The sequence below is a fragment of the Coturnix japonica genome, chromosome 1 (genome assembly GCF_001577835.2).
Source record: "Coturnix japonica isolate 7356 chromosome 1, Coturnix japonica 2.1, whole genome shotgun sequence".
Taxonomy (NCBI): domain Eukaryota; kingdom Metazoa; phylum Chordata; class Aves; order Galliformes; family Phasianidae; genus Coturnix; species Coturnix japonica.
Genome location: NC_029516.1, coordinates 29130484 through 29274662, shown reverse-complemented (window position 1 = coordinate 29274662; position 144179 = coordinate 29130484). Strand labels below are relative to the sequence as shown.

At 35.8% G+C, this 144179-nt stretch overlaps 1 protein-coding gene and 1 long non-coding RNA gene across 5 annotated transcripts; one reads left to right on the top strand and one right to left on the bottom strand.

Moving 5' to 3' along the window:
• Window positions 1-52873: 52873 nt before the first annotated feature.
• Window positions 52874-130624, bottom strand: SLC16A7 (solute carrier family 16 member 7). 4 transcript variants are annotated; one of them, XM_015855221.2, is made up of 5 exons: window positions 130539-130624; window positions 80527-80769; window positions 58253-58396; window positions 56152-56964; window positions 52874-53778 (listed from the first exon to the last, which is right to left on the bottom strand). In XM_015855221.2, exons 2-5 carry the CDS (start codon window positions 80738-80740, stop codon window positions 53507-53509), a joined length of 1443 nt encoding a protein of 480 aa, XP_015710707.1. In that variant the 5' UTR covers window positions 80741-80769; window positions 130539-130624; the 3' UTR covers window positions 52874-53506. The 4 variants fall into 4 exon arrangements, with proteins under 4 accessions (XP_015710707.1, XP_032299169.1, XP_015710711.1 ...); XM_032443278.1 differs by lacking the exon at window positions 130539-130624 and adding an exon at window positions 125414-125436; XM_015855225.2 differs by lacking the exon at window positions 130539-130624 and adding an exon at window positions 114116-114151.
• A 6893-nt stretch (window positions 130625-137517) lies between these two features.
• Window positions 137518-142667, top strand: LOC116653377. The gene is made up of 3 exons (XR_004307062.1): window positions 137518-137685; window positions 141293-141381; window positions 142348-142667. It is a non-coding gene; the product is annotated as an uncharacterized LOC116653377 (long non-coding RNA).
• The last annotated feature ends 1512 nt before the right edge of the window (window positions 142668-144179 follow it).

Below are 144179 nucleotides of genomic sequence, written 5' to 3'. Positions count from 1 at the left end.
CATCGAAACTAGCTAAGCTCTTTAAAATAATGTTAGTCAGTGCTCTTCAAACATATCATCTTGCTGGAGAGAAGGAACAGTGACTCTTGTGCTGTTTACAGTCTCTGAACAAATCATTTTAAAAAGAATAATTTGTAGATGAAATTGAAAGTATATTACATTGGAAACCTTTTATTTAAAAAAAAACCTACTTAAAAAAAAAAATCTGTCATGTTTTATTTGCATTGGTGCTAATTACAAGTTCTCAGAGTGAAAAATTACTACCAGAATTATTAAGCATAGCCAGAACATTTCCAACAAATCAGAAATAATCAACCTCATAATGGACATAACCTCTTTTATGTAGGCTTCTGAGATATGTTGCATATCATAACTAGTACTGAAGAAACCGCTCATAATCCACCAAGATACAGATTTGATCAAGCTATTGAACATAATATTTACAAAACCTTGGGAATACCAGAAATATCTCAACTTTTTGTGACATGGTATATGTTTGTTGTCTTGTATGAAGGTCAAAATACTTTGTGGAGCATAAGGTTGCTGAATTATATCTATGAAGACTGTTGACAAACACAGACAGAATCAATAGTAGGCAGAGATATGGTAGACTAAGAAATGTTTTTTCTTTCAAGAAAACAAGTTTTATTGCAAGTATTTAACAATTTTGAAATTCTCTTAGGCAAGGGCAGAAAGAAATGAGTGGATTTTAGCAAATGAATGCTTTCTATTTTTTTACAGTTGATTACCTTTGATAGCACACTCTGCATTGCATTCCCTTATTATCATTTCCTTGGAAAACAGAAGGTTATATCTTTTCTTTAAATTCTTAATTTCTTATTTTTATCAAATAAAATTAATACTCATTTATAACAATTAAGTGCATACATATTTTTATGGACTTGGTCCTAAATTTCAACATATAAGTTAATCTCCAGTCCCTTTAGTTTTGTGTTTGAAAGAGCCTACTGAGGGGTGATGCCCAGATCACTGATGTTGTTACACAAACCTGATCAAAAACCAAACCTGTATTAATAATACTATGAATGACTAATGAACTACATGATCCTTGAGGTCCCTTCCAACCCGGGTCATTCTGTGATTCTGTGATTCTGTCATCCTATACATATTTGTCCTCCCCTATGTGTATAGAGGATTCTGTATCCTGCTGTCTTTGAAAGTGCCCTCATTTGGTTATAGAAGCTTTAGAGCAATCAGATAATGTAATATTTTTGCTGAATCCACTGGCAGAGGAAAAGGGGAACTTCAAATATAGCTTGCAGTATGTCTATACTTATATATACACATATGTAGTAGTAACAATGTACTCTTAACTATGCAGAACTGGTGTCATACGTTCTTCTTTCCAAGACTTCTAGTAGGGAAAATAGTGAGAATTTTAAGAAGTCAAAGCCTTTTGAATTCTAGCAGCCTGATGTAGAGCATCAGATAAATGAGAAAAACATTCTGTGACAAGAATGTTTTGTCTTCCATTAAATTTGTATTTTAAATAAAATCTAAAAACAAGTCAAAACACAAAAACACCTGTAAAACTCATTAACAAAAGAAATGGAAAACAGGCTCAGAAGAGAAAACAGTGCAGAAGGAAATTATGAAGCCAGAGCTTATCTGTCAATGCTATTTATGCCATTTTGAGAAATGGTATTATTTTTTCATGAGACTGAAATAAAATCTTAGCATGGTCATAGAGACAATGTCTTTATATGGATGAGTAAGAAGCAAGAATAGAATTCAGAGAATTATGTAAATTTCCTTGGGATATTTTAAGGATGGATGGCCATTTCAGAATGAAAACAAATCTCCACTTAGACAAAAGCACATCTGCTCTGAAACATTCTCTCTTGAGAATACAACTCTTGTTAGGAATTTTAAAAGGTCTAAGTTAAATTTATCTTGAATTCTAACGACCCATAAATATCTTTACAACCACATTTTGACATAACTTTAGAATGTGCATTTTTGCTTGTCTTACCTCCAGTTCCAACCAGAAGTTAAACAGAAGCATGAATGCGTGAAGGTGCTTTGGGAAATATCCTCTCACATTTATCACCAGACGTAATTATAAGACCACATATTCTAATTCAGCTGAGCAGCCCACCTTCTGAAGTACTGCTATTGTAAGTACTCGATGTTTGTATGCATACGGAGCATGGTAAGGACCTTAAAAATAATATATTATAGTGACTGGAACTTTGCCAGAGTAATCACTATCTCAGTGCTAAATAGGCAGCTAAGCATTTGGTGACCTAGTGAAATAAGTTCGTTGTCATTCGGTTAATGTTATCACAAGTAATGGGGGACTTTCTGGCCTCTTTTCTTCCTTTCCCTGTTTTTGGGGAAAAGAAATAGAAACAATGGTAAAAGAATATAAGATAATATGATATAAAAGAGAGTTATGGGTAATAAATGGAGAGAAAGTATTTCCAACCATGCATCTCATGTTGCTGCCCAGAAAAGGAAGACAGTTCTCTGTCATCAGCTGGAATACAAAATCAGGTGGGGAGTACTGGAGACTTCTGAGAATTTAGTATGTATTTTCTCAACGTATCTTCTCAGAGAGCTGGAATCCACATGAGAGTAGCTGAAAGTGCCAGGAGATAAAAAATCTGAAAGTGCAGTTCCCCAGTACTGTGTTCCACTACAAACAGCTTGCTGTATGATGTCATGATAAATATGATATGAATATCAATAAAAACAGGACAGAATCACAAAGATTGGGCTTATAACACAGCATAAATGTGCTGTTGTGTTCATCACTGTGCCTGAATAAAATACCAGCTCCAAACTCAAAGTGGCATTGTGCCTTGTCAAAGTCCTTCATAGAATCATAGAATGGATTGGGTTGGAAGGGACCCCAGAGAATCCACCCCCTCAACCCCCCCCTACACACACAGCTCTCCCTGCTCCACAGTCTAGGCAACTAACCTCCAGATCTGGCACTAGACAAGTCTTCCCAGGGCCCCATCCTGGTCTTTAACGCCTCCAGAGATAAGGATCAGAGAGAACTAGTGAGTGTTGCCCAAGAGGTAAGGCTGAGAGAGGGCCTACAGCACACTCACAGCCTTGTGAAGCAGGAGAAGTGCACAGATCAAGGAAGACACTTGCAATATTAAAAAAAGCTATTTTCACTGCAAGGTTCATCAGACAAACCCTATACTGTACAAGCATGCATGCACCAATGAACATTAATAATTAAAAAAGGTTTTTTTAAATAGTATTTTTGTTTTGTTTTGTTTTTACCAGTAGGTGGAGAATAACTTCTGCAGGATAAGATGAACAACATTTCTTCTCAGTGGAACAGTGTAGAGATAACTCCTATTTCAGTTTATTGGCCTTCTTGTGTACTCATTTTAGCCAAACAAGGAGAGGAATATTGGGTGAAGCAATCTCTCCTTTATAAGAAAATTGTTGGGGAATTTTGCTGCTATATATGAAGCAATATTTATTTTTGGTATCCTGATTTTAAAACTGCTGATTATCAGGCTGATTATCTGTCCTGACCTTAGCCCTGACTGCTTGACAAAGTCAGTAATAACTATGCTTTGCAAAGTGTGCTAAGAGCCAAATAAGTCAGTATAAAAACACTTTTACTTAACAAACATGTATATAAAGGAAACCCTAAAAATTAAAACACTGTAAAATTCTGTTGCAATATTTTGTCTGTATAACTGAAGTGGTTCAGATTCTTGATAGCTATTCTGGAGCTTCTAAAAACTCAGTGTTGTACCATTCAGTTTTTAGTCCTTCTCACTCTCAACCCATTTCTTCTACACTTCCTAAGCTTACCTACAAGAATGTTATGGGAGAGAGTCAAAAGCATTGTGACATACAGAATAAGATGCTCCATCACCCTTCCAGGGATGGAGGCGCTGCTGACTGGATAGAAGTTTCCCAAGTCCTCTTTCTTGCCCCTCCTAAAGACTGTAGTGATATGAGCTTTCCTCTAGTCTCCAGAGACCTCTTCCATTCTCCATGAAATTTCAAAGATGATAGAGAGAGGCTTGGCAATAAATTCTGCCAGTTTTGTCAGCACTCATCAGTGCATCTCGAGTCCCATGGATTTGTGTGCATCACATTTGCCTTAGATGATGTCTGACCAGATCCCCCTTGACAGAGGGGATGTCTTCCTTTACCCAGACTCTCTTTCTTATCTCCAAGGTCCAGGATTCCTGAAGAAAAGAAAATTCTTCTTAGTAGCAAAGGCTGAAGCAAAGAAGGCGTTCAGAAACTTCATCTTCTCAGAGTCCTTTGTTAACAAGACACTCACCTCATCCAGCAACAGACCCCCATTTTCCGTGGTCTTTCTTTTGCTATTGACAAAGAAACCTTTCTTGCTATCCTTGACTTTCTTCACCAGAATTAAGAATTAATTAGCCTTCCTTTAGGCATCCCTGCATGCCCTGACAACGTTCTTATATTCCTCATTAACTTTGTCCTCCTGATCAGGCAGCCTGTTATGCATACCCACAGTGATGTCACCTATATTACTTAGCTCCTTAAATCTCGCACATAAGCTCTCCACTCATTGATCATTCATCTCTTGGCAAAGCTCAATACATACTCCCACTCCTAAGCCAAATATCTGGCTCTTTGTTAGCCTGTTCATTTTGACAATATGTCATGTAGAAAAAACAGGTGTGTACCTGTCACCTATCTGGTTTTGATGGAAATTGCAAGTGAGCTTTATGATTTAAAGTGACTTTGCACATACTTACTGATCAACAGCACAATCTTGGGAGCCTTACAAAAAAAAGTGTTTTACTTTACAGGCTGATGCTTAGGGAACTTTTGGAAAGGAGAATTTTGAATCTTTACACAGGGATGAAAAAATAAAAAAGAATCACACTTCTACAGTACTAAATATGCTTGAATATTACAGAAAGGGTAAATGTGATATTTTGCCCTTTAAATGCATAAAGAATGATAAAAAAGGCTAGCACTGGAAACTGAACTTAAATTCCACAAACATATAGTATTCTTCTTTAATGTGTGTTTTGTCAGTTACTTATTGTGCATAAGAGTGAGAGCATGTAAAGTGACTGCTTATTTTGTTGTGTTTTTGTTTGTTTTTCCCACAGATCAGATACTCTTATTGGTCTGCAGCATATTCCTGTAAACCACGCTGGCTCTTAAGTCTCAGTGCACCACTTTAGTTGTCAAGATTATTTAAAATGCTCCGTACCAAGAATTTTTTGTGCTTTGGCAGTACCACCACATATGAAGCACAGTCTACAAGGCAGAAGCTATTTCAGGTTTCTAAATGTCAAGAGCCTCAATCCTACTATGCACCAAGTAACTCAACACCTTCAGAATCAAATCCACAATGACTATTTGTTTGACTAAGAAAATGACAGACCATACAGGTATTTAATATTCTGTTTTACTAAACAATATCTCTGCATGCAGTAACTGGCATTCAGAGGCTTAAGAAAGAAAACACAGTAGCTTCAGTAATGTTTCACAAATGCTGCTCATGGCCAGGGCTGAGCTGCTGCTCTAATTCCATTTCTCCCAACTGAAATCATTCCAGGACTTCACCTTAAACTATCTGACACTTGAGAGACAAAGCAAGAGGAGATCAATTTGCCTGGTACTATGATGTCTAATTAAAACACCGTATGTGCTGAGAGACTTGTCACAGTTTGTTAAACCACTGAAGGAGTTGGTGGCATTAACTCCTTTTTACAGGAAGATCCTGCTTTAGTTGAAGCCTATTAGAGAGTATTTCACAGAAAAAAATCATTTCAATTTTAAATCTGGAAATCCTATTATCCTCTATATAGGTGCCGTGTTCTCTAAATTTATATACAACTATTGGTAAATCTATTTTACTCTTTGACAACAAGGTTACTAATTTATTTCATTTCCTGCTTTCTGATACATTTAAGCTGGGTGTAATTTTACTCCCTTGAAAAGTTCCTACTGTGGTTTTTCAGATTCCTAGCCTTTTTTTATACTAGGAGAAAGACATTGCTTATCCTCTTCTATTTAATAGTACACCTCTGTCTTAAATGAGTCATTTTTGAAACTTGTTCCAAGTGTGGGGAATCCAAGACATTTTAATATATTGAACTGTTAGTTCAGATGGCATATATTTTTTGTAATTTGGCCTAGCCTTACTACGTGGACAAATTGAAAAAAAAATATAATGTAATTCTAGAAACACCATCCACAAAACTCTACATCACAATCTTCCATGAGGAAAAATAACATATTTTATTTGCATTCTGAATACCAGACTGAGATTATTAGTCAATTGTGTTGGTCTGTTTCTCCACTATGTTGATAAATTTTAAAAGGTGAAAAGGACATAAAATAATTTGGCAAATTACTTTTAAATTCACTTAAATATTAGGAGAAATGGGAATAAATTCTGTATGAATATATTTGGACTGGAAATTAACAGGTTTCTACTCAGCTTATTCATTTGATATAACCTACAGCTCAGAGTAGCAGAAGTGTAGAAATACACTTTGGGGGAAGCTGAAAACCTGGACAAGTTTGAGAAGTGGGCCAATGACAACCTCAAGAATTTCAACAAGGCTAAGTGCAAAGTCCTGCATCTGGGTTGGGACAATCTCAAGCACAGATACAGGCTGGGAGGAGAAGGGCTTGAGAGCAGCCCTGAGGAGAAGAACAAGGGGGTGCCGATTGATAGAAGACATGAGTCAGCAATTATTGCTTGCAGTCCAGAAGACCAATGGTATCCTGGGTTGCATCAAGAGAATTGTGACCAGTGGGCTGAGGGAGCTGATTCTGCCTCTCTACTTGTGAGACTCCACCTGGAGTACGGTGTCTAGTTCTAGAGGCCCCAACACAAGAAGGACAAGGAGTTACTGGAGAATGTGCAGAGGAGGGCCAGGAAGATGTTTAGGGGGCTGGAGCACCTCCCCTATGAGGACAGGTTGGGAGAGCTGGAGATATACAACCTGAAGAAGAAAAGGCTCTGAGAACTTGTAGCAGCCCTCCAGTACATCAAGGGGGCCTTGAAGGAAAGCTGGAGAGGGACTTTTTATAAAGGCAGGTAGCAACAACACGAGGGGACAGATATCTTGCGAAGACACTTCATTTTGCTGATCTCTTTCTTCTAATGGTCCTGACCTCCTGGCATTTCAAGATCACTATCATGATCTGCTTCTCATTTTCTTGTGATATGGAAGTTTCTCTTTATCAATGAGAATCAAATTTAGAAGATTGTACTTGTTTTTCTCACATTCTATACCAAAAACATGTCATCTGGTAATGTGAATAATAATTGTGAAGATATTCATGAGGGCAACAGTTAAAAACAGATGGCATGTAATAAGATTTTCCTGGAGATTTCATTTGTTATCAACTTCTCATAATTGTAATAAATTTCCATTTCTTAAATTAAATAGTACATTTTAGAGTTAGAATGATATTTTATGTCCTCTCCTTCTCAAAGAATAATTTATTAACTTTATGTGAATGAAAAGGGAATAACAGCAACCTTGTGTTGCACTTTTCCAACATACACTGTGATACTTAATATGGCAAAGTTACTTATTTTTCCTTAAGAAACAAACTTCTAGATGCTTGATACGGAAATATAATATCAAGTCATACCAGGTGCATATCTGTACCCAAGATTCTGGCTTACCATCAATCAGTTACTGGGTTTCTCAACAGTAGTTCAGTTGTTCCACTCTCAAGCAAGCCAGTTCCACAGAAGCTTGTAATACAGTGTTAAAGATATGTGAGTTTGTTCTTTTTCTACTTCTATATTATTAATTAATACATATTACAGACATATATTACCTCAGAGAATTTATGTTCAGCATCAGTTAGTACTTAATAAGTATATATCTTACAGTTGCCTGCAATGTGACATATACTGCAATAATTTTGATCTTGAGTTTTGATCTAAAAATGCAAAGATCTGATTGCCATCAGCTAATTCTCAATGAATAATTGAAAAATAATCTATTTTCTCTAAGTAATTCTTTTGTTAAGCACCCATTCCAAATCAAATTAAGAAATGAACAGTGTAAAAACTGAATCATTAAAAGTGACACTTTAAAAATATCTAATAGCAACTCATTTCACATTTAATACATAGAACTTCTTATTCTTCTTATAGTGTGCCCCGGTGGCGCAGTGGTAGGAATGCCACCTTGCAACACTGGGGCCCGAGGTTCGAATCCCCCTGTGGCACAACTGGTAGAAGTGCCGCTCTGCTACACAGGAGGCTCAAATCCTGGTGGTTGGACTCGATGATCTCTAAGGTTCCTTCCAACCCGCACGAGACTATGATACTATGATATGATGATTTCCACTACCATGGTTACTTTGTTGAAAAATATGTACAGATAATCAAATGACACCTAGTCATATATCCCTTTCCACCTGGACTGTCACAAGTCCATGAGACCAGACGGGTACCACCTGGGTGTACTGAGGGATCTGGCAGAAGTGACTGCCAACCCACTTTTTCTTATTTATCAGTAGTCCTGATCAGCGAGATAAGTCCCAGATGACTGTAGACTTGCCATTGTGACATTTATCTACTAGAAGGATTGGGCAGAGGACCTGAAGAACTACTGGTCTGTCAGCCTGGCCTCAGAACTGGAGAAGATCATGAAGCAGATCATCCTGAGCACAATCACATGGTGTGCAGGACAATCAGTGGATTAGGCCTGGCCAGCATGGATTCATGAAACTCAGTTCCTTCTTGGTCAACTTGATCTCCGTCTATGACTCTGTGACTCACCTAGTGGATTAGAGAAAGGCTGAAAATACAGTAAATCTAGACTTTAGCAGAGCCTTTGATGCTACCTCTGACAGTACTCTCCTAGAGAAGCTGGTAATTCATGGCTTGGACAGGTGAACTCTTATCTGGGTAAAAAATACCCTGGATGGCGAGGCCCAGAGAGTGGTGAGGGATGAAGTTAAATCCAGGTAGCAACTGGTCACTAGTAGGACTCAGTATTCTGGCCCAACCTGTTTTATACCTGTACTGATGATCTGGATGAGGAGATTGAGCATGCCTTTAATAAGTCTGTACATAATACCAAATTGAGAGGAAGTGTTGATTTGCCTGAGGGTAGGAAAGTTCTACAGACTGATCTGGGCAAGCTGGTTTGACGGGCTAAGGTCAAATATATGAACTTCAATAAGATCAAGTGGTATGTCTTCCATTTTGGTCACAACAACTTCATGCAACACTACAGGCTTCAGAAAGAGTGACTGGAAATGTACATGTAGGAAAGAAGCAGGTGGTGTTATATAGCAGGTGACTGAATGTGAGCCAGCAGTGTTGCCAGGTGGTCAAGAAAATCAATATCATCCTGGCTTGCATTAGAAATACTGTAGTCAGCATGACTAGGGAGATGATCCTCCCCCTGTAGACAGAATTGATGACGGCATGTGTATTGTGTACAGTTTTTGGCCCCAAGAAAGATATTAAGGCCATGGAGCGAGTCCAAAGAAGGGCAACAAATATGTGAAGGGTATGGAACAAAAGTCCTATGAGGAGTGGCTGAGGGAACTGAGATTGTTCAGCCTGCAGAAGGCTCAGAGGAGATTTTACCGTTCTCCACAACTATCCAAAAGGAGGCTGTATTGAGGTTGGAGTCAGCACAGGTTGGATATTAGGAAAAATTTCTTCTCAGAAAGAGTTGTGCTCAGGGAAGTGGAGGAGTCAACCCTGAAGGTTTTCAAAAAAAATAGTTATATGTGTTACTGACCGATCTGGTTTAGTGGGCATTATGATATTGATGGCTTGACAGCTGGACTGGATAATCTTAGATGCTTTTTCTAACCTTACAGATTCTATATTTATCTGAACTGAAATCTCCCTTCTACCTTAACCCAAATTCGAAAAATACTCTAATTAGGAACTCTTGAAAATAATACAGTATAGGCAAAACAGTCATTCAGATACCTAGAAGTAGTTTTCAGCAGCAGATGACATGAATACTGCCAATACAATTAAAAACTGTTTTTACTGAAGAGAGCAAGTGACAATTGCTTTTCTGCTTTATCTATGTAAGTATTGGTTTTCGGTGCTTTTTCTACTTAAGCTGATGTCTCTGTTTATCTCATAATTATTTGTTTTCAAAATGTATCCTGAAGATTCATGTGCTTACTGATAAGGTAGATGAACTGCCTTTCAAACAATCTTTGGATACAGCTTCTATCATAGGTTCCCTTGTCTCCACTGCAGAAGAAAATGATAATGGAAAAAGAAGAGGCTATTTGAGCTTTCTATTAAAAATAGAAAGGTTCTCTCATAAATTGCATTGGAAAATTGATACTGAGCTCTATAGTTATGTCTCTGAAGTTCTCATCTTCAACACAATTAAACTTATTCATCTAATTCCAATACATCACTCATTTTAATGGCATTCCTCAAAACATGTAACAATATTCCCAATAACTTTTTTTTTTTTTCACAGTTACTGTGGCACTGATAGATTTTTGTTTCCTTTTATTTAAGATAACATACTGCAGTAAAAACTTGTTTTGGCAGCAGACAGTGAGTATCTTAGAAGTAAATAAATAAAAGTCAAAGCAAGCAAACATCATGACACTGACAATTTTATAAGGTGCTTTTTTTTCCTTTTTTTTAAAAAAAAAAAAAAAATTTTTATTTTAATAAAGAAAAACGGTATGGACAGGTTTCCATTCTAAGATTTCACTTTACTAGTTTAGATCAACATTTACAGCTATCTTATGGGATGCTGCGGTAGACAACTGTTGCAATGGTCACTGGTAAAATGAAGAGAAAATTAATGGGTTATCCTGCCTAATTTTAAGCTTTCCTTTGTTGGTTAGTTCTTACATATGGAGAAATGTTTCCTTATAGTTCACAGTGGGGTTTCAGCTGTGCCTGGAACACAAATAGGGGGTACTGGGCCAAGAGATGAAGGAGGAAATTATGAAATTTGAACATCATCATTGACAATATTAAATAACAAGGTATTTTGATATTGTTTTTTTCTTTGCAGGCATGAATTTTGTTCAGTTATTATTACATTTTCATTAACCTGTAATTAGTTATGGTTTCATTAACGTACTCTTGCGTAACTTTCCAAATTGACACAAAGTAAAAATAAATGTAATAGAATAAATCCTCCTCTTTCTCATTAAATCAATATATAAGTTAATGACCATGTTGCAAACAACATTTCACACATGCATAAACAATAGTTCATTGTTGGTGATGTCTATTTTCACGACTGTTTGTTAGTATTTGATGAGAGAAAAGTCCTCTGTCAGTAGTTAGCTTTACTCATAAATTTTCATTCAAATTCAAAACAGTGAATGAAAATGTATTTGAAACAAGTTAAAAACTGCTGGCTCAACTGTGTTATACTTTTGGGGTCTAGAATCTTAGGTCTTCTTTAAATTCTTTAATAAAGGTGTATTAATAAATTCACACTTGCATTCTTCCAAGGATTTTAGTTTCTTTTCCAATACTATTCATATACATACTCAAAGGTATAGCTTTTTATTTATTTAGGACATGGCCAGGACAACTGATGCAGAAATAGAAGGCACTGCAGCTCTAGAAATAACAGGAAATAGCCTGGAAATAAGAACCCTGGAAATTACCTTATATTGCAGTTCTCTTTACTTCCCCCTCAAATTAGGGCAATAGCAGTCACATAAGACTAAATAATTCTGACTTGAAGATGGATTTGAAAAACTAACTGTTCATATACACAGCTGATTCTCCAGTTGTATTATCTCCCGAGGATGCTCCTAGAGCTGCAAGCCTCATCATCTGCCAAGTTTGGTTCTGTTTTATTAGCCTGATACATTGCCTGATGACAATCTCCATCTCCATGTGTCTGAGTTCTATCTTTCAGTACACTGCTTCAGGCCTGTAGTTTCTAACTTCCCATCAGGTGCTGGAAAGTAGTCAGCTGTGGAGAGGTACTCCATGATTACTTAGCAAGCTAGAGCTCCTGTTTACATTAACACAGTCTTCACTAGCTATAATGTTGACTCACCCTCTTGATATAATTTTATGAGGTTACATACAAAAGTGAAATGTATAAATAGAAGCCTAATCTGGAATGAAGTCAAGAGATTACACAAGGGATTTGTCCCAAATAAATTTTAGCAATGAACTTAAGTATGTGTGATTTTTTACAATAAATAAATGTCTAGTTCATGCAGTGACTAATTTTCTGTCTGCAGAGGCAGATACTGCAGTCTAGCATTGTATATTACAACACATGTAGTTCACGTAAATTAGGAAAAGGTAAACTATTTAGATTATATAATACATATGTATATGTATATGTATATGTATATGTATATGTATATGTATATGTATATGTATATGTATATGTATATGTATATGTATTGCATCTCAATGTGTTCTGAGGTCACTTATTTATGATGGCTTTATTTTGGTAGGTTATCACTTCCTTGTAAATGCAACAATAACAACAAAAAAGTTTATAAATACTGTATGTTCTGTGTAATATGGTTTCACAGTGACACTCCCTAAGAGATCTTGCTTACTTACAGAGCAATGAGTTTATTTTAAAGCTAGTAATTAAGTTTCAAAAGATATTAGCTGTTGTCTCTGTTTGTTTCCAAAAGCTAAAATTTTGGCTCTGAAGGGAGAGATTGTAGGATGGCTATAATTTTACTCCTATTTAACTACACTTGTTTTCTTGTTCTTTTAGTTGTCTGATAAGGGAGTAGATGTGTACAAAAGTACAAATAAATTCAAGAGAATATCATAGATTTACCTGTAACTGTCTGTTAAACCCAATGTCTAGATGAAGACTCCAGGTGAATTTTACCAAGAGAGTGGTAATTCAATACCTGTCTTGCTTTGAATATTAAAATTAAGTGAAAAAATATCTTCTTAGGCTACCAACACATTTTTAATATGGATACTTTTTATTTCAGACCCTGTTTGTTCAAGAAAACATCATCATATGTTTCTTTACCAGACTTGGTGGCAATCTATATCAAGAATAGCTGGGAGTCTGATTCATTTTCTTCTTGTGCGTTTTTCATTCCGCTTCCTAAAGAGCTGAAAAACCCCAGACAATTTAAAATCATTTTTATATATTAGAATCATAGAATCACCAAGGTTGGAAAAGACATACAATTTCAATCAGTCCAGCCATCCACCTATCAGCAATAATTCTCACTAAAACCATGTCCCTCAACACAATGTCTAAACATTCCTCAATCACCTTCTGTTGGTGACTCCATCATCTCCCTGGGCAGCTCATTCCAGCACCCAACCACTCATTAAGAAAAGTAGTATTTCCTAGTGTCCATCCTGAATCTTCTCTGGCACAACCTGTGCTCATTCCCTCAGTCCTCTCACCACGAGAGAAGAGGCCAACCCCCAGCTGACCACAACCTCCCTTCACATAGTTATAGAGAGAAATAAGGTCTCCCTTAGCTTCTTCCTGTCCAGACTGAACAATCCCAGCTCTCTCAGCCACTCCTAATAAGACTTGTGATCCAGACCCTGCACCAGTTTTGTTTCTCTTCTCTGGACATGCTCCAGGGTCTTGATGTCTTGCTTGCCACGAAGAGCTGGAAACCGAACACAGTGCTCAAGGTGTGGCCTAACCAGTGCTGAGTACAAAAGTACAATTACTTCCCTGCTTTTGCTAGCAACACTATTTCTGATACAAGCCAGGATGCCATTGGCCTTCTTGGCCACCTGAGCACACTGATGGCTCATGTTCAGCCAAGCATACCCCCAGGTCTGTTTCCTCTACACAGTCTTCCAGCCACTCTGCCCCAAGCCTGTAACATTGCCTGGGTTTGCTGTGACCCAAGAGCAGGACCTGGCATTTGATCTTGTTGAAACTCATCCCATTGTCTTCAGCTCAGAAATCCAGCCTGTCCGGATCCCTCTGTAGGGCCTTGCTACCCCCAGGCAGACTGACACTTCCAGCCAACTTGGTGTCATCTGCAAACCAACTGAGGGTGCACTCAATGCACTCATCAAGGTCATCAGTAAAGATATTGAAGGGGACGGTGTGGGAATACAAGGAGTGTATGGAGCAGCAGCTGTAAAGCAAGATAAACAGCATGAGAACCAAGGACACCTCTAGAAGAAAAAACAGCTCATGGCTCTGATTGGATAAGCATCCACATGAACGGTTGAAGAGTGTTGGTGGAATGTTGACATGTGAGGGCAAACGGAAAAGCTAGGAAAAGAAAGCCTGTGAAGGTATACAAGTGAAGCGAGAACTTGTAATAAATGATCTGGATCATTCACATCTGAGTCCATGCACTAGACACATCAGGACAGGCCCCACTACCAACCTCAGGGGAATGCCACTGTGACTAGTTGCCAGCTGGATGTAATTCCATTCACCACCAGTCTCTGGGCCTGGCCCTCCAGCCAGTCCTTTACCCAGCAAAATGTGTACCTGTCCAAGCCGCAGACATTAAGCATTCATGTTTAAAACATCGGTTCATCTGCCTCAGACATTTTAAAGGATTACTGTGGTTCCTTATGTAAACAGTAAGAATGATTATGGCTAATCTGAAAAACTTCTCTGCTGGATGGAGTGATTCTCAGGTTAAATGGGACCAGACAACCCATGCTTGTGATCCTGTGGACTGACCATGTAGAGCAGATCATCTGCACAGCTATACGGTATTGTGGCCTGGGAACACCTTGGGTTTTTCATATATACATCTTGCATTTGTTAAAACATATTTTTAACTGCTTTCCATAAATACTGCTGAAATGAGAGCTGTGGTGTTGACCCAGTTTCGGGAATTCAGCTTTGATCTAATGTTACATTTGGTAGAGTATAAAACCTACCACTCCTGTATTTTGACGTTTTGCACATGCTCATTCAGAAACACAGAAAGAAATTTTGCTGATTTGCCTTGTATTTATGTGCTACATATGTACACAAACGTATTGTGAGGAAATGAACTAATGAATGTTAGTTGTTCAATGCTTTTTGCCTATATACTGTTGAATCCTCAATAAAAAATACTAGGAAGCAAGAACGACAAAAATCAATGTGCTACCTACTGAGTTTTCTCAGTATATATTCTCTCTCTGAAAGTGGAATATTTGGAATATTGAGGCCCCACTAACCACCAAAAAGAAATCTCTGTAAATGCACTCTATTTCTGAAGGACATTTCTGAAACAAACGAGGGTGGATGCACTGCCCATAAATCAGTGAAGTGAACATAAGGAATCAAAATGAGATATTAACTTCTCTTTTAGGGATAAATATGATAGCTCTTAAATCAAATATCTACCACTGTTTGCTGTCAGGGATCAGCTTCCTCTGTTTCTGAAACTTGATTGTTTGTACTGGAATATCAACATTTTAATGACAAACAATAAATGGAATCATAAATGTATTTAGAAGATGAATAATAATATGCAGAGATCTACATACATACATGATGAAAAGAATAATTCTAAAAAGAGATTAGTGGATTTTTATATGAAAATTGCAAAAAAAATACATGAAAATACTGAATGTATTTATTTACCAAGTAGTACAGCTGATGCTGTTTTTGTAAAACATTATAAAATATGCCCAGATGATACAAAAATTTATATTAATCACTTTGTAGTTATGGGGAAATAAAATATTTTATAGCTATAGTATATATAGCTATAGGACATTTTTTAATCTTTTTTTTATTTTAGATTTAACTATTCTATAGTCACTTGGTTTCTTCAACGTTTTTTTTTTTTTTTCCCCAAAATAGTATCTTTCCATTATTCCATTATTCCTTGAAGCTATAAGAATCTCTCCCCCTCACAGAACACATCTATTTACATGCAGGATAGCATGAATTGGCACATTCTAATGTTTTTCACAGTTGCTCAGAATTTCAGGATATAAAAAGACAAGTCCTTACTGCTGGAGATAAAAGATGTCTATCAGCTAAAAGCTTGAAAGACTTGATATTTAAAAAGGGAATATGAGTTATCTAAGTCATATTAAATAATATAAATAAAATTTTGCAATTGCTCTTGCAAGTGAGTTTTCAGAAAATACTGACTAAATGTAGTCATTTCATTTTGAAGTTCTGCCTTATTATTAGGCTTCTACAGATGGCTGCCAGTGATCAGCCAATTTACAAGAATGTAGCTGTGCTGAGAACAATGTTTTTAGCCTGTTCTTTATCTTTTATTTTTTTATGTTTAAGGAAAGGCAAAAATTCATGGCTTGCTTTCTCATGCTAAAGAAGTCTCTTCTACCTAATCAAGGTGAGAAAAAATCTATTCTTTCCAATCATCAGTCATTTATGAAAGCAGTCTTTCAATTATTCTTATTTTTCAGCTTAGAAATTAGTCTCTACTACTACAGAATATATTAATCCTCCTGGCACCTGAATGCTTTTTGACTTCATTTTCTTTGTTGTGAATTAAATGCCAATTTTCTGTTAGAAAAATCTGATATAAGGACCCTTGCATTATCAATTTTTTACTGATAATAAATAATTACCAATATATTCTCTTATATTTATTAGATGTATGTATTTTCAATTTGGGATAACCTGATAGACTTTCTCTTGCCCGTGGTCTATTAGTTTTAAGGTTTATAAGTACTTGTCCCATTACCTTCAAAATTGACATAAAACTTCGAATTTTTTTAATGCTAATTAAGAAAATATAAGTTGTGAAAAAATCTTAAGATTCAACATCTGTAGGCTGACTTGTGTTGTTTCTATTTAACCTAAGCTGTACCTAATTAAAGACTGAAGCTTGTTTTAAGCTATGAGATCATTTTGTTCCATTCTTACAGGGAAAGAAAAAAAAAAAAAAAAAAAAAAAGCAGAAAGAGAACTGATAGAGTTTTTTCTTTTTTCCTGTGTGAAGAAAATCATCAGTACTTTATGTTAGCAAGACAATTCCACTGTCCTTTAGCTGCTCTCCTTCCCCACCAGCCAGAGCTAGTAGAATAAACTCTATTGACTAGTATGAAAGAAAGCAGAAGACAAGGTAGAGGCTAAAAAATAAAAATGGGAAAATCACATAAACCAGTGAATGAATATCTAAGGATTTTCAGTCAGAAAGGTCTGTGGTTTAAAAAAAAATCTAGTTCAAGAAATATTAGGATCTGCAAACCTCAAATCGCTGTTTCAGAAAAGAGAACTTGGAGTATGAGATTTAATTGCATCCATCTCCTTAGTGACTAAAAGTAATTCTAACCTTTGCCTGAAAATGGAGTGGTCACCATGCACTTCTGCACTGACTGACTATTTCAAATGCTGTCTTCCATCTTCAGTAAGTCTTCTATGAAAAGCATTAAAAATTAAAACAGCATATTAGGGGTGTGTTTTTTGAAACTCTTCCAAATCACCAAGAAATTATACATATTATTATTGTCAGCAATTCTTTTTCAATTCAAAACTTAATTGCTTTTAGTTCGCTCATTCTTCTGATTGCATTAGTCTAGTTTTTACAGTATTCTTCAAACACAGGCTGATAGATATTCCTTTATCCTCCTCAAAGGAGTGATTACCTTTGTGTCTGATATTAATTATTTTTCTATTTTTTGTAAAATGTAAAACTAATGTTAATGTACTTGCTTAAATGATGAAAAGCCTCAAATCCTGGAAAGAGTGGCCCCACACACAAATGTGTGTGTGATGGTATTCAGCTTCAAATTGTATCCTCCATTTTCAAATCTCCCAAAGATATTGTGAGTAAAAATCCAATGTTCTACCTAAAGAAAATGTTCCTTAAAAAGGACATAATATGTATTAGGCAGCCAGGTTCTTATCTATACAAGTATTGAATGAGGTCTAATTTGACCAGTGGAAAACAAGAAGGTAGATGGATGGTTCTCATTCTGATGAGGGTTTGTTTATTTCCTGTTGTATCATATAAATGATTGTACTTTTGTCCCTATTCTGAATTTTAGAAACAAACAAATAAAAGCCTATGTTCTTCTTGCCTCCTGACTGACTATCTCTTTGGCATGCCTTCAATGAGGAAAGCAGTACATTCAGACAGTTTGAACTTTCTCAGTAATATGTGTCTTTTCAGCTGCATTGGCTAAATGCTATTGAAATGAAGGGAAGGGAAGGGAAGGGAAGGGAAGGGAAGGGAAAAGGAAGCAGAAAGAAAAAAACAAATCTGTCACGTGATTCTTTCCTTCTCTAAAGGAAATTCTCTCCTTTTTATATTGTCACTGAATTCTATGATTATAAGGGTAAAATCATTCTTTCATTAAGGATTTATTGCTATCATTAAAAATTCTGATAAAATTTGGCAGTAAATTTCAACAGACTGAGAATCAGGGCAGACAAATAAAACTTACCAGTTTAATTGGAAAAAGAGCAGAACTAGTGTTGTTCTTGAACTTATTTTCCCAGTGTCTTGGGAATACAATCCCAAGCCCTAGGAATTGTTCACTGTCATACATACACAAAAATCTTATCCATTATATAAACATTTTGTGTAGTATGAAGAGCTTCAGGTTTTACCTCTTGGTGAATTACTATGTCTAAAGCAAACGATTAACAGACTGAGTTTCATACATATATTAGAAATTTATTTGATCTGTTTCTAACAACTTTAAATAACACATCAGACCTGAGGAAGTTGAATTCATAAAGTCAAAAATTCCAAAGTTTCATTACAGTCCTTGTAGCATTGAAGTACTACTGAAAACGTTTCATGTTATGTTAACACTCTTCTTCAGTTGTTAACCTATCACTGTGGTTAATTCTGTCTTATTCATAAGGTTTGCTCCTATTTTACTTGGTGGCATAATTAATGCTTGCTGAACTTTTATTGAGAACAAACAGTGGATGTGAGCAAAGTAGGGTGATGGGTGGTGCCTTTCAGCAGTAGTGACAACAGTAAGTCACCGCCACTGGTGCAGGATTTTAGGAGTGTGGCATGCATATTCTTGTTCATAGTTGGCATAGATAATGGAAGTGATAATACTGAAATATGGAGCTTTGTAGCTGAGAATTTTCTCTATCAAATAGTGTTATTGTGCTCTTTGTATCTATAGCAGGCATTTCTTTCAATGCAACTTATCCAATTATTTTCCTATTTAACTCACTGATATAGATCCCTCAATGACTGTCTAGAAGTGTTAAGGTTGGAAAGGAACTCTGGAGCTCATCTGCAGCAGCATGGACATCCAGAGCATTTTGCCCAGGATCACTTTCCAGCAACTTTTGAAGATAACAAGAAAGGAGATGCCACATCCTCACTAGACAACTTTTTCCACAGCTCCATCACCTGCACAACAAAAAAGTGCTTGTTTTCTATGCTCAGATGGAACCTCCTTGGTTTTATTTTATGCCCTTTGCATCTTGTCCTGGCAGTGGACAACACTGGAGTCTGACTCCATATTATTTACATTTTCCTTTCAAGTATTTATACACATTGACCATATGTGAAATGACATCCACGTGCAAACCTTCAGTTTTGAAAAGATTTTCCAACAGAGAAAACTGTTTTTTGGTTGGTTTTGGTTTTTAATGTATTACAATCTCATAAATCAAAGATTATCTCCATGCAGAACATGCTAGTGATGAACATGCCATTATCCGAAATTATCAAGTCAGAATTAGACTTCTAGAAGATGATTTTTAGTCATGTACAACTTGCAGAACTTAGTACAGTAATAAGTGCTTTTGCATTTTCCAGTTCTGTTACATAAGGGCTTCCAAGTTTAGAAGCTGGAAAGTTACCTTGATTTATAGCAAATATAGATGCCAAAGGCTTTTCTGTTATCACATTTCTAAATTTCAAAATTATTTCTTCAAGTGGAATTCCTGAGAGAAAGAAACACCATATTTTAAAAAAAAATTAAAATAAAATAAAATAAATAAAATAAAATAAAATAAAATAAAATAAAATAAAATAAAATAAAATAAAATAAAATAAAGTGTGACCACAAATGACAACGGTAAATTTGATCTTATTTGTAGTTAGTGAATGCTATTTTAGAAATAACTCAAAAACTAAACTAAACTAAACTAAACTAAACTAAACTAAACTAAACTAAAATGAAATAAAATAAAATTACGGATTCAACAAAGAGATGTAAATATGTTTACTCTGAGTATTAAAAAAGTAATATTTTGAATAGTCTGTAGCAACCAAGAGATTGTGCAGAGTAGATAACCATGATTAAGAATATGTCTGCAACAAGATTCCAAATCAGATAAATAACATGAAAAGGAAAACACCTTTTATTTGAATGTTATGGATTTTTTAAAAAGTAATCTATCATTTCTCCATGAGAATAGGTGTTGGGTTTTCTCCCTTGTATTTTATATTAAGTTGTCCTCTCATGTTTTATTTTGCTGCTTTATATTCTTGCAACTTTAGGAAAAACAAAACAAAAAAAAAAACAAAGCACTTTTTATGCATTGTGTGTTGTAAATTAATTGTTCCTGTCAGCTAAGCAGTTCATCTTGTGGAATACAGCAAATTATTACATACTTAGCAGTGGATTTTTAATGCATTCATGAAAACTAAAGGGAACTGATGCAAAAACAAACAGACAAACAAAACATTAGGTTCCACTCCCTATTGAAGAGATAAAATATTAAGCAGAGCTCAGATCATCCCAGGAAGAGCCTTTAAGCACTGTCGTGTCAGATACTGGAGAACAGAGTACATTTACCCTTCAGGAAAGACATTTTTAAATTCATTTCAGTCATTGTTCATAATTGAGTTTAACAGCTGAAAATCCTTCACTTGACCTCCTGTCTATCTTTGTTTCTTCTCCTAGCACAATTTCTCAGAAAATAAGTCTGTCCAAACAATCCCGAATGACAACAATACTCATACATACATATAAACATATATAACAACAAAAAACCACAAGCATTAGATATATGTTATACTTGTGCATATACATGGATACATATGTCATGTGCATACATATAGAATTGTTGCTCAATCTATGTGTTCTTTTTTTTTAATGTATTTTGTTGTTAAATATATCTAAAAATATATATTTCTATATTTCTACCAACCCCCTACACACATAGAAAACTAAAAAAAAATAATAAATATATAACCCATCTGTCTTCAGAATGCTGGAACTGATGCAGGTAAATGACTGAAATTCTTTAAATTGCTTCTTTTTCCAAACACAGAGAAAATCTTGAAGCCACATGGTAGAAACAGATCACATATGGAAACTAATTAAAACCCTGTCAAAGTGGGCTTGTCATCTTCAACTGAAGTAACTGAACAAGAAAATAGAACAACACTGTTAGAGAATTTGGCGTAAAGAGTTGCTTTTATTTTGAAAATATCTTTAGATAACCTAGAAGCTGAATTGCTAGTTTTTTGAAAACATTATTTTAAAACAGGTATATTTTATCATTCCTCATTACTCTTCCCATATCTGGAAGTAAGGGAGGGAGTTTGAAGTCTTGCACATAGGGAGGAGTAATAGCATGTATCAGTACAGGTTGCCCATGAGCCAGCAGGGTGCCCTTGTTGCCAAGAAGGCCAGTGGTATCCCAGTATCCATCAAAAACTACTTGGGCAGCAGATCGAGGGAGTTGATCCTCCTCATTTACTCTGCCCTGGAGAGGTCACATCTGAAGTACTGCGCCCAGATCTGGGCTTCTCAGTTCAAAAATATGGGAATCTTCTAGAAAGAGTCTGGTGGAGGGTGGCAATGATTAAGGGCTTGGAGCATCTCCTGTACCAGGAAAGACTGAGAGATGTGGGACTCTTCAGTCTGGAGGAGAGAAGGCTGAGAAGTGATCTCATAAGTGCTTATAAATCAATAAAGTGCAGGAACCAGGTCAATGGGGGTGGTCTCTTTTCAGCGGTGTGTAGGAATAAAACAAGAAGCAACAGGCTGAAACTGGAACACACAAAATTCCATGCTAACAGTACCTCTTGACCTCTTGCACTGACCTTGGTGGCTGCGGGAATATTTCTCTCATATTTTCTCACTTCCTTCTCCCAGCTGCTGCTGCTCAGCAGTTTTTCCCATTTCTTAAACTAACTAGTGTCACTCAATGTCTCAGGTCTGGCCAGCAGTGGGTCTCTTTTGAAGTTGATTTGAGTTGGGTCTCATCTTGTCATGGTGCACCTCCTCAGCTCTGCCCACAGGGAGCAGCTCTGTAGCCATGCTTCTATCAAAACCTTGCCACGTAAACACAAAACAGTCAGAAGAAATAAATAAATGAATACATTATCTAGATCTAGCACTTTTATGTAAGATTTTTGCAAATCTTAAGGGATTTATTTTAAAATGGGAGCTTTCTTTCACATGGATCATGACCAGAGAATTGCAGGTACTTGTTTACCTTCACTTTACCTTTACACTTGTTTATTGTGGATTCTGTACTGACAGTTTCTGCATCCTTATTTCATTCATTGACAGAGTAGGAGGAACTTGGAATTTGGCTTTAGCTTTTGTTGCTCTTTCCTTTTCATTAGAATAGTCGAACACATATGGGTGAAATCCAAACACATAATAAAATCTTTAGAATAAAAATAAGTACATTTTATATATATTACAGCATTATAAATTCCATCTGGGAAGCAAATCAGTGTCTTTGTTTATATTATTCATTGTATAAAAGTGAGGTCAGAAAGGTGGTTTTGAATTTGGAAAGAGACATATTCTCCCATTTATTTCTCATTGAATGTAAGAACAGTGTTGCTTTCTGTTGTCCTTGGTTGCAGGATTTCTTAATTTCCCTTTAATGTTTCAGGTGTCCTTTGTACTTACTCATACTAGAAAATGTATGTAAGAGTACGAAAGATAGAGTCTTCGTTCCTGCCAATGGGTATTTATATAAAAATTCTGGACATCCAGAGAGATCTATGTATTAAATACTAGAATCCATTAATATATCTATCTTGACTACACCAGATAAAATAAACAAACAATAACAAATATATATATATGATTAATTATCTTCTACAACCTGACCTCAGTCAGGAAATCTTCCATGACCACTATGAATCCTGATATGTTGTAAGATTTCTCAGATTCAGCCTCTCTTTAGTAGTCACATTGAAGCAGGACCAGAATAAATAATTTCAGACTCTCTAAGCCAACAAATATCATTAGGCTTGAAGTTACAAGCACAGACAGATGTCCTAAGACTGTAGTACAGATCCATCTGTAATGAGTGAAAATGACGGATCAATCAAATTACAGAGATGGCGTCTGTATTGTATATTTTGATTTGATTATTATGAAAGACATCTCTCAGAAATGACTGGCAAGCTAGAATACATGCAGAAAGTTGTTAAACAAACCATAATTGGAACCAGTGAATTTGAATTTCTATACATTTCTTTTATTTTGTTCTATTTGATTTGTTGCCCTCATTTATGGTATCAGACAAACATATTCATAAAATTTAATTCTCTCTTCTTTAGTTATTCCAGCTAAGTTATTGCTTCATTCACATTTTAAGAAAGCTTTAGAAAGCAGACCTTCAAATCTTCATAACAGTATAGATAATTTATATAACACATTTCACTGACTGAATTTATGATGCTTTATTATTTTGTTGCTTTGAGTCCAGTAATGATGTTCTGCAGTGGATCAATTAAGAAAACACTAAATCATTATAATAATATTAATATTACAATGAAAGTAAGATGCAATAATAATAATAATAATAATAATAATAATAATAATAATAATAATAATAATAATCTATTCTCTGGAAAAGAAATCAAACTTTTTCATCACAAATATTAAAAGTAATGTATTACTGATACCCGTAGGAATTCATGTTAGTAAATGTCAGTTCTCTAATGTTTGTGGAAGATAATAATAATAATAAAGTGAAACATGACTAGATGGATTCACTTATAAATCTAAAGAATATTACTAATAGCTTTTGAATTGTTCATGTTATTTTTAATACTAGAAACAGATGCTGATTCTGGAGACAGCATGAACCTACAGCGGGAAAAGTCATCAAACATGAAAGAAATAATTTAACCTTGTTGCTCTGCCTTTACAGATACATATTGTTATTTTTTCTTCTGTTCTAATTCACTCTTTTTCAGGTAGTTTCCACAAATGTTAAGCAAGCATCAGTGAATGTCAATAGGTGTTATTTTTTATGCATTGAAGAATTCAGAGGCCCATTTTTGCTTCATATGCACGTCCATGCCAGATGCCATTCTGTCAGACTGCCTTGTTGCTTACAACTGTTACACAGCTACAAAATGTAATGCAATATTGACAGGAAGGTTCACCCTCTACTGCCATATCACCAACATTGTAGGCCACACCACAGCTCTCTCTCACTGTGGGCCAACAGACTAAAATAGGAGCAGCCCTCACAGAATATATTGAATTAATGGTAGACCTGATTATGCAGATTTTACAAGTTGATGATTGCTTTGGTTTAAATTTCACAGGCAGCTAAGCATTGCACAACAGTGCACTCAGTCCCCCAAGGAGAGAGAACTGGAAACAAAGTAGAATTCATGGGTTGAGAAAAAGTTATTTACTAAGACAGACAAGGAAGATACAAAGAAAAATGCAATTATAACGAAATGTGTGTGTATGTATATGTATATACACAAATGTATTTAAAATACAATTAGTTACCACCCACCCAACTAACAATACAACTGCTTGTTGGCCAAAGCCCTCCATGTACCTCAACATCTCACCACTCTTCAGCTGACACCCAGTCAATCTCCAAGCAGTAGTCAGACCCCAGCCAACTTCCCACAACTTTATGGACTTCTCTGTGATGTCATGTGGCATGAAATAACACCCTGTATAATTCAGGCCACTGTCCTGTCTCTGCCCCATCCCCTGCTTCTGTGTCATAGAGGTAGTATCTGTTTCCTGCTGAATGGCCTGAATCAGACCATTTTTTTTGTTTGCTCATCAATAACCAAAACATTAGTGTACTAGTTGCACTATCTCAGCTGAAACCAGGACAATTTTATTACTGAAGGATGAAATATATTACATGGGAAACACTCAGTGCATTTTCTGACACTAGTTTTGGAACTCTCAGTTTACACAAAAATTACAGTTTTGGAAATACATGGAACTTGGATACAGAACTGAACAGTTTCAGTATTTTTTACAGTGATTCGTGAGTGTGTATGCTTACTGATTTTACAAACCTGGCTGTTTGACCATTAGCTGAAGAATTTAAATCAATGATTCATAATTTTCCCACAGGGACATTAAATAGACATCCTTATGTCTCATGCAGCTTGACAGAGTGCAATTCATCTCTTACTTCAAATTACCTGCTGCCTTTATTTATAATGTTAACAAGTCACAAGCAGACCAGACAGGAAAGTAGAAATTAAATGCAGCTCTGAGAGCACTAAGATTTTTTTTATTTTGTTTTTTAATTTTGCTTTGTTTTTACTCTTGCTAAGAGTAGACATTTGAAAATATTGTGGTGTTGCTGTAGGAGGAGATGGAGTAAGTAGAGCTGATGATTAGCAAAGGCGACTGCCACCTTTTGGAATAGGAAACAAATAGGGAATAGAGAATAGGGAAAGAAGAAAATACCAGGAAGAGCGGCACACAAAATATGCACACAATGAAGAAGAAGAAATTACACTGGAAGAAAAAAGTTCTGATGTACTCAACTACATATATGACAGCCTAAATTCCTTGAATAATTGTTCCTGCTTTATGTGTTGCTACTTAAGAATGCAGTGGGCTGTCATTACTATCCCTCTACTGAACTGGAAGACTGATACTTTTGGCAGCCCTGACTCCTATGCACAGCACAGTTTCACAGTGTTTGTGTGTCTACACTTAGTTTGTTATACAAGAATTCCAATATACCAAGGTCATTTTGCTAGACAGTGTAACAAACCATTCACCTCAGATCAAAATTTTAAACTTAGCTTAATCTATCATAGAACTTGAAGATACATCAGGTAAGGTTTGCTCAGATCTCATCAACCTGTCATATTATTTGCCTAGTCAATGTTCTCTGACAACAAAAATAGCAGGGAAGATCCTATTCTGAATATTCCCCCCTTAATTTTAATCTCCCTTTATTGTGCATTAAATACATATAGGAACACCTGTGTCTACCCCTCCCTCCTACCACCACAATTCACACACAAACACACACACATTTGAGGGCTTATACCACTTCCAAGAACTTTGGTTTGTAGAAATATTTGGATGACTGTTATGTTCTAGTCATCACATCCCTATGAAGTATCTTTCAGACTTGTTTTTGATGACATCATCTATTATGTCCTATGTGTTTCTGGCCAGAATTTAAACCTGAGAAAATTTCATTCTCGAATGTTCTAAGGGTAAACTAAGTACTGTGCCACAAGCATGGGAAATAAGACCTCCTTCTCAGATCCCATTTAGAATCTTTACAAGTGTGAATTTCTTTTACTCTGTTCTCAAGTCTTTAAACATCAATAAAACCCATTCACTTTTTCTTTTTTAAATTTTGAAATAATATATATATTTAGTTCAGAATGTATATATATAACTTCTTTTTAGTTCTTCTTTACAGCATAGGGAGGAAATATAACTGCATTATTTTAAGAGTATCCACTATATTTTTACAGAAATACTGGGTGCCACTTCTGATCCAGAAGTGTATAGTGATTAGCATAGAATTAAATACTTCAAGATCCAGTATTTAAGATATTGCTTCACTCATTAATGAATAAATAAAAAACACAGATTTTACTGTAATATGTTCTCTGATATATCTATCCTTATATATATATATAAAGAAAGAATTATATATATTTATGTCCTACTAAATCAAAATACTGAAATAGAATTTGTAGTATTTTGAAAAGCTGGTGAATGAAATTTATGTAAGTCTGCCACAATTTAACTAAACTATGCATTCTACGCTCAGATAGAAATGCTTTGAGCTAATCTTGCAGCCTGACATATCTCAGAATCCCTGTATATTATCTGTCAGCATAGCTGTTACTTCTGCATTGTGGTTTGCTGATATTTTTGGGACAATATGGATTTTTCTGGTATGATGAACAGATTGTTCTTCCATTCTTAAGTGCCAAAGTTCTGCAGAACATAATGAGGTCTATTTTTCTTTCTCAGTTGAAGACTTTTAGAAAATACATTTCTGGAATCAGTTAGTAGTTTATAATATACACTTACGGTGCATAATGTATGCAGTAAATGGTAAGTTGTAGTTGTGAAATACTCCCTTTTCAGATTTTACAGATAATTTAAATTGTTGATTCCATCAGAGAAGGGATTGTAAATTGATTCATAATCCTTTATGCACAGTACATATTTTTTCAAATGTCTCTTTAGACTACTTATGAAAAAGAAAATAGAGGGAGATCTATCTTATAATACTGCAAAGGCAATACTTGAATCATAAAATTCAACATTTTTATTTATTTTTTTCTTTTCTGACACATGGATCACTAGAACTAACTGCTTAATTGCAGTCTGGGACTATATTAATATATACAGTTCCCTGCAAATCCATTTGCAGAACTGGTCTTTCTAAATTAATTATTCATATTTCATTTGAAATGGTTTGATACAAAACAAACAAACAAACAAACAACAACAACAACAACAACAACAACAACAACAAAACAGTAGATAAAGGGCCAAGTAAACATTAAAAATTTTCATCATCAGTTGTCTACACTTTCTCCCAACTTAAGCATCAGTATTGACTACTGAATGTCAGAAACAGACACCTCAGAGAAAATACAGAATAGATCAATTTTCCAAGAATTTGCTTCTTCTCTGTGTTATCAAATATTCAACTTACTCTTGTAGGTGTATTAAAGCTGAAGCAAAATATATAACCTCTGAAAACTCAATCTGTTGGTTCAAGTCAAATTTGCTGTTAGATTTTAAAAAATAGAAGTAAATATTCAGAATTTTTAGCAGGACATCTAATACTGATTTCTTCAGCAAGATTTCCTAATCTCTTCAGAGTTTGATAAAAGGTCTTATTGGAAGGGCTTGAGAAATGTCTACTCTAAAATGTAGATAATTTTCAAAATTGTTGATATTTCTAAGGCTTCTTGTGGTTGGTAGCTCAATCTTGATATTTGTGACATCAGTGGGATTAGAATTTCAGCAGTGAGTTATCTTATATATTTATATACCTTTTATATGCTTATGTATTATCTATCTATCTATCTATCTATCTATCTATCTATCTATCTATCTATCTATCATCTATATATCTATATATATATATATACACATTTAAAATATTTCACCTACCTATGCTGAACTGCTGTAAGTTACAAGATTCAACTCGGTAAAAATTTATAAATTAGTATATCTGAACATTTCTCTGAAACTTTACAAAAATCATGACTTTATTAGTAAATCTTTTTAGTCTTATCATTAGTATTTTTAAGAACCTTTTAGGAGTCCATAAATTTTGTGATTTTTCTGATGCTATTGCTCCATTGATTTTCTGCTGTTTATTTTTAAGAGGAGGGGGTAGTATCCTTGAACCTATATGCTTAGTCAATAACATTGCTAGCGCACATGGACAGAACAACATGCACTATTTGAAATCCAACTCTTGACAAGTGATGGCATCTGAACGTGACAATTTTGGAGATGCTTATTTGTTAAGATTTCACAATAATCACTTTTTGGACTTTTTTCAAAACTGTTAAATAATAGTTTGTGGCATCTCAGAAACACTACTTTATTCTATTAAATGAGAAAATTCCTTCCCAAACCATCTGGGTTGGCAGGTGTTCATCATCAGAACTAGGTTGCCATGAGACAAGAGATTGCTTATGCTAATTAGTCATGTAGCAAGCAACTCTGATTTTGCTCATTTGAAGCAACTACACTTGCTACAGTATATTATCAATACCTGTGAAGTTCAAGATTTAAAACTCAAGTCAAAGATGTGAGAAAGTGATAAATTCCATCACTGAATAAACCCTACAGGGTAAGGCCTCTGATTGGGCTATTCATACACATAAAACTCTAAGGCTTGTCCATGCGTCTCTGACCCATAAGTATCTACATTATACGAATGTATTATTGTTTACCAGCTTTAGATATTCCCAAGACTGAATAATTCATTCAGTTTAACAGAAATTTGCAGCGCTTCTCTGATTTGGAGACACATTATTGTTTAACTTTACTTGTGAATTTTCCTAAAGTTTCAAGGTGTAGGTCAGGAGAAGGTAGGAACAAAGTGTAAAATTCAGACTGTTTGAAATCTGCTTAATTTCAAATGTATTCAAACAGGATGCTCTCCATGCCACCTAAACCTGGTAGCATTCTGAGGAAAAGATTACAATCTTTGTTCACAAATTTCTCAATCCATTGGATCCCAAATAGTCTTAATATGATAATCTAGCCAGTTGGTGTCTAACTTCTTGGCTTGCCTGGGCCACACTGAGCAAAGAGGAATTGTCTTGGGCTGCACATACACAGGTCTCACCAAAAGAAATGCCTCTTATTTACTTCCATGGAAACTACAACAGTTACAAATTGCACAATAACATTTGATAGAGCAAATTATCAGCTACAAAACACTGTTTTCCTCAGAGGCATCAACATTAGCTATGCATTTTCTGCAGTGATGAACAAGAACAAGAGAATGTACATTTGTAAAGGCCGGACCATTGTCACCACTGCTGAAATGCAGCATCCACCACCTCACTGTTCTCATAGCACAGTTTGGAGAGTCTTCATGTTGCTGGTATGCAGAAATACTTCTTTTTGCTATTTTTGCAATTTTTGCCCTACAAATTTTACAGATATTATAGAGGACATTTGAGAGAGGATAGGCAGCTTGTCACAGTCTTACTTGCAACTGGTCAGTAATAGTGTAATCTGTAACTGAAAACTGAGAGTTTCATTTCGCAAGGATCAATAAAGTCTACGTCACCCTTGCCTAACAATAATTTCTCTGTTTATCCAGTACTCAAAAGACAGAAATTTCTCAAAATTTCATGTGCCTGTTCTCAAATCTAGCCAAGATGGATTCTTAATGAGCATCCTTTAAGCTACCAAAATGCTAGAAATCACCTCATAAAACTTCTTTGCATGCTTTTTCTCACTGGCTGTTGGTAGCTGCTCCCTGCCAAATCTGCTGAAACACCAAATAACACTTTGAAGATCCTTCTGTTTGTCAGAGCACTGAGAGTCATCTGAGGCCATGCTGTCTCTTAATGTTTTGTGCAAGGTAATGAAATGAAGTCAGACCTGGAGGTTGCGTCTATGTCTTTTGAGGTTACGCATTATGTGTACATAATTAGCTCAAATAGCATAACAAGGTATTTATGTTTTTGCAGTTGGAAGGTTTTTTTGTTTCATCTCTTTTATCTGGATCTTTTATGTACGCAGTAAAATATGTATGGACTAACTCAAAGAAAGGTACTCTAAGCATCTGTAGCATCCCCTGTGACTAGTAGTTTATCATATCCATTCTGAGGCAAGTATTCACCTGGCTTGGTAAGTGTACAGAGGCTCAGAATCTGACAGTGAAAAATATACTGTGACAGAGTATCTTATGATGCACAATGGTCCTTTATACTTCAGTTCATAGTGCTGCTAAGCAACATTAAGCCTTTATCAGAATCCGTATGTGAAAAATGCAGCATGCAAGTTATATTGCTTTCTGTATTACCTCTCCAGCCCCTTACTTTCTAAACATAAATGCCTAGTTTTTATTAAAATACAAAAAAGTCAGGTTCTGAGGATGAAACTTTATTGTTAAAAATTTTTTTTCGAGGCTTAATTCTGCAGTCTGGTTTGTATAAGGGGAACCTTAACTGCCTCCAGCTCAGTCTACACTAAGCAAGTCACAGGAATAGTAGAAGTGAAACTTCAAGAATGAATCTAATGCTGATGAAGGCTTGATGTCCATATGAATTTTGAAGACTGAGGTGAAGCTCTTACTTCAGACCAGACAGTATGGAGTTATGGGCGTAGTTAATTAGCGCACTGAATGAATTCCTGAAGCATAACTGTCAGCTTACCTTTATGTGAAAGCTAGTTTTATCTTGTATACACCAAGACTGACATGGTGTGAAAGCCAGCAAAAAATGTCAGGTGATTCACTTCAAAAGCCTTTTGTCTTGATATGAATTAAAAGCTTGATACTGATTAATGGCTCATTATTTAACAATGCAATCATAAATTATGATTGCAAGTTTTCCACAATATTTCTTAAAGCCTTAAGTGGGCTTTTTTAAGTCAAAATCATGTTGGGTGTTGCTATACTGTGTATTACTTCAATAGAGACTTGCAAGGTCCAAGTGCAAAGTCCTGCACCTGGGTTGTAGCAGCTCCAAGGCTGTGTAGGAAATAACTTGAAAGCAACCCTGAGGAGAAGGCATTTTGGGTGTCAGTTGATGAAAGTCTCAATATGAGCTAGCAATATGCTCTTTCATTCCAGAAGGTTAACTATCTGGGGCTGCATCAAGTTTAACTAGAGAGGTGGTATTGCTCCTCCACTCTGCTCTCATGAAACACATGTGGAGTAATGTGTCCGGTTCTAGGATTCACAACACAAGAACATTGTGCTATTGATGAACAGACTAAAAGTCCATCATCTAGTCTGACTGCTGGGCAGTGACTGTTTCTACAGCTGGCATTTCACCTGAATGTGGATTGCAGTCTGTACTCTTTACGGCTGTCGGAGGAGTAAGTGTGTACCTGCAAGATTCTCCCCAGCATGAAACTCCCAGTGTGTGCTGCCTACTGGAAGGCTGAGGAAGCTAAGGAAACTACCCCACCACTCCCCTCAGAAGTGACAGTACCCGAAGTGATGTGTCTGGTAATCACAAGTTACCTCAGATTCCAAGCTCTGCCTTTCCTTGGTTTGGTTTGAGCTTCCATGCTGTTCCAGACAGCCTAGAGGCACTCATCTGTGGCTGAACATAAAGAGGGCACTGTTCTTACCTTGCAACAGAGCAGAGTAAGTAACAATGACACATTTCCAATAATATTTGAGAATTTCAATGCCAGAGGACATTTCCCTTGAACCTTCCTTGCTATCCTATGACACCCTGATGATTTGTCAATGATGCAGAAGGCCTAAGTCACAAATCTGGCCCGTGCCATGCATATAAATCACATTGCTCTGAGTGCTTTGTCTCAGAGGATGCTGACAGAATTTTAAAATGTTCTTCAAAGAAAAAAAACAGTCTCAAACACATGCAAAGTCCAACTAAATTCTTTTAAATTAATGTCTAATTGGAAAGTGCTCAGTGCTTATGGCTCACAACTTCTGACAGTTTATATATATATATATGCATATATATATATATATATATATAACAAATTAGTGAAATTCTGTTGTTAAGATAATTAGGTAACTGCCTTTCATTATGGCGTTGTTTCAGTCTTTTATCAGCTTGGATTTTTATAAATAAAATGAGAGTGAGAATCACTTACTTTCTAGCAACCTAATATACTGGACCCTTATATCTGGCATACCTCAGCAATTAGCATAATGTCCAAGTGTAGTGGGTTTGCTGGTACTGCATCTGAGTGCTATTTCTGGTAACTCATGAAATTTGCTAAACAAAATAACCCAGACATGGTTTATAAAGGCAGAAGTTTATTGCCAGCAGGACATAAGAAATCTTTCAGCCGTACATTATTTCCAAATAATATTATAGTCTTTCCCTGGATAAACAGGTAAACAACTGAGCAACATTTTGAGCAGAAATTTGTTATGTATGTGTAAAAAACAGAGTATATACTACTAATAAGGACTTCATTATCAGTCTATGTGATGTACATAGAATATACAAATGACTTAATCATTAGGATGACTGCATAAAATACTTTAAACTGCCACTTACTCTCTCTCTCTCTCTCTCTCTCTTTTTTTTCTTTGTTTTTTTTTTTAGGAGAATGAACACATCTGAAAGATAGAGCAACAGGATAGACAGGTGGATTGGTGCTGACAGCAGCTAAAATGAACTTTTGATTCTTTTCATGACACAAATAAATTCTGCTTCAAGGTGGACATAAGATTCCCCCAAACACTTTCTTAGACTGCAAGACTTTTGTTTTTTCATCTTTGAACTCATTGAAATTACAAAGCACTTGAGAAAAAGAAGCAAACAAAAAATCCTCAAGCCCTCTACCCCTCATTCGGGGAGAAAAAAAAAAAAAAAAAAGAAAAAAAAAGAAATCTCAGCTGCTGCTTTCTGTAGATGAAAGAAAGACTGAGAGGAGTTCTCTTCAGGTAAGTAATAAGCAAGCCCTCCATAATAACTACACTTCACAAGACTCAAAGCAAGATAACAAGATAAGGAACCCTCTACAAAGTGATAATGGAAACATTGTTCATGATAATACTAGCAATAACAGCAAGTTGCATTTTACAATAATGTATCTTCTTGTACAGATGATAGCATTTGAACTCCTCAGTGCTTCTCTTTCTTGCTTTGAAAAATGAACAGTAAACAATAATGAGTGCTTTTCCCTGACATCTCAATTCTCTGTTTGAAAGATGCCACTTTTAGGTAAAGAAAGCTTCAAAAGCCTGCCATTATCAAATGAAATAAAAACAGTATGAGTTCAGGTGTTTGTACTTAGAATCCTTGTTGGATTTGTGGCAACATTAGTGTGTACACACACACAAATATATAAAAAATATATAGAACAACAACAACAGTAATTTACCATGGCTGATTCTTGTATTAAAGCAGAGGAAAATACATACCAGATCATTCTGTCATTAATCACTCTTCTAAAAAAGAGCTTCCAGTAGTCCTAGACTGCAGTTGTAGCCATGAACTCATTACAAGCTCAACTCCTCAATGAGGACAAGTTCAAGGGAAACCGCAGAGGTGTGAGGAGTTTGTGCTGATTCCATAGCTGTGACTCAACTGATGCTACTGGCTTGACATAAAATGGAACAGCCTTGGCACTAGGATGAAGGAATGGACCAAAACACTGCAGATGTTTTAGGGACTGAAATAAATAAGTAATTCAAGAGTGAAATCTTACAGAAGTCTATGCAAATGCACTGAGTTGCACAAAGCTGGAAGTTGATGGATATTGCAGTGGACTAATAGAAAATTAGCACTTCTGTCTAGCCCATGTGGAACTGATCCCTGGACTGAGATGTTCAAAGGTGTCAAAATGGAAAATCAGAAGCATCAGATAGCTAAGTAGTAAATGTCAAGAAGTTTGACATTGAAAGTTCAAGAAGTATGCTTCTTTTCAGATATTTAAAACTATGAGATCAATTCAGAAGGTGACTTTTTTCCTCTTTGTTAGCTATAAAAATTACTGCCCTCTTTTCTTTTCTTTTTTTTTATTNCCACTTTCTATGGAAATGAACAGGGAAGAACACAGAAGAAAGATCACAACTATGGGCACTTATAATGGCTAATCTAAATTTATATATAAATTATCTGCACCTAGAGGTAAATCTGGATTCTGTAGGTTTAACTTATTTCCAGGGTATGTTTAGAAAGTCTTAAGTATGGCAGACAAAGGCTGTATCTCTGTGGACCATAGTTAGTCTACATGCATGAAAACGCCATTCTGAAAGGTAGCTACATTACTCCAGTGTATTTAATAATAAAATATATATTGATTATAATAAAAATAGATCCCTCAAACAGAAAATTCTATACCAATATATAGTTCTCATTTTTTCATACTTAGTCACTGTTCTTATAATGACAAATACACATGACCTGATCAAAATCAAAGTGAATTTTGCTGTTAGGTAAAACAATTTATAAATAAAGAAATCTTATAATTATTTTTCCAACAAAATTTTGTTTAAAAAAGATGAATTTTCGTCACAAGCATACAGCTATTTTCAGTGTCCCCGGTATAGAATAAGTCTTCTTCTCTCATTTTAAAAGCCATCAGAAGTGTCATCCCACAGGTAGGAGCAGATTGAAAAAGTTTCTTGATAGAGAGTATATAGAATACATTGCCTTGCATTAAAAATCTTAAATGTTTCCCATTATATGAAGTGCAATTTCCTTCTCCAACTCCTAGGAGGTTTCGAAGCAGATAAATTTCAGAGCCTGGTCAAGCTATTATTTCTCAAGAAAGTAACTGCTTATTTGACTTCTGAGCCACAGCTCACTGCAGTTTTTATCTTTGGTGTAGTCTGTATCTCTGAAAGTTCCACTTCAAAGTATGAAGTCAGTTTAATCACTTATAATCAAGAAATTATGAAAGAAAAAAGAAAGAATAAAAAAAAAAACATTTTCAGAATGAAAACAATATCAGGAAGAGATAAGTACCATGGTTATGTAAGTCACTCATAACACCCAGAAATATATCTGTCCCTGAAGGCTACAAAAAAAAAAAAAAAAAAAAAAAAAAAAAAAAAAAAAAAAAAAAAAAACAGATGTAAAATTTTGCTACTATGACATAATGTCAGTGAGTTTAGTACTTATGGAAATAAAATTGGATTTCAACATATCTGCCAATACACACTACCACACTACAAGCAGTGCTGTAGACATTCACAAGCCATTGGCACTATATGTGAATCGCCACTGGGACGGATGTTGTAGTAGGCGTGCACGAACACTTGGGCTGTGACGTGACAGGACCTCCCCTGCTCTGTGATGGGATATTATTATGCATAGCTTAAGGGGGTGTAGACGAAGTAGAGCCTGTATATAAACAAACACCACAAAAGCAATAAAAGAAGCCATTTTTCACTGTTCATGAAATTAGTGTCTGTGTGTAGTTATTAGCCTTGACCAGGTAATTGGTCACTTACGCAAAGCAGAGCATGAAGAACGTGTAGTCTTAGATTCTACAATAGCTGCATGCTTCTTCGAGAGGCAAGATTGTAAAGTCATTAACGATCGTAAAGCCTTCAGACGTACAGTAAGAGGCTGACAGTCACAAATGTCTTCTCATTGTATTCTGATGTTTCTGTGAGGAATGATTAAGTTGGAAATACTAACGTCTCTGACCTTTTCACTTACAAATTAAAACAGCATGTGAACAAAGGCTACAAAAATAAAATAAATAATAAATAAAGTGTCATTAGCCACTAACGTTACACATATTTGGATTTGAAGAATCTATTTCTGCTTTGAAAATTTGCAGAGATTTATAGTAAAATATTTAAATCCATTGAGTTAGAGTACTCTTGCATCCTACAGTGACGGACAAATTTACTCCGAGGGAAGTCTGACGTTCAAAGCTCTGTGTCACAACAGGAAAATACTTTTGAGCTCTGTGGAAACTCTCCCATTGGATATTTGTGACAGTACTGCCTGATCTGACGAATCTGATAAAAATGTGCAAGATATGAATTGAAAATAAAAACAATTTCTTAGGTTTTTTGTTGGTTTTCTTTTTTTCCTGAGGTTTTGTGGAGATTTTTTTTGCTACCCTTTATATTCTGAATTATGTTCTGTTATTTTATATATATATATATATATATATATATCATTAAAAATATTGATTATGTATGTGTGTATTTCTAGAATGTAAATGTTCTAAAATATTCAAAAATAAAATATATTTGTTTTTATTAAGTAGACAATTACTCATAATTTTCCAAATTTTAGAGCCAAATATTTGCTCTTTACTAAAAAGACTGTTTAAAAGGCTTTTTAAGGGGATTTTTTTTCCCTTTATTTTGCTATTTAGAGCACTGACAAACAATGATAAGTCATCAGATATGGAACCATGTTCATATTTGTTTCTCAAGTAACACAAAAATAAGAAGCACTACTGACACTCTTTCTTATTTTTCTTGTCTGTTTAAACTATGTGGTATCACAGTTTTCTTCCATGGGAGAGACTTGAGAACCATCTGCACCTAATGCTGATCATCATCATAAAGAAGCCACCTTTGTCAGGTTACAAAAGTTGTCACCTCTCCCAAAAATGTAGGAGTTCTGAGTGTTGAGGGTGACAAGTGTTGTGGTCCCATGTGTCTGTAGATTCAGCAAAGAATGTGCTGAGTGTGATGACTGTGCAGTTACTATATGTGATACCATCCCACAATGAGCAAGACCAGCTGGAGAGAAGAGTAGGTGGCCTGCAGGTCATAGTGACTGTCCATTGGAGTACATAAGGCTTGGGTAAATGGGGGCCCCGGATGCTGAAGTCAGTACAGAAGGCCTTGGAGAGGATCCAGACCCATCTGCAGGACGGGCTATGTTGCAATCCTCTTATCAGGGTATGCACAACCAGTGAGTCACTGGACAAGAAACAGCTTGTCAGATGTCACTGACACAGTGTCTGTGACTCAAGAGTTTTGGAATACACCTTTGATTCATCTATGATCACTTAGAATACTTAGAAAGTTAGCTTCATAGTTCAGATTTGAACCTACATGACAACATTTTAAGTGTCGTGTTCTTGCTGTATTTAATTTTATAAAGTGATTTCCATCTATTTGAAGATTTATTAATTAAGGGGAAAACTTGATTTAGACTGTGTGATTCTGGGATGGGATGGGTTAAGATAAACCTGAATAGGAAACTTTTCAAAGATTATGGGAAATTGCAAACTGCTGTGGGCTGTTCAATATGGAAAACATTATGCCACCAGTACACCAGGAATCTTGCTACAAGAAGTCATGATGGAAACATAATATAAAATTATTTTGGAATAAAAGAATCAGAACCAGAGGGTTACTGACCACACTGATATTCACTGCAGTGTATTGTGTACAGCTCACTGAAAGACTGAACAGACATGCTGTTGTCTGAGAAAGCTAAAGGAAGCCTTAAATTTGAAAATACTCAGAGGGCTGCATAAAGGGTTGTTCTAGTATATTAACTTAGGCTCTGATGAACTTCAAATAAGGATTTTTGAGTGGGTACATTTTGTCGTACTTGGGTGTTGTACTTGCCTTTTCAAATTATTTTAAAAGATGTAAAGTCTGGATTTTATACAGGATGACTTGAATCACACTTTAATGGCTTAAATCTAAATTTTTATTATCCCCTTTTCAATTCAAAGCTGCAGAGTCCTGAAGTCTGAGAAGTCCAAGGATGTCTTTCATTTCTTTTGTTAAAGTATGGATTTCATGAAGAGAGCAGCAAGTATGCTTTTTGACATTAAGCAACTTCGATTACGAGGATGTTTCAGGGCCAATTCTTTAATCTTCTGAGAAGATTCTCTTGATGACTCAGATTATAAGGATAGATCTCGTTTACTGATCAGTTCAAGCAGACTCAATTTCTAGTACTATATAATCTTTCCAACAGAAAGGAGTTTAAGGAAATGAAATATAAAATACTTAATTATGAATATAGAGAAACTGCCTGAATTAAATGAGGATTTTTCCCTATGAGCAGGAAAGCTTTAAAAGTTAAAATATGAAACATTTTTTTTAATAATCAATCTTTAAAGATTAAAATGAATCAAATGGAAATTCACCGGAAAGGTACATGGAGAACTCCACAGGGTGTGTATATTCAGTACTGCAGGTTCCTATGGACCTTTACACATATATTCTAAGAAATATGTAAGTGAAAAATGAAAAAGCTGTATAAAGCAGTGGGATTTTAACACTGCCTGAAAACTTTCCCAACTTCTTATATATACCATCTTTCATTAAATGTAAGAGAGATTAAGTAAATGTTTCCAGAAGAGTCTTCACAGAGATGATTTTCTTTCCATTTTCTGGGAAGTGAGGAGTACTAACAAGAAAGAGATCATCATATAAAATGCATATAGAAATGCAGTGGAACAACTTTTACTCATGCAAACATCTTTATTTTTATAGATATAGGTATATAAATATATATCTTATACTTTATATATATTTTAAATATGTATGTATATATATGTTATACATAGTATGTATGTTTTATATATACACATTATATATATATTACATTATATATATAACATTATATATATTATATTATATATATAATGTTATATATGTGTGTGTGTGTGTGTATAATTTATATATATCATTATATATATATAAAATGTATATGTAGAGATACTCCAGGCATTCAGAAATTCAGCTGCATCCACTGTTTGCTTGTTCCCTTCTCCTTATTTCTGAAATAAAGGCTTTAGAGGAAAGCTGACATTTCATGATCTTAAGAAGATGTTGTGATTTTTACTGTTGTGTGCCAACAGTTCAACAGACATCTATGACTGTTTCACAGACATAGGTTGGTAAATCTGAAGCAATAGCAGAAAGTGACAGTAGACCATCTCATTCTCTCTTCCACCCTTGTAACCTTACTAATGAAGAATCAGAGTCTACTTTGAAGGACTGCTTATCAGTCCATCACTGTCTGTGAGGATTCTCCCCACATGGACCTCCTTCAAAGATGCTCACTTTTGTGTAGGAAATTTTTTGCTTTCAGGAGGATGGAAACAGCAAAATTTAATATGATTCAAAGAGCATTTTGTTTGGTGATGTCAATCAGCTGGACATTAAGATAACACATATAGAAATGTTGTGCATGATCTGTTTGCAGAGATGTAAATGATCACCTTGAACACTACATAAGTGAAAGGTTTCTGTGTTGTTCTCTTTTTGTTTGTTTGTTTTTATGTGTTTGCTTTTTTTTACATAAGTCGCTACAAGTCTATTGTGAAATCAGAAATGCTACAACATGAATATGTCACAAGCTGTAATGCAGCAGCAGAACTGTATTGCAGTGAAATTATTTCCAGTTAAGCTTTTGTTATATACATTTTCATTCAGAGGGCATGTAGAAAGACAAAACAATACATTGGGAAATCTTCTAAGGGAAATGGTTAGAAATGTGCTAAGCAGAAAAACAGCCCAGTACCTATATACTTTCATCTACTCTTCATGGCAGATGCTACTTACATTTTGTCGGGAAAGCTGAGCCTTTCCCCTTCTGGCACAGACTGGGAAGCATGCCTTAACTTGTGAAATTGAGGGGAAGATGTAATGGGAAAAGAATATCTTATAACAATCCAGCAGCTCTTGACCTTATCTTCAACAGATATTGACAAAAAGAAGCTGTGTCTCAATGCATTAACTACTGCTCAAGAGAGCGGTCTGCTGTATGAACTTTCCCTTGCTCCATATCCTCTACAGGTCCACAAGGTTGTATAGTGTTATCCTGTTAGTACAATTTATGAGAAACCAGATGGATAGATGCTGGTTTTTGTAGTAGGAGAAATGGTAACTGTGAGCACAATGTTTTCATACAGATTGCATATTGTACTGAAACTGTGGTACTCAGTTTGTGTTTTCGACTTCACAAAGTGTTATATATACATTGTATAATCTATTAGTACTATTAAAAATATTCATGTAATCTCTTATGCTAACAAACTTGACAGAAATAAGGAGCTGAACAAAGAAAGATTTCCTTTTAATTTAATATGTGGGTTTGAGCATTCAGAACTGTGAAGTCATTTCTATCCTGGAGATGTTAGGAAGTGAATAGCTGTTTCAGTAATTTTTTTATCAGGGATGCTAGCAACCTCATGCTGAGAACAGGAGAAGTGTTTCTTCAGCTGCTATAAGGGTGACAAAGGAACAGTATGTGCTTAGAGAACATTAAAATAATAGTAATCACTGATATTACATCTTGAATACATAGGTCTTACCTTTGCAAAGGTCGCTAGACTTCATTTGTGTTCCTAGAAATGTAGATAATAGTCCTGAATGTTACAAGGAAACTTCCCAGAACAGCCCATCAGAAGGTTAAAGATAAATAAATAAATAAATAAATAAATAAATAAATAAATAGATTCTAGTTATCTAGCTTTTTAAAGATAAATAAATAAATAAATAAATAAATAAATATATAATTTATTCTCTGATCATATTTGGAATGGATAACTTTCCAAATATAAAAGTTATTCCATAAAGTCTGTGACAAAAAAATAATGACACTATTTTTAGGAGTTGGATAAAGACTCCTGAATGAGCGAATTCTGATTCTTCTTATATTTGATATTTTTCTTACAGTCCTTCAGTCCAACCAAGATCTTCCCATCATGGGATAGATTAAAATTTTCACAGCTATGTGTAGCTGATGAAAAAAATTATCCAAAAATGTAGCTTTCCATAGGGTGACTGAAAATTTTTTGGCAGAGATGAACGTCTCATAAGGACAAGTTGTGTAAAGTGGAAAAATCTATTCAGAAAGCTTTCTGATTGCTTCCGTGTGACGTTCCTAGGATCTTTCCCAAACTCTACCTTTAAGAGAATTCCTTAAATATAAAAACCTTAAGTTTTTCCACTGGAAGATAGTCATGCACACTGTAGACCATGACTAACCGAGAAAAAAAAAGCAAAAAACACCCCAGCTATTCAGACTGAATATTCAGACTGTTGTCCTTTGTCTAGGTTTGGGGCACAATGAGGAAGAATTTGGAATATGTTCAAAACATATAATACTTGAAATAACTTTTAGTGAGCTGAGCCTCTGAACTGAGCATCTTGAAGAGAGAAAGGTATTGTGTTGCGTAGTTGTTTGGTATGGTAGATTCTTAGCTGTGAGCTGGAGAATGTGCAAACAACTAGAGGAAAGCAATTTTCACCTCAGGCTCTCATGGTAGCTGTCTGATCTACACTTAGAGGAGGGTGATAGAAAGGTCATCATGGAAGCTTCCCAGTGACTTTCTTCTGTAAATAGAAAGAACACTGCTGAGACTGATGACACAGATATGGGAGTAAGTTATGAACTGATAGACAAAATGGACCTCATAAATTGTTCCAAACTTGTTCACCTTGCTGTTGATTCCCTACATCAACTACCAAATTTCAAACAGTCCACAGGCTGAAAACTCATGTGAATTTCAAATTGTTGAAGGCTGTTAAGCATTTTATAAGTTTCAGAACCTGCAACTATATGCTTCTGCTAACAGCCGTCTGCTCACTACACCAAATCTCCAGGTTACTGTGGCTGTTGTTAAAACAGAGTTTAGCAAATAGTTTTTAGTATCTTTTTGCCAGAACTCAGAATTGTTTAGTGACACTGTTAACATGTGAGAAAAAATCTGCTAGGATGATTAACTGCTTTGGAAATTAATTGCTACTTTGGGGTTTTATTTCCCATATATATTTTTGATGCTTCTGTATCTAGACAGTAATTCCACATTTTTGAACTTCAAGATAGGTGATAAATATTAATTGTGTGTGGTTATCAATTTGAATCAACTCAGACTATTCCTTTAATACAACAAATCCAGCATCCATTTAAATTCAAAAAAGCAGGCTTTGGATTTTATTAATATCACAAAATAAAGTGTTTTGTTTGCAATATACATCAGCCAAGTAAAAAGAAGGAGATCACCAATGCCAGCCCATTTTTTTTTTCAGTCTTTCAAAACAGATGAATGTGTATCATTTCAAACCAGCACATTTCCTACAATATTATCCAAACACAATTCTGTCGGTTTTTTGGTTAAAGGATACCAGAACATGTTTCCATTGGTGCTCTTTCCCTCTGCATTTATTTTTATTTTTGCTGTTGGAAGATTTGGAGTGTAGATGCCAGAGTGCCTCCTTGTAAAATGGAACAAAAGATTACCAGTCTGTGTGGCAGAAAAAATTACATGGAAGAGAAGACAGGAAATCACTCACTAATCCCCAACAGCTTTAGAAAAGGAAATTGTGCATTCATTCATGTCCAACAGAAGAAAGAAGTGAACCTGTCTATCTATATAAATAAATAATGTGATCATTTATGAATCCTGTTGTTTAATAAGTAGCGTCCAAATCTACCTTTATTTCCATCTAGGAGGTCCAAAACAGAATTAAGAACATTTGTTTTCTAATTAAGGCAAAGAATTACTTTTCTGAAGGAAACAAAAAATAAATAAATAATTCAATCTCAACCATTTTTCCTCAATTATTCAGTTCAGCGATTGAACTGAATAATTACACTGCCTAACTACTACTCATCTATCATTCAGGCAAAACTGGAATTGCAGTTATTAATCAAAGTACATTATGATGGTTGGCAAAATGAGTCGCTGCTCCTCCAAAATAAACTTTTTGTCAGTGAAAACTGATGCATGTGATGCTTTGGAAAATGTTGCCATTTCTTTTAGTACGCCTATGGCTTTAGATTTTTCAAGTACCATTTCTGAAGATATTTATTTTGAAGAAAATATGACAATTTAGGGATTTTATAACCTGATTTTGCAAGAAAAATCTTTCAATCCCAATTTGGCTTCAATTTCTTTTAAAGGAAACTTTATGTCTGAATAACTCACTTTTAAAATATTTCTTGTGGTGTTGTACTCAGAATTTCAAGCACAATTTAAATTATTTTATTAAATACAGTCTTTTTGTAGGATCCTACAAATGTTGGTGAGAACAATAAAAAATAGATTGTGTTAATGAACTGCTGTCTGAGTTAAATTAAGAAATAAGAAAAATTGTATTGGCAAGCTGCTCATTCCCATTCATAGACATTCAAGAATGGTTGGTATAGATAGCACCAGAGACTTCAGGAATCACAGCAAATCCCCAACGATTTTACAGAGAAAATAAAAATCTCTGGAGATTCTTTACAGCTGTACAATTTCTAGGAGGAATCTATATGCATATAATTAAATCAAGGAAAGAAAATAAGCGTATCAAAAGAAAGAAACTTCATGGATTTTGTGAGAAAACAAAACCTTGTGAGATACTGATAGATAGGATTGCATATGTGTGAAAAGTGTGCTGTGACAGCCAAATAAGTCAGCTGTACCCTATGCATCAGGCCCAGCTCTGCTAGCTGGTCAAGGGAAGAGATTATTCTGCTTTGCACTGTGCTGGAGAAGACTCATCTCAAGCACTGCCTGCAGCCTGGTGTGCCATAATACAAGGAGGACATAAATCAGAGCGTCCAAAAGAGGACTACAACGATGATGAAGGGTCTAGAGGGCAGGACGCAAGAGGAGCAGCTCAGGTCCCTGGGTTTTCTCAGCTCAGAGAAGTGGGTCTGAGGGGAGGCCTCATGGCAGCTACAGCTTCTCACAGGGAGCGGAGGGCACCGCTGAGCTCTTCTCTGTTGTGACAGAGACAGGGCCCGAGGGAACAGCAAGGAGCTGTCAGGGGAGGGGTAGCTGGGGTTTATGGAAAGGGTCTGCACCAGAGGATGGTCAGGCCCTGGAACAGGCTCCCCAGGGCAGGTCATGGCACTGAGCTGAGGGAGTTCGAGACAGTGTTAGGACAGTGCTCTCAGAAATATAGTTTGAATTTTTTGTTGAGCCTGTGTGGAGTTGTTGTGTATGATCATACTTTTGGGTCCCTTCCAATTCAGGATGTCCTATCATTCAATGATTCAGTGATTCTAATGCTTGAAGGTATTCAAGTGAAAATTGAAGATTTCAGTCCATTAGCATTTACTTCTATCCTTAATTGAGCAATATTTTTTTTTTAGCATGGCATTTACATTCAGGGGGGTAACATATGTTTACCATGCAAGAGATAGCAACAATGTAATTGATCGAGGTTAAAAATCATAAGGTTAAATATCAAAAACAAACTGAAAAGAGCAGTGCTGGACCCAGTTCACTGTACAAAGAATGGTTTTACCACTATGTATTTTTAAATTTCATTTTAATCTTTGTTTGGTCTGTGCCTCAAAATAGATTATTTATGAATATTACATATGTTCAGATATGCAAATATTACAGTGAGCTAGAATCTAAACAGAATAGCTGACATAGCTGAATCATCTTTTCCATGTCAAGAAAATTACTGATAACATTACTTGAAAATAAATATTGCAGTTATTAGAAATCAGAAAATAAAGGTCATTTCTTTTCATAAAAGTTGTGTTTTGTATTCAACAGTTCAGTTAAGAAATGGTACACCTTTGTTTCCTAGTAGCTTGTTGCACATGTTTATAAAAGGCGCATAAATAGCATGCAAAGGATGTTAATCAGTTGTCTCTGATTTCAAACACCCAATCAAATTACATAAATAAAAAATAATTTAACTGAGGCTATCAACTGTAGCCTTAAGCCAAGTGACAAGCAAGTAGGATCTGGAAACACTAAGAAAGAAGTGAATGAAGAGTTATCTATATCCACTATTTTTGTTTCTACGGACATATTCCTCTTCTGCACAGAAATTGGTATTAGTAATAAATGAATGATTTTGTATATGCATGGAATACAGAAGAACTTCCCAATCAGAATAATTGAGAAAAGTCCTGGGTGTCCAGATGTTTTTTTGAGTAATTTATGAGAGTTAGTTGTACTTATGGTGTGGTTAGGGATAGCAAGAGGCTGGTAGCACATTCACTGCCAGTAGTATTTTTTCTGCTTAGGAAACCTTTCAGTTCTGTTTCTTAATGCAGATATAAGAGATTTTAAGGTCTTAGCTAAATCTGAATAGTTAATCTACACATGTATCTGTGAATATCTGAGCATTTTTAAATTGAAAATAATTTCTACTAAAGAATGAAAGTTTTAAAAAGCATTTACGTACTTTCAGAAATTTTACACGAAAATTTTATTTCTTTTCCTTTTTTCCTTTCTTCTTTTCTTTTCTCTTTTTTCTTTCTTTTTCTTTNTTTTTTTTTTTTTTTTTTTTTGATTGTTAATCATACATATTTTTCTTCGTAATTTTTCATAAATATATATGGACAAAATGGACATATTAGACACCAGTACAGGAATAGCAGTTAATGAGCAAAAATGTGTTTAAATACAATGTAATGCAGTGCATAAGCATTTTACAGGATTAATATACATTATGAACACTGAATTTTGTCAAGTCAAAAAAGCATTTGGCATCTAGAAAGAAAATGTTATCATCCACCCGGATCTCTTTGGAACATAAATAGCACCTCTAGCTAATTGATTGTCAAAACAAATCAAAACAAAAAAGTTTAGCCAACATATTCAAGTAAAAACCATACAGTATTGCGAAATACAAAAAGGAAGAAAAAAAAAAATAGTAGCCAGCAACAGTGGCAACAGCATGTTGAATTATTGCATAGGAATACCAAGTTCTGTTAGTAGACTGCAGACATTGTGAACTTTCTAAGTAAGCCAGAATTGGAAAATACATCTATATCACAGATCAGGAAGGGTATTTACGTATGTGCTTTATGTACCACTCTGAAAAATGTATTAAAAATAAAAATAAAAAATTAAGGTAATACTTCTTAAGAGTCGGAGACAAATGTAGGCATTTCACAGACTTGCCTACCTGCAGACAGAATAAAAACAGCACGTGAAAAATGTATTAAAAATTGCCGCTGTTTTTATAATTTACTGTTCTGGAGAGTTCCCCACAATAATTTATATGGAATAGTGTTTGCAGAGACCTCAGTTTCCTCATTTTCCATAGTTTTTACAAGAATATCTTGTCTTTCAATATCTCATATGATCTTGTAATACGTACTACAGTGTTGAAAAATCAGTCTATGATTCACAGTCTGTTCAGTGATAAAACAGATAATATTTTCAGTTCAGTTTTCACAACCAACCAACCACTCCATACTCAGTGGAGAAGTTCTAGCCTAACAATGAAAATTCTCAGTGAATTTAGGACAACTTCTGCTTGAGCCATGCTTGAAATACCAGTGTTATGAAATAATGAAATTTTCTGAAAAAATTCTGATATAAATAAAACCATCAGAAACTGAAAAATAATACTTTACTGTTGTAAAAAATCTCTACATTTTTCTATCATTTGCCAAAATCTTTTTTCTGTGTATAAGTGTGTGTCATTTATTAGGCACAATATGCAACTTACTCTAAAACATTATATATATTTTATATATACATAAATATATATAATATATATATATTAGAGTTTTATATATAGGGGAATACATATATATACACATACACACATACAGATATATATTCCCTTATATATATATTTATATATACACTTTCAAAAGACACAAATCACTTTCTAAGAAAATAATAATAAAATGAAGGTTATGAACTGCTAGAAAAAGGCTTGAAAGGAAACAGATATTCACTTCAGGAGTTAAACAGATTTGTTCGGATATTCATCCTCTCTATTTATAATTTACATTCAGAAGGATTATTTTGTTGTTGTTGTTTTTGCTTTCTGTTTTTGCTTATTTACATTGACAAAGTAATACATATTGTGCGTTAATTGAGGGACCGATTCACTACTCATTATTATGTGGACATAACTAAATTTGCCAGTTGCAATAAATCCTGCATTTATTGTGTTATGTCTGACATTCCTGAGATTTGATATGGTGAAAGTAAGGCTGAAGTCTCCACTGAAGACAAATCACTTCTGAAGTCTGATAAAGCTTGTCTGATTGTATACTTATGTTGACTTCAGTGGACTTTATGGACTGTTCTAGAAGGCAAGAATGGTTTTAGACTAAGCAGAAGAGTATAATTAATCAAACAACTCTCTCTCTTTTTTTTCAGTCATTATTTCTTGTCCCCAGTTAAGTGTTTTGTAACCAGATTCCCCAGCTTTGCCCACATAAGAGAAAGAAAGCTAACATTCTGTATTCAATTTTTTGTCTCAAAAAAAAAAAAAAAAAAAAAACACAAAACAAAACAAAAAAACAACAAAAAACAAACAAAAAAATACAAACCTTTTCCCCCTTCCTTCCTTCCTTTCCTTCCTTCCTTCCTTCCTTCCTTCCTTTCCTTCCTTCCTTCCTTCCTTCCTTCCTTCCTTCCTTCCTTCCTTCCTTCCTTCCTTCCTTCCTTCCTCTCTTTCTTCCTCTCTTTCTTCCTCTCTTCTCTCTTTGTCTCTTTCCTTCTCTCTCTTTCTCTTTTGGGATGAAGAACACAAAATATTCTGCAACACTTTTTGTAACACTTTTTGTATGTACTAATGTCCTAATGTTTCCATTTTGTTTCTTCCTCTAATTCAGAAATAGAAAGAAATAGAAAAAGGCAGCATCTCACAGAAAGGGCAGTAGACTTTGGATACTTAAATGACACATTGATTTTCTTCACACCAGTTCAGTGATGCAAAAAATATACCAGTATGGCTTAAGTCTTCAGATCTACTAAAAATACTGATAAAACAAATGCAGTCATCAGTATGTAGTGCCTTAAAATTACTATGAATTACTTCAAATATTTTGGAGACTGTCTAATAATCTGTGCAAGTTTAAACACTGTGCTTTTTGTTAGCTGTATTCTTTCAGGGTCATGCAAGTCTCCAAACTGTAATTGAGAGGTAGACAACAGAGGAAAAAAAATTGCAAAATAATAACATGTAAATGATATTGAAATTATACAGCAATACTTATGCAAATTGGGATTTAAAAGATGCCTATACATGCAAATGCTTTAAATATGTATGCACAAACATCAGGAAAGTGCATATCCCACCCCCACCCCCCCAACCCCCAAATAGACCAGAGAGCCTTGATAAAATTTATGTCATCTCTGATAATAAGTATTTTCTAAAAATCCCTTTATAATCCTCAGTAGGAGTAAAATACAAAACAGTAATCTATAGAGAAACTAACAAAAAAATGCCTTGGTTGAATTTTGTTAAAGGCAAAATTGCCAGTATCCATTGCAGCAAGTTAATCTAGCCAACTGTATTGTGGGTTTCATCAAGAGAACTGTGACCAATGGATAGGGTAAGGTGATTTGACCCCTCTACTCTGCTCTCTTCCCATCTGAGGTACTGTGTCCATTTCTGGGGCCCTCAACACAAGATGGACGTGGAGCTGTAGTAGCAGGTCCAGAGAAGGGCCATGAAAATGATCAGAGGGCTGGAACACCTGTATGAAGGCAGGCTGAGAGAGCTGGGACCATTCAGCCTGGAGAAGAGAAGGTTCTGGGAAGACGTTATAGTGGCCTTCCAATACTTGAAGGGAGCCTACAGGGAAGCTGGGAAGGGACTTCTTTATTAAGTCATGTAGCAACATTATGAGGGGAAACAGCTTTAAACTGGAAGAGGGTAGATTTATACTACTGTTATCAGGAAGAAATTATTTACTGCGAGGGTGCTGAGACACTGGAACAGGTTGCCCAGAGAGGTTGTGGATGACCCTTCCCTGGAGGTGTTCAGGACCAGGCTAGATGACGTTTTGAGCAATCTGGTTGAGTGGAAGTTGTCCCTGCCTATAGAAGGGGGGTTGAAACTAGTTGATCATAAATGGTCCTTCCAACCCAAACCATTCTATGATTCCATGATTCCAAAATAGTGGTCACTGTTGTTTAGTGAAATCCTGATGGCTACATCTGATCTGGCTGTATGTTCTATCTGTAGTTTATTACATAAGTAAGTGAATTATACCTTACTTCCCCTCAACCATATAAAGTAGCAAGTGAAGAAAAAAAAAATTACTTAGGCATTTGAGGAAGACAATGACAGCAAGTATTTAACAAAAGTCATTCTATGCCATATGTAAGTTTTTTGTGTAATGTCAGAATGGAAAACTGGGAGTCAGGAGAATCTTCAAGTTGAATAAGAGGGGTAATGAAGTTACAAAAATAGTAAATAGGGATGCATTTCTAATGGAAAATAAAATCAATATGATTTTTGGTATGGTTAAACCTAGGGAAGAGTAATCCTACTCCTTGAGGGAGTGCATGATGCATTGCTACTTCATAGAATCTTTATGGACGATTGTACAATACTACTACTACTACTAATAAAAATAATAATTGAAATTTGTTTATCAGCACAGCTTGTGACTTTGTGACTCTTTACAGACTTCTCTGGGTTAAGTTTTGAACAGTTATGTACATGCTGTTAAACCTTTTAAGTACAGTGGATGTTGCTATGCAAAAATGCCATAAAAATTAATGTGAATGTGAAGTAACAAAGTCAATGAAATTGTTGCCATTACCTTCAACAGCAAGGAAAGCTGAACTCACTCTTATAAGGAAATTATCATTAGAAAATTGAAGAAAATAATAATAACCTATTTGAAGACAACTTTTTCCAATCCTGTCAAAACAGTTCACAAATCACCCACCTGAAATATAAGTACTGCAGTCTGACTACAACATCTTGTATGTGAACCTGAGGGAGATACAAAACTGTCGACAGCTGAAAGCACAGTTCAGCGGTGAGAAGTGGCAAGGTTGAACATTTGTTCCTCAACAAGTACTGAGAATTATTCAAGAGAAGGCTTTCTCTGGAGTTGAAAAGGTCAAAACAGAAGAACCATTGTGCTATAAAGAATTATAATGTCAAAAAAAAAATCTAAAGAGATAAAAGTGTCTGGATAAGTACTCTGAATTTATTTAAAATTTAACCTTGACGTTAAATAGTTGGAGATTGATTATTTTCTTTCCTACTAATTTAAAGATTTTGGCATTATTTGATTGATTGAATGTAAAAAACATGATAATCTAGCTCAGAAATATTGTAGCAGACAGATAAAGAGGATGAAGTATACATGAGATTAAGGCTAACTCAGGGTATGCTTGCAGCGAAAGAGACTACAGACTTCATGTTGTGTAACAGATGCATGTGGTACATCTTAAAATTTGAGAGTACATTTCATGACTGTAAAGCAAAGGCATCTCCTAATCTTGACCCTACAGTGCTCCATAGTGAAGGCTGTCCAATGTAACTAAAAGCACGGGGACATAAATAAATGATATGTATATGGGTCTCATTCTTAAAGCAGAATGGTAAGGAAATTATTTGCAGTAATGACTTCAGCTCAGTGCAAGAAAGAACAACATTCTGGGTTTTATAGGCAAGTTATATTCACTTCACTACTTTAATGCTCATAGAATTAACTGAAGGCAGTTTATTATTAATATTAAAGTAAGAACTACATATTAAAATACCACTTTAGAACTCTTATTTGGAAGACTTTTTCATTTCTGGCATTTTCTGCATAGATATGGCTCCAATCTTCTTCATTATGCTATGTATTCAAAATTCCATAACACTCAGTAATAGCAAGTGCATTCTGATTATTTTTGTTGTTACAGTAGTAGTTGCCAGTTTTAAGAAGAAAAGAATGAGAAGGATGTGAAGAAATGTTTCACTTGATTCGGTTAGCATCTTACGTTGTTTCAGTTGCCTGATACATCATTTTACCTTATCATGTGATTAAAAGTTGTACATTGGTGAATGGTGGTAAAGCAGCTCTTTCATTCCTACTACTGACATAACTGACCAGAGATGAAAGATTAGGAGTCCTCCAGAGAATATATACAAATGTTGGTTTCCTCTGAGATAGTAATATCGTTCTTGCTACTGCAGGTTTGTCTATAGCTCAAAAAATCTTGTTTTTTCCCCTTATTTCCTATGCTATGTTTTATCGTATTCTGCAGTCCTTCATGAAACAGGAAGCTGTTGCATGATTCCCAAGAGCCTCTTTCTCGAGCCCCTAATGGTCAATATCAATTTTTAATGGGCTCAAATCAAAAGTTGATACTTACTGTCTTTTACTGTGTCCTTAATCATGCTATGTTGTGGGTCTTTTCTTTTTCCCTCTGGTTTATTGGGGTTTTGTTTGTTTGTCTGATTGTTTTGCAGAGATAATAAGCACACAGATTTTTGCCTCGGTCATTTTTGATCTACCTCTATACAGAACTCTTCAAATAATCTCTGTCTGACACCTGCTGTCAAGAGCAAAGTGATCTTCCCTATGACTACTCCTTAGCTGATGATTCAGTTCATCCTTTGCAATCCAGCATTATTACTGATACTCCTAACTGTATGACAGCTTGCCATTTATGAAACTCCACAACTCTGGACATGTGGGGCATTTTCAGACTGGATTCTGGAACTCCCACTGTATTTCCATGCTAGAGCAATGCTTTTATCTCAAAGGGTGTTGTCTGGATTTCATTTTGAAAGAAGGTATATTTATTTCTCTGACCTGCAACTTTACTGGGATTATATCACTTTCCTTTAAACAGTTCACTGCTTAAATCTGAGCATATAACTCTTATTTTCTTCTAAAACTCAGAAATACACATTTTTCTTATTTCTGAAGCACCTAAAGGACTTGGAGAAGTTGTCTGGATTTCCTGTGCCTAATTAGTTAAAAAGAAGATGCAAAGTTCTGTACCATCTTGCTAATGGATTCATGATGTTTCTTCTCCAAAACAGTGCTGAGATAATGAAAAGTTCAGCATTACTATGGAAGTTCATAGCAAATAAGATGATAATCCTGCAAGACAGAGGCAAACAATCTTTTTTTTTTTCCTTTTTTTTTTCCTTTTTTTCTTTTTTAAAAAGAATGAAAATAATCAAATTGAATGCCGCTCTTAAGAAACCGGCATTTGCACTTGGTAGTTTTCATTATTGTATTTCTTTTGTTATTGGCACTTCAAATTGTGTTTAACATATCTGTCTGTCCAGCATACTTAAAGCTGTACAAGATGTATTTGAGGGCTAAAAAAACCCCAAACTTTTTTCCTGAATTGAATGCATGTGTATCCTGCATAAATAGTGAATAAATGTTCTATGAATCAGACCCTTAATTTTCATATCTTCTGTGGCTTATGTATGCAACTCTGCAAAACAAAGAGCACCCTTCCTTAACTATGAATAGAACAGAAAAATTTTTATTTAAAACCTTCGCGAAAGCTCTGCACCACTTCTCACATTTCAAAGCTGCCGATTAAATCATTTTTTTTTTTTTTTTTCTTTTTTTCCTTTTAATCTAAAGGAAGAGAACAACAATTGTGCTATATACTCAACTGATATCGTGCTTATGATCCAACACAAGGCCAAATATCCTGCAAAAAATGGTTTGCTAATACAAAGCTCCCAGACTTGTACTGGCAATGTACTTTGCAGCAGTTTTGGTTAAACCAGTAACATGAAATAGAAGTGGCTTTTCATAAATATATGGGAAGGGGAGATGGAAACTGGTATGAAGTTACCTGCCCTCAAGAACCTGAATTTAGACCTTACATCTTCTTATCAACCAGTTAATGACCTGCCAGTGAACTCAAGCATCCACACTGATGTCACTGCCATGAAGCAACTGAACAAATTGGCTTCCACTCCTGCTAGTTTATCCTAGTTTAAAATACTTTCATTTAGCTTATTTTGAATTAGCGAGGTCTGAATGTACTTGTGTTCAAATGTATCTGTTGAAGTACAACATAGCCACCTATTACAGGAGGAAACAACCTCCGCTGTTTATTACGTTTTATAAATTGTGCCCACCAATTGATTGCCTTCCAACCTTAACTTTTACATTCCTATTGTAACTGTTTATATAGATATATTGAATATTTTGATCTAGTGGGCATACTAATGAGAAAAAAAAAGTTTTCATTGTGCTTCATTCGCATAATTTTGAAACATACATTTGAGCTCATATTGTTTTATGATATTAGTAGTAAATACAGTTTGGGCACATCAATTCAAAAGACATTAACAGTACTCTATTAATGAACACAAAATATCTTCCCATATAACAGTAAGAGATGCTTTTGCATTTGATGTATTTTTGAAACAAAACTTTGTTGTGTGAAGAATTTACAGCTAGTTTTCTGGACTCTTCACTGTCCAGAGTCATAGTTTGGATGGTCTCATTATATGGAGACACTACCTCTGTAACCTCAATTTTGTATCACTGAAATAAATAAACTGTAGATCTAACTTGGAGTCTTGACATGGGGCAAAAATCTGTTCCCATCCAATATTGTAACTGATCATTATTAACACAGAACCTGGCTTGTGTCCTGAAGGCATATTTCTAATGGAAGTCATAAATGTTGTCTTCTGGGCTACACTGTAGATTAAATATTGGTTTCTCTTTCTGAAGGATCTTCAAGAGTTTTGTCAGCTCTGCTGGCAGCATCTTCATTCTCATTATTTGTTAGTGGTTCTGCCTCCTTCAAGTCAGCGTTCTTCTGTGCTTTCTGTTTCTCATCTTCTAACTTCTTCTCTTTTGCTAGAAGCCTGTAGTTAATGGCATTGCCAATGAACAACCAGATGCTGGCTACAATCACAATCACTCCACAGACAAAATACATGTATTGATATTCACCAGTAACATCCACTAACCAACCTGAAGTGGAAAAACAAAAGGAGAGAAAAGCATTTTTTAGAATAGAATACTTAATACAGTCTGAATATTTCTCTAGGATAAATATCTATATATGACCTGATTTTAATGCTGAAGCAAAAAAAGCACTTCCAAAACATTCTAATTGTCTAAAATATATAGTGGACCTCTAACAAAACCTGTGCTGGTTCAACTAGAAATTGTCACTGGAATCACTGGCATTGATAAAATATTGAAGAACAAAATAAGTAAAGCTTAATGAATAATGACAGACAGTTTTCAGTTCTTTCATTTTCTTTCATTGTCTTATTATTTTATTCAGCTCCTTACTTTGCTTCCTATTGTTTTGGAGTGACTGTCTGACACTCATGGAGGCTGTACACAGACAATAGGATGGGAAGAAAATGTGCCTTCTTAGACTGCTGTCACTGTGCATCAACTTCTCGTTTTTCATTTTTATTTTCCTGTGACTGGTGAAAGAAGTAGAAAGGCTTATCTCTTCAGCCATCATCCTCCCTCAACTTCTGATTTTTGAACTCTGAAGCCTCTACCTAAATATTCACAATTCTAATATTAGTTTGGACATGACAAGGAAAATACAGTATTCTTCCATTTTATGAGCCATTCTTTCTGATTTTTTCAATTCCCTAATCAACATTTGTACATATGCAAGCATTCGGCTTTGAACACAGCTACACTATCATTAAAATTCAAAATATAACCTGAACACTTCAATTTAGTACTTACTTATATGCTTCTATTGGGTTGTAGCCATAATGCCCTAATTCACCTGAGACACATTTACAAGCCATCAGACTATTTTAGTCTTTTCTTTATTCCACAACTCTAGCATTAGGTAGTGCTGCAAGTGTATAATTCACTTATTGTAAATAGTACAATTTGCCATTTTTTATTCATATGCAGTCTCATAAAATTGATTAAAAATCAGATTCTGCATTAGCATTACTTCAGCATAATATTTTAAAGAACATGAACAAGTCAAAAATGGAATTTAGATTTTTCAAGTGTTCATCCCCTTGGTTGTCTCTGTTTAACAAGAGCAATCAATTACGTATCATTACAGCGCAAATACTTGTAGTTATAGGACAACACATAGCCTTTTGAAACTTGTGCAAACTTGACACATTAAAAAATAAATACTCATATATGCCATTGTACCATTAATATTGAATTTAAATTTTTTCGATATTGATATCCATTTCAGAGCCTGGCTGAGAAAGCCAGACTCGGTCAGTCACGGATGGCTCCCTCCACTAGGTGGCACAGAAAGAATCTGTGTGAGTTGTACGTTTTGTTCTGCCATTACCAAAATGAACTCAAATGTTAAAAGAAAAGGCAAATATGGAATATCTTGATGTCTGTTAAAAAAATACGTGTACAATTATTATTGTATTGAAGTGTGTTGAATAGTTCAGGATTATTTAAAATTCATAAAAGAATGCCTTTTTTTTTTTTTCTTTTTTAGATAAACTTCAATAAGTTTCTTTTCATCATTTTTGGCACCTGATTCCCAACAGTTACAAATGTAGCCCAAACTATACAACTTATCTGCTTTTTATCTCCCATTACTTACACTGAAAAGAGAAGTTAGTAACATTAAAATTTTCAGTCCAGGAAGGATTATTCAAATACTGATGTTTTAATGTCTCAAACCTATCTACTGGCTTAATCTACTTGTTCAGAAACAGGCTGCACAATTGGCTAAAGGGGAAGTGTGGTGTGGCATTCACAGCTGGGCACAATGCTATGCAACACCATGCTGGAGTCCGGCCTGAGTGGCTAAGCCTGACTCTGTCTGTTCCACCACCTCTCTGCTGGTTTATTCTGTCTAGATATGAAAATTCTCTCCATTTACACAATTAAGGTGTTCATTTTAAATGTAAGAAAGCATTCCTTCAGCTGTGATTAAGTTGGAAAAACTATAAGTCACTCTGTAATATCTTCAAAGACTGAGCAGTGGATCTGATGAATTCAAGAGAGTAAGAATTGTTCTGGTGAAGAGCAAAGTGGAACTGAATATACGTAAATTAAGGCAGCAAACACAGTTCTAAATACTATCAGGAAATCATACATTTGTCACCTGAATTTAAGGGCTAGTCGAGATACACTCATAATCTATCTACTGCAAATGTACTCCACGTACACTTTCATATTTTCATATGGATACAAAACTGAAATGCAAAGATAATAAATGTAATGTAATACTTCTACAGTACATTCCCAGTCACAGAGAAAACACGAGATAACATTAAGTAGAATTATTTTATGAATTCATTAGCAAACTGCAAGTTCATGTCTGGGAAAAAAAAAAAAAAAAAAAAAAAAAAAAAAAAAAGGAATGAAAGAGATTCTTACCTCCTAGAGGAGGGCCTATGAGCACAGGGCAGCATTCCACAATGGTTACCAGTCCAACTGCACTGGAAAATCTGGCAGCACCAACAAGGTCCATCAGAGTCTCAAAAAGTACACTGCTAACCATTCCAAATGCAAACCCAAAAAATACAGCATATATCACCAAACCAGTGTAATTTGTTGCCAGAGGGCACAAGATATGACAGATGCCATTGTAGAAGACAGCAAAGCTAAAAAAGTACTGGATCTTTGGCCGAATAAATTTAGAGTTTGCCACAAGTCCCATTGAAGGTCTAGCAAACATATCTACAAAGGCTAAGATGGATAGCAAAAAAGCAGCAGAATATTCATCAATTCCTTTGTGTTTGGCATAAGGAGCCAGGAATACGATTGGAGCAAAGAAACCAACAAACATAATAACATTTCCTGACAAATAGATCAGAAACCCTCTGTGTTTGAAGAGGGATAGGTCTAGGTATTTATTGATAGTTTGCCAAATAGACTTCTTGTTGTTTTTGTGCAGGGCAGAATCTCCTGTGCCTTTTTCAACATCTTTTTTCACAGGAGGGACTGGTTTTGGTCCAACAGGCCTCATAAGTGACCCAGCCACACAGCAGTTCAAAAGTAGTCCTCCCAGAATGAGAAAGCTTCCTTTCCAACCAAATGCATTAAAGAGGAATTGATTGAGAGGTGCCAATGTGCTCAGAAACACTGGACTTCCAGCCATGGCCAATCCATTAGCAATGGGACGCTTCTTATAGAAATATTTGCCAATCATGGTTAAGGCAGGTTGTAAGTTGAATGCCAAACCCAGACCTAAAATACAAATACAAATAGTACAAAGTATTATTGCATATGATGAACTACAGAACATACAGCATACTGTTGCCAAGTTATTTTTTAAATTACCAATATCTAATCTAGTGATTTTGAATGAAAATGAAAACCAGCTAGCATGAGAAAATGAAATGTCTTTCTGTCTGTCTTAATGTCAGGACTACATCATAGTGGTATTCTGTCATATTCACCTGTAGCATTTTAATTTAAGCCAAAATTCCTTGCTGTGTTTCAGCAGCAATAGAGACAGTGGAGTGACACAGAAAATATGGTATCAGCACCATGATTCTATTTTTTTTTTTAATTTAGAAACCTGTAACAATTCTCTCTTGGCTCATCTCACAAAAGTTACTAAATGTCACCTCAGCTACAATGAAAGTAGGGTGAATTTAAACAAATAAATCTCCTCCCTTTTTATTTCTAGCCCCATTTAAGATCAAGATTGTGTATAAAAGTGGAAATTAAAAGAGATAATTATTTTGGAGCACGTTCAGATCTACATCCCCATGTATGGAAGTCCCCACTACCTGTGGAATAGTTATAGAAAAGAACAAGTATGGGAACAGTCCACACATTCACGCAAGGATATGAGTTGCACCTCTAGGCCTTCTGTCCATATTAAAATATCTCAGTGATAAAGGCTAAGTAGCTATTAATTAATTCATTTTTTAAAAGATACTTTTGGTAAGTAAGTAAATTAATTTGCTGGGTTTACAACTACTTCATTTTCTTAGGAAATATTCAGGCTTTTCATGACATAGGAATAATTTTTCTTAAGGCTTGACTTTGATTTTACACAGAAAGCTTCAGAACTGAAAGCTACCATATTTTCTATGGGAGAGAACCTACAGAAAGCTGGGATTAGGTTCTGCATTTTTACTAGAATTCTGCTACCCTCTGCCACCCTGCTTGATGCATAACATGATTGAAAGCTAAAACAATGAAAGTGAAATGCTACACAAATTACTGCAATAAGTGCTGTCAATTTTTATACCATAATTACAGTGCGGCATGGAAGAGTACATACATACAGCATTTATTGAATAAAATCCTCAGTTATTCCTGAAATATTCTATGAAATAATTTAACATCATACTGGCTAATTTAAAGAATTAACACATTTACATAGCTGAAATGAGCTGATATTTCTACCTTCTTGTTTTGCATGTGCAATGCCTTGCATGGGGTGAGTTCTTCCTCAGTAATGAGTTGTTGGTACAACAGTATTAGAAATAATATAGTATTACATTTTAAAGAACATTCTTACCTCCAACAACCCCAATACATATATAAAGCTCCAGAACGCTATTGCAGAAAGAGGAAGCAATCATGCCAAATGAACACAGGATACCCCCTGCTATCATCACTGGTCGGCTACCATACTTATTCACCAGAATGCTGCTTATGGGACCTGTTGAAAGAAGAAAAAAGCATTAGCAGATAGCAGGTAACTCTGTCATACATGTCTTTTTCCTCAAGATATGTCGGAATGTTTTACTTCTTCTCTTTTCCATCCTGGAAAATGTTTAGCTGTTTCTGTACCAATTTGTCAGAGAAACAGTTTGCAGACACATGAGTGTGAATGTGGATATACTGTCTCCATGACAGTATAAATGTTGATTTGTCATGGAGATGGATCAAAAGATTAAAGACATCGGACAAGCAAGAGGGATTGTTACAGTTCACAAGTAATCAATACTAAGATTGAACAGTGGAAGCTTTGAAAGTGCAAGGGCTGAAGAATTTCGCATATGAGACAGACATCACAACTCTGCTTAACATAGCAAGAAAAATCTCCAGGCAAGCAAACTAAGAACTGATCCTGTTGATACTGTAGCATGTCAGTATGTCTTGGACCCTGACTTAAAGTCACCCATAGACTTAGAAACACTGTCAAATCAGAATGTGTGTCACTGGCCCCTAACACTCATTTTCTCCTACAAGATTCAGAGAGGCAGTTAGCGGGCAGTAGAATGATTACGGGTTGTCTGGGAAAATCTAAAATATGGTTTAGCATAAAGATTTTGAAACTTTAAAAATATTACTACAAGTCCATTTTTCAGTTTCGACTGCAGTTCAGTTTATGGTGTAATTACGTCCACACTAAACAAACAGCTAGTATGCAATTTAGCATGACATGCATTATCTGTTTCTTAAACGACCATGACTAGAATAGATGGCATGCTACATATCAAGATTAAGAGGTTGTCAAAGCTCTTTAGGCAAACCTGCACACCATCTGATTGCACTATATTTGGCCCAAACCATTATGAATTGCCTTGTTTTTGCAATAACTAAACTTACCCAATTCAAAAATAAAAACACCATATTAAAAAGCAATAAATTTTAAATACAAAACAGGCATTTGGCATAAAGTGGAATGCCAAGCATTGCACCTCATTTCATTGCAAAACACTTTTAAGTCTCTCACTATAAATATCTGAAGGAATAAATGCCAGAATTTTCATGATGCAAAAAAATCCCCAATTCCACCAAATTTAAGACTGTATATTTCATATGTATACTGTTATTTTGGACTCCACTGTTTTGAATTACTGTAAACGTATTAAATGACTATCATGAACATACTGTAAATTTTAAATATCTACAACAAAAATCCTTACTGGATGCTGAATGACCAAATTTTAGCTAACTTCCTTAAGGAAACAAACATCTACCATAGTATTGCTCTGTACCTGCTCACCTTTTCTAACAGCTAGTGAATACAAAGGTTAGCTTGAAATTAATTTGAGTGATAAACATGTCAAGTTGACTAACTGAATATTTAGAGTTCTAATTTCAGTGATGCTTGGATCTTACAGTCTGTATTTGAGAAGCAGTTTGTGGCCCAAAAAGCACAGGCAATAAATGGGGCTTCTTGTCCAGGCAGCCCAAGCATTGCCAAATGTGCTCAGTTCTGTATGAGTAATGGAATGGGCAAAAAACCACTTCCTGTTCTTGCCCAGGAAGATGAAGGTGGTGGAATAGAGGAGAAATGGGACTGCTATTTTACTAGGAAGGTAAAGGATACTCAAAGCAAAGGTGTTAGGGCTCATCTTTTTAACATAGAAAACAGGACAGAAGACTGTTATGTTTGCTTCTCACTGATTAAGCATGAAAGTGGATTGAAACCTCCAGACTTAAAAACTCATTAATAGAATGGCCCACTAAATATACAGTAGCCCAGAGATTTAATGAATGATTTAAAATCACATATGAAACATTACACCATTTAGCAGACATTTTACATTGTGAGATAATCAGTTTGTCTTTATTTCTACTTGAGGGGAGACACTGAGAAGAACCATGGTGAGGTGAGGTTTCTCCTTTGGGGACATATGAAGAAGGCACTGAGACATGAGGGATGGATAACTTATGCTCAGACCACTTCTAAATATACCATGCATTCCTCTCTTTTAATGAACTTGTGCAGTCATAACTACAGTGATGTGTAATTTCAATCACAAATTGTTTTATACAGATATGTCTGGAAAATCAGTAATTGGGCTCAAGTCTGAATTTGAAAGAAAGCCCTTTTAAAATACATGAGCAATATATTTTCTTTTGTTAAAGAAAAAACAAACAAACCAACAAAAACCCCACAACTTTAACTCAAAAAGTTTTGGGCCTATATAAAATATTTTTTATATTGTTGAAAAAAATAATATTAAGGTAAATTTTCTGTAAATTAATTTGATCATATGAAAATTGTGTGGTATTTGTTCATTTCCCCAAAAAATATATCAGCAATAAACACTGACTTGCTGTAGTCATACTTAGAATGTTCCTTGGGGCAGAGGTAAGGAACAATGCATTTGGGAGAATATTAGGTCAAAGTATTTACAGATTTATTCACTACAGGCAGCATCTTGTGTTGTACCCTTATGTAAGAACTTTAGAAATTATCTAGATAGCAAAAGACCTGATAGCAATCTGCTTCTTTTCTCATTAAACAAAGACTGTGAAAAGCCAAGATAGGTGTGAGACCATGTGAAAATGATGAGGTAAACACATAGCACACTATCAAGTGTTGGAAAGGAATAGAATGGAAAAATATTGTTGTGCAATATTGATACACTGCTGACCTAATTTAAATAAATCTGTGGATCAAAAGACAACATTGCACAATGTTGACATTTTTCCAACTGTAACTACATGAAAGACAAGCTCTGCAGTACCATTTACTGCAAAGGAATAGGAACTGTAGTATCCATGTTCTTTGATACTGTTCCACCGAACCTTCCTTCCTTCTATAAGGCAGGATAATATGTCAGATTCTTGTTTGCTCAGTTGTCTGGGGAAGATATTTGCTTTTGAAGGTTTTCCTATAGGGAATGGGAAATGTTTAGTCTTCATAGCACAATACATTCAGGGACACAGCTTTGCAAACAGTTTTGCAAACAGTTCAGAAACAAGAAAACTGCATCTCTGTGGATCTTAACTGTGGCATCCAGTCCAGGACTTAAGGACTTACAGCTTTTCAGATCAAATAATACAATGTCATCCTCACCTACAAGGTGTGTTAGCTCAAGGCCAAGTATGCATGTATCAATTTAGGCAGGTAGTGGGCAAAGACACCAGAGGAAAGTCTAAGATACCTGGTGTATCAGAGCTCTGAACTTTCAAATGACCTAAACTTGGACTGTACAAATTAAAAATTCTTTTAAAATTTGTATTTTTGGGATGTTTTACTCAAGCAATGATGTGCATTTACTGCCGAAAATTGATATAGCTCTTTTTTTTTTTTTCTTTCTTTCTTTTTTTTTTTTTTCCATCTGTATATTCTAGTTTTTTAATTTAGTATTTGCGCATTTGGGAACTATGTATCTTTCTATAAGACACTAAGTTAGTTCAAGACACCTCCATTACTTATATAGAAACCCTCCCAATCTGATGAGTAGGTTAAATATGTTCTTGTGACATCTGTGTATATACTTGGTATTTGAGCCTCATAAAACGATGCATATCATATCTTAATGCATATGAGCCCTCATAAATTCCAGCTGTTTGTTTGTCTGAAATCATACTTTTTATAGCCATGCATCAATCTAATTTCACATTTAACAGTTTCTACACATAAGCAATGCTCACATGCCAGCAGCAGGGACCTAAATTCCATGCTTTTCTGTTTGTTTGTTTTTTGGTTGTTTTTGTTTTTTGAGAAGCAATACTAAGCTGTTTAAGCAACATAACACTGCCAAAATCTTGCTGTACATTAATGCATGTTAATGCACAATAGGACTGCAGAATCTTTGAGTCTATTTTCCTGAAGCCTGAAATAACTACCTAGCAGATGTTAAGTCAGGAAGCCCACAAGAATATTTAGCCTGATCTCTCCCTTAGCACCTACAAACCATCAGCCACAAAAGACTATGCACTCCCTGAAATAAATTTAAGGCCATTATCATAATATACTAATAGTCTCATGGCTGTATTTTTGTTTTATATCTACCTAAGGTAATGACCACACTTTGAGAAGGAGTAAGATAGCAACAGTAACTGCATCACTGAAGAATACTCAGGTAGGTTTATACAGCAGGGTACAAATGTTTTAAAGGAAGTCATGGGTAAGAAAGAAGCTTTTCATGTTCATCATACATTGAGGAAAACACTGCAATAACTTTTTCAGCTATGCAATTGGGAACTATTAATGATGCTCTATACAAAGCCTATAATAATGTGGCACTTATTGTGATGGCTAAGCAAAACATTTACTTGTCCAGTTGTATGCTAAAAATGTGAGGACAACGCTAATTTGACTGGCCTTCAGAGAATACCAAGACCTCTTAGTAGAAATAAATTGTTTAGAAATGAAATGCATTATTTCTTATAATAACAACTGTAGCAATAATCTGTTTTCCTCTCACTTCTAAGTTTAGTGTTTAGCACTTAGATCTCTCTTCTTCAGTTAAGCATTGATGTTGTTAAAAGAAGATAATAAAAAAGACTACATAACTGAATAATAAGTAGATTTAAAAAGCAGATGTTTGTAAAAACAACCACTTTTTTACATTTAAAACATGCCGATGTGCTAATATGGTTTAAACAGAACTCAATAAAATGTTGGTTTCTTTTTTTCAGCTGTGTACTGTAGATATTTTTGTGTAAATGAACACAGCTCAAACTATGGACTATAAATTTAAAAGACTGTCTCATAGTCACATTATCAGAGATACACACACAGTCATGCACATACCTATGTATTTATTTGCTTTTTTCCAGTTCTAAAAAAATATACACTTCAAAAAAATGATCTGACTCTGGAGACAATGCAACAACTTCATATCTAGTATCTCTGAAAGCTTAAAGGATGCAAACCAGATGATAACAGTATTTCCATTTCATGATACCTAGAGGTTATAGTACTGGAAGATCTGTTTGAGGGCCACCAAACAGCATAAAAGAAGATTTACTTGGCATAAAATCTATATCCTGTTCAGCTCTCTGGTAGAGTAACATTTATCAGTCCAAATGTATTAGGTACACTCCATTAATTTATAAGAGTCTAGGTCACTAGAATTCTTGCTGCCTTCTCTTTTCTTCATCTTTTCCACTTTTATTTATTTATTTATTTATTTATTTGTTTGTTTGTTTGTTTGTTTGTTTGTTTGTTTTGTTTTTTAATAAAATGAAAAGAATATAGATACTACATTTTCTGAGGGATAAAAAAATGATCTGCTGTTTAAATGCATAATAACTGATTAGAAGAGTTCTGACAGGGACTGTGGCAGAATAAAGGATCATACAGAATGCTTGTAAGCTGCCACAATTGTGCTTTATTTTTATAATGAAGTTGTGTTTGAAACTTTTTTATGTTTACGTTCACTGAAAGAGTGGCAATATTTAAAAGTAAATAAAATTTCTGGATTTCTGGTTTGATCTCTCAGTGCTATAAGTTCATTCACATCTGTAATTTCATTCACACAGAGACAACTTTTTTTTTTTTTTTTTTTTAAATACAGACTGCACTTTTAGGAATCAATTTGCTTTGTTTGGCAGTAACCGGTATTTCATACAGCAAAGCCTTACTTTTCATTTTAAAACTACTCCTTCAACCACAAATGTTTTCTGAAAGTACTTAATATTGCTCTTGGAATGTCACATTAGTTATCCAGAGAAAAAGCAAGTCAAAATTGATTTCAGATAGTACTGAAAATCTATTCATGGAGGTTGAAAATGTCTTAAAAATATTTCGTTTTTCTGGACCTCCCATTAAATACTATAATTACTCTTGGATGAGCATTTAAAGGGAGTTGTATGGGGGAAAAAGAAAGCATCTATTAATTTGAGATGATTACAGTGTCAGGAAATTTTTTATTATTAATTTTTTTATCATGTTTGTGGAATGGCAGCACATGCAATGAATAGCAACCAAAAAGAAATGTTTAAGACCGAGTCAGGGCAGCAGCTCAAGCAGTGCGTGTCAGGAAGCAAGCAGCGAGCAGCTCAACCATCCATGAGTGCAGTGAGTTCTTCCCGTCACTTCCCCATCTCAAACTAAGTTTCCTTCTGATTGGCTTGCAGGCTTTTATACATTAGTTGTGGCACTGATGTGCATGGATCTACGGACCACACAATTTGGAAAACTTATCTCCAAGTCATCAAACTTCTGAATAAATATTAATTTTAAAAAGTTGGAAAATTGTTCAGTTTTAATCAAAGTGTAGCCATGCTGGTTATTATTTCAATGGATGCACTTTTTTGTTTGATATTAATTATCTCTTGTGTGCTCTGTTATAGATTTTTATTTTTTTTCACAAAAGCCTGTCATAAAAGAGTCAATCACAAAGCAGATTTGAAGATGATTTATGGCACTCATTTTGCAAGTAGCAATAAGAATACTTAATCAGAAATGAGTTTAATTCTACAAACTGCCAAACACTCTGCAGTTTTCAGTAAAATTTATGGTCACTGACTACCAAATAAAAAAGCATGCTGTCTCAAAATTAACTGGACACAGTTGCCTATATGCTTCTGTCATGAGAACAGCTGCAAATATGATCAGCATCTTGATATATGAATTCCAAATAGTCTTCCAAGAAATTAAATGTACTTTGTTTTTTGTCATTGTTGTTTGTTTGTTTGTTTTGTTTTGTTTTTTTCTCAGAAAACTGATGTAACCAGCTCGTAACTTAAACAGCCAACGTAATGTAGTGCATCAACATTAACATCAGAAAATTCAATTGCAAACGTGAGGTTCTTGGAAGACATAATAAAAATTTCCTGGAGAAGATAAGATGATGAAATGTTCTAAAGTAGCATTTAAAAATAATCAACTATAATCCTCAGGAGTTCATGTACTTTTGTGAATCTAAAGTTAACACAAGTCTTTTCAGACTTAGAAATGTGTTTGGAAGTTTCTTCTAAATAATATTACATGCACACTGAACTCATACAACAAAAGATTACTTTTTTAAATGAGGAGAAAAAAAAAAAAAAAAAGCTTTTATTCATTTTTCTGGTAAAAAATACATGAGATAAAAACCACGTAGATATTAATAGATATAATTCTCTACAGTAAATATTTAACATGAAGGTATTAATAATAAGCTTCACTAAATTTCTATCCTTCTGGGGATTCAGCAGAAATTTCAGGATGCATTACTCTAAATACAGAAATGCTTCAATGAACATATTTAATGGTTTTCTTGGAGACATCTCATCTATGTAATATTATTCATTCATCTCAGTGGCTTCTCCTTTGTCCTCTGTGGATACTTATAGATTAAGGACTTAGTTTAGTTTGGTAGTAGTTGTGTTTAAGTGCTTGAACAAAAAGCAACATCACTTGTCTGGAGAGATCAAAACAAGTCCTTTTTTGGTCTACTGACAGGAAACAAAGGAAAATTAATACTAATGTGAAATTAATGAATAACTTATAGCTATGCACAATTTCTAGTATTATCTCAAAGATAACTCTACTAAACAAACAAACAAACAAGCAAAAACTAAAAAACTCTATGCCCATACAAAGACAACAATAACAAATTGGGAAGCAGTATTTACATAGTAACACGAACTAAGATATAAAGAATGAAATATAAGCACTTATTTTTCCTCATTTGATTGTGAGACTTCAAATGATATAAATGGATTGTTTTCACCTGGGATAATAAAGAGCATTCATCCCATTTGCAAGTACTTTTTACCTAGAAACTTCTGAGTACACTAGTGAGACAAAACAATTCAAAAATTAATAACTAAATGTCAATATGCAAAAAACTTGTGTTTTGTCTATGCAGATTACAATGATGTGTGTAAATACTTCCCCTACAGCTTGTTGCCACTGTGAACTGAATTGTCAGACAGGCTCTGTATATTCTTCTACTACAAGATCTTCTGCATTGTTGCAGTTCACAAAATGAAAAGACAGCAGTTGTAGTACTCTACTGTTGCAGCTACAACTATATCAATTTGAAAATAAATCCATGTTCTTAATTCCAGAGCTAATCATTGAAAAGGAAAATAAACAGTGTGTGCTAATATTTAAATTCTTGATGGATATTTTCCTAAACCATGATATTTACTTACAAAAATATAGCCATAAATATTTCCCTTGATTTTTTTCTTTCTGTCTCTGAGCAACAATTCTTTTCTGTCTCTGCATATGTATGCACACATGAACAAAATATTCACAAATGTTCATTATTCATCACTTTCTATTTATTATATCCTATTATGATTTATGATTTTTTGTACACCTTAAAAATCACTGACTACTTTTCCTGGAAAAAACTTCATCAGTTAAGATTAATACTGGCATACAGATTTCTCTGTCTTCTTCAAACTGCCTGATGTAGTAGTGTTCATATAACATCCTATTCTTACACTGCACATCATTCTACAATTTGTTTGGGTTTTGTTTTTTCCAGAAAAATATTAAGTCTAACCCAACTTAGAAATGTTTCCTTATAAATTACTGCAGGCAGTAATACATTATTTCAGGAAAATCACAACATGTGTTACCTCTTCCTTATCCTTCTTTATCATACTCCTTTCACAACTCAACTTTTTACTGTATAATTAAACTTCAAATTGAAAATACTCAATCTACCACCTATGGTGCTTCTGTGGATCACTTACTGTGAATTATGAATCATGAGTTAACCATTAAATGTCATCTACATATTCAGGAAGTGTAAATCTGGATGTATTTAAAATTAGGAGTCCTGAGAACTCATTATGTTTTAAGTCGTAAAAATGCTTTATTTACTAAAGCATTTGTTGTCTAACACATATCTCACACTATGCTTATCATATATAAAAATCTAAAATATTTTTATTATAATTGCATTCTTAAAAATATCTGATAAAATGCACGTGGTGACTTTCAGTGGTTACAACTGACAAAGCTTGAGAGTGGGAATTTCAGAAGCTCCTCAACAGCCTCCTTGAAAGGTAAACTAGCTCATGTATGAGGAACCGTATCTGAACAATATTCAGTTCACAAAGTTTTGAGGAAAGGGTGAAGGGGAACTATTTGTTGTTCAGGGATATTCTACAAAATGTAAACTGAGCACTTCCATTAGGGTTTGGCGCCCAAGACATTTAGAGTGTAAATGGGGCAGATGGTGGTATATGAAAAGGAATCATTCCATGTGTAGAATTTGCATATTTCCCAGTATTTTGCAAAAGGGGAGTCTGAGCAACCAGGGCAGTGGGGTTGGGGGGAGACACACAAGGACACAACAGCCATCAACTTAAAATGAGGATCCTTGGTATGTTGTTTTTATTGGTTGGTTGGTTTTCTGCTTTCAAACAAAACAAAGAAACAAACAAACAAAGCTAGGGACAACTTAGTGAATAATTCCAGAATACTGGATGTGTTTCAGAGGTTCAAATTAAAACTTTTTGAAATTTACTTTCAATTTAGGCACTCAAAAATAATTTTTAATAGGAATATTTAGGAAAATATCTACCAGTGAATAAGTGACTTAAGAGTGAGTTTTAATCATTACTCTCCTAGTTCTTTTTTTAATTTCAGTTCTTCTCACCATTTTAAAGCAAAATACATATGCTTGAGAATACTACTCAATGCAATAGAGTTGAAAGTGAAATCATGTACATATGTATACATTTGAGTAGATATCACTTTATCTTTCCATGTTCCCATATCTACCTCACATATTTCTTTTCATTAGATTTGAGTTTGTCATCAGACAGACATTTTGAGATTTCCTTCCACAATAAGAGCTTTGTATGTTGGGTCCTTGAAATTTTTAGACATTTCCTTTATATATTAGTCACATGCCATTTCTTTTTGTGGACTTCAGTACATACACATTCCACAGACCCCAATCAGCTAAAACATGATGACTTTCCTGAGCAATGGGAAAAGTGTGCTTTCCATATAAAAGTATTTCATAAAATATGTAAAAGGTAAAATGAGTAAGAGTCATGAAAAAATGAGTAAGAGTCATGAAAAAATGAGTAAATGTAACCTGGGTCTTAATGAGTGGAAAACTAAGATATTACCAGAGAGCTAGGCAAAGTTATATACTGTATTTGTTTTTTGGCTGGACTACAAAGGAATCATGTATATTATGTTGTTTACATAGTCCCTTCCATTGTGGTATTAGAGATTACATTCCCAGAGACAAGGTCTTCTTGAAAAATTTGGGAGATGAAAGGGAGTCTGTACCAATTTTGTTCGTATGCACAAGGAATATCTGAGCTCTCCTGCAAGCAGAAACATGAAGTAGCTTGATCACTCAGGACCATCTTATTGCACTTTAAGAAAATATTCATGTGCTTTTGGAAACAGGTATATTTTCTTACTTGATGTAAGGTAACAACCTAGCACTGCCAGAAACTTTATTTTCTACCAAGTAACATAAAACAGCTTAGTTCTAATGATTCTAATGCATCATATATTCTAAATAAATCAGTGGCCATTAAAATATAGGCTTCCTAAGATTTGTATTACAGATGCTGTTTAGATATCATGCATTCCTGGAGTCACCTTGCATCTAAGGAGTTATGCTAATATTCTTCAGCCAGAGCATATTAAAATGATCCAGTGAAATACATCTGCCTCTGCAAGGACTGAATTTATGTGCTGCTGAGAAGAATATTACTTAGGTTTCCTAATAAAGGAATTATTATCTTACTGCAGGAGGAACTAAGTCTCTCTAGTCAATTTTAACAGATCTTTCTGAAAAACTATTGGTTGGAATGTTGAATGATCTAGGCAATATGTATATCTGAACACCCTGTCAGGTAAATTTTTTATAACATATGGAGAAGTGATCAAGAAGAATTTCTGTGATACAAATTTGTTCATAACTTAATCTCACTTGCCACTTCAGATATGTTCCTCTGAGCACAGAGTAACATGCAATGTGCTTAAGTTACTGTTTGTATTTGAGAACGTGAATACAGAAAGCTTCCGAATCAGAATAGCAATGGTTTATATATATCCTTGCACATTCTTTCTACAGGCATAAATTCACTGTATAAAAGACAAAAATAAATAAATAAATAAATAAATGAATGAATGAATAAATAAAAATAATTAAAAAATCACTCCTAGGTGTATTATTTTTGTGGTTTGCTATTTGATTGTAAAGGAATGATACAGAAAGTAGAACCAGCATTATATTAAACAGTCTTATGCTTAAACATCTGTTTAATTCCTAAACTGAAATAAAAGTTTCAAATTGCAGAATTTTCAGCTTCAATTGCAAACTTTTCCTATGGTACAAATTATGGTACAAATAAACAAATTAGAAAGACAGCCATTCAGAGGTCCCGTGATCTAACTCTTACTCTTTGGCTTTACAGAATAATAAAAAACATTTTATTCCAGACCACACAGTGCTATTTTAAATTTCCAAATGTTATAAAATCATTTTTTAAATGCTGCAGATGTACAGTCTTTCAACTGGAGCTTAGTGGAAGCTCTGTGCTACAGAATTACATTGGTCATTATTGTAAATACAGTCATGAAACACACACTGGACCTTGCTCTGAGAGAGAAAATTCCATTGCATTGAGAAAGATGCAATCTTTCTGGAAGTCCAGCCCACAGAAAGTACGGATCTGCATACATATATAAACACATGTTTATACCATAGAATCATAGAATCATAGAATTACTCAGGCTGGAAAAGACCTCAAAGATCATCAAGTACTACTGCAGCCTAACCATAGTACCCTAACTCTAACAACCTTCTGCTAAATCATATCTTCGAGTACCACATCCAAACGTCTCTTAAACACATCCAGGGACAGTGTCTCAACCACCTCCCTGGGGAGCCTATTCCAGTGTATAACTACCCTTTCTGTAAAGAAGTGTTTCCTAACGTCCAACCTACACCTACCCTGGTGCAACTTGAGACCATTTCTCCTCATCCTGTCATCTGTCACCAGTGAGAAGAGACTTGCCCCGCACTCACTGGAAGCATCTTTCAGATACTGGAAGAGGGCGATAAGGTCAGCTTCATTTTCCCCAGACTAAACAGCCCCAGCTCCCTCATCTCTCCTCATATGGATGATTTTCCAAGCCCTTCACAAGCCTCGTTGCCCTTCTCTGGACCTGCTCCAGTACCTGCATATCTTTTTTGTACTGAGGTGCCCAAAACTTAACACAGTACACAAGGTGAGGCCTCATCAATGCTGAGTACAGGGGCAGGATGACTTCCCTAGTCCTGCTCACCACACCATTCCAGATACAAGCCAGGATGCCATTGGCCTTCTTGGCCGCCTGAGCACACTGCTGGCTCATATTCAGCCAACTGTCTATCAGCACAACAAGGTCCCTTTCCATCAGGCAGCTTTCCAGCCACACCTCCCCAAGCCTGTAGGGTTGCCTGGGGTTGTTGTGACCAAAATGCAGGACCCGACACTTGGCCCTATTGAAACTCATGCCATTAACCTTGGCCCATTGATCCAGTCTATCCAGGTCCCTCTGTAGTTCCCTTCTTCCCTCTGGCAGATCAACACTTCCTCCCAGCTTGGTGTCATCCGCAAACTTAGTGAGGGTACACTCAATCCCCTCATCGAGATCATCAATGAAGAGAAAACAGAAGCGCCCCAGCACTGATCCCTGGGGGACACCACTTGTGACTGGCCACCAAATGAATTCAATTCCATTGACCAGAGCTCTTTGGGCCTGGCCGTTCAGCCAGTGCTTCAGCCAGCAAAGCGTATGCCCATCAAGACCACAGGCAGCCAGCTTCTCCATGAGAATGTTATGGGGGATGGTGTCAAAGACCTTACAGAAGTCCAGGTAGACCACATCAACAGCCTTACCTTCATCCACCAAGCAGGTCACCTTGTCATAGAATGAAATCAGGTTTGTCAGACAGGATCATAAACCCAGGTTCATAAACCCATGCTGACTAGGCCTGATCCCCTGGCTGACCTTTAATTGGTCCATGATGGTTTCTTAGATTATTCGTTCCACAACGAATTCGTTCCATATGTTGACTTGCTTTAACCAAGTGAGAAATATAATTTTGAACTTGATTGGTTCTATGGCATTTAAATTTAAGCACATATTGCTCATACTTGGAGCAGAGTTCCAAGCAGTTATTTTGCACATCTCTGATAACAGCCTAACGTTGTCAGTGAAACATGTCATTTGTCACTACCAATATCAATTGATCTGTTTTAACTTTTCCTTTCTGACTTTGTTTTGTTTGTTTGTTTGTTTGTTTTGTTTTGTTTTGTTTTGTTTTGTTTTGTTTTGTTTTGTTTTTCCAGAGTCACTTTTCAAACAACAATTCTAGAATATCTGGCAATAAGTTCAGTTAAGATTTGCACATTCATGATATGTAGCACACAGTCTGTCTATAATGTATCTATTTACCAATTTCAGTATTTTTATTTTATTGCATTTTGCTGGATATATGTCCAGGCATACTAGCTAACTAAGTAAATCTTATTCACTGTAAGTAATAACTCCATGCTGCTTATGCCAGCTTTAAAACTTTATGCTCCTTAGTTAAATGTTTCATGGTAACATTTATAGTGTCTTGGTTTCATATGGATTAAATAGTTCTTCCAAAGAGAGTATTTATGTAGAAGATCCAAAAGTAAAACTTCTTGTACTTTGCTTATTTACTTGCTGCTTTGGAAGTTGCAAGTATTCTGATTAGGCAAATAACAACAGCTTTAGCTGCTTAATTAGAAACACTCAAAGCTTAGCAATAACACAATAAGGGGAAATTAATTCTGCCATTCAGGTATAGGCCAATAATTCAAATGATTTAAAACACAATTGTTCTTGAAGCTTTCCTGAGTGAAACTTGACAGCGAAGGACAGACAACAACTCCACCTTCTAGGGAAGGCCAAATAGGATACTTGCCTTCTTGAATTATGCCTACTCAGAAAGCCACTGCAAGGAGTCCTTGAAAGTTCTGACACTAAGCCACTCCTCTGAACAAGTTATATTCTACTCTGTTGAATAACAAGAAGATAAAATCTAGGCTGCAGCAGTAAATCTGGAAGCAGCATGTGTTGGACAGCAAAGCTTACTGCTGTAAAAGAAAAAAAAAAAAAAAAAGAAAAAAAATCACAAATAATTGGTGTTCATGGAAAAACAAAGGCATCCTACAAAGAAAAGCAAGCTAAACTAGACTTCCAGCATGACAGGTTTGGTACTGTCAGTTGATACCAACAGGGAAGTGTTTATGGATCTCGCCTGAAAGAAACTGAAATGTATTGAACTTCCAGATCACTCACAGGTGAACATATAAAAAGATCAATAGATTTCTATCAGTTTACAGTAAACTATAATTATTAAACAAACTCTGTCAATTATTAAACATACAATTTACTCTCCCAGATGTGTTATCTTTATTTAGTTAATGATGGAAACAAGTTAATTAGGAGTATGAGGAAATATTTGACATTTACAAGCCAATAATTTTAAAGTTACCAGGTTATCAAAACTAGTACATCTGAAAATGTCACTGAAACACTGGACACTACAACCTACACAACATTCAAGAGGTATAGAAAGACTAAAAATATTAATTCAATCTTCATTGGAACAAACCCCAAATCACCTGTTCCAGTGCCTCACCAACCTTACTGTAAAAAACTTCTTCCTTATATCCAATCTAAACCTCCCCTCTTGTAGTGTGAAAACATTTCCACTGGTCCTATCACAACAGACTCTGCTAAAAAGTCTGTCTCCTTGTTTTCTCATAGCCCCCATTTAGATGAAAGGCCACTGTCAGGTCTTCCTGTAGCCTTCTCCAGATAGAATAGGCCCAGCTTTCTCAGGGTCATTTCTGTGTCCCTCCCCTGGATGTGCTCCAACATGCCCAGGTCACTTTTGTACTGAAGACTCCACATGTGGACAAAGCACTCTAGGTAAGTCATCAACAGCACAGAGTGGAGAGGCAGGACTACTTTTCTCGACCTGCTGACCACACTTCTTCTGATGCAGTCCAGGAACCTCTGGCTTTCTAGGCTGCAAGTACACACTGCTGGTTCATGTCCAGCTTGACATCCATTAGTACCCACACATCATTTTCAGTGATGCTGTGCTCCATCCTTACATTCCCCAACTCATACTGATAATGGGGATTGCCACAACCTATGTACAAGTCCTTATACTTGGCTTTCTTGAATGTCATGAGTTTCAGCTTGGCACAGTGATTCAGCCTAAGTCCCTCTGAATGGCATCCTCTCCCTGAAGAGTGCCAACTGCAACAAACAGCTTGATATCATCCACAAACTTCCGGAGGATACACTTGAACCTACTGTCCATGTCATTGATACAGAAGATATAATCTTAAAAAGATGTAATGGCATCACCACTTCCTTCCAGAATTTTCTGAGAGTCAAAGCACATAATGAAAAGTGTTTCAAAGCAATATAAATAGAAAATAAAGCAGGACACAGTCAGTGTAAAACTTGTCCATGTGAAAGAGCTGCAGGAAGTGTTTGAATTGGATGAGTAAATGAACAACCTATTTCTCACTTCAGTCTCCCATTTTAATTACAATCTCCACATTTAAACATGTCATTTTGTTGTCTCATCATAGTTCTTATTCATCTAAACAAAAGCCAGGTAAAATTGCACTGGAAATGCTTAACTTTCCTGACAATTAAATAAACATGCCAAAATCCGTGAAGAATAAAGGAAAACTTTTCTTTTGCTTGTACACACTGCTGAAACACCTATTGGCTAGGAAAATAGTAGTTATATACTTTGATATGGGTGATCTTAACAGTAATCTTAAAAATCTCAATAGTAATATTAATAACTAATCTTAATAATAATAGTAATCTTAAAAATATAGATTAAAGTGTTCTGATTGTTCAAAAGCCTCTTCATTTGGTACATATGTTTATCTTTGTGTGTCATATCTGATCTCTGCAAAAATCTTCAAAACTGGTTAATGAATTAAAAGACAATTAGAAACCTCATTCTTCGATTTCTGTAGTTACTCTGGCAGGAGAATAAACCTATCACTAAGTCTTCTATTAACAAATATGTATCTACATACCTTTAGGAATCACAATAAGAATCTCAGCTGTAGTCAATTGATACTCCTTTATAATATCTTATAAATCACAGTTCAGCTCTGTTTCCCTTGACTATACCCTTTCAAAATAAACAAGGGAATAGTTCTTAGACGTTCCAAAACAATGGACCAGTAAAATTCTATAATAAGTTCTTTGTAAAGTGCCAGGTTTATTATTTCATTTGAAGCACTGGTGTGATTACAATGGTATACACAGCATGAGTAGATAGACTTTTCCTTCCCCATAATACTTCTCTGGGACCTGCTTAAATATCTCATGATTCCCAGTTGTGCTACACCATTGTTTCATTACCTTTGAATTACATGACACACATCACAAATGCAGCCATTGTATGATCCAGTGATATGAAAAACTATATGGGAACTAATCCAACATTATTAGTGTACAGAAAAAAAGCATTCCTTCATCAAAGTTTTGCATGCTCAAGGAACATATCAAAGACCTAAGTTTAAATTAAACAAACCCATAGTTTCATCCGTTAGAAAATACACTTTATGATGTATGCTATTTATTATTTTTGTCTTTGACCCATTACTTAAAAGAAAGTGGGAGATAAAAAAACAGTATTTTCTGGGATTAAAAAAAAGCTGTCATGATTAATTTACTTATAGAAATGAAGATCAAGGTTGCCTGCTTGCATATAAATGAAAATTGTTTTCGTTAGATGCTTGAGTTAGTTTAATCAAAGTTAATGCAAATATTTACGGTGGAAGGAAGGGATGCCATTCAGAGGGACCTCGACAGGCTGGAAAGCTGGGCTTGGGTGAACCTAATGAGGTTCAACACAGCAAAGTGCAAGGTTTTGCACTTGGGGCTGGAAGAACCCTAGGCACCTGTACAGGCGGGAGGAGTGGTCCTTGAGAGCAGCTTGGCAGAGAAGGACCTGGGGGTCCTGATGGAAAAGACTAAACATGAGCCAGCAGTGTGCTCTGGCAGCCTGAAAAGCAAATGGGATCCTGGGCTCCAACAGGAGAAGGGTGGTCATCAGGGACAGGGAGGTGATTGTCTCCCTCTACTCAGCACTTGTGGGCCCATCTGGAGTACTGTGTCCAGGTGTGGAGCCCTCAGTACAAAAAAGACATATTGGAGATTTATATAAGAGATTTTGGAAAGGGTCCAGAGGAGGGCCACGAAGATGATCAGGGGGCTGGAGCACCCTCCCCCTATGAGGACAGGCTGAGGGAGTTGGGTTTGGTTCAGCCTGGAGAAGAGAAGGTTGCGGGATGACCTCATTGCAGCCTTTCAATACCTGAAGGGAACTTACACCCAGGAGGGGAGTAAACTCTTGAAAGGGTTGACAAAGCAGGAACACGGGGAAATGGTTTTAAGTTAAAAGAAGGAAGATTTAGGTTGGATGTTAGGGGAAGTTCTTTACTAGGAGAGTGGTTAGGCCCTGGAACAGGCTGCCCAGGGAGGCTGTGGATGCCCCTCCTTGGAGGTGTTCAAGACCAGGTTGGATGGGGCCTGGGCAACCTGATCTAGTAAATGTGTATGTTTGGTGGCCCTGCTAGGCAGGGGGGTTTGGAACTACATGTCCTTGAGGTCCTTCCAACCGGGTCATTCTGTGATTCTTGTCTGTGAGATTCTGTGATTCCTATGATAATCATTACTATAACCCATTTTTTTCACACTGAAAATGCTTAGTAGAAGTACAATGGCAATTCTTTGTCACGTAGACATCTTTCTGACAATTATTCAAAAGACCAAAAAAAATAATTTCTTTAAATATACTTAACTCTGAGACTGTCTCTAAATGGCAAGACTGAGACTGGCTAGAATGACAAATCTGTTCCAAAAGAAAAAAAAGGGTATGAAAAAAGGTATCTAAAACATCATTACCCTTCTTCCCAAGTCCAATTTTAGAAGTATTTTATGTTAGAAACAGAGAACCTCTCTGTGTTTAAAACAGGTTACTACAACAGAACACTTCCCTAAAAGGTATAGTTTTTACTAAAACTAAAAGACTTCTAGAAAGTGAAATAATTGGCCATATTACTTTTCAAAGCCTTTATCAGGCCATGCTAGCATTCAGGTATTCTTTTAAAAAAAGAACAGATGCATATTTGTAATATTTTATTACACTTGCTATCTCTTAGAACTTATCTCTATTTGTTAGTAAGATTTAAAATGTTTTGTTCTTGTGTCACCTCATTACACATTCTTTTCATTACGTGTGAGTCTCAAATTAACTTGACATAGACACTTACTTTACATACATTTTTGGATAAATGTAAAGTATTCCCTCATGCCCATGAGGCATTTGGAAAGTTGATAAGTTCTGCTTTCAAGGGCACTCTAAATGAGGTTATTAAAATTCAATGCTTTCCATATTCTGATGGAGAAAAATGTTTGTCCCTAACAACAAAGGACATAGGTCAATTTAAGAAATCTTCTCAGTCTCCTTATCCATGGCTACAGAATACCTTGTGCCAGTATTTGTATATCTAAAATAAGAAAATGTTACCAGGGAGGTTGAAAAGTGTAGGAGACTAGGTTCTATCCAAAAGTAAAAATCCATAACCATCTGTTGTTTGTGTTGCATGCATTTCGCAACTGTCATCTTCACTGTTCACGTCATTTCATCTTCACAGCAATATCGCTGGAACACCCACTGAGATAAAATCACAAATATTTTGTACATACCATATGATACATTATTTTCCAAATTAATATACAACAAAGTCACAATGAGAGCTTGTTTTTAGCTTACTTTTTGTGTTGTCAACTAAAAAATCTTTGACGAGTTTGCTACAACAAGATGGTTAAGCTCAAACTTGAATAATGAAATAACACACACACACAAAAATAATAATAATAAAAAAAGATAGAGAGAGAGAGAGAGAAGAGAGGTTGCTCAGAGATGGTCTCTTTCCTTGGAGATACCCAAGACCTGCCTGGACGCCCACCTGGGTGACCTACTGTAGGGAACAGACTTTAGCAGGGGAGTTGGAGTCGATGATATCTAGAGGTTACTTCCAACTCCTATCATTCTGTGATTCTGTATGTCTGTGAATTGGCTAGATGTTGCATTTTTTAACTGTGAGCATGTTTTCAAAAATGGTATCAGTGACTATTTAAATTTTGCTTGAATACTTAAACTTTGCATGACTAATTAAACAACTTGAAGCATTTTTTTCTTCAAGAATGGTCTCAAAATGTATTTTAAATTATTATTTGGAAAAGTCATCTGGAAGTTAAATGTACGTCTATTCTTTGAACTTCAGATCATCAAGACAATCCCACATTTTGCAGGTTGGAGTAATTAACAGTTTTCAAGCTTATGTCTATAACCCAGTGTCACATCTAAAAAGCTATTTTTGAAAACAGAAACAACAACAGCAACCAATGTGAAATTTGCCCTTCGCTAAAAGACATGAAAAAGTAGTAAAGTCAGTTAAGTAATCTGCTTTTTCCCAAGGTCACCTGTGCCTGAAATCAACATGTCTGTCACATGGCTTTTATGGCCATCACTAAGGTTCCAATCAAACCTACACTGAAAGCAATACATATATACATATATGTATATATGTGTGTGTGTGTGTGTGTGTGTGTGTGTGTTTGTTTTTTTCTAGAAAGAGATTGAGCTCTGATAAAATTTCTAATCACCTTTGGCTGGTTAATGCTGTGCAAAGTGGAAAAATGGAAATTTTGAAATAGAATGAATGTTGAAAATTTGAGGTTAAGCATATTTGGTCTCTTGGGTCTTCAGTTCCCTAATATTTGCGTGCACCGCAGCATATGTATGACCCTTAAGCATGCATAGAAAGTTGATATATTAAAGAAAACATACATGCATACATATTATATATAACATATATATATGTTTCCATATATGTACACAAATACGTTATGCCCTGTCAGGATAGCTCCACTAATACCATCATACTCCAGACTGTGTCCTCCACTAGTGAAAATGTGGTCATTCCAGTCACAGTCCCTTGTGTGTAGGAGTCCATCACAAAACCATCACCCTGAATTTAATACAATTGACAGTCCCTGCTCAAGACAGGCAGAAGAAGGAGTTGCCATGGAGACTGAACTATTGCTCTTCTCCAGAGGATACTTCTTTCAAGCACAGGCTGAACCACAGAGGCCATCTATTACATGTAACCTTGATCGTATTACAGGATCTTGCATTTTGGGAAGGTTGTTTAGTAAGGTCTAACAAACATCCAGGAGGTGAGTGTTGAGAGGAAAAGAGCGTGTTTGAGAAAAATAAATAAATAGATAAATAAAAACAACAAGAACTGCATGGAAATGCATATTATCTTAGACTGAGAGGGGAAAAGAGTTTCATATTGACTAGATTTATCAGATTTGTCACCTCTGCTTAGTGCTTTCCTAACAGAGTGAATGCTGTGCTTGACCTATTTGCAGGAATTAACCAGGACTGCAAGAGACCATATGGATTGCCAGATGGCCTGCTGTAATTTAATGCCATTTATTCTAAGTATGAAGTAAGTGATAAACATAATTAACATTCTTTTAGCTCCTTACTGGATGCCATTTATTAGTTTATTAGTATTCGTGTATTTTTTTTTTCCTAAAGCATTGAAAGGTAAGTTAATACCTTGTTATTGAAACACAGAAGCCAGCTAATTACAGCAAGAGGCTGCAGTCTCTAAAGCAAAGAGTGTCAGCACAGACTCTTAACTTATTCACTGACCCCACTGTGATGATTAATAGGTTGAATGCTAAGCTCTAATGAGAATGACAGATCTTCGATGTTTTCAAGTTACCTTAATTAATAGTATGACGAAGAGAGTGTTCGCGCAGACATATCACACTTCATAGTAAACACTACACACTGTACTTGTGGTTTTCATATGTCTTTCACATTACAGTACATCAAATGCTAAGGAATCAAACCACCTTCGCACAATACAAACAATGGAGCGATTTCCTTTATAAATGTTTTTCCTGATTGCTATTTCATATTCTGCCAGTGATTGTCTAAATGCTCTATTTTTAAGGAAGTGGTTCTAGAGAAGCTATGGCTTCAAAGAGTGTTTATACCAGGCAGAATCGTCATTTCAAAACCATGAGTCTACAACAAGAATAAGTGATGCCTCCTATTTAATTCCATGGAATCTACAGCAAAGAACACAATAACACTGTTTGACAGAGCAAATTTTCAACTACGGAATACTGGTTGTCAACAGTCATCATTATTAGCTGCTTCTTCACCTGGTGAATTGTTGTTGCACCTATAAACTCATTCAAAAATCTCCCTATGAATAAATATAAGATCAAAATATCCGAAGAACAAGCTTTTATTGATACTGACACCACTTGTCAAATCATCTTTACTATGTCTCTGTCTCTGGAAAAAAACAAGAAAAAAACATTATGTTTTTCATCCCATTAACTGAAAAATATTTAACTGAGGTGCTTCAGCTAATGGTATCATGACTATAGGGTCTTCCTTGTAGTCAGAGGGGAAAAAAAACAAAAAAAGGTACTTAAAGAATGCATCTCAGCTAGTCTGAATTCCTTCCTCTAGGCACCTACCTCTCCTTCTTGACTGCTAAAGCAGCTGTGGTCACTTAAATGTCAAGGATTTCAATGTAGGTTGAAATCGGTGATAAAAAAATTACCATGGTAAAACCAGGAGTTCATGCACCCTTCAAAAGGTTGTTTACTGGGATCTGATAATATCATACTTTTCTTCAGAAACCACTTCTGAAAAATCCAGAAGTGCTACTCTTCAGTGAATAAGGACACAGTACTATAGGCACAGTGTTTTCAGTTTCTATATACTATATGCTGTATATACTATACTATATACTATATACTTTTTCTACATGATCTTTTCACTTTCTATTCATACAGTTTCTATACATTTTTATATATACGTACATATATTTTTACAATATATGCATTTAAGATTTAATACTTCCATTATTACAGTCTGAAATGTTCCAAGTTATGACATTTAAAGAAAAAGCATTAGGTAAATTCTTAGGTTAGTATTCAAGTGTATGACCATGCAGGCAGTTGAGCTGTGATATTTGCAAATTTCATAAACATCTTACCTCCTGCGTACATGACAGCCAACATTATTGATGATATCCAAGCTATCTCGCTATATGATGTATGGAAGATTTCCTGTATTTCCTTGAAGAATACTGTGATGGCTTTGGGAAATGCATAGGAGAATCCAATGGAAATAAAAGCCCCAAAGACCACAACCCACCCCCAGCCTCCATCTGGAGGTGGGTACTGGGGTGCTCCTACTGCTGGTGGCATTTCTAGTCTCTCTCTCTTCTCCAATTAGGCTGGAAAAGAAGAAACAAAGTTTCAGACAGTTTTTCTTTTTAACATACTGCAGTATTCTACCATCATCTTCAGAATCCTCAAAGCAGAGACCAGCTCCCAGTTGACATACAAACACAGAACACATTATTATGTTTTCAGAAGCAAAAAGCTTTTCTTAAATATATATTCATATATGTATATATATGAAATATCCCATTTAGTATGTGCAGCTATTAAAAATCACTGATGTCAGTTACTGAAATTTTGTTTGCAGTTATTCATTTATTGGAAAGTGGTGTAGGTAAATTTGCTTATATCTTTGATCTACAGTATGGACTTAGAATAGGTATGAAACAGAAAAAAAAAATAAAAAAAAAATGTTGTATAGAAAGAACTGGAAAAAAAGTTGAAATAAACTATTCCTAAATGTTGTGATTCTGTGATTCTGTGCTGCTTTGTTAGCAACATTTGAAGGTACTTTAGCAAAATCATCAGCAAGGACAGTAAGGAACAAGTATGTTAACAGAATGCTTTATCACGTGTTGTCATTTTCCAGCCATTAACCATTGTTAATATTTCTAGTTTAACTCATGAAAACATTTTAAAAGCACATCTTAAGAAGAGATTTAAAGTTCTTTCTGAAGCCATAAGATAAATACAAAATAGTACAATGTTATATTGTACTCGGTTTTTAACATTTTATTCTGCTTATTAGTAACTGCTGACATTATTTGCAGGAATGAAGTCAAACTTGATGGTTTGGTTTTTTTTTTGTTTTTTTGGGTTTTTTTTCCTCTGTATTCACACACTTTAAGACATCAGGAAGTCAGGAAGTCCTCACACACTTTCCACAGCTATTTTCTAATTTAAAGTTTTACATAATAGAGAGCACCAGAGTGATTTTTTGTAGAGGTTCCTAGCGGTGCAACAACAACAAAATCCAGAAGCTTCACAAATCATAGGTAGTTCCCTTAAAACTCCTAAAGCCTGAAAATAATTTTATATTTCTTTATCATCTGGATATTTATTCCTATAGATATTATATATTAGCATCTTGATATTGTATTCCTAAAAAACACGTAGCTGCAAGAATTAATTTTGTAGTTCTGAGATTTTTCTAATCTAGATCCCCTTTATTAGTAAACAAAGTTGGAGTCCACTGTGTTTCTGTTTCTGTAATGCAACCTACACAGACTGCGCATCCTGAATATTTCACCGTCTATGTTTCTTTCTTGGGCATTTACTTGACTTATTACTCTTGACTGGTCCCCTGACATACCAATACTGAAAGCTGCAGATCATAACAGTATGTAAGTTTTTTGTTGTGCTTATGATTACCAGTGAGTCTCAATGAGATTTCTTCTGTGTCGCTTACATCATACCCCAGTTTCTCACAGTGAACAGCATTAGCTCTGGGAGTTATATGATTACTTTAACAAAAAACTAAAGAGTGAACTGTGTCAGCTTATATTAATTCCCAGTAGAGTGCCGAGAGTGCTGTCAGGGTAAATACCATATACTATTGCCTACAATACACGCCACAGGCTAGCAAAGTGTTCCTTTACAAATTATCTATCATAAGGTCACCTCTGTGATAGAAACCTCTTTAATTCTGATTCTCCACTTCACTGAAGCTGGTTGTAGGCATCACCTTCATACTGGCTAACCTCCAGAGGGGCTAAATCAACCACTAAACACCTGGCTTCTATGCAAGGCAGCAATATTGCAACTAATTTGTTTTCTTCATCGTGTCATACAGATTTGCTGCTGACAGCAATAGTTATCTACTACTCTGCTTCTCTGTACGCAGACTTTTTTAAAAAAAAACTTTTTTTTTTTTTTTTTTTTATAATTAATATGCATGTCCAGAAAGTACCCCTGGCATGTACTTTATTTCTGGTTACCCCAGTTTCAGCTTAATATTAATCATGAAGCAGAAAGGAAAACCTGGGTCTGCCACTAGAAGTTGGAAAAGTAGAGTCAATTACAGTTGTTGAAATTAAATTTTGGCAAAGCAGTTAAACACCTGTTTACTGACAGAGAACCCACTGGAAGGCAGAGTACCTCAAAAAGTCCAAAGTATGCTAGAGCACACATAGTAAGTGATTACCTCCACAGGAAAAAAAAAAAAAAAAAAAAGCAAAACAAAGCAAAGCAAAACAAACAAACAAAAACCAATAACAAATAAATTGGCAAGAAAAGAAAGAAAATCCCTGTTTCTATGACCTAACTGAATAACCTGGTACAGCAGTTTTCTGACCCAGAAAGCTGTTGTACTGATCATCAGAGAAAACTTTTGGTTATTTCATGAAAAAATAATAATAATGACAATAAAAGATTAACTACTATTTTCTTAGACTTCAAAGTTTGAGCATATTTGTTTTTATATTTCATATTCATACAACAGCACTATTATCTCTATTATAAATTCTAGTAATATGGTGCAACATCAGGAAATTGCTGCCCATAAAAAATGTAAAGTGATTATCAACTTATTGAGCATGCTTTTTTTCTAAAAATAACACAGTGTTTGGGAAAATTACTGCCAGTACGTTGGTCAGAAGAACTCCATTGGTGCCCAAGTATTACAGCCATCCAATGCAGCGCTGTAGGACTGGGGAAAAGTGGCTGGAAAACTGCTTGGCAGAAAAGGACCTGGGAGTCATAGTCAACAGCCAGATGAACACAAGCCAGCATTGTGTCAAAGTGAAGAAGGCCAGCAGAGTCCTGGCCTACAGCAGAAATAGGGTGGCAAGCAGGGCAGTGGTTTGCATCTGTGTTGCAGCTATCAGTACAAGCTGGGAGATGAAATCTTGGAGCATAGCACCTTCAGAAACAACATGGGGGTTCTGGTGGATGGCAAGCTGGATATGAATCAGCAAGGTGCCCTCACAGTCTAGAAAGCCAACCATATCCTGAATTGCATCAAAGAAATGTGGTCAGCAGGTCAAGGGAGGTGATCCTGTCCCTCCATCCTGCAGTAGTGAGACCTCACCTGCAGTACTGCATCAAAAAGTGGAGTCCTCAGTATAGAAGAGACACAAGCCTGGTGGAGTGCGTACAGAAGAGGGACACAAAAAGGGATGGAACACCTCTTCTACAAGGACAGGTTGAAAGAGATGGGGGTGTTCAGCCTGGAGAAGGTTCTGGGGAGGTCTGGGAGAAGCCTTTCAGTATCTAAAGGAGGGCTATGAGAGAGAAGGGGACTGACTCTCTAGCAGGGTCTACTCTTGTAGGACGAGAGGAAATGGTTTAAAACTACAAGATGGAAGATTTAGATTAGATATTCAGTTTGGGGCCCATTACTACAAGAAGGAATGATGAGTTGCTTAAGCATGTGTAGAGAAGAGTAATGAGGCTGGTGAAGAGACTAGAGAAAAGACTGATAAAAGCAATTGAGGAAATGGGAGTTGGTTATTCTGGACAAAAGAAAAATGAATAGAGATCTCACTGCTGTCTATGACTATCTGAAAGAAGGTTGCAGTGAGGAAGGTTTCCGTTACCTCTTTTCTTATGTGTCAAGTAATAGTTTGAAAGGAAACAGACACAAGTTGTGCCAGGAGAGGCTGAGATTGGGTAGTGGGAAGAATTTCTTCATGGATAGGGTAGGGAAACATTGGAAAGGTATTAAGTATGTGGCATTAAGGGATCTGGTTAAGTGGTGGATTTGCGGAGCCAGGCTGATGGTTGGACTTGAAGATCATTTCCAATCTAGATAATAATATGATTCTTGCATATCAGCTCTTTGAAAATATATCACTGTATTTGCCTTTTCAGGGTAGCAGGACAGGCTCCAACAGTTCAATGTCCTCTCTTTGAAAGCTTCAGAGTAAACTAAGAGGACATCAGGGAAAAGAGCAAAGGTGCAGTAGCTGTTTCTATGTTTTTCAGCCTATGCTTCAAAGCATAGCACCGCTACAGTGAATGACTGTCCAATATCCTATGCCAGACTTTGCCCTGCCACAAAGAGGAGTCTGGATCATTGTATCTTACACGTCCTGTATATTCCGCAGAGTGCATTTAATGATAGATTCCCTGGTATTCCTTTACGATCACAACAGCCAATTTTAATTCAGTTTAAAAGGTAAAAAGAAAATGCATAAATAAATACATACATAGTTGCACCAAGGGAAAAAAAAAAAAAAAAAAAAAGCAATCATTTTCTCAGGAATATGAAGTCCAACAACTCAAACATCCATACTTTCTCAGGAACTAAAGCAGCTTTGTCCTGTAAAAAATTAGCTTAATATCCACAAAACAAAACTCCATCTAAAGCAGTCTAGAAAATTAATATCCTCAGCTTTTTTCTTAAGCTTATCTAGTAACATTTTGATAGTATAGGAAGTATACAGATGAGTGCAAAATCCATTAGCAACCAAAATGAAAAAGCATTTTAGATAAGTAGGTACAAATTCTAACAGTGGAAGAATAAGAAGAGGGAGGACTGAAGCAGTGACAAGTGAAAAGTCTTTCCAGAGCTCTCAGAGCTTATTATGGGCCATGAAGAATATTAAGATATACATAGTAGAAAATGTAAAAACAGTCACGTGTGATGATATTCTTGTGAAGAACAAAGTGCCATGGGGGAGGGAGGGAAGCTGCATTCGAGTAAATGAAGGTCACCAGCAGAACTGACATGCAGTCACACAAATTCCATTGTGTGTTATCAGCTCACCAGGCAGTCCTGATCATCCCCTTCCTTTTAGAGGCAAGTGGTGGGTGAGGGACAGTGATGTCATCTGCATGGACAAGTAGCAGGGGACACTGAGTGAAGAATGTCCTTAAGGGAAGCCATCAGCCCTCTTCCCTCTATCAGGTACAAAGAGGCTGCTCAGTCTTTCTGTACCTTAAGCCTGTGAACAAGGATTTTATCCTAAGCTTCTTCTAGTTCCTCTGTATAAATCCCTGTTATGTAAGCAGTGAATAAAAACATATCTAACTTAAAGAGCTGAATGTGTCTACTAAGAAATAGTAGAAAGAGTGCAAGAGGATACTTTTAAAACATATGATATGCAACACTGTTATTATATAGGTATCTCAGCACACCAGAATTTAATTGGGCAAATGAGAACAAGTGAATTTAAAAGAGATACGGAGGGAGAGGAAGAGAAGGAGAAAAGAAAGAAGGAAATAGAGCAAAGAGGATGGAATGGTGAGAGGAAGAGCACACAAGCAAACAAGCAGCAAGGTCAAACCAAGAGCAAACACTACAGACAAATAATGTATCTTGATACCAAGTGCTGCAGACTTCAGTCAGTCACGATCAACCTGTTCAGACCAGGGCTTCATTAATATTCTGCAGTTGCCAGCACCAGCAACAGCTCTCAGTACAAAAGCTTGTCACAGACTTCTCAGAAGGGGATGTGCTGTTCTCATGTTTACAGAGACATGGATTTTACTGGGTGCTTTAGATTTGCTCTTCTGCACCATTAATATAACTGCTTCATTCTCCACTTGCATTCTGTCTGCCATTTGTCCCAGAGGAAAAGAGATGGTATGTGAAAAATCTGTCCCTATTTTTTGCACAATAGTAAGAATACTTAGCACATGTGTAGGGCATTCCAGCTTCATGTGGTAAGCCAGGGACTGCAAAGAGCTTTGCAAACTTGAGTTCACTCAGGCTCCTAATATTCTGGTGAGGTGATTCAGAAGTCTCATTCACTTCCAGACACAGAAAACAAATACAGTAACAGGATAAATAACTTGACTGCAACTTACAACAAATTGGGTGTCAGAGATGGGATGTGGACTAACGCCTAAGTAAACTGTCAGTTAAGAGTGAGATTTTTAAAGCTCATTACGTAACAAATGCTGATTAATTGTACAGCTTGAAGTGGAAGCATAGGTAGGCTATAATCTTTGTTTTGTAGGCTTAGATAGTCTGCTGGTCTAAACCCTAATGAATATTAATAGAATAGTTATATTTAAAATCAATGACTTTGTGGTAGCATTAGCTAAGGAATGAGCTATATAGGAATTTTACTTCTATAAAAGATCCCTGTTAGAAAGCTGAAAATATATATTGTTTTCTTTTTTTTATTAGTAGCTCTAACGAATTCCAAGCAGGACAGTATTACAGGGGTACTGTTACACTAAATAGTACTTCTTCAGCAGTTTTCTATTATTCTTTAAGCAACATCCATTATTTGGAAAAAAAAAAAAATAGAAAAAAAAAATAAATTCTTTATCAGTTCTGTGAGATGATTTTGTTGTGGAGAAAGGCAGGACATAGAAGGACTCCTATTGAAAGGACCAAGAGAGACTGTTCTCTGCTCTTATCTCTGAGCTTTAATAGGCAAAGTATCTCCTTACAAGCACTGGTAGCCAGCCTACTGATTTTCCTGAAAGAGGAAAACAGGCTTCATTTTGTCTGAATGTCCATATACATAGACTGAGGGGTACATGATAAATAAAACCCAATTGTCTTACAGATACACTCAGAATTTGACATTACTGCATTTTCTTCCGCTGGGGTCTAACCTGCAGGATAAACACTCTGTGAAGAACAAAACTGCTAAAATGTACCCAAATTAGCAAGTATTTTAGAAAGCTGCTGTTTTTGTAAAGTTTCTCCAACTTCCATGAACTGAAAGACAGTGCTTTCCAGATAGCAAAAGGTAACAATAAGTACATTGAAATATAAATACAGTAAACTATGTTTTTATTTATGAGGTTTATGTTACTTTTCTTTCTTTTTTTTTTCTTTTTTCTTTTTTTTTTAATCTAGTCAAATCTTCCTACTTAATTTTAAAGCCTGTTTCACTTCAATCTTTAATAGCATATTAACAAAAAATAATAAAATATATTACCACTGCCATTTTAAATATTAAGCTTTATCTTATTAAAGAAAAAATACTAATTATTTTTTCTCTCCAAGATCAGACAAATGAGTATTTCTAAATATTCATATTTATGAAAGAAACATTCAGTTATTCAACCATCCATAATTTATAGCTAAGAATCAATACTGTAATACACTTTTCATCCTACTGAAGCAGTACCAACACTAGCATGTGCCTGAAGGCAGAGTGGGAAAGTAATAGTCCCTCATACACTCAAGGCACACATAGGAATAACTTTGTTCCAAATGCCTGGAAGGTTAGCAGTGGCTGGCTCTGGGGAGGGAGGCAGAATGAAGGGAAAGCCACGTGTTATAAGACAAAAATAAATGAACAATCCCAGTAACTCTCTTTCCTTGTAGGCTTTGGTGTTGCAATGGGCTGGTTCCTAGTAACAGCAGCAGCTGAGCAGAAAATTGGATGGAGAAGCAAAAACTGTTAAACAAGCACTATTACAAGCTGTGAGTTCCTAACGTCTGCAGGAATGATGAAAGGTCTAATTCAAACTGGAATGAAGGCACATCTTATGTCCCAGTTTGAGGACCCACTGCAGGATTACTGAGACAGAAGTGAATCCTGCATGGTAAGATGTTGCCCTATGAAAAGCAAAAATGAGTTAAGTACCCTGACAAAGTGTAGTCAAAATCCCATTCACACCAGGACTCTAGTTCATCACTGTTTAAACAAAGGCTGAGGTTGTTATTACTAAGTCACTAAAGAGGTTTTTACTGAACTGAGACCCCTACCTGACAAAATTACACTGAAATTAATGTTACATGACTGAGATCAGATTACAAGAACAACTAAGTCATTAATGAGATAAATAACAATGTAGCTATGCTAATATTCATCATTCATTGGAATTAATTAATTTATTTATTCATTTATTGTTGCTGCTGGATTCACATTGAGTACTATTATCGAAACTTCTAAAATCTGTTCTGCATTCACAGTTGCCACAATTCTGGGTCGGACTTCCATTCATCAGGCATTTGTTATTACCATTTTTATTTGACCTTATGGGAAACCTAAATGACCACCTTATTCTAGATGACTAAATGGCTAGATGAGTAAAGTTAAGTGAAATGTATTCCAACCACAGTGATTGCAATTCTGTTTCAATTACTTCAAAAAAGCAGTCAATAAAATATCTAACACAGTGAAGTTGGCACCCCACCCAAATTGGAGCGCACTGAAATGAAATGTTGAAGGCTAAATTGAAAATGCCAGTGATCCAGTCCAAAGAATTAATCAGCTTTAACAATAAGTTGATTGAGGCTGATGAAAAATTTGGCACACTTGGAAAAAAATAAATAAATAAAAAATGTCAAACTAATCAACTTTACAAAAAGAAACAAAAAAACAAACAAACAAACAAACAAAAAAAAAAAACAAAACCCCAAACTTTGTTCTTCCATTAAAGAAGTTTTAATAAGCTCAGCTAAACTCCTTCATTACAGCTCAAAGCATCAGCTCTTTGCACTGCAAGAATATTGATCTGCTTATTCATTTATTTCTAACCACTCCTATCATCCTTTAAATTCTGTGAGTACTCCATCATATTTAACTATGATGGTTACCAGCCTTAAAACATGTTGTAGGCACATGTTATTTTAACACTTCATAGACCACCCTTGAGCCACAGGCTCAAAGCCTTCATCAGCACATTCGTAGTCTTTAAAATTCAACTTTAATTCAAATTATAAAAACAAAACAAAACAAATCTAGAATAACAGCAATAGGTTCACATAAATCTAGAGCTATATGTTGGATAGATATTTTAAAGTGTTCTGATGTTTGGAGGAGAAGAGTTAAAGATTCACTTTTTGCAATATTTTACAAGTGTAGGAACTAAGGCTTGAGGTCAGCGTTAATGGAGTTATCTGTACTGCTGCTGTATTTTACTTGAAAAATAAATAGCACAGTCTTTGCAAAGCAGCATATTTTCATACATTATCAATAATAAAAAATACTCATTTTAATATCATTCTGTGCTAAGCTGGAAAAAAAATATTGATGATGGTAAGAAATAGCTTATTATTAGTCTGTGCAACTAGCTAAGGTTTTCAGAATCAGAATTCATGTTATGTAATTTTACACTTCACAAAGTACAATATTTTGTACTTTGTACCATTTCTTGCTGAACATAATATTCACATCTGTCTATGAGTTTACTATTAAGAAGATGCAGTAGATGGCAGATTCTGCTCCCATAAATTTCTGCAAATACTACCAAAGATCATCTGTGCTCTTGAGATAACAGTCCAAGCTGCTTGTCTTTTCTGCTTCTGTATCATGGCCCAGGATACTTTTTGCATACATTCTACCTATCACCTAAATCCTGGCTTGAAAGTATCACCTTGAGCACATGGAGAAAATATTCTTCTTCAAAGTTAGTGCAGCACATGACTTCTATGGGTGGAAATAGTTACTAATGTTTCAGCCCCCATGACAACTACTTAGATTATGTAATAGGAAGTAAACTGATCTGGATTCTGTTCCTAAGGACATATGACTGGGATCAAATAACTGTCCAAGGCTGGAAAGTATCTCCAAACTGCAAAAGCTTATGCTGGGCTCACACTTCAGGTATTCTTGCCAATTTGGGAATTGTTATTGGTTTAAGAAATGTTTTCTGTGTTATAGTTAAAATGGGAAAAGTTAGTAGTGTTTTTTATGAGATGAAAGCTTTTGAAAGTGTGAACCACTAAACAAAACTAAAGAACTACACATTAGTTAAGCCACAGTTAACTTGTGGAAAATATGCAAAATATGTTGGGAAGAAGAAAATGGGCAGAATCATAAAAATTTACAACAAGGAAAGTAGCCTTTGAAAGATATTATTTGGGAACTACAGAATCTTGGAAAAGACAAAATATTTTCTGTAGGTAGCCAGCCTAAAACCTCTCCAGAATTCAGGTCACATAAGTAAGACGCTGTTCAGTTAAGGCAGATTTTCTAAAGCTTTATGGGAGTGGAGAAAGTGATCCATCTATTTGTATGAAACAAAATTAAAAATATATGGGTAATTTAAACTGAAAAATCAAATTGATACAGCTGTGCCCATAATAGCTTGATGTGTGTGCTCTTTCTGTAAGTGAAGATTAAAATGTGATTTCAAGTAGACTATAACCGAAAGATAAATTAATTCAGAGATTACTCAAGAATTACTAAATCCTATTAGATCCATAGAAATAATGAAAATAAGTATTTTATCTATGTTCAGAATTCAGCAGAGATGAAAAGTTCCATACATTTATAAAAAATAAAAATTAAAATTAAAAAAAAAAAAGAAAAAAAAAAAAAGAAAAAAATGATTTGAGAACCGAATGTGTGTGGGCTCATAAATCAAAGTGGAGGAGTTCAAAAATGTCAACACTTTTTTTACAGTCACAGTTTACCCCAGCTGGAAATACTAGTTACCATTGCATTCATCCTATGACCAGTAATTTCCAGGACTCTAAAAAAGTAAAACTTGAGAGCAAGGTACTCTCATTCCTACTGCATCCAGTTCCTCAGTTCTATGCAATAGATAAACAGGCATACATACTACCATGGCACTCATGCAGAAACCATCCTTGAAGATGCACTTGCTGTTTCTTAATACAGAAACCATGTTTCAATAGCACCTTGAGGACTATGAAGGGGAAGGTAACATCTCTAACTGCCTAGCACTAAAGTAGACAGCAATGTCCAGCATACTCAAGTTGCTGCTCCTCTTATGCTGATATTTATGTTGGTACAAAATATACTTTTATTTCATGAGATGCAATATTGAGCAGACACCTGAGCAAAAGGGGAGGTATAAATTTACATGGAACAGTCTGGTGTTATACAGAAGTACTCACACTGTCTCTCAGTAGAAGAGCAGAATAGCTTTGTTAGCTCATCTAGACAACAGTTACACTCAGGTATCATGGCACTGCACTACATAAAATAAGTGCATGTGTGATGATTATTTGTCCAGTCTGGAACATGGCGATAAAAAAACTTATTTGAAGTATGTACCAAAACTAATATAATTTAGGCAACGATAATGTTTAACATAAACAAATATGGGAAGGAAGAAGCTAGGATTGTATTTGATTTCCATGGGAAGGAAGAGGATGTTTAATTACAAACTTACTATGTACTTTGTCCAAGTGTTAATGAGGTGACCTGCTGATATATATACAAAATAACTTTAAAGACCAAGACAATTTAATCTATTTCTAATGTGTACTCTGCCACCCATTGAGAGAAGTGGGACGTGAGGAGATCAAAAAACATGTGTCTATTGTGTCTATTATGTAGGACGCTTTCTTAGCCCAGTACACTCTGTCCAAAGTGTACATCATACAGCTGTACCTTTGACAGAGCAGTTCTGCAATGCTGCACTTAAAACAGTCTTTGAATCATTTGCAGAAAGCTTTAGAATTCATCAAGAATTTAATTTAATCATATTGTTTATACTGTATTATTTGCATTTTTTTATTCTGCCTTTTATTTTCTGCCCTCATTGAATGTCCAGAATATGTGTGTTAAGACTGTAGCTCTGCTATGGCACAATGTCATAAAATTATTGTCACTTCCTTGATGCGCTCAATAAAATGAGGTGACCAACCATTGAAGGATGCTAGAGAAGTGCTATACAATTCTGAAATCTCTTCCCTCTTGTGCTGACACAAGGAATGAAGAAGACTAGGAATCAAATATTCATTTTTCCCTGTTTTTCTGATTTTTCTGTGTTTTTACAGATTTGAATCTCTCATTAAATGTTTTCCATTGACTCCAGCACTATGTGTATATGTTATACAACATCCATTTCTTTGCTCTACAGCAGCTTTGCATCTTTTTTCCCACAATTTTGATCAGAACTTATCAAGCACCTTAGTCTGTTACACAAGTCCTTCCAAACATTAAAAAAAGTCCTTTCCTAAATACAAACCCATTTCTTAATACAAATGAGCAATTCAAAAAGGATACTGTTTGTGTTGCGGACCCAGTAAGCAGTCTCGCAAACAGAAGTTCTGCTACTCCATTACTTCTGATTTAGATAGTAAATTACACATTGTGGACAGAGGTTATGTGCTGAAGACAGCATTGTTTCATTAGTCAAAAGCAACTCAATAACTCCAAAATTAGAAGGACTTTTGTTTACATATGCTATGTTCTAATAATAGCAAAACTTATTTGAAGCACTTTTCTGCACATAACTCTTCTTTGTCAAAACCAAACTAGTAATTAGACTTGAAAGTATAAGCTTTTTCATTTCTATCTGGTTACATGAAAAGCTTTATACTTTGGATTGTTCTCCTGTGAATTGTAGTAACATATTGTAAAACACAGTTCCCTCATCATTATAGAGAATCTAGATCAGAATAATGGTAGTCCCCAAGATTTCTTTATAATAGCTGCAATAGAAGAAGCAGTACAGTTTACATAAATATATAGCAAATGAGAAAGGAAATATAAAGTTATCTATGGTATTTGAATGATTCCAACTATCAAAAGGACACAGTAAAAATATTCACAGTAGAGTTTCAGTAAATCATACCTACCTAAGAGTTTAATAAATCAAAACCAAAGAACATTGAATGTAGGAAATCAATCTATTTGAATGCCTCAATCTATTGCAATGACCCTGCTGTCCCTTTCAGGACAGAAGTTTAACCAGATCAGAAGTAAAAAATTATGAGTTGTGTTTTTCGTTACAACAAACCGACATATACACACATTTTGTTGCTATCACATGATATATACAAAATGTCAGCTGTTAGATAAAAACAAGAATTTAACCAAACATTCTACATATAAAACCAATCATAAAGTCTATAGACATCTACAGCACACTTTGCATATCTTTTCATTTTGTCTTGATAACAAGACACAGTGGTAGTGCAAATTTTTAAATCGAAATGTTTCTCCTTAAGAAAGTACTATAAATGCTGGAATTCACAGTCTAAGATCATTTTAATTCTCTGAAGTCCTCCTTCAATCTTCAAGACAACAACACTTTTCTCTGTAAACAAAGCACCTATCTCTGGAGTATATATTTTTTCTTAAAGCCCTTAAGTACATATCTTTGATTCATTTCTGCTGTTCTTAAACAACCATCTTACCTATGCAAAAGAATGCATAGACTTATGCACACACTACCTATGCACTGGCATGTGCTTTCTCATATGAAAAATACTGTCTTTATAATTGTCATTTAGCTAGATCCTTTCTCAGTCAACAGCTGTGTATGAAACAACAAACCATTTCTGGGATGACTGGATTTAAGTAAGCATCTCTTTTCATTCACAAGTCCTTTGCTAAACACATTTTTCAGTATTTCAGAACTCTCTCAGTAGATTACTGGATGTGCTGCCTAGTATTCTTGAGGGAAGATTACACTTGTTTTAATCTGTTTGGCTTAAGCCGAAAAACTTTGTTCTGTTCAACATTAGTTTTATTATTCCCTTTCTATCATATCTTGCATTTTATATATTACATATGGTATTTGGGCTTTTGTTTTGCTTTACTTCCTTTGGTTTTCATTTCATTTCTAAGTTAGGTAAGGTGAGATTCATGTCATTGATCAATAAAATGTTTTTACTAAGAGATGACAGTAGTGTAAAATGAACTCTGCTCTAATTGGCTCAAAATAAATTTATATGGTTGTCAAATGTAGAAAGAGCATGTGCTGGTTTTTGGTCTACCGCCTAGCACAATTTATTCATTCTAAAAATATACCTGTAACACACAGTTATTGTATCATATACAGTGTAAAATGAATAATCAAATGGAAAAACATGCCTAAGTTATTCTGTTCATCTCAGAAAATGGTGCTACATATGTAGGCGACTCTAGCTAGGAAATGAATTTGGAAGACACAGAATTTTTCACTTGCCCTTTGTGGGGAAGTGTTTCATTTTCCCCTGCATATCTGAATGCTGCAAGATGCAATACTAATAAACCTTCAAAGTGACCTTTAGTTTACCAACAATGCGGGAAAGCAAAGAGGGACTCGGTGACTCAATTCATATGTATCCCTTTCTGAGGAAATAATAAGAGTACAAAATGATGAAGCAAATAGTGTTGCTTTCATCATCAAAGTGTAAATAAAGCTATGACTCATCTTCTTAACAAAATGAAATAGCACTTTTAGGAGAAGCATATGGAATGCTCCAGCTATTTTTTTACTTTTCCAGTTGGCTTCAGCTTCTTTCTGTTATGCATCAAAGATAAAAATCACTTTGTATGGTTTCCTGCATTCATTTATAGTGAAGATACATAACAAATAGCTATTCTTACTACCTGTGATTGCTAAGTATAATTTAATAGCAAGCTAACATAAAGAACTGTTTAATTCTGCTTCAAAGAAAGGAAAATCTTTTCAAGCAAGCTCCTTAAATAAGAATATTGTACTTTGTTTTTCATAAGCTGTTTCAGACATTTTTAACAATAAAAAAATAAAGGAAAAAAAATGCAAAAGTTTGTTATTGGAAGACTTTTATTTACTTTTGTCATTTCCCACACACTGCATTTGGACATGCAGGTGTTGATTTCCAACTAATGGACTTTTATATCTCTTACAAACTTAAGCTCACAGAATAAATGGGGAAAAAAAATGACTTCCCCAAACTTTGGTTGGGTTTGATAACTAATTATGAGTTGAAAAGCTGGTACACCAGCATGGTCCAAGAATAATAGAAGTTCAAACCTCTTTGAGAAATATCAGGTGCTCTAATTTGTGAATATTCTCAGGTGTAAAATGAACAGATTGAAGCTTTGCAATCAGAGTGCTTGATGCAGTTATAATGAACTTGTATTACTATAGTGGCCAAATATTGCTATGGGTTGCTCCCAAGTTAAGTGTTGTGAAAGGCTGTTCACAATCAATCTAAGTGTTGAATTATCCATTTAGCTGTCCTTAAAGCTTTTATATCACTCAGTGAAATTAACTGTAACCTTGCTTCTGTATATTCTCCAAAGCTCATTATGGCAGGCAAATAATTCAGTCAAACTAATCAGGAATTATTTATGTTTTGTTCTGATTGTTTCCGTGTGTTGTTTTTTTCTGTTTTTTGTTTTTTGTGTTGTTGTTGTTGTTTTTTTAAAAGCAACAAATGCATAATTGTTTATAGGCTAAAACACTTTGAAATAAAGGATTACAAGTTACCCTTCCTCAAAAAACAAAGAAACTGAAATAAGACTGAATAATGACTACCTTTGTGAATAATGACTACCTAATACTCCACAAAATCACTCAGATTCTTAAAACTGACTCAGAAATACTAATGATGTTGTCATGAGCCAGAAAACAAGGTTATATTTGTGCCTCCTACATAATTATTTCAGGAAAAGTTAACTTACAGTTACATATCTCATGTACAAGGTATACCCTCAAGTATTGAAGATATCTGCATAACTGCACCTCACTTTGGAAAAATGGTTTGTCTCTTACCAGAGAAGTTCACAGATTTATTTGCTCCAATACATCATACATACCTGCTTTGATGTGAAACAGTGTAATATTAACCCACCACATACTGTCATGTAGCTACGGATCACCCTTAACTGCCAATAAAGTACTTGAAATAAAGTAAATAAACAAATAAATAAACAAAGCAAAGCAAAGATGGCTCTAGAGCACATTTGCACCTCAAAATGGCTACTGTTCAGATGGTGTCTCTATCCTTCTCTGTTAAAAGAAAGACTTTATCAAGAAAACACTATCCAAAATAGCACTAGTGTGTGCATTCTAGGTTATTACATTTAAAAAAAAAAATAAAAAAATGCTACCTATAAATGACTTTAAATGTAATAACTGGTTGTAGGTTTTTTATTTCTTCTGGATAACAATCTTGTCCAGACAGCTGACTGTGAAAAATATGCAGTCTTTATTAAATATTATGCTTCTTTTGCAAATAGGTAGATGTAACCAGGACAGAAAATAAAAAACAGAAACATGAATTAAATCTTTGAAGTCATACATTAGTTCTCTCACTCTGAGATGTGCTTTCATTGTATTATGAGTTGTCTGTATGTGTCAAGTTGACTGACATGTTTAATTCCTTCTTTGAAATTTCTTCTTTTTACTTGGTTCCATTGTATTTATGTTAATGACAATTTCATCATGATCTACATTTACCTTATGAGTGTACCAATAATAATAAGTATACACCTGACTGTCTTTTAGCTTCCTGCATAATTCTTCCAGTCAAGGCAATGACTTCAGGTGACCTGGAGTCCTGCATCAAATTCTTCTTGTATGTTCAGGAAAGCCTTACTCATCTCAGCTCAACAACGTGCCTGAGAATCTGCATAGATTTCTTATTATTTAAAATAAAACAATTATTCGTAAGATCTTTGTAAATTGGTTGTGGGTTAAATGTGTCTAACTGGTCTACAATGAAAAAGTCATTCCAGGTAAACCTACTCATTCCAAGTTTACCTACCCACCTCTAAAGCAGCAATTTCTCCAGCCAAAGAACATAAGATAATTTCCTCCAAAATAAATAAATAAAAAATTATCATATAGAACAGCAATGTTCTCTTGAACAGTCTCATAAATGATGAAATCTCTTAAAACAGAAAACATGACAGCTAGAAATTTTTCTGATAGAAAACTAACTTGGATGTTAGGTTATGTTCTGATCCTAGCACAAGCAGCACAAGGAAATGACAAGGTCACCTAAAAGAGCCAACACTGTGACAACCTATTGACTGTGTGTCAAATGTTAAATAGCCCTGACCCAACAAACAATTTCATGTTGTTTACTTAACAGACCAAAAGGCAGTATTACACCTAGTACAGTCAACACTGGACATTTCTGACCATGATACAGACAGAATTTTAGAATCCTGAAGCAACTAGTAATTTAAGGGCCTTCAGTGTTCAGCAGCTGCTTGAGATTTTGATTACTAACATTTATATTTAAGCTTATACTTATTATCATGAAACTTATATAAAGCTTATGTATTAAGTTCCTATTTCCTTTCATAGCAATTGTATGAATTAAGAGATTATGATATTAAGCCAAATAAATTTCTACAAGACAAAAAGCAACGAAAACCAATGACGATCATTTTCTAAGGACAAGAACGGTTCTCAGCAAAAGTGTTTGTGTATGACCAGCTCTGTTATTTTTATTTGGTCCATTACAGAATTCATTGATTCTGCTGTTGTAGGATATTTTGTCTATTGGCTTCTTTCAGTCTTCAGAGACATAGTATGCATTCTTGATGTCAAGGCATTTAACACTGTAATATTGCTGCCCTTGAAAACTGTCTTTTCAGCAAGCCAGTGTCACAACCTATTTAATCTATCTGCATTTTTTTTAAGTGTTTAATGCCATGGCACAGTACTCTGAGTTATGTACAAATATTAAAATGTAACAGGCAAGCTACCTGCAAGTAGGCAGTGGCATCTGTGTATTTTCAGGTGTGACACCATGATTGTTTCTCTAAAAAATCACAGCACACAGAAAAGGACAAGGCACTGCACAAAACTGTCCAGAATGAGAGCGGTAGTAGGGCTGAACTCTATTTCAAAAAAGGTTTTACTGACCTTCATCCCCCAGATTCTTGTGACTACATCAAGGCTTTGTTTATTCAACTAACTTTAAAAGTAAAATGATAAAAATAACCATATTCTCATAGATTATAATTAGTTTAGATCATAATTAGCAAAAGCATTCCAGACACTTAAAATAATAATAATAATAAAAAAAAAATCCTTAATGCAACATAAGAAAGTTTCTGAAATAATCTTTCTCTGTTAAAAAGGGAGACATTAAATACTATTAAAGATTAAAGCCAATGTCTCTTAATTTCCAAAATAAAATCTTCTTTGTCTTCATTGTAAACCTGGCAATTTCAGTGCCTATAATATTTTTAAATTAGAGTGAATGAAGCCTTGTAGCATATTTAATTTGTTGATTATATAACAACAGTCTCTCTGAGGTTCATCTTAGATTATTTATCTCCTAGGCAAATAAATATATCTTTTTTATTATTCTGAATTTAACAAATTCCATCTCTGGTAGGCCAAGTGAGAATCTAATTTCCAAGACCTTCTACTGGAAAAGTTTGACATCTCGATTTTATAAATCTGAGGTGATGATGTAGCTGTAACCTTCTCTTTTTACTTGTTACAAATGAAAATGTCAATCTTTGAAAGACATAGTACTCATCCCCAAGTGTACAGATTTAATAGAAAAACTAAAGTCAAGATTGGCTTTGCATCATACATAACCTATATGAATTCATAAATGCAAATTCTGCACTAACAAAATAATTTTCTTTTCTATGAGAGCTGCTCTGAAAATAGTATCTCATATTTTATTTTTTGGCCAAAACATCAGAGGTAGATGTTGGTGGTGTGGTAGAAGAGGTTGAGCCTTCCCATCAAAACCCCATTACATGTTGTCGCCATGTGACAGGTAGCAGCAGAGGGGCAGTCTGACAGAATGGCATCTGACACTGAAGTGTGTATGAAGCAAAGGTGTGTCAATGATCCCCTCCGTGCAGAAAAAATTATACCCACTGACATTCATTGATGTTTGCTGAACATTTATGGAGAGCAACCAGCAGATGTGAGCTCACTGAGGCAGTGGGCAGTGTGTTTCAGCAGTGGTGATAACAAGGAAGACATGTTCCAGACAGTTAAGCACTTTTTGACAAGCATGGCATGCAGGCTCTTTTTCTTCACTGGCAAAAATGCATAGCTAATGGTAGTGACTATGCTGAAAAATAGTGTTTTGTAGTGGAGAACTTGTACTTACAAATACTGTTACTGCACTCTTTGTGTCTAATGTAGCATGGAAATAAGAGGCATTACCATCGGAGCAAACTTTGTATTTTGCAATATGAGAAAATAGTTATGAAAAAGATATATGAAGAGGAGCAGATCAGACTATTTTCTGTGCCAGAGTAGTTTTCTCACTCATTAAAAACAAAACAAAACAAAAAAACCCAAGTTGTTATAGACAAAAGACAAATTAATATTAATTCAGGGCAAAATAATATGCCATGTATTTTTTGAACCCTCAGTTGTACATTTTTGTCATTCATTTTACTTTCTGTGCTGTCTCACATATCTTACTTAAAACATTTTTTATTTTTTCAATATTTCAAAAGCTATGCTTACACTTAGGAATATAGCAAGAAGATTCAGTTCAGATTTCAGATAAAATATTTGACAACACAGCACAAGGTCACCTTTTAGCCTAATGACTGGCTCACCATCATTGACCCTGTTGCACTATATTCTGTGTTAAGTCATGCAAGGAGTTGGGGAGAATTATGCAAGAAAATGTAGGCAGACTCAGTAGCATGTATAGCTACACTCAACTCAGTACTCAGCTCTCCCCTGACATTGGAATTTGCTTCTGGTCATGTTTTCAATTTCTTCTTCCTGTTTTGTTTTTGTTTTTTTTTTCTAGTTAACCAAGTGGGGAAAATAATAATAAAAAAAAAAAAATCTGTATTTTCACATAAATGCTGCTTTTGCATTATATAGCACAGTCACAAGCATTAAAAAAATAATAATAATAATAAAGAAAGAAAGAAAAAGGAAAAATAATACAGGAAAAAAAAAACAAACACCAAAAACCTCATGGCTTGCTATCAGCCTGCAGCACATTTTCCGATAGCTGCTCTGGCCTCATCTGACTGTCACAGAATACCACAGCATTTCTGGAGATCTGGCATGCCAAGTAGCTTTCAACAGTGAAATCATTCAACAGATTTTGGAAAGGAGGTAGATCTGGGCCAAGCTGCTGAGTGTTACGAAACACAAATTATCAACACAGAATTTCCTACATGCTTATAAGAAAATACAAGTTTTTATCTTCTTCAGCAGGTGAACTGATTAAGCAGTATTTGAAGAAGCAAATATAGCATGATTTCTATTTTTTTTTAGCTGCTTTCTTTAGCTTGTGCCCTGTGGTGTGACATCCAGCATATATCCAGATGTTTCTTTGGAATGATCACTTATTATTTCCTGTTGGTATTTTTTATTTATGAACAATCATATTCTGACTCAAGTTAGAAGTCAAGGAAAGCTGAACTTATAAATAGATTCAGTGGACAAGGAATATCTTCCAGAAATCCATTTTTTCCCTCAACTTCAGAATGTTTTACAAATGGGGAGGTGGAGGAGAGGATACTGTAAAAAGGATGTTTATTATTGGAACTAAATTAAATAAAACTTTTCACAAACTTCTTTAAAGTTTCCAACAACTGAACATGCATGAAGCTAGGGGGTTTAGTTTTCCCCAACAGATCTCTGAAACAAAAGTCATTTGAAAGGTTGATACTGGTGCCAGAGTAGTTGAAGAAAAAGAGACTGACTAAGACAGGTGTGTAAAAAAAAAAAAAAAAATCACATTATTCTAAAATCTTAGTAGTTAGCAGGCATGTCTGTCTTACTTGTGCATGCAGTTTAAACAAAGAGACAAACAACAACACAACACTCTTAACAGGTAAGCTTTAAGCAAGGACTTAGAAATATTTTTAAATGGACCAATTATTTCACAAATTTCAGTGTCTGAGTAATCACTTATGTCATGAGAAAGCAAAGATTCATTTTAAGAAAATGCAGAGATCTTACACTATGCACAATAACTTAGTTTGAATAACACAGGAGTAATTCAGGGTGCATGGCAATAGGAACTTTATTTTGTGTATGCAAGTTATTGTGCAAGTTTCTCATAGGGAAACTAACGAAATGTATTTTGAAAGCAAAATCATTTTCATTTGTATAGCCACCTCAGAAAATTCCAAACTTATAGGAGCTTATAAAAAACTTTTAACTATGGACTGACTATCCACACTTCAGATTAATGTTGCCTATGTCTCTCATATTTCTGCCTGTGTTCTTTCTGGGAAGACATATGAACATCTCTTTTGTATGACAAAGAAACAGTCAGTCTCAGAAAATGGAGCTGCAAGAGACCACACTGCAGTCACAAAAGACATATCTGAGATTTCTGGACAACTGCCACAAGTCCTAAAATTATGACCTGAATATATTTCCAGATGAGAAACAATGATCTGCACATCAGGATACAAATATCTGTTATGTACAATAAATGAAGTCATAGCCTATAATTCAATTACAAAGAAATACAAAGATTAATCCTTTGTCCTTTAATTTAATATTCTGGAGAATATTTATATGTTTCATATTATCATCTGCATTTTAATTTACATTTGGTAATCCCATTTACCATCATTCATTCTTTTTCATCATTTTGTCATGGAAAAATTAAATAGAATTTAGAATGTTTGTTTTTCTTTTCCCCCTTTATTATAGCTTCAATTCCTTACTTTTTATAATTATTTATTGAATAGCCAGAATAATCTTTTTTAGAAATGATTTTTTAATTCAGAGTTCAGTAAGTACTCAAGCATCAATGGAAGTTATTTTCCATTGACACTTCAAATACCTGTGACAAAAATAGCATTTTTCTAAAAGATGTCAAAAGAAAGTTTCAGCTTTACTAGCAATGACTGAGAACACTCAGCTAGCAGTATAAAAAATGAAACAGACAGCACTTACACACACTTTAAGATTTACCCTGTCAAATTTTACAGCTCTGAGGACCAAACAGCTGAAGGAAAAATTCCCAGGGGTTTAAACTAAGAGAATGAGGAATTCAAATTATTCCACTATAAATGTTAATCTTTTTCAAAACTGAAATTTTAATTCTGTGGAAATATACAAAACTTCCTACCAATAACAAAAAAGAAAGTGATCAAACTATTTCATATCCCAGAGAAAGATTTACATGACACAACTAACAAAACCCATGTAAGTATGTCACGTTTATGTAATACTTTATGAAACAAAAGCCATAGTGCAACTAAAACACAATGACCAACACTGGAAATTATGTCAAAAGGAAAAAAGCGAGACTCGAGAAAACCAAAATCAGTCTCAGTTTTACTCCTTACACAGCCTCCTGGAAATAATCCTACATTTTTTTCAGGACTCAAACTACAAATTCCCCTGCTTCTATTTGACAGGAGTAATTAATGGTCCATCAAAAATGACAAGGAAGTAAATTTCATACTAACAGAGTAACTTGCTGAACCACCCCCAGCTGGCTGAATCTAGATAAACGAACCAAGTCATGCTGCACTATGTCAAAGCTTAAGTACAATTTTCCTACTTGCATGGTATGCCTGCAACAAATACAGCTTGAGGTTTCCAACAACAGATCTGCTGCTATTATGGCAACTGCACAGGGTAATAAAAGAAACCCCGTGAATGTCACACATGAGAAAAGTTGTGAGGAAACCAAACTGTGTTTTTTCTTTCAAGTACTTCTAAAACTATTTACTAGTCTGTGAGTTACATGAATTTCACAAATTATTATTTATCAGCGCTACAAATATGCAGATGACACTAGATGCTGAAATGTGAATTTTGTAAAGCAGGTTTCAGGCCATCAGAATCTACTGATTTTTGATTGTTATATCCTAGTGGCATCAATTTATTATTTGTAGCAGACTTCTTCCTCACTTACAGAGTATAAGAAATAAATATAGCTGCTTCCCTGAGCACATAGATGTTAGGAACTCACAAAGCAACAAAAGGTGGATGTGTCTTTGAAACGCCTGTGAAATAAAATTGGATTTTATCCTGCTGTTTGTTTAAATAAATAGGGTACTTCTGGTTACTAATGTAAATGTGAAGAAGGAGAAGAAATCAAGGTGAAGAAAAGAAAAAGCATAGAAGATTTACAGATAAAATTCAGCACTTAAAAGAAATAAAGGAAATGTGTAAATTTTGGAGCAACATTAAAATAATGCAAAGCAGATTTTATGATCCATAATGATGTAAGGTATCTACTCTCAGGAATTATTTCTGTAGTGACATGACTACTGGAAATCTAGCATTTCTAACGTTGGATAAATCTTTTCAGTTCTGAGTAGGCAGAATCACATTTGTGCCATTTATACAGTGCAGTGAATGAAAAGATCAAGAAGTTGCCAAAAATGTGTAGCTAGGCACTTATGACTCATGCCACAAGTACTGAAAAAAAAAAAAAATAAAAAATCCTGTTTTAACTTCATTACACCTGTAACACAAAGCAATCCACGTTCTGGAAACAAGTTCAGACATTATCCACATAAGAAATAAGGACTCAGCAAAAGTACTCCTTCTTTCAAGAGTACACCTCTCTAACCTGCCATTTTAGACACTGAGATTACTTTTGAGAGGCCAAGATCTAGGTCACCAGTTTGAAATTACCCACAGGCTCATCAGGCAATGCTTTTTTCTCTGATACATTGTACATGTGGCCATCAAACCAGTACTGACTTTCAGCTGTCTCATGCTTCATATAAGAAGCCACCAACACACACGTCTTCAAGGCATTGGCCATGGTACCTAGACTTTACATCTGTCTTGCACCTGGATAAATAGCTGTTGTATGCCAACACAGAGAACATCTGAGACAAATACTATGCTATTAATTCCTGAGCGGTTCAGAGCCACCTTCACATCCCTAGCCCCTCCATCAGGAACTGTGGATGCCTCCAACTAAAAACTGTGCTCTGGGCCTCTAAAATGTACAGGATTTTTCTAATACCAATGCATAGAAAGAAGGCCCCAGATGATATACAGATATCTAGACAAACTGCCAGGTCTTACACTAGCTTCATTGTTATTTGATCATGACAAATTTGGGGCTAACGAACTAAAAATCATAACAAGGTAAAAAAAAAAAAAAAAATTACTACAGATACAGATACAGCAGATACAGACTTTGGGAAGATGTCGTCATCAGTGTTTAGAATCTCAAGATCATTACCATTTTGAGTTTACTTTTTATGCTACAAAGTTTCAGGAGTATCCTGGATGTAGCTGAATGGAGAGAAAGGGAATGGGGAAAACAGAGGGATGAATGGATGAATGGATGAATACATGAGAGAAAAGAAAATTAATTGGTCTTTTTCAGTATTCACAGACAACAAAAAAAAAAAAAATTCAACTTGCACACTCTTACAGTTGGCAGAGAATGAGAGCTGAGGAATTTATATTTAGCTAAAGAACATCTCCCTGTGAGACACGGAAATTCAGGCATAAATGAACTTGAGGTTTACTTGCCCTTCAGCCACCTCTCTTTCTGAAGTGAAGAACAGATATCAATTGTTACACTTTAGTCTTTAGATTCATTGTTGTGACTCAGCTGACAGGAGAGCTGCAATAACCAATGAAGTCACTTTTTTGTAATTGATGTATTTGATTGTGGTAATGCATAATACATCTAGCTTTGAAGGGTTTGCTTCTATAATTTCATTTCAAAACTTTCAGTTCTATTGTACAACACTCAGCAAATCACCAGTATTACAGTATGATTTGATTACAGACAGGCCTAGCACAATTTTATTGTTTATATCTGCTGCTTGAATTACAGTAACTTTTATTTTGGACCTAATTATATTTTCCCATATTAACACATCTCAAACTGCCTCTGCTTTGTCAGTCTGTTTAACCAGTGTGCACAAGAATATTGGGCCGTTGAGCCTACAATTATATATATTTGCTTGCCATTTTCTTTTCTTACTGCTATCACACGAGTAATTCAGCAGCACAGTGCAGCCAGATGTTACTACATACTGTTGATCTAATTCTAAATCCTTTTTGCCAAGTCAGAAATGAATACCATGGGATAATTTTGAACACATAAAGTACTTACTGTGGGACAGAAAACAATGTGTCTTCTGTGAAGGATGAAATGCATCCCACAACGCTTTTCAATAGACAGTAATTAACTCTTCAATATTTTCATACATCGTAGTAAGTCTTCCTTGTGAGTCAGAGATGAATTACTAAACAAAGAACATTAAGGTTTGCTTCAATGGTGCATTTCATACTTACTGATATAAATGAGTTTCCTAATAACACATGAAGTGAGTTCATTACTAATAGAAAATTTCCTAATCTACCGGATTAGGTTCCTTTCTATGTCTTTTCCTATTTCCCAGTTAAAAATGAGTCATTTTGAATTTAAGATCAAGGACATAACAGTAATTTTTTGAATTGTAATGAACTTAAAACTCAGTTCATAAACTCTGAAAATCACATCTTACCAAACAGATAGATAAGTATATAGATAAATAGACAGATAGATAGATAACCCATGTCACTTAAGATATGGAAATAAACACTCCATGACACTTAAATGTTTATGTTTTGGTTTTTTGTGATTTTTTTTCCATTTTGCTGGTCACTTTAGGACACTTTAGGACACTAGGTCACCACTAGTAACCTAAGCTAAAGCATTCAGTGTCAGACTTGGCTAAAACACTTCCTTTTTTAATCCATTCTTGGTTTGTCACTAAGCAGAATTTCTTCTCCTTTTTCCATCTTTCTTTATTTCACTATTCAATATATTTTTGAAGTGACTGTTTTGTGGAGATGAAGCTGTATAAAGAAAAATGGCTTCTTCCTTTGTCTCCTGATTTGCAGAGGGTGTAATTTTGCCCTCATTCAAACAGATCTTTTCAAATGTTAATGATGTCAGCTCTCGAATTCAGTGGTTGTTATAAAACTATTTGGGGAAAAGGCTTTCTGTTTCACAGTTTAACTTTTGCACTTGAGTAGCTAATCTCAGGTCACCATGTTGATTCACCTTCTTATAACCTTATCTCAATTGTCCTAATCCAAAACCCAACGAACTAAAGGGTTTTCTGCTGCCGCTCGTGGAGTCTTCACAGTTTTGTTCAGTCAGTTGTCCCCTAAATCATATTATCTTCATTACCTCCTTAGTCCTTTACCTTTCTACTGTATGTCTCAAGGTCGCACATTCACTTCTAGACTGGCACAGTTCCCACTACATTAAGGGACAAAACCAAAGTGTATCAAAGATATTTCCATCCCCACAGAGAAACTGTTCTATTTTTGCTTTTCTGTCTCCCCTCCACCTAGCACACCAGCAATGCAGATCACTCAAGCTAGGCACTGCTTTCCTGCTACAGTGACCTCAAGATGAATTTGCATCAACATGCCAGTTGAAATGTAGATTAAGTTTTTGTTCTTGAGCCCTAACTCCAATGTCTTCAGGCAAGTGCCAGCCAACAGCAAAGGCACATGTGTGATAAACCTCTTAACTCTTCTCCTTAGAGCGCGTGCCACTCTGTGCAGCCTGCCAGGACAGGTTCTCTTCCAGCAGCACCCTGACTCCCAGGCTGCACCAGCATTTCCCCAGGTCTGCATTCCCAAGGAAGTGCAGCCTGCAAAATAAACAAAAAGACCAAGCCAAAAATGTTCACAACATGTTATCAAATATATTTTACTTTTTCACAAATACCTGAAGTTTACTGTCAATAAGAGCAAGAGTTTCAGCTTTAATGAATGTGACAGCAGTGGAACAGAACAGAAAAATGACGTAACACGTCATGCAAATATTTCTCAGTTTCACAAACTCACAAAATTTCACAGCTCCTTGTCACATGACGAACTTCAAACCATAGTAGACATTCCCTGTTTTTTTACAGACTACACATATCTAGCCAACTTCTTTTGGGATTGGTATATTGAGCTAATTGGGACATTAATTTTATATCATATGTCAGCTTTGTCATCCTTTGCTAGCTTTAATTTTCTTGCAAGTGACACAGACTAGAAAACATGGAATCAGACCAGTGAAACTAGCCCTTATATATTTTGTTATACAGACTGAAGGATACCAGATTGCATGACCAAAGTAATTACCAGAGTTTTAGTGAGGATTTCTCTTATTGACCTCTGCAAGTATTTAAAATAATAACATACTACTTACTAGTTACTGACTAGCCCTGCTTCACTGAGAAGGTTTCAAGGGAAAATGTAATTACAACAAAATTAACAATAATTTGTTTAGAAGACAAGTTATAAGAATTTCCTACAAAATTTTAATTCTTCCTTTTCTGTGCATCTAAAAGATAAAGTTTCTTCTTTTCCTCAATCACAGAATCACCAAGGTTGGAAAAGACCTACAAGATCATCCAGTCCAACCATACACCAATCACCAATATTTCTCACTAAACCATGTCTCACTAAACAACATCCATACATTCCTTGAACACCCCCAGAGTAGGTGCCTTCACCACCTCACTGGGCAGCCAGTTCCACTGCCTGATCACTCTTTCAAAGAAGTAGCGTTTCCTAACATCCATCCTGAACCTCCTCTGGCACAGCTTGAAGCCATTCCCTCTAGTCCTATCACCAGTTACATGAGAGAATTAGCTAACTTCCAGCTCACAACAGCCTCCCTTCTGATAGTTATAGAGAGCAATAAGGTCTTCCCCTGAGTCTCCTCTTCTCCAGACTGAACAATCCCAGATTGACTGCATCCCAGAATGATGCATGTTTTCAACGCAGATACAGAAAGAGTGTACTTTCCTACAATGCAGTTTTAACTTCATCTGGAAGGTAGAAAAAATAGGGGGAAAAAAGTCCTACTTTTCAAAATGGTGTGCAGCCAGGCCAGTATTCCTTTCTCTGAAGACAGGCACTAAACAGGTGGGTTTTAAGTTTTTTGTCCTTCCCCCACAGATCTAGATTTCAGAGGACGCTTTGTGGACTGCAATATTTTTCAGCTGCTATCAGTGTTTTAAACATTTTCTGAACATATTGCAAAAATTTACTATTTTGAAAAACAGAGTATTTATTATTACTAAATGCAGGAGTTAGTCTTCGGTGGCTAAGTGATAAGAAATTTCTTGAGAGTAAGCAATGGCAAATTTAACTAAATCTAAAATAGTTTGCTACTAAGCACTGCAAAATGGTGGTTACCAGGAAAATACTCATCTCTTCAGACAGTATTCCCTATAAAAATTCTCAATAAACAATGTCATTATCTCTTCCAACAAAGGCGGTATTCTTGCTATATTCTTGCCTCAAGGAAAAGACTCTTCAGCTGTTGAGGGGCACAGACACAAGCTAATTATTCTTTCTGAATCAGAGTTAGAAAGCCCAACACACCCAGACAGTGATTTCTGGACAAATGACTGCTAAGAAGAGCATCTTCCCCTTTTTGTTTCCCATTTGCAGCTCAACTGCATGATAGCTTGAGAGTATAAATACTGCTGTCAGGCTGATCTCAGGAAAAGGAGGGGAATGCACAAGACAGCTGGTCAGCGACAGATGGGAATAAGCTGTTTCATCTCACAGGTTAGTACAGATCCTGTTGTAGCACATGCTGTCCAGAAGGAATCCTAACTAATGCAGCATTGGTCTTCCAAAGAGGACCTGGCTTTAAATTATCACCAAGTCCTAGAATTCAGATCACTTCCTACACTCACTCCTTTAACAGCCCAGTCAGTCAAAGTTTAGGTCTGTTGTTTGTGCTGGAAATTAATCAGTCAGTACTTGAAATGCCTTTTGGTTTAAGACAAGGTGAAAGCATACCATAGAATTCTCCCATTCTGTGAACAGAACTTGATGCATCTGGTTTAAGATTTCTTTCCTTTAAGGAGAATATTCTTTACTCTTCTAATCACAAGAAATGCAAAAAGGTCATCTGTCCCTGTTACCACAAGGATGACTGCTTTCACTTCAGACTTCATAGTAATATTGGCTTTGACCGTCAACTGACTTCTGAAATAGTTAAGCTGCATTCAAATTAGACTGTTGTTATTGAAATTTACAGTGAACAGAATTTATCTTTTATTCATTCTCAACTTTGTATAGACACCTAGGGTTTAATATTGTTCTTTTGATACTTCAAATTAAATATTATTTGAAAATCAAAAAGCGAAACTCATTTGAAAACTTATAGAAGCAGAAATGAAGATACCAGTTCATTCTGACCCTCCAAGCGAAAAGAAATGAATAAATTAAACATCTATGCCAGTTCTCATTATCAAAGTGAACTGTACGGTTCTTACTCCACAGAAACTCACTCTAACCCAACCAGTGATTGTATGTCAATTTAAAGACTCACCACCTTGTCTTATTGTCTTAAAATGTAGGTACTGTCTATCACAGATGAAGTTACCTATACATGTCATATATACAATATCAGAGCACAGTAATCCTTTGTAAAGACAGAATTACACGACGGTTTAAATTACCAGACACTGATATATACTAATGGGAAAGATCAGATCAGAATACATAACATGTAACAAGCAAGTCAAAAGGGACTGAAAAACAGGATTTGTCTGAGAAATATTGCTTTGTTGCATTATTGTCTGTGGCACTGAGTTTTTGTACAAAAAGTGTTATAACTACAAGACATCTTGAGCTCACATTTGATAGATGTTTAGAAATTTTATGCAAAAGACACTTGTATGATCACACACAGATCTGCAAGTGTTCAGTGGGACATTTTTTTCTATATGTTTTTTCCTTTTTTAAAATGACTTTCAAGTAAAAAAAAGTCTTTATCAACAGCAATGTATAAACACAACTGTGTACTAAATTATTTTTAAACGTACAAATCAAAAATTAGAAAACATTGCATAGTAATCATTAAATGTTATTTCTGTATTATTTCTTTATTTATTAATGAAGAATCAGTTTTACACAAACATATATACAGTCTGATCCTTTTGGTTCAAGGAAATCCCTACTGATTTCAAAGGGAATCTACCAAACAGAGATGGATGTTTTACAGCATTTATCAACAAATATTTAAGTTTTACAACTAAAGGAGTGATTTTAGTGAATGCTTACACATAGCATTACACATTTTCATCAGAAGTACTGAGAAAAAATCCACAATGTCACAAATTTAGCTCTAAAAGAAAGAACTGAATATGAATAAAATCAACATTCAGACTAAATATTTACAGATGGGAGCCTTTAAGCAAATGTAGTGAGCTACAGTTGAGTTTGCCTTACTCCATTTGTTGCTTAATCTCTCTCATCCCAAAACAGGACATAGCTCAAATAGAGATTTACTCCAAATAAAGACTTAATTTATAGAACAAAATTTTGCAATTTTCTTTTCTTTCTCTTCAAAGTTACAGTGCACCCTTTCTCTTTGTTTCGATCTTTCTAAACTTCAAGACCCACAGTTTACCCACTACCAGCTTACTAGCTACCAACTCACTGTTATTACTACTTAAATAGTTAGAATTATTATTCTAACCTGTTATTGCTGCTCTAGTTTCTTCATATACCAGACGTTATTGCTAGTTTTACACATATTATGCAATATGCATGCAAATCAGAATCCTCATATCAGAGTTCAAAGTGTAATATAAAACCACAAGTACAGATGAAATCACACAGTTTATAATTCTCATATCTTATTTAATTGTGATATGTATGGTTCATAGCTTTTGTAGCAGTGTACATCAGATACACTGACATTTTTATGATCAAGGAAAAGCATCTATGATGATTCACTGTTGCTAAACCTGCAATAGTAATTCATTGCAGTATAATGAACATACAGAATTTTAAATAGAAACATGATGATGGAGATAGTTGAGTGTTTTGCTTGAGTTTCCAGACTCTTCAGGACCATGAATCACATATGGCAATTTTATTTCAGGTTGATGGTCATTTTCATTTGTCATCTACACAAACTTGATGCCATCAGTTTCGTATTGTTTTGAATCACCAGATGGCATTTTCCCTGCTCTAAAAATTCGTCATCTGAGTATGTAGGAGTTAGGTCTGGTTGAAACATTGTCACCTAAACTGAGATTCTTTATAGATCTTGAATCTCTTACCAGTAAAAAAAGAAAAAAAACATCTCAATCTCCCTCTTTAGCTCAGAATATTCTTTCTCAAATTAGTTTCTGCAGACAAGCTATGTCTACAGAAATGGAAAATCAGAAAAAACAAACAAAAAAACCTAAAACACTTTAGTTAATGTGCATGTACTCCCCAGAGACACGTTTTAGAGGCATTCTTTCTCATTTCCTACAAATTTATATTTAAAGCTGCACTTGAATAAAGTAATATTGACAACTTGAAATAAAATTGTGTTGAAACGTTTGTGTGTTTCTAAGCACCACTATAATTTTGCTCCTTCTGTTTTGGCTATGTTCTTCAAGTTATTTATCTCCCCATTTTTACACGTGCAATCCATGGGAACAAAAATAAATACATAAATAAAAGATATTTTAAAAAAATTAAGAAAATTATGCAGTCAAGACAAGAACTTTCTGTAAAGTACAATCATGATTTATTACCATCACATGGAATATCACTGGAAATACCACAAAGTGATGTTTAGGCATCAAGCAGTGGTTGTTTTATGATGTCTGTAAACTACACTGCACACATCTTTTTCACTCTCTTACTTTCCTTTGTTATCTGGGTTGATCAAAGTTCTTCCTCTGTGAATTCTGGAAGAATCACAGAAACACAAGGTTGGAAAGGACCTATAAGATTATCTAGTCCAACCATCCTCCCTTTACCATACCTACAGAAAACCCATAAGCCATATCTCCTAGCTCCCTATCCAGTCGCTTCTTGAACACTGCCAGGGATGGCAACTCTACCACCTCCCTGGACAGGCTATTCCAGTGCCTCAACTTTTTTTCCATCAACAGTTTAAGGGGATATGGAGGGTTACTCATAAATCAATTTTGCATGACAATCTGAAAAAGAAAAAAAAAACCAACAAAAAACAACAAAAAACAAAAAAAAAAACTATCTGGGGAGTTAAGTTAAAGCAAAAGGAATTACCATATTCAAATTTGGCTAAGGTTGCACACTGCATCATGCTTGCTCAAACATGACTCCATTAGGTAGGGATTCATTGTCCTCTCCCTCTCTACCTTTAAGCTCATATATACAGAATACCTTTCTGTTATCCCCTGTTTTTACTAAGAGCATGTGGCTGGTTTTACTCCCGAGAGATACAGTACATCTGTTTTACATCAGGGTGGAACTATGTGAATAAACACTTTATATAATAAAGTTCCACTGTCTGTTGAAAAAAAAAAAAAAAAAAATCTAATCTTTTCAAAATTTTCGTTTCTTGATTAACAGTTTATATTTAATATTTCATGTAGATTTAATGAGAATGATATAGTGAAAATATGCAAACCAAAAATATAGAAAGAAAGGGGTACAAGAATGCTCAATACAAGTGTGAAATCTGTAACCATTGAGTAGTTTTGTCATTTTTTATTTTGTGGTTTGACCTAGTTACACTCTTTTAGTATGTGGTAAGCTATCAGAGTACTTCTGATATCATAAGATCATGAACATAACAAAAATTCTGGTCTCTAAGCCATTAACTCTACTGAAATCAATGACATATTTTAAGTCTATTTTGAACTGAGTAAGGACAGAATTAGACTTTAAGGCTGTAAACTCTGATAGCAGAGGTGATACAAAATCAGCTCTAAAAATCACCAGTTTATCTCTAAGATTAATTAATATTTGTTTACAATGAGGTATAAACAGCCCCTGTAAAAACTTTTAGAAGCATTAAAAACTGGCAAAAACTTGGATGGAGGTTGGAGGGAAGGAGGGGCTTGCTGTGTATGAAAAACAATTGGAAATTACTCTTGCATTTCTTTCAGTCAGAGGAATCTAATAATTTTAAAGTGCCTACAGCTAAAACCAGTCATAGCACATTGAGTTCTGAGGTTGCAAAAGACTGAAACAGAACTACTTGTGTCAGTGGAATATACACCTACAGTTCTTGCTTTAAAAGTAGTCCATCATTCTTTATTATAAAAGCCCCTGGCATGGCAGAAGAGTCATGCAAGTGTTCATCAAGGCAGAATAGCCTTCACTCTATTGCTTGGTTTCATGCACCAGGATTATGGTCTTGCTGCCCTCCCAAATCTTTATGAAAATAAGATGTATATCATGAAGACTTGCCTTGTAAGTAAAACTGATACTGCATTTATAAATTGTGCGTTACTTCAGAACACATGGAAGTAATCCCCTCTGTCACCCATGCCTACTGCCACAGTGATAATCTTCTTCTCCTATTGCCTCAGACCCATTCAACTTGTCTTCAAATCTACTTCCTGCTCTCACTCTCTTTTACCATATCAGTTGTGAGGTTCTCAAGATTCCTCAAAGTTGTGCTTCTGCCAAACACTTTGATCACTCTTTATCACTGTTCAATCATGCCCCTATTTCAGTCCAAGTCAAATAACTTCCATCAAATTCTTTACTGTAACTCACATTTACATTCCACATGCACTAATTCTAAACTCCGACCTGAGTTTCACTGATGCTCCCCTTTTTAAAGTTCCTTTTCAGAAGTCTCATCTTTGAATTCTTACTTTAGTAAGAAATGTTGGCAAAATACAAGACAAAAAAATGCCAATCAAATCTAAAAAGCCTGATAAGAGTTAAGAGTGTCACCATTCATTCTCATTAATCCTTGCTGTAACTCTTTAGAGATATAAAAAGATTTAGATTATTTCTTTTTGAAAACATTTCATACTATTTTGTCAATATATGCTACAAAGTCATTAAAAAGCCGACAGCAAATATTGTGCAAGTTGTGCTGGTGCACTGACTTCTCTTGCATGCAATTGGTCAACTAGTTTTGTATGAATTAACAAAGTAATCTGAAACTACCTATTACATTAAACAAAGACAAAAGGAAATAAAGAAACAACATATTACCTCTCAGAGAGCTGCTGTCCAAGACAATTATCTGAACTTGATAGATACAGAGCCTTTGTTCAGCTTGAACATTTAAAGACTCTTTGGAGACCCGATTGGCTGCTGATCACACATGATGTTTGGATGGTTTATTTTGTGCGACCAATGGCCAAGTCAACAAGCATCTCAAATTGCTGAGGCAAGAGAGTTTATGGTGAAGCTCAGGACTCAGAATGTGATCCCACAGAAGGTCCCACTTTGTTTATGAACACTGGGGTTTCTTTCACAGTTTCTTTGTCACACAGGCCTTTTTTTATCACTGCCTGTAGAAATGCATACATTCAAAAGAACATTTAAATGCTATATATCTGGGGACATCTGAATATAGTTTATGACTAATGCTACAGGAACTCAGCATTTATAGAGATGCTGGGTGTGAACTTGCCTTTTAAAATACAGAGCATTAATATGATTGTGTTCAACAAAATCAAATTTTATACAAAATGCCCTGATTATCATAAGCAGAAGCTTAAAAGCAAAATGCAGACACTCATTCCAGCTAACAAGTTGCAGAAGTCTAATATTTTTTCTCATCTGAAAAAAACTGTCCAGCAATTGAACATAAATATGCAATTAGTGTAGACTTTTTCATATTGTTCCTATTATAAACATAGTAAAATTCCACATTAGTCTTTGTAGAGTAATTAGAAACTTCTTCGAATAAATAAGCAGTGCTAGTTACTATATTAATCAAAAAGCTTTATTTTGCTGACAATAATGCAGAATTTGCTTCAGAACTTCAGAATTTATTTTACATTTCTTAAGCTATACAAAAATTCACAATTTACAATTTTTGTATAGGAAAAATTGTCTAATTATTTGCAATACCGATAAATATAAATACATATATATACATAAAAGGCAAGTTGTACCTTAGATCAAATAATAACTTCCCTCATGAATTCTGAGTAAAATGTATTTCTTTTTAACTTCAGAACCCCTACCCTTTTAATGGCAAAAATGACAATAACTATGCTGTTGGAGAAGCAAACAATGTGTATGTGTTCTTATAGTTGTCATTTTTCACCAGCCCCATTTACTGTGCTTGCCTTGACCCAATAAAGGCCGGAAGGGATGAAACCGCATGACCAAATGAAATGGAAAAACATTCTGTCAGTTCAAATCAGAACAACTGAAACTTCTCCTTGTCCACTGTGTAACTGATATTAAAGCCTTAAAGGTCTTAGAAGTGCATTGTTCAAGAATATCAGGCAGTCCCTGTGGCAGGTTTTTATAAGAAAATTGCTGTTGCTTTCACAGTCCAGTACTTGGAATATTCACAGGGAAAAAAACAATTCCCACATTTTTATTTTTTTTAAATAATTATTATTATTTATCTGGGGAAATATATATATATGTGATTATAATCGTGATCAGCATTTAAAAGAGCTGCGACAATCTCTCATGGAAAGTGAGATGAATTTTAGAACTCCTATAAGCACACCCAGAGTGAATACTGCTTAAAGAAAAATACCATCCTAATCATGACAAAATATTATCATTTAATTGATCTCTGTACTGTCTGAAACTTTAATTTGAAGCTGAAATGGCTCCTCCAGGATGGAAGAAATACAGTGGAGATAATATGTAGCAGGAATAGGTAAGCCTCTAATACAGAACTGCAGGGAGGGCTCTTTGCAAAGGGTGTCTGTCCCAGTACTGAAGACAACACAGGAAGGGAACAAGTTTGCTGACACGCACATAAGAAGAGTGAAAAAAGGAAGTAAACATGGGTTGTTGAACTCTGACTGAGAGCATGTGGTAACAACAATAGCACGTTTCCTATTATTGGGAAGAAATAGGAAGCAAGCTATTGTTTGAGCTGGATACGCTCTGTTACACTTTGACAACTTGTATGTAGTTGTGGGTGCAGCTTCTCAGTTGTGTCAGCAAAGATGTTCCCCCTGCTGTGGCCTTCAGGAGAGGCCCTTCCTTTCACAGGCTCCTGGCCCACCCTGGGAGAGCCAGAGCAGGGGAAGATAAATCAGCTGTGGCCTCAACATTTCTGCATCCACAAACAGCAACCGTAGAAAGAGAATAACAGCAGGCTAACAGCAATACATTAGAAGGTGCATCCATATATGTCCTCTAGCGACACTACACAGAATCAACACCAGGAAGACTGGAAAAGCACTAACTGGGCACCATGGTGGTGGATCAGAGCTGGAGTGCATCCACATGCTTCAGATTGCAAACAGAAGGGCTTAAATCTGTGCCTACACTTCTAAATACAGGGAACTGAGCATGAAGTAGAGGGTCAGAGCTCACATTAAAGTGCACTTCTGAGTGACAGAGCTAATTGGCATAGGGCACACAAATGGCAGGCAGCTGGCCTCCAGTTCACCATCAGCTTGAACTTCACAAAAATGAAGTTAATGCTGTCCTCGTCTATTGTCTATAAAAATTTAGACATACCAGAGGCTACTACCCAACTCAGAATACAAGACTAGAAGGGTATTTTGTGACTAATAGTAGCAGTAGATTTTTAAGTATAATACAGACCTAGCTCCTTGAGAACTCCTCTGAGATAGGTGCCTAGATGTAGCTACTTTACTGCACATTGCTGCCCACTCATACATAGGCACATGCTCATTAAATTTAACCGCTAACACCTGGAAGAAAGCCAGGCACCAGAAACAGGCTGAGAATTACTTCTCAGATCATAAGCTTAAACTGTAAAAATTGAGGTAGGTTCACAACAATCATTTACTTTGGATGATCACCAGAACGCCAGCTCAGATTTGCTACTCAGTAATGTCTGTTCCAGTACATCTGCTTATTCACAGACATCTAAAAAATAATCTCTTTTCCATACAGCCAAGTTATATATTTAACACTCTAGAACAATTTGTCCTTTGATACAATCTAAGGATACTTTTTTTGTTCTTGAAAGAATGCTTTACATTAGCAGTGGCAGTAGTGCTTTAAGCTAAACAGGGGTTTGGAATTTGGTCACTGTTTTTTTCCATATAATTTCCATTATAATATTATATATATGCCAACATATATATATTATATATATATATATATATATATATGTATATGTGTGTATATATATATATATATTTGGCTGAACACCTACAACATCTCAGATATTGGGGGAGAATCTCCTTTTCTCCTGCCTCTCCTCCTACTACGTAATTTTAGCTTATCACATTTTAAGAAAGATGAAGGTTTGTAATAAAGCCTTAAATGTATTCTCCGGTTTACAGAACATCTGTGATTGTTTCTGATTTAAAGGAGGGACTCATCACAGCCGTCTTTAGATACTGAAAGTACTAGCATCTATAAGTTATCTCAGTATCCTCATTCCATTTATAGTCATTTATAGTCAATGGGCAAAAATAAACTTCTGAGATATGTATCACCTTTTCACACGTCTGAATTACAGTTAAATGATCTGAAACATAAACTATATCTATCCATTATATAAAATAGGTAGACAGATAATCAGCTCAATTATACATATCTACGCTGCTGAGCTCTGCATTTGATCAGATTAATCTACCCATATTTGCCCACAATGCATTTTCTTAGTATGGAATACTACATTAATGACCCAGATGCTTCTTCCTGTCCAATCTGAAGTTTTCTTGGAGTAGGAAGTGATTTTTCTGTTTATGTAACCCTCAATAAAATACAGAATTGAAAAATGTCTTTTCTAAATTCTAAAAAAAGGTTCTTGTGATCTTCCTTGAAAGAGATCCACAACTTAACAACACAGCATTGAAATCTGAAATTTTGCAATCTTTTTTTTATTGCTGTGAAAAATAAGTTCATTTTCGCTGAGCAATGAGTCTCCGAACAGCATGTGCTGCAATACCCATTTTGTACAGGATTTTCTTTTGCTGTGTTTGTAAAATGTGTAACTCTGAAATACTGCATTACTAACATTTTTGTGGCTATCACGGCTGTGTAGAGGAAAATTTATGGAAGATGAAGATAAACTATCTCATGCCTTATGTACATAACATAGCTAACTAATACTATCCATTTTTAAAGTAAATCTTCAAGTCTTACATAGCAAAAGAAAATCTCTAGCCATCTTTTTATAAAAAGAAAACAGTGACAGATTTCACATGTGCAGTATTAATTCACAAACTGCTCAACCAAATAATCACATAAACCATCCAAACACCAATTAAAACTTGAAACGATATTTAGTGCCTTACAGAACAATGCAGAGGGCAGCTTACCTTATGAAAAGACTGGACAGTTGCCCAGTTGCTGCAGAATTGGAAAGGCAGCATTTTCAGAGCCAATTTGTGACTGCACTGATTAAATTGCTAATAAGACATTAATTTTTATAAGGTATACATACTTTGTCTCATATTTTTTTCTGGAACTTTCTGAGACTATGCTTTGTAATAGCTCAATAATGTAGCATTCTAAAAGTCTATAAAAACAGGTGGTATTAAATATGATTTCTTACAAATGCTGGAGTAGAGGCAGCAGAATATATTTTACTCAAGGCAAAAAAAATACCTAAGGCTGTTCCTGATAATACAGATACAGGATATGCATCAGGAATAGCTTACTACTAACCAGAACAACAATAACGGTTTGCCAGATAAAGTAAGAAAACCTTCTGAATAGGCTTAAGAATTTCCTAGTAAATCTATTTGCAGAAGAAAAACAGCACATATAATATTCATTTAAAAGAATTTTCTGTGAATTATGTAAAAAGCATTCAGGCCTGAATGATAATGTTGGCTTAGATAACTGCATATACGCAAGAGCTTGAGTAATAAGACATGTCACAAGACATGAAAATGCCTATTAAAAACAAGTTTCAGTGTGTTAGGTATTAAGAAAATGCAAATATGAAAGTTACGTTGCACATCACATTGCCTAACTTTGCGTGAACTCATATCCTTTGGGGCTGGATCTTGCTTGATTCTCCTGTAGGCACTTGTTGACAGTGGCTAGCATTTAGAACTGAATGGTAAAGACCAAAAGGAATCACAAAGAGACAACAGTAGGAAAAGACTGAGCTGATGTCCATGGGCATTAAGATTTTTTATCTGCCTACAAGGAGAGGACTGGAAAGAGGCAATGGTAACATCTCCCTCTTGTACACCATCCTTCGGAATAAGCCAGGCATACTGGTGACTTACAAGCTGCATCAAGCACAGTGTGCACCTGTGCACCAAGTTGAAAATCTCAGGCTCAAGAAAAATATCAATACTTCTTGCTACCTGTAATTTGACACTGACTGCAATGGCAGTGCTGCGAAAACACATGTTCCCCACCAGTCTGCCAGCCCTTCCCAGCAGTGCCTGCCTGCTCCTTGCTGATAGCCCTATGTCCACTCTGCCTTCCTAATCTACCAGCCTCCAAAACTGCCGGGCTTACCCTCTCACAGCTCAACAGTTCAAGCACACACCAGGATACAAAGTCCAAGGTAAGGAAAGACTTGACAGCTGATCTGAGGCTTGTTTGCCACAGGAGTGATGTTTCATGTTTCTCCAGTACCTCAATTTCCCCTCAGTTTTCCTCATTATCTTACATTTTGCTGTATGAACTTATAAAACATCACCCACAAGACAAAAAAAAAAGAATTATCTTTAAAATTACTATTATAGCTACAGATGTCAGTAACTCTATGAGGGCAGAGGTAGCAGCTGTGGTTATGTGAAAAACACCTAATGCCATAAAGAAAGTCATATGAACCCAGTGGCTAACTTTCTTGTTTTAAGAAAAAACAAAAACAAAAAAACTCTAGCTTATGAGGGACAAAATATGCTCAAATCACTAACAGATGCTTGCAAATTTTCTGTTTTACTTGGGTCACTTTTAATTCTGATACCAAATTCCTTCATTTCTCTTTCATGAATTATTCTGTTTACAAACAAGTAAAAAAAAATACATATCTATAGTCATATCAGATAATGTACGTGAGCCCAATTCTGTAGAACTTAGTGTGTGTGCATAAAGCTTAGTGAGTTTTAGAAACGAAAGGTGTTCTCCAGAAAAGACACGATGCTGTGAAGACACTGAAAATACAAGAGAAAAGGAAAATGAGCTTGAATTGAATGGTACTACAGTGTTTTCTGGAATCTTAACTTTGAACGGTGTCAGTCTTGTGAAAGACTCCTGTTTTAATGTAGTAAATATTTGTAGTTTCATAGCTACGCTAAGGAAAAAAATGTTTGTTTCCTGCCTTTAAGAAAGTCTACAGCTTTTAGGTTATGATTTACACACATAAAACTTTAAACATGTTATGTTTGCTGCAAGTACACTTGGTTTTCATCCACATGATTAAGAGAGGCATTTAAAACAAGTAAGCAATAAGTGTAAGCATAGATTAAAGTGGCAACATGACAGTTGTGCTTGGGTACATAGTTCTTCAATCCTCAAGCACAGTGACAAAAATATCCAGCAACTGATGAAGGATTTTTGTTTAAAGACAAGGAGACATACCCTGTAGTGATTAAAGGGTGCGGTGTAATTTCTTTGTACTTTGCCTAGAGGGGCAGCTGTTCTGGCAGAAGCCTTCACCCCCAAGGGATAACTCTTGGCTGCAGTTTCTACCAACGTAAAGCAGGTTTATTTTTATGGGCTGAAATACACACAAATCCTGCCAACAGAGACTCCTCAAGAGAGATACAAATTTTACGCAGCTCCCAGCTGGCCTGAATGCCACTTCAGCAGCACCTTTCCCTCATAGTTCACATTTTTTCACTTTCAGATTTTTCCTCTCTCAACTAATCAACCACCTTGTGTATATCTATCTGAGTGAAATTTAACAGATTTCATGTCCACAGGTATAAGATTCAAATCACTGTACTAGTTTGCTGTGGATCTACAGCATCTGTTTTGTCTTTTTTAAAGATGGTGAACTTAGCACAGCCTCTCAAAAGTCACCCTGTGGCTCAATCTGGTCTCTATTTATACTGCTGCATTTTACAGTTTAAATTAAAGCCAGTGGTCTGACAGTACTGTTCATCCCTTCTCTTTGAGGCATGGAGCTTTTTTAGATATCTTGGGTTACAATGGCTTTCCTTAAGAGCAGGGCAGAAAATGAGTCAATGTATGTCTGGACTGCCAGCGAATGAAAGCCCAGCAGCCTGATGGGTTATGACATGTACCTTTCCTGCCTTTCTCTACTTTCAAAACTTTGCATCTTTTCACTGCTGTCACCAGTCTCCTACCAAAAAAAAAAAAAAAAAAAAAAAAAGGTCTTACATAAGCTTTTTTCTCTTTTGGACAAAAGGAAAAAAAAAACAAAAACAGTTTCCCTTGATTCCCTTTTGCAGCAGAAAGTAGGTAGCCCATTTCTCCTCAGCAGGACTCAGATAAACTTGTCCAACAAGTGAAAAAATAAACGAAAATAAACGACTCCCTCTGGCAAGGTCAGAGGGGCAGATGAAAATGACCCTGGGAGCATAAGTCTGACCAAATACAAAAGGTTCTGTGCTCTGTGGGGTTTGGTTAAATAATTCAAGTCCAGCCTTTTAGTAACATAAATGCAAACTATTCTCTTCTCAACTAGGGTAACAGAAACAAACACATAAAGTTAATGAACCCAGCAGGGACTGACCAAACAGCTCAACCTCCCCTTTGGAGCAGTGAGAACACCATGAAGAACCAGTGAGAACACTAGCCACTTTGCACTGAAAAACAGAATCTTCTCTGGTTTGGTAGGATAAATAAAAATTTCCTTCATTACTGAAGATCTTCAGTCTTTAGTGGGATAAATTACTGCTAACTCCTGTCAAAAAGATCATCTGTTCTGTTCTGGCAGTTCATGGGCTAAGACAAAGTAATGACATTACAACATCTTAAAGCATTCAGTCCTTTTGCATTCTTACGGGGTCCAGATCTACAGTTCCTCACTCTCTGGTACTGCCAGTGTGCCATTTCCCCTCCTTCACCCTCATAACACCTTTCAAACTGTTCTTGTAAGAAGCAGTCTTCCCTTTCTATCCATAAGTATACACTATTCCTTCTATAAGGAATATATAAACCTCCGCATCTGCTTTCAACACACTTATAAGCTGGGCTGTTCAGACTAAATTTGTAATTTCTGATTTTATCCTTTAAGAGAATTGGTTAGATGAGAGGATTGATTGAGAAGTAGGATTTAAGCTCCTGTTATTAAGAGAGATAACAACCTCCTTATCTAGGACCCAGTAATACTGAAATTAATACTCTATTCCCAGTGAAAAGTATAACTCAGTATTCTGTGAGAAATCTATTTTATTAGAGGAGCATCTGGGTGTAATACTTTAAAAATAAACTGTTATATATCAACTAACTGCTATATTTTTCAGGAAATTGGTACAAGAAAAAAAGTGTTGCCGCTGAAACACATTGATGAGCAAGAAGAGCAGGATTAAGAACATAATTTTCAATATACAGCCTTTATGCAATACTTAAATACATCTAGAAGTGCAAGCTGATTACTTAGTTAAGAAAGAACATCTTGTTACATTATCAGTGGCTTATGCTGTCAGAGTCAGAAAAAGAACTTGTATTAGTTGTGGAAAGAACAGGCTTTCATATCTGATCATGTATGAACATATTTATGCAGGTTGCGTAAAACAATTAGCTTTACTAATAAACAGAATTGTGGAAATAATTTATCTCTCTTTTTTAATATATAGCAAAAATAATTCGAAGTTGGAAACCTTCAGTTGAATAAACACATGCTTTTGTGTCTGGGCAGTACCAGACACGGAAATGCACACATGACATATTCATTTCTTATGTCAAAGTGCCTTTTTAATAGTACAAGTGAGAGTGAGTCATCTATTCATGTGCAGATGAACTCTGCAAGCAAGCACTGTAGGGTGAGTTCACAGTGCTGTACAATCAGTAAGTGGGGAGAAACTTATGGAACAAATCTATACTGCAGAGTCCATGTCTCCCTCTCCTGCAGTCATAGACTTTAGATCTTTACTCAAGGAAATCTAAATGGAATAATCTTTAATAGATTTATGCGTTAAGAGTAATGTTAAATTAAATGTTTCTGACCATGTCTTTTTGCAAAGTACTCCTGGAACTCAAGAATTCTCAAGCTAAATAATAAGATTCAATATCTAATTTTTATTTTCTAGATTGTTGTACTGAGGTTTGAGAATTATATTTTTGATGGTTAGTTTTCCTTGTAGTATATTTTATTTATTCTTTTATTAGAATCACATTTGGAAGAAATCTTGTTATACGAGTGTGCCATTTTGTGATAGGATAAAACAATTCATCAACAAAAAAAATATTGCTACAGCCTACAATAAGCACACAGATAGAATAAAAGCTAAAGTCAACATTCTTTCTACTACTTTCTCACAAGTAAGTAAGTAAATAAATAAGTAAATAAAGACTTCTTGAAACTACTGTGAAAATATGATCCATCATTCTGCTTCTGATAGCTTGAAGGTATTAGCCTTCATGAAATTCCTCAAAATAATAACATCTCTTGCACTTCTACTCTGTTTTTGCCTCTTCAATTTGTCATTCTTCAAGGCTACATATTTTCCTTTACCCATGAGATCTGAAAAGCAGAAATAATAAACAAAACACACTAAGAGTAAAGAATGTAAACACTTGCAAGTCTAAAGGTAACATACCTACTGGTTATTATGGAGGAGTATCATCTACTCCATATAAAAGCTATCTTACAAGTGAGGATGTAACCGTTTCCAGTTTTAGCGTGGAAAATACAGCATACCAGTAAGATGAGCAGAGCAAAAAGGTTACTTTGATATCTCCCCCTGTTCTAATAGGCGGAAAATGCTCCCACAGAAAGAAATGAGGGGAAATGAAGGACATAGAAGGACACATAAAAGTACTTGTTTCAAGACAGAAATCATTTTGATAATGATTAAGAGAAATAATTTTCATTTAAACGAATCAGGCAAGTCAAAGTCAGTGATCCAAATGTCTTTGGAAGCAATCAAAAGAGCGTACTCAGCCCTTAATGTATGTAAACAAAGAGCAACCCAGTGGAATTGCACTAGAGTACAGAGACAAAATACTTGAGTCACAGAAACAGGAAATGACAATTAGCATTACTGTCATATTCTTTTAATGCATCTCTGAACATAAGAGACAGAAAATGCCACAGTGTGCTCAGATGTCAGCTTTAAACGTCCTTCCCTGGTTTCTCAGACTTATGCAAGTTTGGACATTACATTCACTAACTTCACTTACAAATCTCTTTCACTGTACTAATACAGCTAAAACCAAAAGAGGTCATATATGACACTGTGCTGCACTGTTGCTATGTATTAATAAATAATTAACCTACATTGAAATAAAGCACTCTTGTATCCAGAATAACAACAACAAAACATCTCCCTTAGGATAACTACATCAGAAAAACATTAAAATAAAGCCCTTATGCTTCTAGACAGCATAATTATATCTACAAAAGAACAAGAGCAAAGGATCTCCTTTTCCCTTACTCTTCGCAAACTCAAAATACGCTTCATGCTTCATATAAGCTATTATGGCATATACTTTTCTCATTTTCTTTGAATATACAACCCACAGGTCTCAAAATATACAAGTTTTAATCACTTTTTTTCCAAAACCTGGTGCTGTGACTTCTAATTATGGGCTACTGAGTCCCTTTATTCACCTTTATTAGCAGTAGAAGAGTGGAAGAGAGGCAACGTAATGAAAGACAAGGAGTTAGGACCCCTGTGTAACACAATGAGCAAAGATACTCTAAATTCCTTAGGACAGAAAGGAAGTCCTCAGTTTAACACTATATAAAAATTACTATAAGGAGTACATCTTATAAAGTATTTGGTAATTGGCTGATAGGTCCACTGTCTTCTTCAGCTTACAGAACTGATTTCCCTGTCGGTGAGGCTCTATTCTCTCTACCTCCTCTGTTCTCTCCACCAGCTCCCTGACACACACCACTCAGCTCACTTGAGTCTCTGTCCCGAACACACTTTTTCCCAACCCTTAAATCACCCTTATTTCCAGCTGGCAGTTTATATCTCCCCATTCTCCATTTCTAACACCAGCAGAAAGCATTGCTGAGGACAAGGGTCAAGCACCCAGTTTCAGACCCAAAGCCAGTCCTATTTATAGCATCATTAAGGTTGAAAAAGACCACAGAGATCATCTAGGTCAACTGTCAACCCACAATCACCATGCCCACTAAATCATGTCACTCAGTGCCACATCTAAATGATTCTTGAATACCTCCAGGGACAGTGACTCAACCACCTCCCTGAACAGCACAGTAAGTTCCAGCACTTGATCACTCTTACTGAGAAGAAATTTTTCCAGATAACCTACCTGAATCTCTCCTGGTGAAACTAGAGGTCATTGTCTAATGGCTCATGTTCTGATGGTTGTCAATTAGCCCTTTTCCTGCTTGCAGCTTTTCAGCCACTATGCTGCAAGCCTGTAGCGATGAATAGGGCTGTTGTGACTGAGGTGCAGGACTCGGCACTCGGTCTTTTGAGCAGCTGGCCTCAGCCCATTGATCCAGCCTATCTAGATCTCTCTGGATAATAATAATAACGCATTTTGCATGTATATTTCTTTTCATAGCAACGGTAAATCCTCTTTGGCTTGTTTGGGCAGGACGGGCCCATAAGACGTTGACACTTGTAGTATTGTACACTTCTAGTAGTGTACACATTTGTTTTCAATATTTCTTGGATATGGAAAACAAGCACTGAGAAGTATAAGCCTAAAGCTGATGCAGAAACAATTTGAAATTTTATCTTTTACTGTCTCATTTTTGCTTGTCCCATAGACTACAGGTGTGCCTAAATAACTTCTTATACTTGCAAGCATGTTGCTGAGAATAAAAGCTAAAATGTACATTAATGTTTATATTTCTTTGAAAAGAAAACCACTTATATACTTGGGAATTACGCAGCATTGCTTTGGGACTGATTTTACTAATTTCTGCTGCATGCACATCATGCAAAAGGCAACATTCATCACTGTACTATCACTACGCAAATGGTAAAAAATCTTCGATGTTGAATACACTTTGAACACAATTACTAGTCACTGTTTTATATTCATTATCCCTGTGTGCCAAAATTGAGAGTGCTGCCAACAGTTTGATTCCATAGAGGCCATCTGATGAGAGCAACATGTCTGAAGGAGTAGCAGGAGCCTTCTAATAGCTGAGGGAAGATAAGCTAATCTAAAGAACTTCTTAAAAATATAAAGACAATAAAAGCCATTCATATAGGACATGATCTGAACAGTATTCTGTGCAGCATATGCTTTCTGAATGTTCCCACACTGATCATCACCTTGATCACCACCTACAGCTGAGTCCGCCACAGGAAAACCTGATCCACAGAAAAAAACAAAAATGATCTGAAAGTGAAATAACTACCAAACTTCCTGTCAAAGCAACTGGAAAGTATTTTTTGAGTGGCAAACATATCCTCCATGTGTTTGGGCAAGTCTAGTCTGCAGAGATTTACATGTGCATTGTTAAAATCATACACTTTCATCATCTTTTATAGGAACAATAAGAAACGAATGCCAAATCCACCATGATTTCCACTATTACTCAAACAACCGCCTCCTTGTTGGTTCAGTATTTCACATTGAATAATCAGGACAACAAGTCCAAACAACACACATCAACGGCTAAATAAATAAATAATCACCTCAGAGTTAAACTTGTTCTCTATTACTTTCTGATTTTGTGAATTAAGATCAATTCCATTTCTTAAGCCACCCAGAGAAAAAGCGTGTAATGGGAAGTGTCAAAGTAAAGTCCTATTTTTGTCCTATTATTTTTCTTCTTTCTCTATTGGGATTTTTTTATTTTTTTTTTTAACTGCCCTATTAATGTCAATATCCTTTTGATAATACTTATTCACTTTTTCAGCAATTGCTTTCCATGCACACATCTTATTACATATTACTGCAAGCATCATGAGACAGGAAAGCACTATGTCCTGAAAATAATATATATTATTTATTATATAATATATATATATATATATATATATATATATATATATATAATTATATATTATATAATATATATAATAATATATATATATGTAGGAAGTAATTGGTGACTTGAGCTTGATGATAACAAATAAAGGAACCACCTAACATCACTTTATATACTAAATTCAAAAATATAATCAATAAAAGGAGCTGATGATAAGGAATTGTTCTAAAGGGATGTGGGAGGCAAATGGATAAGGTCAGGCTCTTCTTGGTCATGTGTAATAATAGAACAAGCATAGGAAGTTCCATACTAACATGTGGAAGAACCTCTTTATGGTAAGGATGATGTAGCATTGGAACAGGCCACCTAGAGAGGCTGTAGTCTCTTTCTATGGAGATGTTCAAGACCCATCTGTGTGCCTACCTGTGTGACCTATTGTAGGGTACCTGCTTTAGCTGGTGGTTGGACTCAGCGATCTCTTGAGGTCATTTCCAATCCCTGCAATTCTGTGATCACCTCTCCTCCAGACATAATTATTATAAATTAAAACTCAAGAGATTGCAAAGAAAAAAAAAAACAAACAAATAATCAAACAAACAAAACTGAGACTCCTTCTAGTTTGCCAGACACCATAACTATGTCATCATAACTATGAATTTGTTCTTCAGTAAAAGCTTGTTTTGACTCTTTAACTACAGAACAACAGCTATAAAAAATACTGAAAATACATGATAGAATGTAAAGCTAAGCAAGTTAGCCCAACATCCTATATTACTCAAGTTATAGAATATCATACCCTTACTCCCACATCCCAACTACTTTTGCTTAGGTTCCAAGGTTCACAATAAAATTACGAAACTTGGCACAATGGCTCAGAAATACAAACATGCCAAAGAATGCAGGTTTGGACTGGGATGCATACGTGGAACAAAGCCTGTTTCTCACATTTCCTTGATACATAAAACAGCTGACGAATGAAATCCTATTTTCTGATGCAATATTCTCCTTGGTACTGTACAAACATTAGGACATCATATATATATTATCTGAACAGATACAGGAAATATTTGCTATCAATTATTAAAAAAATATTTTAAAAAATATTAAAAATAATTAGGATAGACAAAGACCATTTTTCTTGTCTTGACTCTCACGTAAGAAAATGGACAGCATTAACTCTAGCAAAGAAAGTTAGGTATAGAATTAATTCAGAATTTCACTCAGACATCATCTTTACTAAAGCTGAAATCTACTTAAGAAAAATTCTACTCTTCACAAGTATCCAGTGATGTTGCAATAGGAGAAAAATCAGGTGAGGTGTAGTCTCCTTCCTTAAACAATAACCAGGAGATACTGCAAGCAAAGCCACATGCATGTCATAAAAAGAGGACAAGAAATATATTACTAAAGTGGATTTTTTTCTTTTTTCCTAAAATGAAGGAACAGAAAACCAATGGATACCAGAAGTATGCATACACAAAGGAATAGTAAAAATGTAGAAAGTAGTGAACAAAATCCAAGGAAGAAAAGTAATGAAAAAAAAATATATTTTTAACAAAATCACTCATACACACACACACACACACACAAAATCCATGACCTCCAGCTACCAGTATTTGCCTTACTCAAAGACATGCTTTGCTCTGAAATCACTTATACTAGAAACACTGTGTTCCAAACTAAGTTAGCTGAGCTATTCAGATATGTGAAGTTATAGTTCTGTAATTAATTGCTCACACTATAGAAACTTTTGAAATATAGTTTCTTGTTTTCCTTTTATGTGGAAGCCATTCAGTACTCATTCTCAAGTATGATATCCAAAGTCAGCAATCATGGAAGAAGAGGGGAGAGAGCTGTCTTTAAAAGTAAGAAGGGAATCATTTATGTATTATTTACGAATTTAATATGTACAAATAAAAACACTGCCACTTTTACTGAACTACTTGTCAGTTTCCTGTTTCCTTTAAATATCAGTCTACTCCCTCCCCCGTCATGGAGACCAACTTTCATATCATGGTTCATCTAGAGAGCAAAGGCAGTATTTCACTGTCTCAACTAGTGTGCAGTTAAGTTTATGGCTCCGTTCCTGCAAGGGAAGCTGCAAGCACCCCTTTCATTGCTATTTGATATGTAACTGGAGACACAGGTGAATGTCACTATGGAGACACAGGTGGTTATTATGGAGACCACAGAGTCAGGAATGGATGCCTGCAGAAGGCATCCGCATCCCTCAGTTTACTGAAAGCTGTTTGGTGGAAAAGCAAGAAAAATCTCAGTAAGATTTCCTCTTTGCTTAAAAGTTCAGGCTTGCATCTAATAAATAAATAAATAAATAAATAAATAATAAAAATGCTTTCTCTAAATGTTATTTTTCTCTGTTCAGTTTTCTTGTTCACCTCTGGTTTGAAAAGCAGCAGTATGTCTGCGTGATTGCAGTGTGCCTGCTGGATGAAGAGACCAGTGGCCCTCCCTGGAGCACCAGAACACATTTTGGTCTTCAGAATGTGAAAAGGTATGTGTTAGGGCCGTATCCCACCTCCAGTGTCTTATAACGGGCACTTCAACCAGGGCACAGAGATCTGTGTGCACACAGAAACCCTTTTCTTTCGGGACAAGGCTATCAATGCCCCACACAAGAGAGACTTCAAGGACGCTGTGTCCCCTGTGTGCTAGCAGAGGTCATATAAAAATAACGATGGAGGAGTGTTTTCCCGGCTCTGGTACCAGTCACGGGGAGAGCTGGATGAACAGCCTCTGAGCAAAGCCAGCGGTGTTTGGAGATGATGAACCAGCGCTGCTGGGCTCGCAGCGGCCCTGCCCACGCCAGGCAGAGCTTCAGTGCAGGGTCCCCGCAGACCCTCCCCGAGCACAGCGGCGTGACGTCGCCGCTCCCCTAGGGGCCACTGCCTCCAAGTGACGCCCAGTCAGGCACACTGATGTAGCCTCGCTGCCGCTCTTCCCGCCCACGTCTCCCGGCGGAGCTGCCCCGAGGCGGAGGCGGCCCTGGCCGCGGACCCGCTCTGCGAAGAGCGGGAGGTGCGGCAACGCCCTGGGATGCGGCCTCGGCTCGGCCCCGCCGCCCGCCTCCCCGCCTCCCCGCCCGCTGTCAGCGCCCGGCGGCCGCATGGGCACGGCGAGGCGTGCGGCGCCTCTCAACAGCGGCTGCTTCGGGACCGGCGGGCAGCGCCCGCGAGGGGCGGTGTCCGTCCTTTCATCCATCCATCCATCCACCCATCCATCCGTCCATCCATCCGTCCGTCCGTCCATCCATCCCCGCGTGGGTGGCGGCTCGTGTGCGTGAGCGTGTGTGTGACTGACACTGCGGCGCGCACAGCGAACGGGGCTGGGGGGGGATGGGGGGGGACGCCGGCGCGCCCCGGCTGTGGCAGCCCCGTCTCCGTCCCCCGGAGCCCTCCCCGATGGGGGCGACCTCAGCGGCCTCGCTGCTCCTCCTCCTCCCTCCTGGCGGGTAGGTTACGTTACCTGGTCTCTAGCTCGGGCTGGATCTAATCCCGCGGCCGCCGCCGGCTTCTCTTGCTGCCGCGGGGGTGAGCGGGGCTATGAATTTATTTATTCCCCATGAGGCGGCCTCGGCAGCAGAGCCACGGCAGGAGAGCCCGGGCCGGGTGGTTGGGAGGGAGGCCCGGGTGCTGCTGCGGGGCCGACGGGGCGCCGCTGTCCCGGGGGTGCTGCGGGGGAGCGGCCGAGGCGCTTCAGCACCGGCGCGGCGGGGCGGGGGCTGCGGAGGAGACGCCTCCCGGGCTGCCCAACCCGGCTCCGCGGGGCAGGCGGGGGCGCGGCGCCCGGCCCGGAGACGACGAGCCAGCGAGAAAGGCAGCGCCCGGCCCCCGCCCGACCCAGCGCCCGCGTGGTGTCTCGGCCGCGTGTCACGCTCCTCACCTCGGCTCGGCCAGGACGAGTCGTGTCCGTCCGCCCCGTCGCCCCACCCCTCTGTCCTTCTCAGCGGGACACGGGGCACCGAGTGTTGCACATTATGAGGCTGTTTGCACTCGCTGGCTGTTCCACACAAAGGTTACAGCAAGGCGAGCCAAGCTTATGTCAAGAAAAAATGACAGCGATCTTAGCGTGGAAAATGGGAGAACTTCACCGTATCAAGCAGCAAATCTGGCCGTGAGGAATGAGTTCTTGATTGAAGTCGTGGCTCTCTCTCCCTTTTCCCTACCTCCACACTCCCCAGAAAAATTCAGGAACTGTTTTGTATAAGCCATGAACATACTTCTGAGAACAGCCATTAAATCATCCCCAAATTCTGTCCTTGAGGCTAAACTCCTATGGGTAAATGATGGAACATAACCACATCATTAGATAATTAAAGCCTTTACCATAAATGCCTATTCTCATGGGTAATGTTGCATGTCATGTGCAACATTTTAAGTAATCTGAAAAGAAGTAGTTACAGTTATTGACATTATGTTGCAAAATATGTACAAAAAGTAAATGTGAAGACCATGTGATTTTTTTTTTAATTATTTTTAAAATAACTTTAATGCACTCAGAGCATTTGGTTCAAACTTTACAAACTGGACCTTCACAGGCATTTTAAGAACTGGGAGTACATCTTTATGGATATGGAGAGAAGTTGGGTATTAGTTGAGAATATTCAGCTTGCTGAGCTGCTGTTGAGCAACAGGGGGACTTGATAGGCTTTTCTATATTCTGCTAATAATGTTTGCATCCCTTAGCTGGAGTCAGCTAAAATGTACATTGACCTTTCTAAAATTTTCTGGGGGGAAAAAAAAACAAAAAAAAAAAAACAAAAAAACCCAGCAGAATACCCCAGAAAAGTTTTATTTTTCCTGTATAAAATTTACATTCAATAAGAAGATAATTCCTTCTTTCTCTAAGATGCTTTTATTAAAATGTTTCTATCATCAGCCTCTACTGGAAGTTCTTCAGCTTCAGAAAAAGGGAGTAATTTATCACGTGCCTGTAAAGCAGCCAGCTCTCTCCTGTCCCTGAACAGATGCTGGCACAAGTTGTTTAAGGAGCAGTAAATAGTTCTCCAAGTGACATAGAAAATGCTTTTATTTCTGAAACAAACAGAACATTTTAGAGCTGTTTTTTGTGGCATCACATAAGTAGTAACTGAGTTACTTGCCTAGTCCCAAGGTCGTTTTTAGGAGTAAATATCCACAAGGACTGCCAGTGCTGCTCATGAAACTCACAGCTGTACTAATGCAAGTAGCAGTGTCAGTCATCTCCTGTGCAAGTGTATGATGGAAGCTGTGCCCAGAATACCCATGGTCACAGGGTCTGTCCTGGCATCAGGTCACACTAAAGGCTTTGGAAGACAAAAAAAATACAAACCACTTGTGAGAGGCCAACTATACCAAGCAGTGACTCCTGGATATACAAGCAAAGGGGACTTTGGTTCAAATGCCGTGCTCAAACTCATGATCACTTCCAGGCAGGCCCACAACTACAAGACCACAGGTGTTTAAATTAGGATCATCTGGGCTGCTATTGCTGAAATGCAGACTTTAAACTTGGCACTGTGTTAGTGGTAAGCTGTATTCTATACTGAAACACCTTGTGTGCCCTGAAGAAAATTGTAGGCCATAAGGGGCTTCATATAGTATGTGTAAAATTCAGAAAAACATGGTTACATTGTCTTTCTCAGTGAAGTATGAACAGTTCACATAATGCTTTGCAGAATGTCAAAAAAGAGTGGTTTTCCAATGGAACTGAAACAGTGAATGCATGAAAATACAAACGGTGATGGTTTTTTTCACTTTATAGTTCTATTTCCTCTTCAGTTTGCCTTAATTTGAATGAATACATAACTGTATAAATATAAGTTTAGATTTTCTTTTTGTATAAATGTATGCAATGTATGTTTTGGATAATAAAATTCACAGATACATTGTATTTGCTATTCTAGTGTGTACTAGTACATACTGGACACTATATAGTACAATATATAATACATTAAAATAGATGTATTCTGTGCATATATAAGTATTTATGCATTGGTGTATCTATATAGAACTAGAAGACAACATTAGCATGCTGTTACATAACACTACACATATTCCATATATATTTATGTGCCCCAAGCAGTTTCTTCATATGACTCTTTTCAGAGCAGTCCCTCTAGGAAAGGTCCGTGAATCTTAATTAACCTATTGTTGCTGTACGCTTCATCACATTTTTCTAGTCTGAGGCAGAGACTGAACACAAGCTAGCTGCAATTAAAGCAGTGTGTGATTCTGGCCAGCAGCCTGAACAAGTTTGGATACAGCTCAGTGTCCTGCTTAAAGTGACAAAAAGCTACCATTTAAGAATGATTTTATTTTTATGCAGCTCCAGTTTTCACTGGCATTAGGTTTTTAAAGCAAGTGCTCTCTTTTGTGAGTGCTACAGAATGAGGGCTCTGAAGTGAGGCAGGTCCCTGACACAGATAAAAAAAGCCCTGTCATTGTCCTACACCCTTCCAGTCTTTGAGAAGCTCCAGTGTAGGCAGCCTATTATTCAAAGTAAGAATGTTCACAGCCACACTCTAAGGGTAAGAATTAAAAATGTATTAGTGACAGTGATTAATAATTTACATGTGAATTTCAAGAAGCTAGCGAAGGTTCCAAGCAGTGTCTGTACATGTGTATATGTTTTGTGTGTGGAGGGTGATGCCGTGTATGTTTCAGTTATCTTTTTGAAGAAATAAAGCAAAATTACCCACTGTATATGTGAAAAGAAGTTACATGTTTGGTTATTCATTCCACATCCATTTGGCAATGAGACAGACTTTGGGAGACTGCATGTTATGTGTTCTCCTCTCTGGATTCATAACAACTTGAGGTCCTTTTAGTGAATTTAATGGAATTTGTTTTTAAGAATTATTTTTCTCCAAAGAAAAATAAAATGCTGCTGGTATTGAATGCCTGATGTTATTATGTGAATCTGTCCAACAATCATTTGTGTAAGTTTTATACTAGATTAGTCTATTTGCCCCATTACCACTTGTTTCATTTGAATGCAATATTTTCCTCTGCTACCTCACCAGTTATGCCTTCTGATCACAGTCTGGGCCTAAAGGGTCTTGGTGTCACTGTTCTACAGTTTTTGTATGATTACATGCTGATTACATGCTTTTTCTAGACTGAATTTTGTTCCATGCAAACACTGTTCAATCTTATCTCATGTACGCAGGCAAGCTAGAATCATAGAATCATAAAATCGCAAGGTTGGAAAGGACCTACAAGATCATCTAGTCCAACCATCCTCCCTACTGAAAACCCCAAAACCATATCTCCTACCTCCCTATCCAGACGCCTCTTGAACACTGCCAGGGATGGTGACTCCACCACCTCCCTGGGCAGCCATTCCAGTGCCTGAACACTCTCTGAGAAAAAAAGTTCCTTCTTATGTCCAGTCTAAATCTCATCAGTTTGTTGCCTGGGAGAAGAGGCCAAGCCCCTCCTCATCACAACCCGCCTTCATGGAAGTTGTAGAGTGCAATGAAGTCTCTCCTGAGCCTCCCTGAGCCATTCCTCATTAGACTTGTGCTCCAGACTCCTCACAAGTTTTGTTGCCCTTCTCTGGACACATTCCAGGGCTTCAATGTCTTTCTTGTAGTGAGGAGCCCAAAACTGAACACAGTACTTGAGATGCAGCCTCTTCAGAGCTGAGTACAGAGGGATGATCACCTCTCTGCTCCTGCTGGCCACACTATTTCTTACACAGGCCAGGATGCTGTTGTCCTTCTTGGCCACATGGGCACACACAACACCCCCAGGTCCCTTTCCTCTTCACAATTATCCAGCCACTCAGCCCCAAGCCTATAGCACTGTATGGGGTTATTGTGGCCAAAGTGCAGGATCCAGCACTTGGCCTTGTTGAATATCATCCCATTAACCTCAGCCCAGCGATTCAGCCTATCCAGATCCCTCTGGAGGGCCTCCCTACCCTCAGGCAGATCAGAGCCACCTCCCTACTTGGTGTCATCTGCAAACTTACTGAGGGTACACTCAGTTCCCTCATCCAGTTCGTCAGTGAAGATGTTAAACAAGAGGGGCCCTAGAACCGACCCCTGGGGGACACTAATTGTAACGGGTACCAGTTGGACTTAACTCCATTAACCATTAACCTCTGGGCAAGACCCTCTAGCCAGTTCCTTACCCAAAGAAGGGTATACCTGTCTAAGGCATGGGCTGCCAGTTTCTTCAGGAGGATACTGTAAGAGACCATGTCAAAAGCTTTTCTGAAGTCTAGGTAGACTACATCAACAGCCTTACTCTCGTCTACCAGCCTGGTCACCCAATAGTAGAAGGAGATGAGGCTGGTTAAGCACGACCTGCCTTTCATGAATCCATGCTGGCTGGGCCTGATCCCCTGGATGCCATGCACATACCGTGTGATCTCACCCACAGTGCCTGTGTTCATTTCCAGCAATGCTCAGTGTCATCATTAGAACCATATTGGTAATTCACATCAGCCACTTTCTGTAAGCTTTGCATAAACCACTGTGTCCAATTGAACCCTCACACATGAACACAAAAAGCCCATCCACTAACATGAAATTTTAATCCTAGTTTTGCTTGTGGAACGGGTAGGTGCACTGCATTTTGTGTGTGTGTATGATAAAATTCATATAAATAGGATTAGACTGTAGAATTCTAATAATAAAATATAGCCAAAGGACATCTTTTCACTGAGGTCAGTTTTCTTTATAAGCATCAAACACATCTATTCAAGGCCTAATAAAATTCTTTCTTTTAGAGCTCCTGGGGACAGAGAACACAGCACATTGTAACAACAGCAATAGGCTCAGCCATGAGAGATCTTTATCAGGCATCACAAAGAATTTGAGGCAGCTGGCAGTTATCGGCTGAAACAGGTAGTCAGTAGAAGTATAGAAGATAAATAGATAATAGAAAAGCAATCTGGAAACCTGCGAGAGATAATAAACCAGTCTTGTAAAGGGGAGGTAACAACTTAGGTAGGTCACTGATGAACTCAACTCCCAGATCACTACTGTGTGTAATACTGCTGAAAATACAGCTGCAGTTTACTGCTCGTGCTTGTCAGGTCTGAAGTAGTGTTCAAAACGTTGTTGGAAATACAGTTTGACACATTCAGTTACATAAATCACTATCAAAGGGAAGTGAAGAAGGCTTATACAGCTGAAAGAAAACTGACCACAGTCCTAGGGGCTCCATGACCCTCTGTTAAATTACAGTTGCTAGACTAGGAAGCTACTTATTCTACTTGCTGTTGTCTATATTGCCAGTGTAATCATTACATAATGTTCCTCTTATGTCGATCATAGTCTTTTGTGGAGCATATGATTTCTTTTTTTTGTAATTTCTTGTTATCTAGAAATAGATGAACTATTATGTTTATCCTAATACAAGCACAGATATAAATATAAATACAGTGCTCCAGAGCCTCAATGTCTTTCTTGTAGTGAGAGGCCCAAAACTGAACACAGCACAAAGTGTGACCTTACCAGTGCTGAGTACAGAGGAAATACGATACTTTTAGTATACATTTATTGAAACAGACAAAACATCTTTCACTGCAAATCACTATTACAGTTCTCAAGTTCTTACTTGTGAAGAAGTGAAATCTTGTATGAACACACAAGGAAAATGACACTATTTTGTTGCTTTTCTTACTGTTCTCTGTGATTCCATGGGTCAACAGAGAAAGATAACATCAGAATATATTGATTTGTCATAGAAGTCGCAGAATATAAATATTTTAAGGGTATCTTTCTACCAAAGAAGTACTGGAGTTACTCAACTGAGATCTTTCTTTAGTTTATTAACTCATTCAGGTAGATCACATAAGGTAGCTGACATCAATAGATCAGAACAACAAAAAAAAATAAAAAGGGGGGGCGGGGGGGTTGGGTGGGAGGGTGGGGAGGGTGGAGAGGAGGAGATTAGGAAAGACTTGCTCACTTTGCTTAGAAAGATGCTTTAAAAAACCTGTTTGTACCACAGAAATTAGAAATCATTCTGTGCATTTACAATGAAAGGCCAAAAAGTAAGTCAAATTCACGAAATATTTCTAGAGTGCTAGCTACCAATATTAAAGAAAGTTCTAACTTTCTAGCTTTAAAGAAAGTTCCACCTTTCTTTAGGAAAGCAACCTATATATTCACAACCCATTAACAAAATTTTAATGTGCTGATTATGTAAATAATGTTTGGCCTTCTTAAAAACTAACCAAATTACATGTTTTTAGTACACTTTTTTAATGTGTTCTTCTCCTGAACATGAATTAATTGTATGCTTCTGTATATTTCATCTCTAAGTGACTGCTAAAACAAAAATAATAAAGTAAATGAAATAACATAAGGTGAACTTTCAAACCTTACAAGTCTAATGTTTCAATCTCTTTCTGTGCTATGATCCAGATTGAAGAGGAAAAATGGCCTTTTTTTTTTTTTTTTTTTTTTTTTTTTTTTTTTTTTTTTTTTTTTTTTGACAGGCTCTGCTGCTCTCTGAGGTGGAGGCATCCCCGTAGGAAATATATGGAGTCTTGGAGTTGCTTTGTGTTCACATTCCCTAATTGTGCATAAAAAGGGGCATCCTTCATTAGCTTGTAATCGAAAGTGAATTCAGAGCTCTGAAGGTCAAGAGATGAAAATGCCTGTTCTGCACAGGTACATAAACTAACTGTTCAAACAAAGACCGTGGTATAATGTACCCAAATACACTTGCTGTCCTGCCAGTGGAAAAAGAAAGGCTTTAGGTATTCTTAGGTATTCACTTAGGTATTCTTTACTAATTCTAATTTTCTAATTCACTTAGGTATTCTTTACTTCCTCTTTGAGGGATTTAACCCACTGACTGTATGATGACTGGGATATCTAAAGGAAAAAGCCTGAATCATTCTATCAGGTAGATGTTTTAACATTGGCAGCTACAACGGTCTGAATATAACCTTGAATAATATCAATAGGTCGGTCTGTAGAAACATAACACTCTTTTCTCAAGGTAATGTGAAAAATCAGAACCTATTGACTGTTCAATTAATTTTCCATATTTTCCTTCATTGTGTTGAAAGCATTGGACTATGTGTTCAAAAACATGCATGAAGAGCTTTTAGTTATTGTCTTTATGTCTTGGTAAAATTAAGCTCTATTTTGCAGCTCTCCTCTGGGATAGTAACATTTTACCAAAGTGGGTAAAACCTAACAATAAATATTGCATTTTGATGAGTGTTTTTCAATGGTTCAGAAATAAAACTCCTCAGCATATCTTGTATTTTATTCTTTACTGATTAAGTCAAAAATATAGTTGTGAAATTTACTGTCTCTCGGTACTTCCTGTCATTCCTGTGTAGAGCTACAGTAGACAATCCTGTATAGGAATCAGAAATTTATTTTTCCAATGGGTCATGCGGCTGAGATATTTTCTATTATCTTGGGGATTGTAGTGCTATGTTACAAAATCAGTAGTAAATTATTTTTTCATATTTCCATTTTACTGTCAGTCCTTTTCTCATTGCCAGCAATACACAGCTTGGGATACAAAATTATGATAACTTGCAATAGCCATTTCCCATCAAACAACATGAATTCTTCAACATTTTTTAATGCTGTATGGGGAGACTCCAATGAAGATTAAGACATCTCTAAGCATCTATATGGAAGTGCTGTAGTGTAAACTGTTTATGTAAACTTCTGTTCTGGACAATAGAGTTAATAAAATTCATGCAGCCTAGTCAGGACCTCATCAGCTAATGAGCTGCCTTGTATGTATTTCAGAGTGATCTGGGCTTTGTGCTAAGCTCTGTTTGAACACACAGAAAAAATATGATATCTTACTAAATAGGCTGCTAATTTCATATCTCACATCTCTAGCTTTTTGTATATTTTGCTTCTTGATGCTTCCAGAAATTGAAAAATATATTCCACTATAAACATTAAATTTCTGAGAAAAGCAATAAAAATATCTCTCTTAATATTTTTTTCCTCTGAGTTGAGTTGGGATTTCATGAAATTGTCAATGTTTTTTTTTTCTTTTTTCTTTTTTTTTTTTTTTTCATTTACTGTAGTTTGTGCCAATCACATGACAGAAAACTGTAAATTGAGTACACCATATAAAGGCAGTCTTTAGTAAATGTCAACACACTTGTATAATTGTTTATCAATGTAATGATGTAATGTAGTCAGCTCTTCATTTTTGGGGCTGTTTACATTAAGGTGCATTAAGATATTAACACGATTATTTGAATTGTTAGACTGTGATAATGAAAGACTGTATTTGTTGATGCAGAAATTGCTCTGAATTTTGTGTCTGAGCACCTTTCTTACCTGTTCCATGTGTATAAAACACTTTCTTGTAAACAGAGATTTTATTTTCCTTGTTAGTGATTGTACATATCAGGGGAAGGGAAATTATTTGTCCCACAGTCTAAAGATTTTTACTTTGTACAGCACCTCCAACTCATTTTCTTTAGAATGTCAGACTGATCTGAAGGATCAGCAGCTAATGCACCATAGAACAGGTTTGAATCCAACCATCAAATAAAAATGGAAAGCAATTGCAAAAGACACAATCCAATTTATGGCAGGACTAAGGTTACATAGGGTAGCTACTGACCCAGGACAGCTATAGAGACATAGCCTAGACAGCTGCAGAGCAGTGGCAGCCAGCCAGTGTTCCTGAATAGATGAAGATGAGGCCAAAAGGAGGAGGACTTAAATCTCAGACGCTAGCTGCTCTAATACAGAACAAACAAACCCTTAGGCTCTCTGACCAGAATTACAACAGCTAGTTGGAAGCAAAGTCCTCAGAGACTCTCGTGCAACTTTTAAAACAACCAAACTATTTTAAAAAATTACCTTTTGGGACATATTTAGATCTGAAAATATTTTATGCTAGATATATAATAAACAATCTTAAATCATCAAAATTTTATATACTGTCATTAAAAAAGGGCATGGTTTCATACATATATCTCAGTTATGCAAAGATGACCCAAACTATTCTTTTTTATGCTAGAAATTAAGATCTCTGAGCCTAAAGACATTGTTTTTAGTTTCAAAAGTAGTCCATTCTTCATAATGGCACACTGTATTTTTTGTACTTCAGTTGTTCTTTGAACAAAACAGAACATGAATGCCCAGTTTCTCTCAGTGTATTTGCAGATATAATCTATAAGCTATACCCAACTCCTGAAGGCTTGAAAAGGCTACTTTGCCAATCTTATTTATAAAGCATATTAATGAAAGTAGTTGCAGAACCTAACACAAAAGCCTTCTGAAAAACAGGCAATTATATAGCTCAGACTAAGTAGTGCAGTAGAAAAAGACTTCTTCTTGAAGAGTATAGTTTTTTTGTGACCCTTCCTGGAGCTCTCTGTGGGATGTACTCTGGTAGTTTATATTAGCCATGGGTACTCAGGACTCCTGTAAGCCTTTTCACTTTTCCATTATGAAAATATGCTATGGAATTCTTGTATCAGACATGAAACATCAGCTCACACTTTTTTTTTTTTTAATGTATATTAATGTAAATAGAAGTATTTCTCATTCAGATTTAAATTGTGTATTATATGCTATGTACTTTTTTATCCTATCAAATTCAAAAAACCTTTCCTGAAAAGGGCATCCTTTCTCAAAGTACTTCTCAAAATAGAATAGCTTGTTTTTGTGGATAGTACTTTGACACTGATGAAAACCAGGGAAAGGCAAACAAATTCTAACAAATCTGGAAGTGGTGCCTGTGTACTTCAGAACTGGTTCAACTCATTAGTAGATTAATAAGATGCACAGAGAGCTGAATCTTTGAAAGAAGCCAGTGAATTAAGGACAGACTATTACCCTGTAGCTCCCATTAGCTTGCACATTAGCTAGATAGATCTACAGATATTTCTGTCCCATACAAATCTCTGGAACAATAGATATAGGCTTTCTATAAAATTGGCATGGCCATAAAATGGAATGTAGGAACATTTTACAATTACTGCAGTTAACATGGCCAAAGGTTTTGAATACAGCTTTGTCAGGATTTTTATTCTCAAGGGTCTACCTATTCACAGCCCTGAGGCAGCTGAACAGCATAGATGCTGGTTATCTACTATGGATATTTTTTTCTCAGTAATAATTCATGAAACTATTTAACAACTTTCATGTAAAAATGTATTTTGATATACCTCATAGAAAATATAGTTGATCTTGCCCAAAGGCAAAAGAATGAATAAGATGACCTGTCATCTCTGATTACAAGTAACTGCTGCAATCCTTTATCTTTTGAACACAGATCAGTTGCAGTGACAGATACAGTGAGATACTGCAGTCCCCTCCAAATGGCTTGTGGTGTCCTGGGTGTGTAGGAAGGTCACACAAATGGTAAGCAGTATCCCAAACTGCACATTAAAATATTCAACTGCAGGAGGAAACCTTACCAGGCATGTTTTGGATTTCTCTTATGTGAGATTCATATGACATAAGAGAATATTTGTAATGTAACAGCTACATATGAGCTAAGATTCCAAGATATCCTTATTGTGAGTGGTAGAAACAAGCACTGCAAGGAAACAGTTACTTTCACTTGAAAGGTCTAAATGACTGAATTGAATGTAAGAGGTTATTTGTGTTCTGGAAATGCCCATTTGTTTCCTCTGACTGCAAAGATTGCCCAGAATGTACAGATATGTACATTTGCAGTTTTAAATATTTAAATGTAAGTAAAATGGCTTCCATCCTAACTTTTCCATTCTTTGCATATTGCCATTGTTTTTCATAGAAAATTTGACCAGTGAACTCATAACACGTTTATTGTACCACTCAAGTATTTTTTTGGCTGCTCAGTAGTTCGTTCCATCCACTCTGTTTATCCTGTAGTGCAACAACTTACCACAAGCCTCCAGTTTTTGCTGATAGTTCTGCACTAAATTCATTAGTTAAGCTGAAGAAAATAAAAATAACAACATTAAAAAAGAACATTGGTAATAACTTATGAATTTCCATGTGAAAAGTTTTTCTGCTGTAGTCTTCAACATTTAACAATGGCAAGGACTAAGAAGACACATTGTATTGTCTTTCCTGATTTTTTTTTAAGTTGTAGTAATAAAAATTTAATCCTTTTTACTACCTGCCTATCAACAAACACCCTTAAAAATACTTAAAACTTTTCTTTGTCTCTTAACTATACTTTAACTGCAGGTTGCTACTTTTATCTTTTCTGTTTTGACTGCTACTTGAGTCAGCTTTGAATAGAATAATTTGGCAGTAATCACCTATAGAATGGGGAAAACAGCAAAATTTTGCTGCACTTGTGTTTTGCATAAGGAACAATGAATCTATTTCTTTCAGCTACATAAAACTCTGCAGAAGAAAGAGTGCTTCATGCATTGACAAGTCCAAAGATATGGCTAATGAACCCAGACCAGAAATTTAGCTACTGTAAACCTGCACATACTTGGCAGCTGTTCTGTGATATTCATGAAGCACATATTTTTCTCCTGCAGGTAACATCTCTTTGCCAAGCGTATTCAGACTTAGAACAGATAGAAATATTTGATGATCAGCTATATTCTTCTGTGGAAGGAAATGTTGGTGTTTGGTGTTTTATATTTTTGTTGGTTTTTTTTCATCCCATACATGAAAATTGTAGTTTCTGTTTCTTACTGCCTTCATCAGATGTGTAACTATGATTGTTTTGTAACTAGTATACTAGTATAATATATACATATAAGTATATACGATGAATATTAATAAATATAGTATACTATATATACATATAAGTATATATAGTATACATAGAAGTATATATAGTATACTATATAATATAGTATATAAAAAGTATACTAGCCTTAGATAATTTTTACATGACAGGAAAATCTCTGTCTCATTGGTTTTCAGTGATCAGTTCTAACAGTTCTTAGAATGAGAAAGGGAAATTTAATATTCATTAAAACAAACAAGCAAACCAATAACTACCAGTCTTCTTTTGCTTCTTATCATTTTAAGCAGTCAAACACAATAAGGCATGGCTTTCAAAGGCCAATAAAATGAATATATGTTCAAGGGCTGCCCTGAAAGTAATGTCAAAAATGGATGTTGATAGTGAGGCAGTAGAGGCTGAACCTTCCCACCAATATCCCACAACATGTTGTTGCCATGTGACAGATGGCAGCAGAGGGGCAGTCTGACACAGTGGCATCTGACACAGAAATGTGGATGAAACAAAGATGTGTCACTGTATTTCTCCATGCGGAAAAAAAATGGCACCCATTGCCATTCATTGATGCTTGCTGAAAATTTATGGTGTCCAAAGAGTAAACATTAGTAAAGTGATGTCGTGGGTGGTATATTTCAGCAGTGGCAACAGTGGCACTGACTCACCTGTGCTGGTGCATGCTTTTATGAGTGTGGCATGCAGGTTCTTGTTTATCACTGGCAAAAATGCAGAGCTAATGGTGGTGACTATCTTGAAAAATAATGTATTGTAGCTGAGAATTTGTTCTATCAAATAGTGTTATTGCGCTCTCTGTGTTTGTTTTAGGTTCCATGGAAATAAATAGGATGCATTACTTTCAGAGTGACCCGCATATACATAATGAAATCAGTTCCCATTTATTTCTCAATGAGAAGTTGTAAAGGAGAGAAAGATGTAAAAATTATAGTAATTTGTATTCAGTATGCACAATGAAACTGATTTATTATTTATAAATGAACACTCATGTTCTATTATGTACATATGACTGTGTGATTGGTTTTGCTTCTTCAGAGAAATGTGTTTGATTAGTTTTTTGGCATGCATTTATGTCAATCTCCTGAATAAAGGAGATGAGTTGGAGTGGCTAGGGTGATTAATAACAATAAAAGTAATAACAATAAATTCTAATGGGGAAAAAAAAAATCTTTTTGGTGATACTGTACTGTTTTTTTAATGTGAACCAAGTCTGAAGTGCCCAGATTTACAAATTAGTGCCTTTCTAAATCTTAATAATGAAAGATCAATAGTGATTCTAAAATTGCTTGTGACAGAACTCAGCAATGACAGGGGAGTATGGTTTTCAATTTACTTGTGTGCATCAGCACATTTAGGTCAATAAAACTGATTATTCTTTAAGGCTGTACAAAGAATAGATCTTTTCAATTTAGTTTGTGAATTAAACAATGCATTTTTTATTATTAATTAT

Bases quoted from the DNA above. Each gene is read 5' to 3' on its own strand.
- SLC16A7 (XM_015855221.2), bottom strand. From the start codon at position 80,740: ATGCCACCAGCAGTAGGAGCACCCCAGTACCCACCTCCAGATGGAGGC. The intron at 58,397-80,526 runs GTAAGATGTTTA...TTCTTTCAACAG, and splicing joins GGCTGTCATGTACGCAGGAG to GTCCCATAAGCAGCATTCTG. The intron at 56,965-58,252 runs GTAAGAATGTTC...TTTGTATTTTAG, and splicing joins ATGTATTGGGGTTGTTGGAG to GTCTGGGTTTGGCATTCAAC.